General features: G+C 36.7%; 1 protein-coding gene across 2 annotated transcripts; it reads right to left on the reverse strand.

The window, feature by feature from the left end:
- Window positions 1-4,613: 4,613 nt before the first annotated feature.
- PXDN (peroxidasin) lies at window positions 4,614-94,338 on the reverse strand. Of its 2 annotated transcripts, XM_033009848.2 has the most exons (23): window positions 93,992-94,338; window positions 65,216-65,287; window positions 63,099-63,170; window positions 56,343-56,414; window positions 49,068-49,139; window positions 48,407-48,478; window positions 46,349-46,518; window positions 44,897-45,014; window positions 42,609-42,778; window positions 41,442-41,714; window positions 39,988-40,104; window positions 38,476-38,634; window positions 34,827-34,939; window positions 33,639-33,795; window positions 30,515-30,623; window positions 29,924-30,081; window positions 23,906-25,409; window positions 22,934-23,068; window positions 19,946-20,154; window positions 11,582-11,702; window positions 8,927-9,059; window positions 8,213-8,326; window positions 4,614-7,569 (listed from the first exon to the last, which is right to left on the reverse strand). In XM_033009848.2, the coding sequence occupies exons 1-23, from the start codon at window positions 94,213-94,215 to the stop codon at window positions 7,447-7,449; spliced, it is 4,467 nt and encodes a 1,488-aa protein (XP_032865739.2). In that variant the 5' UTR covers window positions 94,216-94,338; the 3' UTR covers window positions 4,614-7,446. The 2 variants fall into 2 exon arrangements, with proteins under 2 accessions (XP_032865739.2, XP_042659458.1); XM_042803524.1 differs by lacking the exon at window positions 56,343-56,414.
- Window positions 94,339-109,657: the final 15,319 nt, after the last annotated feature.

Consider the following 109,657-nt stretch of genomic DNA (forward strand, 5'->3'; position numbering starts at 1 on the left):
TGAATTCTTAGTGTGATTTAGTGAGTAAGAGTCATCTTCAACTGTGAATGTGCACCCATAAAACCTTGTAGTTAAAAAAAAAAAAAAAGAGAAATAAGAAGCATGATCTCTTTGGCAAATAAAAGTTACACTAAGGGTCAGGATGAGCAATACAGTAGCTAAATACCTGCACATACACACATAAACTATTGTAGGATGAATTTCTTTGAGAGAGTAAGCACCCCGCTATTACAATTTACATTATGGTGATGCAGAAATAACATTTTGAAATTTTCCATCAAGACAGCATGTCTTTTTAATGACACTATTCAAACAAAAGACAGTGTCAATGTAAGAAACACTGGATGAATTGAGTTTAACATGCTGTGCAGATGCTATACAAGACTGCAGTGACTTGTCTGGACTTTAAAAATCTATTAAACTAAAGCAATAGTTAAGAGCTATGTCCCTTTTTATCATTCCCAATGTGCAAAATCCTTGATCTTAGAAAAGTAAGGTGACATGTCTTCTGAATACATCTGCAGTTCAAATGGAAAATATTAGCTGCTTGTGAAGTAGGATTTAGGATAACAACAGCATTCCACCACAGAAATGTAGAAAGAACATAAGATGAAGGCTTTAAAAACCACATTAACATTTGCCTACACCAGAAACAAGCTGTCGTCTTCTGACCTCAAGGCAGCTATTGTTTATTATTGCCTGAATTGACTGTTGATATAAAAGAAAGTCCAAATAATCCCATAGCAATCTTTAAATACTCTCAATATAAGAGAATAGCCTGGCAACAAGTAAGGCTGTATGTAACCATACCAAGCCAGCTCAGCTGAAAGAAAACATTTATTCTGCTCCTACAATGTTTCATCTGCTGCACTGCATTCAACAAGGCCCTTTCTACAAAGCTTAACTAAAAGAACAAAAAAAAAAAAATCTTCCTTTTCTGTGACAACATTTGGGGTTCTAAATAAAAGCATGGGTTGCAAAATAACTCAGTTTCACCCAGATGGAGAGAAAATCCTTGATTAAAACAGCCTGAGTATTCCTTCAGCAACTGGGATTATTCTCTATATGTGAAAGCTGTCCCACTTGCCTCCTGTGTAGCAAGAATACGGTGGTTTTCTAGTGACAGGAAACAGCAAGCCCTCAGCTTGGTGTCTCCTAGCAGCATTTCTTGGAAGTGTAAAACCTGTATTATGGAAATTCGTAACATACAGTGCCAAATCTGGCACCTAAGCATGGGAAAAAGACAGGAACCTCAGTATGACCCTTTGACCAATGTTTCAAACTGGCTGACTCTAAACCCTCCTCTGAAGCATCCCATTCAGGCCTCTAAGTCCTTATTCACCAGTTAGGACCTGCCATTCTGAGGGGTCAGGCTGATGATTTGCCCCACAAAACCTTTTGGCTTGTAGTCTTGAGTTCATATTTAAGTCCCTTAATTGTGAAAGCATGGAGAAGAAAAAAAGAAAAGGTGATCTTCATTGGAAGAGAGGCAACACCTAAGAGTGGAGGTAGAGGACTAAAATCCTGCCTTACTATCACACTAGTAGCGGGTCCAATAAATGTTGAAATTGATTCCCAGTGGCTGGGGACTCTCTATTGCAGCCTAATATATGTGTTGCCTTGGTATATTTAATCAGTTCCTGATGAACTGTTGCATTCTGCCTGTAAAAAATCAGAGTACTTGATGAAAGCTTTCTTTTTTTCTCCCCACCAAAACAAAGCAATAGTTTCTTTTCCTTTCTCAGGACAATTCCTGATTACTTTTTACCCTCTGGGTACTTTTTCATGCTAATCTCTATGAAAAGAGACATGAAGCGCTTTACTGCACTGATCCTTGGAATGGCTGTGAGCCAGGTTAACAACAGACAACATCTCATAAAGATGTAAGTAGGTAATGGGATTTATTTTGGCAACACAGCAACATTTTTAAAGCATGTGACTTGTGGGAATGTAAAGTTGTATCACCGAGGGAGGCATCAAGTAGACACAAACATCTTTACTGAATGCAACAATTAGGTTTATTCCTTTACCACAGGAACTGCTGTTCTGTTCCATTTCTGAATCTAAAGAAAGATATTAAATTCATAGCTTTTCAGCTAAACACAGCTGGCCAGACCTTCTTGTGACTTAGACATAACTGATCTGTACTCTGCTCCATCTATTACCAGGATGGAATGATAAAGTGCGGTGAAAAGAACATTCATAACACTGCTGGAGGGACAGCAAAGATGTTGAGACAAAAAAAGAAGGAAAAGTATGTTGGAGGTGCAGAGGTTTCCTTGCTATGTCACAGCAGGCTAAGTGTGAAAAAAAGAAAGAAAAGGAACTACTGCATGAAATTAAGCAGCCAGGATAATTGCAAAATAACAGTCTGATATTGCTAGGATGTCTGCTTTAAAATATACTATTAGCAGACAATGCCGTCTTTTCATGACTCGGTAAAGTCTCCTGATTAGGTACATCATAATGAAGAGCTGGTTAGGACAGCAATAGTGTCTAGTAATTTATTACCTATTCAGTAATTAATTGGTTCCTTTTAGTTTAAATAAGGATAATGTTGTTTCATTCCTCTAGAAGTCTGACAAACTTTCAGCATGAATGAGGTTTGTGCATATGTACATATTGGTATTTTTTGCTGACATATGCTATCTAACAAGCTTTTTGTCACATATTGGATCTCAGTTTTTCTTGTACATAATAAAAATTAGTGAATTCTGAAATATACCTCACCGAACCCCAAACTGTAGATAACAGAGACTGTGAGAGGACAGCAGAGAGTCTGTCTTTCTACTGGTAATTGTATAATTGTATTATCCCATCTATGCAAAATGTTTAACCTATTTTAACAATATGACAACAGAATAACGCAGAAGTTTTGAGAAAATTAGTCAATACACCAGTTTTCAATACCTTCTTCTAGTTTCCAAGCTAAAGCCATGGAACATTCCCAATGTGTCTAAAAATCTCACTGCGAAGATTACTGATTTGGTAAATACTATAGGAAAAAGCATGAAAACAGTAGGGGATTAAAAAGAAAAGATAAGGAAAAATATTTTAGATCATATGACACACACTATGGCAGCAAAATATTATTTTACAAAACAAAGTTACCGAGTACGGGAGGTCATTCTCTATAAAGACAACTTTAATTATACTGTGGCCAAATGATTCTTAACTGTAATCAACCAGAAGGAATAAAGTCAATTTACTCCATTTATTTCAAAGATAACTGAATCTTTCTCATAATATATCAGTATCAGTCCAAGACTATCAGTCTAAATGTCTGAACTCTGTGGTTTGTTTTTTTTTTTTTTAATAATCATTAGCAAACTTTTTGGCAATTAACTGTGTTAAACCTTGGTTGTTTTCTTGTTTGGCCTCGTACACAAAGTTATTTACTGAAACAAAACCTTCTCTTCAAGTCTCTGTCTATTTTAGTCTCATGGCAAAATAAATAAATAAAAGTTGTTGAAATGTAAATATTTGAGGGTTATTAGATTAAGCTTTGGAACTTAGGAACTGACTATGTCTGTTAAAAGAAGCATGTATTACTCATCTAGGTTACTAGAAAAATGTATACCTGTACTTTGCCAAACTAATTTTATTTGAATTTGGAGAAAAAAAATATGTTTGCCCTAAATTTTTTATAGGATAGTGACTGAATACTACTGATCAACATTTTGGAAGAGCAACAGGATATTTCAGCAGCCTGCTGGAAAACACATAAATAAATGTATTGCAGTTCTGCTTTTCCACATTTTCCTTAGTCAGACTATAGTGAAGCACAGTTAACTGCAACCTGGAAACAATTCTTAACTCTGTATCTTGGAGTCCATCTTTAACTTTTCCCATTTCAACGTAAAGCAACTTAGAATTATATTAATTGCAAAGATATTGTATCACAAAGTGCTTTACTGTATGAAGTTGGGAAGAAACAGGGGAATGTCAGGTGGATCTAACAAAGAAACTGACCCAGTGCCCTAGATATCCTAACACCTCACCAAAGGATGAAATAAACTCATCATGTCTTCAGCAGAAATTCGTATCCTGTGATGGAAAACCAAAATGAGGTAAGATCTCTTTTGCACGGAAGACTCATTTTGAGCTGATACTGCATGAACCTGGATACCCATTTGTGAAATGATGTGAATAAAGAATGAATATAGAATCAAGTGCATTGGAAGGCAAGTCATGACTGGATCTATGTGAAGATGTAAGGAAGTGAAGAAACTGTGTAAGAACAGACAGTATTTAAATATTATGACATTCACATAAAAAATGGGAAAAAAGTTTAACACTAAGAGTTTTCAAATACACATTTGTGCTAAGAAATAAGTGTATTTTAAAATATTCTTTCTGAGTTGAGATGTATTTTTTTCCCATCACCTAGAAGAGAACAGTGAATAGATACTTTAATTCTCTGTGTCATAATATTAAAGCACCTACGGAATCTACATGATTCATTAACTCATTGCTTAGTTCTCAGAAATGGTGTCTTGATCATGAAAACCCTACATAAGATAAGTAATACGGATTTTTGATAAAAGTCTACACACTGCAATCTTCAGCAAATAATCTAAACAATACATGTATCAAGAAGAAATCACATGGAATTTACTTGGAAATGTGGCCCATTTTATTTTAACTGAAAAGCATTCATTATACAGTGCAAACAGTTCTTTGGTAAATTTACTGATTAAAATAAAAACAACAAAGACTTTGTTTTAGGTAACATTAAAAAAGAAAATAAATATGTAAAATTTGCAACATATTACAGCAATATTCTCACAGTGGATACTGAGGAAATGGTCATCTAGCCATTGGCCACTGTTTCAGAAATGTTAAAATCAATGCTGATTCTGCAGACACTGCAATAAAACTGAGTTAGTACAAGCCATGACTGATTACATTTTAAACTGTGGATAAAGATCTGTTTTTCCTGAATGGTTTATAAGCAGATGGATGGAGAAAAATAACTCAATATTACACTTGTTTAAGCATATCCAGACTCCTAGGCCCGTTTTATATACCATATGAATAAACAGTGAACAACAAAGAAAACCTCCCACTTTACTCTGGAGGCTGGAGAAAAGGAACAATCAGATATAAGGTACTATTTAATAATGTATAAATGGAAACTCTCTTCTCCTATAAGCGGAAATCTTGAGAAAGTTTATTTAATATAAAATTGGAATAAAAGAATGCAAGTAGTAACCAGCTGGATGTATTACTGCCTTATTTAACTGTTTGGACAGTTAAATAATATTTGGTTTAGCTCTGCAGTCCTTCTTCTTTGAGGAATTCCTGCTATAGGTCAGTGGGAGTTCCATCTGAGTTGGAATTACAGGACGAGACATGTGGTTTGGACTCTCAACAAAAGTCAACAAAATACCAGAGTATCAAAGAAATACAGGAATGACAACCTCTAGGAACCATATGATACTCAAACATGCTCGCCACACACAATTTCTACAAGTATTAACATAGAAAATTACATAAGTCAAAACACTGTATATAAAATCAATTAAAATATTCTTAAAAATATAAACTGTAGTTCCATGTGTACCTCTACCACACACTTTTAACACACCACTCACATGTACATATTGCTCCTACCATAGTATGAAACAAGTTTCTGTAGTAAGCTTTAAAGATACACCAAAGTTTGAATGTGTGTCACAGTATCAGTTTATCAAATTAGAAATTATTAATGTTAGTAATCAGATAAATTATGTGCCAAAATATTATAGTGGAACTCATATTGCTGTGCTAGGTTAGTTATTAGACAGGTATTTGATCTACCATGTAATAATTAAATATTCAGTCTGTTTGCATAATCTGAAATGTTTAAGATGAGAATGTTCAATTTTGTGCAGATTTCTTTGATTCCCAAATCTCTATTTCCTAAATATGAACAATAAACTTGGAAGTCAGTGAACTATGTAACTAAAGAACTCTGGTTCTAGTTAGACCTGACTTAGGACTTTAGGACAGAGTCATAAACTTTAACTTAAGTATTCAGGGAAAGAATCAATTCTGAATAAACACAAAAAAAGCTGTAAAATGAGGTATGATAGTTGTTCTTCACTGAATATAATATATAATTCCTGGTCAAAAATATGCAGTTTGTATTCTAAAAAGTACACAACTTTGAAATGCTAGTGTAGACATATACTCTATAACATTAAACATTTATTAAATGGGAAATAAAGTCCGTTGGTAGACCATTTTTAACATGAATGATAAAAATATTGAGGTAAAAATATATATGCATTAGATGAAACTGGAAAAAAAAACTAAAAAAATCAAATACCTTGTCAGAAAAAGTAGTCAATCCACAATTAATCATGATGCTTGATTTTGATTGCTCTTTTTTTCAAAAAACAGTGCCACCATATAATCAGGAACATATGTCTATTGACAATATGCACAATGAATCAGTAGGAATCTTTGTATACAAAATGGCATGTGACATCTTTTCACATTTTGAAAACAGGGCCACACAAATAAGTGAGCTGATCTGAGATCAAGAGAAGCATGCTTTAAGACTGGACTGGATGTTCATGTTACAATGATTTGAAATAAATGAAAAAAAAAAACAAGAGTTGCCAAGCAATTACATATGTTTTGACAAAAAGGATTATATTAATTTTAAGATCAAAGGCTACTTTGTCATGTATGCTTTCCTAGAATGAGGAACACTGTCAATTACATCTGTAATATACATTCAGTTGCTTTTTGTATCTTCCAATTACATTTACATTTTCTTACTAATTTTAGCTTTTTTACTTTGAAAATTTTGATTAATTTTGCTCCTTGAATTAATGAAAGGATGTTGAAAGGAGTCATGTAGGTTTTTTTTTTTTTTTATTTCCTTGTTGGTTCAGACATAGAAATTATAGTGTGAATCAACAGAATTACCATGCATAGGTGTTTACAGAAAGTGGACCTCTATGGCATTGCTTTGGCCACAGTGACCTTGTGTTTTCCTTTTCCCTGCATTTACTAAATAATAACAAAGACCTAAATATCATGTCAGACTGGTACTGAGAAGGGATAGTAAACTTTTAAAGTTGCTAATTAAAGTTAGAAAACAAAGTGTTCATTTTAGAGTAAGTTTTAAGCCCAGTCATTTTCAGTACTTAAAACTACCTGACAGTGTTCTTTTGAAGTAGCACCAGTTTGAGTTTGTCTAACCTGAGAAGTTTAACACACAATTAACTTTGACCTGTTTGTTAATTTCCCTTTCATTAATTTTTGCATTGTGATTACCTTAATGGGCAGAAAATAAAATGATACATTATATTACACTGTTACAGCACCATTAGAATATTGTAAATCTTGATTTCTTGCTGTTGTTATTAAGACTGTAGTTACCTGGTTTTGCCATCAGCAGGCATTGATATGATCTGAGGAGTATGCACCTTAAATTCTTAAAAAGCAGACTTATGGCTTCTTTTTATTAATATTTTGTTTTAAGCAGACTGGACAGCAATCTCCTTTAACCTTCATAGGTTCTTCGCAGTCAGCCGGTGGACATGATTCTACAAAACAGGTAATCTGACCAACCTGTGTCAGGAAAAAAAGCAACAAAATCACAACATACTAGCTGCATGTTCCAAACAAGAAATACATTTTTATATTATTGAAGAACATGTTCTCACTCATTCTCTCTAACATCTTGGCTACTATAATTAACTCCATGTAGTTTATTTCAGCATAAACTTACAACGAGATGGCTCTTTGTATTATACCATCTTTAATGGAGCAGTATAACATTTTATCTAATATTCAGGCATGAAACTCTGGGATATCAAGTACTGACATATTCCTTCTACTACCTTTTTAAAAACTTCACCATGATAAGAGAAAATGAAAATCTAGCACTAAGTTAGATGAGTTTATATTGATTTTTATGCATTTTAGTAGACTTCTTCAAGAAGTCTCTCACTTCACAGTTAATTTTGCCAGTACAATTATACATCAATGAAAATGGAAATATAATAAAAGTATATAAAGGCTGGATTGAAAACCAGTTTCAAGGGCAGGGATATCTGAACAATATATTTTTTTTGCACAAAATAACAGAAGATCCACAAAAATACAATTAGCAACTATTACCCAGACATTAGCAGGCACAAAACTGGAACTGCTGTTTTAGAAGAAGAACCTAATATAATTTCTATCTCAAAATGGATTTTCACATACTTACTTTGCATTCACACACAGTACAAGGGTCCCTTTTCCAGGTTTCATTACTGGAATATGATTTGCCCTTTTCATCAGTGCAATCAGTTTTACTGAGGCGTGATTCAAGTTTTTTTATCTGAAAACATTTTAAAAAGTTAATAACTGAATCAAAGAAAGGTTTATATTTGTTCAACATATCTGTTTTTTCTCTTATGCTGCATAATCTATGATTGTCTGGGTTTTTCTTTTCACTACATAGTTTTCATAATGCTGGAAGATTGGAAACAGGTAGTACATATGGAAACAGCCTTTCAAAAGAAAACGAATAGAAGATACATCTTTCCTACCATTGGAATATACATCTAGAGCATAGAAAGGGAAGCAAACTACATGTGACGCATATAGAAAGACAAATCTAAATTTTCAAAAATGTCTAGATTAAAAGACAAATTTTTAGAGAAAGACTAATTCCATGTTTAGTATACAATGGTTACACAAAGCTTCAAGTTCAAAAGTCAAGAGGGTCTAATTGTAGAATATTTGAGTATGATTTCAAAAGAACATAGAAATAACAAATAACAACACACAATGTTCTGTGTTGTGTTTTGTTTGAGATACTATGTGGTGGGTTTTGGCTGCAGTGGATGTCTAGATATTAAAAATATAAGAGGAGTGATGTTAGGAAAATATTATAAATTAAATCTACAATTAGAAACTATCCATTATAGTACCTTACCTGGTTTCTGAGGCTTGAAATAGTTTTTTGCATTTCCAAAACAAATTCTTTGAAGTCATTCACTGCGGGCATGTTTGTATTTTCATTAGATGCTGATGTAGCATTATGAAAATATTTATTCTGTTTCACAGAACTGCAACAAATAAATGCCAAGTCAGGATATTCATCTAACTAATTTTTATTTGGCTAGGTATTTCAGAACACTTAGAAAAAATGTAAAAGAAGAGCAATGAACAAATGTAGAAACTGTATGAACCACAATGGGACATGAGACCCACTGGTGCTGAAGACAACCTCAGGTGAGGTGAGCTGTGGATTACTGTTAATATCTCTAGCAAGAATTTTACTTAGAAAACTAATGTATGTATTTCATGCAGGGGGACACACAAAGTTGTCGTCAGTGACATTGTAGAGCATCCTTAAATTCACTGGGAAACCTCTTGAGCCTCCAATATGAAAGCAGACAAATGTGAAAGTCTTAAAAATTGTTACTTCCAAACATGAAATTCACATTTTGCATTCAGATTCAGTTTCTCCCTCTATATGCTCACTAGCAAGACATGTATTTAACGAAATATGACTTTAAAAAGGAAAAAAAAATTAGTTTTCATAGATAAATGAGAAGTACTTTCAGATATAAACATTTGCATGTGTACCATCTTAACTAACATTTGAAATCAATACTGATTATCGTACATAAAATCTGGAGTCTTTTATCTATAGCACTTTCCAGGTGATATCTGATAAGAGATGTAGAACATTAGGTTGTGTTAATCAATTCAATCTGCTGATGGGAAACAATTATCAAAAGAAGTGTCAGTAACTAATAATAATATTAGTTGGCACCACTTAAGAAAACATGTATTCAAAACCAAGGATAACACTAATTATTAAGTCACTTATTACATTAAGATGCTTGAATCCTTACAAGCATTCCTATTTTGTTAACATGTCATCTCCAGAGCTAAGGGATACCCAAATAATGAATTGGTAAAGAAATCCCCTCTCATATAATAGGGTTCATAATCTTGCTGTATAAATTAAAACAACACTTATTGGCAGGTGTTTAAGCTACTTAGTTTCCCATAGCTTTTCATCTAAATTAAAGAAAAAGAACTCTAAACAACATAACATGCCAAAATTCAAGTAAACCAGCTGCTACTGTATAACAAAAAGTTTAAATCTTCCCCACCTGCTCAAGTTATTGAAAATTAGAAGGAAATAAAAAAGGAGAAAAAAGTATTCCCAACATTAATACAATTTCAATACAACAATGGGCATGAGGACTGATGAGAATGTTAAAGGACTGAGGATGCTTTAGCTTTATTTATTCTATAAAGTATTGTAAATTTACTATTTTGTAGTCTTAATTAGTAATTGGACTGTTGTAGATTTTTAAGCTTCATTTCTGAAACACAGTCAAAGAGCAAGTTAACGAAAACAAGCTGCTTCTCATATACAAGCACTTATTTTTCTTGTTTTCATTTTTATCCTGTTTATTCCTTCTATAGTTTTAGAATCATGGGACTATCATCTTGAAAGAGTGAATTGCTGTTATGTAAATTTAAAAACTTCTAATAGTTCACTTGCAGAGACAGATGAAATAGCCTTCTTCAAGGATTACTTCGAAGGAACTTTTTTTTTTTCTATTGTCTATAAGTAAGCTTACACTTAGCTGCTGTCTTGTCTAAAATCCTAAACACCTAAAGGTTCTGTTACTTCAGGACAGCTCCCTATCAATTAAGTGAAATATAATGGTGGTGTTTCTTCAGTGCTCTAACATCTCCATGAGTATTTGAAACTGCTGAAATAAATTTACCAGTCTACCTACCTGTCTAGCTTCTTTCCTTGGCAGAGTGGGTAGACTCTGCCTGGTTGCCTCAGTCAAGTAGATAATTTTATTTGCTAAAAGAACATATGTTATACAGGAAGAGCTGTAATTCAAGAGTCTCAAATTTACTCACCATGAAGGACCTTCGCAAGAAATGTGTGATCTGAGCAGAACTCATTTAATTCCACTAATTTGATTCCCTGGAAATTGCAGGGATCCTGTGCAGTTGGTCATTTGTGACTGACATTGTGATTTATTTACTTGCTAGAGTATTTTGAAGATTAGGGAGTTATAAACACCATTGTAGCACTACTATTCTCCATTCCTGCTCTGAGTATTTTGGTACTAGAAGTAATCCCTACTATTATGACAAATTTTTATGCTAGTTTTGTCAACACTTGATTTCCTCCAATTTCTACAGAAGGACATAGCAGCTCCAAGGAGGAAAGGAAATAATTTAGCTTGATTACTTCAGGCACAATAGGAATGTGGGATTCCAAATGCCCCAAATTATGCTTCATTACTGAGTTTTTTCATGAAAAGCGCAGGAAGAACAAACGCACTATACTGTGTCACTCACAAAGAGTCTTACAGAACTCTGAGCTTGAAAAAAAAAAAAAAGTGGTTTAGTGTTAGCAGATATGCAGAAGTGTCAGAATGAAATAAATCCATCATAAACTTGAGAAAGCAGACACTGGAAGAAAGTGGTATGCACTTACAAAGAAATCATTCAGTTTCATTTCATTTTGAAAACATGTGTTTTTTCATACTTAAAAAAAACAAAAACAAAAACAAAAAACAACCAAAAAACAAACTAATCTCACCTTACTGTTTTGGACATTTTAATTTTCTTTAAGGGCTTGTCCTCCTGAAAGCTGTAATCAAGAGAACGTCTTCCCCGAAAGTGATATGAAAATGCATTAAATTGTCCTCTAGTTCTACAGTCTGAAATTAGATAAGAAATTACACATTATCAACTACAGTATAATTCAGCAGTTACAATATTAATATGGTATTAAAGTGTCTTCGGAATTGGGAAAGGAAATTCATACATTCAGACTGATCCCTCTGGAATCAGTTCGATGGCAACTGAGTATGTCCCAGCAATACAACATTTAAGCCAGCTGGACGCAGAAAATTTGATTATTCACAGACCAGCTTTTTGGTATGAAACAACGGAATAAAGATTATTTTTACAACTATATCAGTGCTACTTCAACTATTCATTTCTGAAATTTCCATTAATTATTTCCTGTTTTTAAATGAGGTGGTTACATATAGAAGAAAAAAATAACAGAAAAACCAGCCTGTTGTTTCCTTATGTATTTCAGGCAATATTATTTGTTATTTTTGGCATCTGAAAGAGAATCTTTAATTAAATCCTGGAGAACATTTGTCGACACACTTTACTGGTTGATGAGCCTTATTTCCGAACTTGAGGGAATTGAAGGTATCACCTGTCACTCAGACCCTAAGACACTTTCCACCACAGAGTGAAAATCTCAAGCCTGAGAATAATCATGACAGAAATCTTCTAAGATCCTAAGAGGATGTCTTCACAGGATGAAGTATGTCTTTCCTTCAGTTCATTTTATTCAACCTTCCAAACCTAGTGAGTATTTGGAAAGAGTCCCATTTAAAATCAAAACAAAACTGGAACAGCATTTTGGAGAGGAGTTTTCTCATTTCTGTTCACAGAAGCTTTAATACAAAAAGTTATAATGGGCCAAGCTGCAGAAGGAAACAATAGCATGTCCAACTGTTAGAAGCAAAGAACCTGCTAAGAAAACAGAAGGGAGAGCTAAAATACAGAATCCCATGGACATCCCAACTAAGTCTGGTATTATCAGAACGAGCTGTGAAAGCAACTGAACAGGGGAAGAATTAATTTTCCCTAATGTTTCTCTTAACTTGCACCAGAACAAATTTATTCAGAAAATCAATAACATTCTATAAAGTATTATCCTGGAATTTAGCAGTAGCTAGATCAAATACCTAAAGTATTAACACAAATTATTGCACAAGTTTCAGGTCAATGAAAGAACCTTGAAACATTGTTGATCTAAGCAACTTGACAAAAAAATGTAAAGTTGCTCTGTGATTATATAAAAACAAGAATCTTGGACTACTTTTAATTGTATTGGACTTTTACTTAAATAGACTATTACAATTTCCATGTTAGGAAAATCTTAGTCTGTCCATGGCTTAATATCAATTAAGATAGAAAAAAAAAAAAAAAACAAAACCAAAACAACACTCACCAAAAAAAAAAAAAAGTACTGATTGATTTTCAGTTCAAAACCAATACCTACTGATCATTCTTGAACAGTTTATCCACAGTTCTCCTTCCCTTTTCTTTCTTTTCTGCTTGTCTCATTCTTGAATAAGTTTGTTACCTTCCTCCTATAATAACAGCACCACCAAAGAACCAGATGATATTTACTGCCAATATATTGTTCATTCTTCTTGTGTGTTCTGATGTTTCTCACACAGCCTTCTTGCAGCCCATTCAGAAAGTAAGCATATTCAGATGGGAACAGACGGCTGTGTCTGTAAGATGCTTGGAATTAAGGCATTTTTGATCACCCTTAGAAACTTCTATATTTAGTATGGTAAGAAAAGGGTTCACACTCTGAAAAGCCACTGGGGAAAGAACTTGTTTTGGTTAGAGGATGTTTTTTCTTAAAGCAATCTGTTGCTTAAAGTTTTCCCAAGTGTCACAGAAACTTTAGTTTCTCTTGGAAGCAATTTGTGAAAGAGTTCTGCTATGCTCCTTTGTTTAATAACTGCTAAGGTCATCCCACATAATACAGATTTGTTTTTTTGGTACAATAACATAATGGCCTATTGTTTTTTTTTATTCCTACGTTGGTTTTTAGAACCAAAGGTTTGAAATCCTGGGAAGGTTTTATCACCTTAGACTGGAGATATTAGAACCATATGTTCAGTGGCAGCTTCAAGTACACAGACCTGACATTTCTATAGTTTTTAAAGACTCAAATATGTCAACTTGCCAAATGAACAACTCTTGTTATTGATTTCTGTTTCAGGTATGAGGAGGAGGCTTGTCACTGCTGAGTGGTTCAGGACAGAATGCTCTAGCTTTCAGAAAGCCTAAGACAAGAAGCTTTTTTCTCTCTCTTCTTTTTTTTTTTTTTTTGTTTAATGAAGAACACTTTAGAAGTAATAGTAAATAAGAAAAATGAGCTTAAAATTCTGCTTTTTTCAGCCTACCTAAAATTTTCCCAGATTAGCTATACCCAGTCCAATTAATTTTCTGCGCAAAAGCTGAATTTTGAAAGCAACATAAGAATTCTTTTTCTTTATGGGCAATGTTTTGTTCCAGAAGCTAGGTATCATTACACTGCAAGTGTCAAGATAATCCATTTGTACATGGAAGCCATGTTCATATCTTCAGAAAATGCTCTGTTTCCCACAAGGTTTTAAAAATGTATCTATAAAGCAAATTGGATAGAAAATCCCCTGACATTTAGAAGTATTGAGCGCTCCTAATTCCCAGTGAATCACTTCCCCAAAATCTGGGTCAAAGTGAATTATGTTAACAGTAGATTAAACCAAAACAACTTGAGAGACTAAGGGAATGTGAAGAAAAGCACATATACTGTAACTATTGCTTCTATTTGATAATACTTCGATTCTCTGAGATTTATTGTAATGAATTAAGTTGCAGTTACTGTAAGCATTTGTATGTACCTAAAAACTCCTAGTCATGCCAGTGGGAGCAGTCAAAGGGAGGAGAAACACTGAAAATGTCACAAGATTGTTTTGAGTAGATTTTTTCAGAAAACAGCTACTTAAAAAATATACAACACAGGAAAAAGGCTTTTCACCCCAAATGAAGCCCTAACCCAAAACACCTGGGTTTGCTATTGCTAAATAGGCCACATCCCTTCACATCACACTGCACCTCTTCATTTCTTCTGTTGAACCAGACTTTCTAACAAATGATAAATTAAATAGCAGCAAAAAATGTAATATATTGGTCTAAAATACAGCAGTAATCTGCTCAGATTGGAACAGATGCATTTTGCATAGTGATTACTTAAAAATCTGGACAAAAATAACGGTATAGAAGGCAAAAGATAAACTGACAACCCAGATTGTCATCTCCCAGCTGATGCACTGCAGAATTCTAATAATAAAGATGCTCTCTGTAATTGACCTCAAAATTCCCAGACTGATGCTACCAAAACTAGAAGACTCAGGCATTGTTGGAAAAGCAAATATACAGATAATTCACTGACCATGACTATATAAATTGTTTATATATGGCTAATGATACTCCAAAGACATATCACATCTTTGTGATCTGCATAGGTTTTGGATGGCCTACAGGAAGATAAAGGAGAACCATTAGGTTCTTGACACCAAACCAAAATAAATCCAACCTTCCCAGAAGAAAAATTAAACAGGACTAGTTAGAAAGTTTTGCAGATCAAAACCATGCATCTTTTGGAATATAAGTATCAAAGATCAGTGAGAAAAAATAATTTCAAACAGACTGAAAATCCATGGAAATCTGGAAATTTCAAAGGTCAGGATGCTAAGAACTGACCTGTCCATTAAACTGTGAAGGTATCTGTGTTTTAGGAAGGCAGTAACAATCCACAGGGAAGAAGGAAAAAACCTCCAACTGCCCAGTTTTTCAGAAATCACTGAGATACCTCATTAGGACCCTTTGCTGCCCATGATTCCCTTCCAGTCAATGGACATTGACACAGGAAGACACTGCAACCTGAAATGTCCTTTAGAGGCATCTCTTTCTCTGCTGCCTGCAGAGAGACTTTGACACGGTGGTATCTTAGATTTGGGGACTCAGGAGTTTGGGCTTAAACATTATGCCTATTGCTTCCCTGTTGCTTTTCACTAAGGATAGCAACTACTGGCATGAGACCCCCAGTAGCAAAGACAAAGCAATGTCATAGATTAAATCTTCTTATTTTAAAATTATGACTCTAGAACTGTATTTTACTGTTCATGGATACCTGAAAAAGATAAAATACTCTTGGTTCGGATTAAATATAAATAAAAATACTGATTCTGTCAGAAAAAAAAAATTGTAATCATACAGAAATGATGAACTATATTAAATGCAGTTCTATTCAAAGAAAAAGGGATTTAATCCTTTAAATTACAGACCATGGAATTTCATTTTAGTAGCCTGGCATAGTCTGAATTTTTATTAAGCTAATAGACATTGTCTTTAAATGCAATTGTAAATGTAAAAAGATACATCTGAATGTAGGAAGCAAAAGTAAATATGACATGACAGAAGCAAACCACAAGATCTATGTAAAGAGAAAACATGTTCAGGCATAAATTGCATCATTTTGGTATCACTTGGTCCATTAACACAAAAGATCTTGCAGTCTCCCATTGAGACTGCTATAAACATTTTAAAATATTAGTCTTCCGCAGTGTTTAGTGCTCAGCCTGGTGTTGATTAGTATTTTAATTGAAGATGAAAGGGCATAATAAGATATAGTACTAGAAGTAAAAGCTGGATAATTTTTAACTTGGAATAAGACACAATTGTTAAATCAAATAGCTGATGGCTTCCTAGAAGCAATGCTTAAATCAGAGATTAATGTGATCAGCACAGAAGCAAGAGATGACATAATTGTTGGTCTGGTCTTAAAATGTAAGAGTTCATAAATATAGGTCTATCCTACTGGAACACCATGTATAAATGCACCCAGATTAAAAATGTGTCTTAACTCTTCTACTCAAATTCAGTGGGATTTAAACATGTTTAATCATAATTTGCATAAGGTTGTTTTTCTGAATTAAATAAAAAAGAACAATATCTGATACAGGAGATACATTGGTTGCTAACTGTGAATCAGTTAAGAAAAAAAAATCTTCCTAAATCAGTTTATGTTTACTAGGATGTCTTTCATCTTTTCTGAATCACTTCCTCCTGGGTCACTGTTTGACATAAAACAAAAGACTAAAGAACTTTTTAATTTCAATTTACAAAAAAAAATTGTGAAACTTTTAAAGACTCACAATGAAGAACATTTCAAATTTCCATATTTAGAGTAAAACCATGTCTCCATTTCAGCCAATACGGCTTTGCACCTGATTTCTAGTCTTTTTTTTACATAATTTTTCACACAAAAAATATTTGGCATACCCATAACAGTATAGTTATATTTGAAGGAAGAGAGGTTTATCATTTCTGTATTTTGCATTCAGAACTGAGATACAAAGTCAGTAAGAGTAATAATGGAAGTGTAGACTGAGTACTTTAAAAAAAAATAAAAAAAAAATTTTCTTGCACTAGAAAGCCTGAAAAAAAGCAACGAAAGTTATTGTTTGGAAAATCTGAAGCTTGCATGCTCTTTGCTCAAATAAAGAGCTTCAGTAAATCTGCAGTAATTCCTCACCATCTTTGATAAGGCAAAGAAAAGTAGAAAGTGAAGGAAACCAGAAGAAAAACTTCTGTACCTCAGTGGAACCCTTTCTTTTTCCCACCATAAACTAGTAGTTCTGTTGTATGATTCGTTAACTGGAATTCAAAGGTAATCTGGTTTTATTATTATAAAAAGGAATAATACTTTGCTTTATAAGAAATAAATACTAGCTTTGCTCAAGAAATCAAAGTAGTAACTTTTTTTAACTAAGCTTTTCTATTCTTCATATGGAAAAGTATTTTGACTTGAACAAAACAGGAAGGATAACAAAAACAGATGTGTTTTTAACCAAGCTGAAACAGCTGAACATTTGGGTCTCTTATTAAACATACATAAAGTACAATAAACATACATAAAGTACAATGAACAGTATTCTGTATTCTAAATTTTAACTTCAGATAATTTTAATCATAAAATAATCATAAGTATTTTAAATGTGGGAAATGGTTTATTTTTTTTCTTTTAAATAATAAACAATAATAAATTCAAAGAAACAAAAACACAGGATGTATTTAACTTAAAGTAAATGTTGTTCCTGAATGTATGCTAAGTATGCCCCCCCACCTCAGAGTAGTGGTGAGTCCCTACTGCCACAGAATGAAAGAAAATTTTTAAATTAATTGCTTAAAACTGGATTCCCACAGAAAATGTCACACCCACTCATCCATGCAAGAAAGCAGTTCAAGCCATACATCCTTTGTCTTTAATTCATTAACTTCCACACAAACTTCAAAAGAGTTCAGAAGAAGGGGATACAGATAGGCAATTTTTAAAGAACATTAGTTATTTACCCTTTCTTTTGCTTGGCAGTTGTCTAACTCTACTGCATCCAGTAGTACTCTCTGGTAGTAACATTCTTGAATGAAAATACAAACTAGGCTGTTGAATGGCTGAATAGTCTAAAGACTTTCCAAAGATAACATCTGATCTAGAAGGCCCAGCGATAACATAACATTTAGAGAATGAACACAAAATTTCTCAGAACAGCTTTACAATTTTTCAAAATTTAGGTAATGAATGTGTTTGTGAAACTGCCTGTCAAACTTAATGAACCACAGCAAAGTGAACTTATCCTGAACTGGTAGAATATCATTTATTTGCTTATGATAAAGCATCCAAAGAGTGATAATTGATTTTCTCTCAATGCTTCTGGCATATGTCAGAGTCATTTTGAAGAGATTCTGAAAGCATTTTCATTAAAATTACAATGTGTTAACCATATCTAGAGTTTTATAAGCTATTGCCATCTATTTGGGAATGGCAAGCCTGGTAAATACTGTTTAAAAAATCAGAGTAAACTAAATAAACCACTTGTGAAAATTAGAGTAAGACCTGAATAAAATTATATCTGAGGGAAAATGTACAAGTCTTCTTTGAAATCTACAGTATTTTTTTCTCCTAGTCTCACACAGATAACTGACATTTTGAACCAAGACTTCCATGGAAGAATTTTCATAGATAGTGATTTTTATTATTTAAAGAGTTGTTTACCAGACGAGAGAATACAGTAATTAGTTTAAAGCTAAATTGTGCAATATCTTTGAATAGTAAATTTCTATCTACTTTTTTAATTTTTGATGATACCTTAGTTTGTTCTCATGGTAAAGTCACACTAGTTAGAATCCTTCCTCAGTATTTACTGTATCTGTAGCAGATAGAAGGGACATGCTCCATCGGTTTACCCTTTACCTACTACCTTAAATTCTGAGCTGTATCACCAAAGGATTCTCTGTCATCAGAAACAATTGTATCTTACCAAAGAGTTAAATGAACACTAGTTGGAAGAGTGTGACCTCTCTCAGAAATACAATCCAGTGGTTCCTTATTCGTGCATATATTTTGACAGAATACTGAATAGCCTTCACAGCAGCAGTAAACTCAAGAGAAATAGCAGTAGAAAAGATGAAGAACTCAGATCTTGGTACCTTTCATCAGCAAATCTACAAGATTCTGGTATTGAAAGCTAGGTTCTTACTAGGTAAATTATAAAATTCTAATAATCGTCAACTGATAGTACCATTACCCTCTCTAATAAGAACAAGTTTTTTCCAGTTAGTAATCTGTTTGACAGCAATTTCTAGACAAACAGATAGCCACAGAGAAGTTCCCAAAATTCCTGAATATACTTTTCAGCCAGGGCACGTCTTTTGCATTTTGTCGAAAGAAAATAACACTCTCAAGGAGATCTCAATAAAGAGAGGTCATTGTCCTCTTGTATATTCTGTTGTTGATGCTACTGCAAATCTGTGTGATTCAGAAGATTCTCTTGGGAAGAAATTTTCTAACAGTTCTGATGTGATGATGGATAAAGAGAGGCCATGAAGAAAATCTTTATGTGAGATAGAAGTCAACATACATGCTATCAAGCAATGGGATTCTGAGTGTCCTGTGTTTCATGCATTGAAGTAAATCCTGTTTCTGAAGAAAAAGAGTTTATTTCTGAAGAAAAGCAAATCACCACACTGTCCTAACTTTTGAAGGAGATGGCAATGAACAAGAATATTTATCCACAAAAGGAAGAAAACAGGAAAACAGTTATCTACACTATGCAATGTTCGAATCTATGCTATGTTTAGAATGTGTCTGTTTAATATAGGATATGGAATGATAGCTCACTTAATAAGGGTTGTGTTCCAGATTTGAGTTTGTAACATCTTAACAAAAATTGAACAACTGTCAAATATCTTCTTAAAATGAACAGATACTAAACAAAGTGCACATTAATATGCCCAAATCCAACTGTATACAGACCTTCACAGCAATCTTGCCACATCCTGAGGTCCAGTTTAGGTATATCTTCACAGGTACTATATCCATGTGGGAATTCAGCTACCTTAAAGACATCATGTTGTACCCTGGTTATGTTGTCACCATTGTCACACAAAACTCTGGCAAGAGATGTCTGCTTGATCTGAGTGAGCTGAGCTGGAGTGAACACACCTGGGTTCTCATACCATAACCTGTAATCTCACAGAAAAGACAAGTTTGCTAGTAAAAAAAACAAAACATGCAGTTTTCCAGAGATATCACAATACTGTATTCAAAATGAAATTAATTATTCCATAAATTCTGTTCTCAACTTTACACTGTACCTGAGGAAGTGATCCAGATGCCAAAACGTAAGCACTTGGTGTCACTTCAACCCAACTTGGTGTCATGCTGACACTCTGAAAGGGTCTGTATTGGGTTTGTGTGGCAGGGGTTTTGGTAGCAGGGGAGGGTGCTACAGCAGTGGCCCCCCTGTGAGAAGCTTCTTGAAGCTCCCTCGGCTCGAAGTCAGATCCACCTCTGGCCAGGGCCAAGTCAATTAGCGATGGTGGCTGCATCTCTGTGAGAATATATTTAAGAGGGGGAACCTGCAGCGGAGGCAGGAGGAGTTGGAGTGAGGGAAACACCTACGTGGACACCGAGACCAGTGAAGAAAAACAGAAAAGAGGAGTGAGAGAGAAAAGAGGAAAGACCCCTGAGCCTTTTGTTATATTTTCTCGTCTCCATCCCACCAGAGAGGAAGGAGTCAGCAAATGGCTGCATGGTGCTTTATGGGCTTAAACCACGACACAGCCAAAGCCTTCAACAAAATATTTTATTTCTCTTCTAGTCCCATTTTGATGTTCTGGGTATCTTTGGACATCTATAATGGAATTAGACTACCAAGTTTAGGGTTCTTTTAAGGTAGAAGCTTAAATTACCATAGATTTCTTTCTCCAGGCAACTTTCCTATGGGTATGAAAAAATTTTGATAGAATTGCTGAGATTAGAGGAATGGTTAATCTATACCTAGTTTATTATCAAGGTAAGTGAAATTGTTTAATTTACTAAGGATATTTTTTTCTGTAAAACTATTTTAATGACTATACTAATTCAGGGACTTATTAATATATGCTTAGTTAATTCATTATATTCAAGGAGGAAACACTGTAGTTTTGAATAATTTATTTTTCATACATAAAGGGCTAAAAGCTTGTTATCAGTTGAAAATATATGTAATACATTACCATGAAAAGCAAGCCAGCTCTTGGGGAAAGAAAATCTTGTAAGTTACTGTCCAGGATTTGAAAACATTTTACACTATTCTAACATGTAAGAATTGTTCATTATGATATCATTTACAACTCACAAAATGGGAAAGTCATAATTCTATATTGATACTTTCTTACATATATTTCAACCAAAAATAAGTAGGAGGCTCTTTAAACTTTATGAAAAATGAGTAACAATTTTATACTAAACTTAGAAGAATGGTCAACAAATTTCATTTTACCTACTTATTGTATCATTTTCATATGGCATTGGACAGTGGCCAATGAAATTCCAAGTACTGTATTCAGAAAAACAGATTCTGAAATTTCCATCTTGATGTGAAGTTAGGCTTCCTTCAAACATCACTCCTTTTCCCTGCACAGGCACATTTGTTTTGCATGGTGCTGGCAGCTTTGATCCTCTGCCCATTGTAAAGGCTTTTCAAAGAAGTGAGAGTTGCTTTCATTATGTCTAATAACATTTTACTATTTGCTGGCATGCTGCTTTAAAATATTTGTATTCTTTGGACAGCAAAATCCCATTTTCTAAATATTTAATGTTTTCCTATTTTTTCTAAACGTTGTTTCCGGGGGAAAAAAAAAAAAAAAAGCTTTTGCTGAAAAAATGCAGACAGGCACAGACAAAAAAGCAGTATCATTATCCTGCTTTGACACAAATAGGTACTTGTCACTGGCAATCTGGAGTTCATACTGCATATATTTTTCCTTTACTCCCTATGATTCCAGGCATGAGAGTGTTGTTTCACAGTTTAATTTTTAAACAGATTTTATATAAAACGGTTGTTTTTTTAAAAAAAAAAGTATACAAAAAGGTTTGTGTTATTGACTATAGAAATAAAAAAGCCTTTTTACTATCTTAAGTAGCAATTTTATAACTTACATAATGCAAATAATATTAGATAAAGTGAAGCAAATATAATTTCCTAATTTTTCCTCTGTTTCCTTTTCATTAAGATGAGCATAAGTCTTTCTACCCTCATGCCATGCCAAACCCAGGATTCTAGGTCACAGATAATGCTAAATTAAGAAAAAAGTTGATTTTCAGATTCTGAACGAGTGTGCTGAAAGTATGCAAAGGAGTTCTGGCTGCTGTAACAATAACAATGACTATTTTTTTTACTTCAGGTACTGTAGAAACTGAAAATGAGAAATTATTCATAATATGCATGTGAAGTGATTTACGAACAATTATCAAATTGTATTCTTTGGGATAATATGTTTGCTTTTAAGACCCTTCTGGTACACAGACTGCTTGTGCTGAAATATTTCTAGGGATTATATACACAGAGTGATACTTTTCCAATTTATGCTTAAAAATGGAGATGGTGAAGGCATCTCAATCACCACAATTCCTTTGTCAATAAAATAATTAAATAACAATGAAAGGAGATGAGAAACATCCATCTTTCAGAAAGGTAAGTAACTTGAATAAGTAGTAAAATGAAACTCCGCATGTGTTGGCTGTTGTGCTTTTTGGAGGTCACTATGACATATTCACCATAAAAAGTAATGGATTTTAAAAAAAAAATAATCATAGCTTCTAACAATGTTTGAAACCTCTATTCTTCATATTTTCAATTCTATATTAAAATCATAAATGAAAATAAAATGCAGTTTGATTTGGAAACAAGACATTGCAACTGTTATTAAGCATCCTCAATTGAAAATTAATTTTGGTTTCCATGGTATTTCAATTTACCTGTCTCCATTCCGAATACGCCTAAACTGTGTGCTTAGCAGACACATCAAAGTCGGCCCCAGTCGGCTCCCTGGAACTAAATCTTCTACCATTAGAGCAGGAAATAGGTCTATGTTCAGTGGGGAACCATACAACCTGTAAATAGAAAAACACAAATATGTAATATCAAATATTTTACATTTATAAAATAACTAGTATATGATAAAGCTAAGGGCAAGAGATATTAACAACTCACAGTAAAAATGACAGTGCTACATCTTTTATGAACAACCTGTGGGTGTATATGCAAGAAACCTTACAATGTAGGTTGCATATGTGAGTAACATCACGGGTCTGCAAGTCTATCCCAAAATTTCCTTTCTCCTAGTAGCTTCTTTTTGATTTCTTGAAACTGTTTCTTTTTCAATAGCTTCTCTTTCCTGACCCTCTGTACACTTTTTCTTTCACTGTAGCTGAGACTAATTCTGTGTATTTGATTTTGTGTAGATAAGGTAGGGGTGGCAGGTAGCTGAAGACTTATTTTCAAACACTAAAGCTCTAAAGAAAAACAGATTACTTGTAGTGAAGGGTCCCACATGAAAATACATTGAACAATATTCCCGTTCATTTTAGTGTACAGAATGGATGGAACTGAACATGTAAATATTTGCATGAGACTGGCATTAAATATGACCTCACATTGAAACAACATTCATATTTAACAGCATTTATAAAATCAGACATTTCAAATTAATAATTTCATGGACACATATAGTATATATTAACTTCTTATTGTTCACTGAGATGTAGAAGTGGAGAAATTATCTGCATGTGGGAATTTTCCACATTTATTTTGTGGTATGAATGTAAGTTTCTTAAAAAAATCCCTTTACCCCTTTCTTAACAAATATTTTCTTCTAGATAAGACATTTAGCTACTCATTTTTGCATGCACATTTAGATAATTGATAGTTTTTCTTCACCTCAGGCTCACCTGCTAAGTTTCTCCCTGATTTCAGGATTCTTAATTTCATTTTTCAGATCTTCAAAAGTCTGAGCTGAAGAAAGATTACAGTAAACTCTAAAATCATGGTAGGGAGGAATTCCATGATCTCTGCCTCTCTGAATATTCATAGCTGCCAGATCTAAAGCCACAGTACGTGCCATGGAGAAGAGTCTCTCTGTTAATTCTGTATTGAGTAATTGTGATGGGACACGCATCTTACCAGCAACACCAAACAATCCCCTTAGAAGTGGATCAATGCCTCCTTCATTTACAATCCGAAATGGAGAGAAGAATGCCTTATGAAGAGGTAGATGGCCTTGTGGAATAGGTTCAAAGTTTTCATCCAGTCGATACAGAAAAGGATTAATGAGTGTGTGACCAAACCTAAAAGCGGCAGTTGCAAACTCATTAGTTATGCCAGAATTAACACTGGGATCATAACCCTTATATTCGCCAAGCATCTTCATGCCTACCTCTCCAAAGATCTTAGGTAGCCAGTGGCTAAATGTTATGTGTTGCATTTCTGCACCAACAATTTTGCGTGTTTCATGATATATTGTGTCACCATCCCAGTGTGGATTGAGTTTCAGTAGCTCTGTGGCAATTCTGTTGTGTTCTCTAAACCACAATGTGTGGATGCTGGTAAGACCCAGCTGTTCATTAGAACGCTGATCACCAGCTAAAAAGCAGGGAATGGGGCTCTCATTTTCATCTCTCATACATTCTGTTGGTGGGCCAGTAGCGAATGGAAGAAGGGGCTTGCCAGATCTCTGTACAATTCCCTGTCTCAGAAGACCCCTTTGACTCGCTAAGTCTCTGATTTCTAGTGCTTCATGGTCCGAACTGCCATACACATTGGATGCATCGATGTATGAAGTCAGCTGGTTGATCTGTTCTCGTGGGTACACAGAATTCATCAGGAGAGATGTCATGCCACTTCCACAAACCGGACTGGAGCGCACGAAAAACATGCAGCGTGCACCATTTCGAACTCTGGGATCATTTGGTGGTATCATGATTGAAAAGCATGGAGGATCATTTGTACAAACTGAACTGCAATGCTGACCATCCGAAAACCTGGCCTCACTTAGGGCAGCCACTGTGAGGTCAAGGTCATGGTCAAGAAACTGTCCCCACTGCATAAGCATGTGAGTGTATTGGTCATCAGGAGTTATTGTTTCTGTTCCGATCAGAGTAGTTGAAACCAAGCGAGGCATTGGGAGTGCATAGCCATTAGAGAGCCTCTTGGGTTCAATTCCCCGAGGCAAATTAAATCCATTTTCATAGACTGACTTTAACAGACGTTCAAAGGCTGTCAGAGAAGCGCCCCACATGGGATGCTGAAGATTGTTGCAGGTTCCATCGTGTGTCCTGTACTTCTGGTGGAAGCACATATCTGAGCAATTGTTCACTCGTCGATGGGCTGTACAACCTGAGAGATTAGCTATCAGATTCAGGTACTGTGGGGATACAAGGTCATTATAATGATAACCTGAAACCAGAACAGAGACAGAGAGAAAATCAAAGACTTCATAGACTCATGTTCCCCACAGATCATAAATTTATTTTAAATGTTATTTTATTATATTGCATTTCCCACCAGATTAAATATCCCTACTGTTTAAAAAGAACAATAATAATCACATATTTATATTAGAGCATTAGGTCATTTGAGCAACAACCACTATTATGTCAGAAGGTAACTTTGTAAAATGCCAATTCAAGTACAACTTTTACAAAATGTTCACAAAAGAAGCTCATTACTTATTTGGTCACTTAAGAAAGCAGAGATATTTTTAGAAATAAAAGCCTCATATGGAGTCAAATGGGAAATTTTCCCCACGTTAATAGAAGTGATTTAAAAACTGTCAGTAACATTTGCATGGATTTCAAGAGTTTATCATCTGAGACTTGAGAATTCACTGAACATTACTATTTTGTTTTGCTTTATTACAGTGGAAGTTGTAGAATTTTAAGAAAAAAAAAAAAAAAATCAACAAAAACCACAAAAGAAAATGACCACAGACAATATATCTAAACAGACGAGTGATCTCTACGATAAATTGTGTGGAATAACTCACATTCACATTACCCAGGACTAGTTTCTGAAGAAAACCGGTGTCTGCATAACACTTGGCAAAGGTTTCCTCTGCAATCCACACCATTCACCTCTGGGACTACAACACACTTACTCCTTTCCTGCATTTTTGCTAAGTTCATAGAAAAATAATATATACAAAATATATATCATAATTCATTAGAATTATGTTTGTATAACTTCAAACTAATGCTATGTGTTGCATGATCTCTGCTGTGGTATGACGGCATGTGGAAGGACTGAAGACATAAGGCCTCCTAGTACAGTGTTGGGTGACTGCAAATAATAGAACAGTCAGGCTGTGCATTGTCTATGCTGTCTATCAGGAGTCATTCTTAAAATTATTTTTTCTTAGAAACATTTGGGCACCATTTCAGGAAAAAAAAAATCATTAATTTGGGCTATATTTACATTTTCAACTTGTGTAGATCAAGAGGAATGTGTCGGCAGAGTGAAATTTTTGATTCTGAGAAAGACATCTCTACTGTACCCATCATGCAATAGGAACAGGTTTCCTTCAGATGAAAGTGGCCCTGGACCACATTTTTCACTTAATTTGAAAATAATGCATACTTTTCAAGACCATACCACAACTCACACCAAAGCACAGTAAGTGGGGACAACTGGGAGATTCACTTCAAATGGACCCTGCTGACACAAAGCATAGGCAAACCTCGAGTGTTAATGGATATACAGTGTGGATGAGCAAGGTTCCAGGATCCAAGAGAGAGCCCAGGAGGTAGAATATGTGGCAGGGTAGATGTACTTTCAGCCAACTAAAAATCACCATGCACCACCATGGTTCTTTATCTGGAAAGCTTGCAGTCAGGAATAAAACCAAACAAGAAGAATGAAGGGAGAAGGAAAAAGGAAATGAATGAGTGTACTGTGGTACCACGTTCCCACAGGCTCATGGGGTTCCCACCATGATGGTAATCACTAAAGAATATGAACTGAATGCGGTTTTGCAAGAGGTTGGTGCAGGCTAATTGCACACAGAAATGTTCCTTTTAGTCCTGAGCTCAGTCCCAGCGTGCCTGCAAAGACACTGACCTTCATCTACGTTCAACACATAAATGTGTGCTAGACACACTGGCTCTCTGCCAATTTCTGCAAGGCAGGGCAATTTCAAACAAACCACCTAAAGCCCCTCTTTGTCTCTGCCTTGAAAGGGACTGGATTGCTCATAGCTGCTCAGCTGGGCCAGGACCTGTGCTCAGTCAGGGGATTTATGTTTTCTCAGCCTCAGGCTACATGTACCCCGAATGGTTTACAAGTCAAAGTAAAGATATTAGAGACCTTGTGCTTTCATTAGGCAAAACTAACCTGTTCTTGGAGACATACATAAATTATTTAATGGAATACTCCAGACTAGGAAAACGAAAAATAAACCACAGAGCCAAACCAGTAAGTGCCACTGGGTAATGCAGCAAAATACAGTCTTTGTGGGTATTATTGATAACATAATATAATCTGCTGGCTACTAGGGCAGTTTAATTCTGAAAGTACACCCAGAAAACATACCTTCTTTATAATTATACTCCTTTTTAAATGATCTTCATTCATGATGGTTTTATTTCCTTATGATCATTATTCATGCAATCTTTACATAAATATTTGTCTGCTGTTGTTATCTTGGTTGCCACCCCCATTTCTGAAATCAAGTTGTGAGCAAAACTCAACTATGAATGTTTTGGGAAGAATGACCTTCTTTGCCAATTTAAAATAAAAGGTTCAGCTTCTCTGTTTAGAAGTTCAAGTGGGAGGCATTGTCTCATCTATGGATTAGATTCGATGGATTTCTGAGAAGAGTGGAGGCTGCCATAAATGCCAGTCTCAGACCCTTAAATACCCCTCGCACTATAGGTGCTATGGCTCTTCTTTCTAAAAGGCTGGGTGCTGAGCATTGCCAGCACTTCGAAGCTGGTTAGCTCAATTCACATAATATTAGCTATATTTTTTTTTTCAAACTGCAAGGAAGATGTTTCAGAGTCATAGAAATATTGATTAGAAGGGACCTCTTACCCAGACCAAGCTCCTGCTTGAAGCAAGGCTGTCTCTAGCACTGGATCAGCTAAGCTGTATCCCTGTCTAGCTGGCTTGAAAACCTGCGAAGACTGAGACTCCTTAGCCTTTCTGCTTAAGTTGTTCCAGTGCTGAACTGGCCTCCTGGTGAGAAAGTGTTTCCTAACATCCAATCTGAACCTCCCAAGCAGCAATTTGTGGCCATCCCCCTTGTTAAACAATCTGGCACTGCAGAGGAGAATTTGGCTCCATAGTCTTTCCTTGGGATATTCCAAGATTTTACATTAAAAAAAGTCTCTGAAAGGGAAATTGTCAAGTTTCTCAACTGTTCCCAGTGCAGAAGTGCTAAATAACACCTTCCATTGGGCTCTGCATTTTGAAATAAAACCAAATAAGGACAAATATGAGTATTAAAATCTGAGCATTATGCTATTTAAATGAAAACAGATTTCTTTTACTACTCAAGTTTCCCTAAAAAACAGGATTCTATGGATTTTGTAGAGCTGAGAAGCAAGCTCTGATTGTGAACAGAATTTCCAGTATCACAGAAAGTTGTCTGATTTTGTGTTCATTAATTCGTATTTGCATGCTTTAATGCCAATTCTTGGTAAACTTTAGGTGATTGAATTTCACTATTACAAATCCTAGTGAAAAGTAGTCACGCAATTTCACACATCAGATTTCATATATTCCTAGTATTATATTCAATATGCTTGCATATGCACCTAATCAGACAACCAAATTAAATTGTGTTGCTCTTATAAAACACAAACATTCAAAGAATGTTGAAAAAGTTCTTGTGGTAAACTATTCATCACAGATTATTTACTCAGCTCTAATAATGAGTAACAAGCTTCTTTTATTTGCAAATGTTACAGTACTCAACAAAGCCTGTAGTCTCTTGTCTTATAAATACTTGCCTAGTTCATGGTCAGAGATAAAGTTTTCGGAAGTTACAATAAATAATTATAAACATCAATAAGAATATAATAAGCAAAAATATCTCCTCTAGATTTTCAGTGTAGCTTTTGGCTATGTCTCAAGTCTCAAAAGCTCTCCTAAAACTCTATCATTATTTCCAAATGCTTCAGTCCTATGTCTCAAGCCTATCCGCACACATATCTACATACGTTAGTTGTATATGCTCCAGCTGGATTTCATGAATTTGAACTTGGACTTCAGTAACTAAAAGGTAGAAATGTTAAAACTTGCACTTTCCTGCTATTTATAAAAAGCAACAAAAACTGTATTTCTCATTACATCAGATCAGTGTTAAAGGAAACAATTATCTTCGTTTGACATGCACTTAAGCAATGAGTGGCAAATAATTCTTTGAATACTATTGTGGTACATGCAGAAATCTTGGTTTGTAAAGTATACAAATCCTTGTTATATCATCTGTACTCCTTGCCAAGGCTTCACCGACACTAAATGGTTTCACTTAAAGAAACATGAACAATATAGTGATTACTTTTTATACATAACAGAAAAGTCAGTTCTGCTATAAAACAATGGTCCTAATGAATTAACACACAGGGAGTTATCAAAAAGGATGCACTAGGCACTTCCATTATAACAAATTTGACCAGTAGAAGAAGGTGAATATAAATTTTTCCTTAATGTGTTAATGTGAGGAAAAATAAAAACACTTTACTCAAAGAGATCAAATAGACTGAGTTATACCATAATGTAACAGTGTGTAAAGCAAGGAGCGAATTAGGCAAACACGTATCTTTGGAAGTTTTGCAAAGTCAAACACTCCACTGACTTCAATGTAATGGCTGCAATTGGGACCCAGATTTGGAAAATAAATATCTCTTGAAGTATGATGACTTAGGAGGGCAAATACACTTCAATACAGAAAATAAGGAAAGAGTACTGACTTGTTCCATTCAGGTCAACCATTAAACCATCTTGTACATGATCTTGAATAAGCTGTAATGTCCTTTCAAATATTTCCCCAGCTCTTGCTTGCTCAACAGTGTATGGATCCCTTGGGTATCGAAATAAGGCTAGCAAATCATTTGGAGAACGAGGACGACTGATAGATAATTTGAAAAAAAAACAGTAAGTGTACACAGGAGTTACAACATAACAATATGACATAAGTCATGTAAACATTCAGCAACACAACTAGTACATACCTTGGTTACTCATCTCAAAATGGAAGGCAAAAAAAAATTTAATAAAATAATAAAATATTAAACATTTAGTGGCAATTAAACATTTAGTAGCCTTTTAATACACATTATCTCAGCAGAAGTACTGATGCAGTAAATAGAGATCTCAACAGGAGTGTTTAAACAATATGAATTGTTACATGTTAATCTGTTAGTAGTCTCAAAACTAACGAGATGTTAACAATGTTATTTAAATAATAAAATAGCTTCTTGCTTAATAAATCTTCCATTATTTCCAGGATATACAGAATTAATTTTGACTTCTCAATATTAAAAAAAAAAAGAAGGGGGTACCTGTCAAACAGATGTGTACGTGTTGAATTTATTGCTCTGTCAACAGTAGCAATTGCTTCCACAATTGATGTTTGTACAAAAGGATCTCCATTTCGGCTGACATTAGGAACTACATAAAGAGGAATTCACGTGTTATTGCAAAAATAGCCACACACAAAAAGATACCTCTATAAAACAGAGTCTAGACACGACATCATTTCAGTTGTACAAAGTAGACCCCTGTTCTTTAAGCATTAGTTTGTCCAAATACAAAATTCTTAATAATTTTTACATTCCATCAAAGCATATTACAGTAGAGCAAAATTTATTTAAAAGAGACGTTAATGTCAGTTTAAAATTCATCTTGCTTATAATTCTAAAACATAATAACGTGAAGATAAATGCATACAGCTTTTAACTGTCTAATATTAGTCCTACAATTTCAAGTAAAAATGACCAAAGAAAAAATAAATTATTAAGGTTTTTTTTCTGGTGTGGATTTCAGGTGTTGGTATCAAGAGCCTGACCTATATCCACTGAAATCAATGCAAGTATTCCCTTTGATTCCAATTAGTACCAAATTCATACTGAATTAAACATAAGAATTTAAAAGATTTACAGGAATATGTTACAATAAGTTGAAAATACTGATAGACTTAGTTTGCCTTTTAGAACACATGCATTATTTACAGGAATATGTTACAATAAATTGAAAACACTGACAGACTTAGTTTGCCTTTTAGAACACATGCATTACCTAAATTCAAAGATATTTCACAAAATAATAATAAAACAAAAAAAAATTAAAAACCACAGAATTTTATATCTACTCACATAGTTATTAACATTGCTTCTCCCCTGAGCTTAGCCTAGTAAGCAACACATATTCATTCTGAAGGACTATAAATGTTTTATTTATTTTGATCACTACTTTGTTTTCTACTTTTAAATTATCTAGCTTTTTCATATTATGTTGAAAATCACATGCTTAAAAGCTATTTAACAACTGCATAATACTGGGAACTCACTAATGCATAGGCCCATTCATCTGCTTTTTTATACAGTACTCAGTTGCAGCTGGACGTTTGTACAATGTATCTTAGGCTAATAACCTTTCTTTCATTCTGAACCAAGAACTACCAGATCCAGGGGCAACAGCTAACAATTTCCAGAGTGTGTTTAGATTGGACAAGTCACACAGGAAGAAGGGTAAAGAAGGGCAAAAGTCCAAAGCAAATACACTGGAAGAAAATCAGCAGATGTACAAAATCAGCTGACATAAAAATCGTTGTTTGCAAGCTTTTCATGACTTTTTTTTTTTTCTTTTCTAGGCAATATTTCATAATTCCTTCATAACTGCCAGCTTAGGCTGTGTCTATATGAGTTTCAGAGTCTAGACCAGGGTAATCAAACTTAACCATCTCTGCCATCAAATAAAACAGTCCCTGGCACTCTATAGATGCAGCTGAAGCCCCTTTCTCTGTCCTGAGGCCAGCTGCCTTGGGCTGCTGACAACATACTCCCAGCACATAATATGAGCTGATCCTTTCCACAGTGCCAAACTGCAATAGTCACTGGTCTGTCCTAATTACCAGCTGTCCTCCTTCCTTGACAGCTTCATTTTCATAGCAACCATACAGAAACATTATCAGATAAGCTACTTATTTTAGGGAAAAAAATAATTTGCCTGTTTGCATAATTTACAGTTTCAGACTGGAGATTAATCAAGGGTAGTTTCATTAATTTTAGGTTTATTGATGCTACAGTTTACAGTTTATTTACAGCAAAATAACCACATTGCAATTAAACACTGCAGATCAGCTTGCACCAAGTTTTGTAGTTTGCTAATTTCAGCAGTTAAGAATGATCAGTTGACACCTGCAGTAAGTAAATGAAACTGGTTTTCATTGGGGTTATAGTTCAATACATGGTTTCATTTTTCAGAGCTCTTATTGATTTGCAATCTGGATAATTACTATTTTTTTTTTAAAGAAAAAACTTTTTTCTATGCATCTCCAGAGTAACCAGGATTATCTGAGTTTTATGGACTTTCTCTCATTTGTAGACTTCATATACGTAGATGAAACATTCATTGAATGATTACCAGTTCTGCAATTTTTCTCTTAGAAATCACCTTTACAGATTGAGAAATGTTATTTTTGATAGAGGAGAGGACAGATTGATAGTCTACTAAAAACAATTTAAGCCAGGGAACATCACAGTTTTATTGATACCATGGGATTGAAATGATTGTAATCAATACATTAGAAAAATCACTGATATATAGTTATTATTTTAGTAAACAAAATAGAGAGCATCAGACATAACACTGGGAGACAATATCCAATATGTTGAAGAAATCACTGCTCAATACTCATTTTTCAATGTTACAAAAATATTTTGTCATATTTTCTACTGAAAGAAGAAAAAAATCACACCGTTTCCTTAATATTTTCCATCAAAATGAGTCTAAAAAATCAGCACTTCTACTGAGTTAGTCAGAAAGGCATTAAGGTCAATCTGTGTAACAAAGATATTTCCTTAGCCTCTTTGGTTGCTTTATTACCAATTATTATGTATTAATAATTGATAACTATTATTTGGCATTATTACTTTCAAATAGTTAGAATAAGCTCAAATATTCTCCTTTACTTCCTGTTTCCTCCTTTAGCTTCTTAAGATTGTTATGACATTTCGTGAGTTCTTTCACAATGGTTGCTGCCTAATTGTCAACCAACTTCTGTAAGTGCCCCTTTAAAGATGCCACAGGACTTTTTGTCAAGTTATCCCTAAAGATTAGACTGTGTATTCGACTAGTAAATTCCAATAGGTCCAAATCATATCTCAAGAGGAAAGTTGTATGACTAACCAGAGCCCAAAGCATTGTTTGTTTTGAAGCTTAACTCCTAGAGACATTTCGGTTGACATAATACCATCTTACTCACATCTGTTCAGATAGTGCCTCAACTAAATGATGGGGGGGGGAGGGGGGCAGGACAGGGGGGAAAAGAGGATTATGGGTTAAAATTAAAAATATGAATAAAAGAAAGAATTTAACATTTGATTAACTTTTTTGCATCTTACAAAATAAGCAATTAGAATAAAACAAATAATCTAACTCATACCTCTGATTCATACACCTTACCATTAACACTAAGCACCATACTAACAGAGGAGTATCCTATGGTATTCCGGGCAACACATTCATATCGACCTTCATCAGCTGTTCCAACATCGCGAATGGTAAGAAACCCCTCTGGACTAACATGAAATTTTCCGCTCTCAGTTACCTGTACTCCATCCTGCAGCAAAGCACAATGTTTAGTTATTCTAAACACACTTTGTTTCCAAACCTGAATTTTTGTCTTCTTTTTGTCTCTTTTATTTTCACATTTTATTTTGTATTTGTATGTCAAATACATTTTGGTAAACACATAAAAAACTCTCACACTGTTATGTTGACAGGAGGGCTTACATGTACTTCTAAATTGTACAGTGTAATTATTTACTTTTTAAAGTACCCACTATTATAAGTCAAAGTATTTTAATAGTTTTAGGTCCTCACCACATAAAATTTAAGATCCAAAAATAAGATAGCACCTCTTGAGAACATACATATTTGATTTTACTCAAAATTAACCAAGTAAAAAAGATCTCAAGAGCTTTATAGGTATCAATTCTTCATGTGCTATGCATTTAGAAGATATTTAAGGTACATTAAAGTATAGTTTCTAATACTTACTATCAGAAAAGAATATGATAATTGGAAAAACTGAAGATCAATATTAGCAGCCCATTAATTCACTAGTAACTCTGCTAATAATTCTAACAGCTTGATATGACAGTTGTTGTACCAATGGAAATCAAAGCCACAGAGAAGTTACCAAAGAGTTACAGAAACATGCACTAGTTGAAATATCAACCTAACATTGTCAAAGGGCTCAGCAGTACAGTATTTTTTCTTGCTTTATATCTATAAAATCATTGAAAGTGTGAATATTAATAGGATATTCATGAAGCATTGTCACTAAAATACATAGGCCTTTTAAGGGCTACTTTATTAATTTTAGATGGTCTGTATAATGATTTGCATAATTTTAGATGGTCTGTATAACGATTTGCATAACCATATATATGTGTATTTTATATAAAACTCAGGCTTCCTATTTCTGTAAATGCTCTGTATTGAAGAAGATTTGCTGATTGATCTTCAGGTAATGTTTTCAGACAGCAAAGCAAGCAATAATTTGACCACATGCATTTTAAATAGCTAGTTATTAAAGAGATGGAAAGGCCTTTGCCTTTCTGCAACAACCAAACAAATATCTAGTACCTTATTCCATGTAATTACTGGCTCCGGCTCTCCTTGAGCACTGCATGGGATCTGCACATTTGTGCCAACCTCCACTGTCATGTCACTGGGAACGCTGGCAAATACAGGAGTCACTAAAAAAGCAAATGATACATTGAGAAGGTATCAAATACAACTTGTGCAAAATAAAATCTAAGAAGAGGTCAACACTGTTTATTTTCTTCAGTTACCCAACATTTCTTAATCTGTAACTCTGTCTGCAAGTTTTTAGTTGCTTATAAGTTTGTCTTAGAGATAAAATTCCTTGCTCCTGATGTCTGCTTCAGGCTGATTTTTAATCTTAAACTCTTAACTTCTAACAAAACAGGCTAGTAGTTGCCAAAAAAACTTAAATTCCGTAAATTAAGAGCTCTGAAAAAAAATTCTGTGAATAGTTAAAGCTGAACAAAGTCACCAGAATGAATATCTCATCAACTTCTGTAAATTTAATTTAGTTTTTTAAATAGCAACTACAGAAATTTCTTAGATGATAAAACCAAAATTTTTCACAATTCCTTCAACTGTGATTCCCTCATCTTGGCTTGCTGAGGTGCTAAGTCTTCACAGAGCTCCTATGCCCATGACACCAATGAGCCCCAGGCATTAAAACATCAAAAGATCGCCTTCAATTTTAAGGATGCAGGGTACACAGTTACTTAAACCCAGTATGAAGAAACTTAATGCATTGTTTAATCCTAATGTCCTCCAAATTGAGGTTGACATCCAACACTTAGATATCATCATGAGAAGAATGTACAGCTTTATGAAGCACTAAGAACTGTATTTCTTTTGTAAGATATCAGTATGACTGGATGAGTAGGAGGGGGCTGTGCTTTTACAGAGGAGTATTTGGCCAGACAGCATACATTTATACTACCAACCAAATCTGGCCCTGGTGTTAAATTGTTTGTCTGAAAATGGCTGTCAAAGACCAGAAACCATTTCAAATAAGGCATCCAGAGGCAGACGTCCAGCACTGGGAGGTAAGAGAGTCTGGCTCTGTGGATGTGAGCCACATCATGCCAGCAAACAGACCTGGACCATTAATCTGTATTCATTGATACAGATTTAGCCACAGTGACCACGGACTAGACATTCCTCAGATGAACAATGATTTGTTAGAAGCCCATAAGAAAAAGTTTCCTATTCTTGCACAACTATAAACAGCATTGCAATGATTGTATGGAGAGCTCCAAATTCAGGTTGCATATGCAGGCTTCAATCTTGCATTTACTATCTGTTGGCGAGTGGATTTTGCAACCCGAGTTATACAAAAATCGTTTTATTAAACTTTACTCAATTCAGTGAAGTTTAACACAGCTGGAAGGCTATAAAACTTTTAAAACTGAGTTTTGTTTTATGGAATTTTAGTCAATAATTTTATATAGGTGGAAAAAAAATCTCAATTTTGACAAATCAATCTCCCAGTACTACTCTTAACTAAGAAAAAATCAATGGAATTTTTTTCTGAGAAACATCTAAGCTCAAGAAGACATTTGAGTCACCTTCACTAAAATACTGTTTAAAATGAGGTCACTATCAAGAAATGTTTTGAATTAAATGTTTAATCTCCTCGAATTTAGTTATACACCAAAGTACTTAACTAAATTATAAATATTAATAAGATTCTAATTAATCCTAGAGGTAGCTCACTTAGAATTTCCTTGAAGAAAAGCATAAGAAAAATTGAGTGGTTTGGGTTTTTTTTCTGTGTCAGCTTATTTTAAGTATAAAGAATGTCTTTTCATTGTGAAGGTCATTCTGCTGTTGTAAAATAAAGTGTTTTGTTTCTGGACATCAAAACATTATGTTAATAACACTATTTAATTAACAGCATAGTCTATAAGAAACTAGTCTTTTCACAAAACAAAATATTTTCTCAAGCATAGGAATACTGCCATCCTCAAAGCAAACTTCCATTCTTTACAAAAAAGAGTAAATTGGATAAACCTCTTTCACAAAAGACAGACTGTTCTAAAGGAATGATGCTCAGTACAAATGCTGATAAGTATCCATACATATTATTTATTAAAAAACACGTGGAATCTAAAAGTAGATATATTTAGAAATAATGATCAGAAATGTGAAATGTTAGCAATATCATGAACAGTAAGTTTTTTAAACAACAAAAGATATAGCCTCATTCTAACAAACTTTTAATCAAAAAAAGGCCATGTTTAGTTCTAAGTTTAGCTAGTCTGAAAGTGACTTTGAACAAAGTCTATCAGGGCATGCTCTCACACATGTTCAATTTATAAAAGCTAATAAAACACCTTATAATTCAAAACCAGCAACTTAGAATCGCTACAAAATGCAGCAAAAGTCCTGAAGAAAACCCCAAGCACTATTCAAGCTCTGTTTCAAAAAGCTTTTTAATTCTAAACAAACTACTTCATATTAACATTTTGTGTCATTAAAAATAAATAATTCCAAATGTTATATTTTAGGAAAATTTCCTGAGTTTGAGTGAGTGGTGGGGTTTTTCGGGTAGCATCGGAGGGGGTTATAGGGGTGGTCCCCTGTGAGAAGCTTCTGGAAGCTCCCCCAGCTCCAAGATAGATTCGCCCTCTGCACCAAGGCCAAACCAATCAGCTGCGCCTCTACGATAATGTATTTAAGAAGGGATGTGATGAGGAGGAGTCGGACTTGTGAGGAGGCATTGCAGCAGCTGCGTGAACACCAAGGTCAGTGGAGGGACGAAGGAAGAAAGGAGGGGAGAGGTGTGCCGGAGCAGAGACCCCCCTGTATCCTGTGGTGAGACGGCAGGGCGGCCCCCCCTGCCACCCATGAAGATCTACAGTGGAGCAGACATTGATTTATTGTCTGCGAAGGGCTTTGCATGGCTGACCAAGGTGATTGTGCCAGAAGAAAGCTGGGATCTTGTGGGCAAAAGTAGCTTCCGCTGTTGTAATTCAGCGCTGGGAGGATTGCAGCACGTGGGGGTGTCCCATGACGAAGCAGCTTGGGAAGGGCTGCAGCCCATGGGAGGGAATCCAGTTGGAGAAAGTTAGTGACCCATGATGGAGCAGTGTGGGGAACGCTACGGCCCATGGGAGGAACTCACATCAGAGCAAGTTTGTGGAGGACTGTATCCTGTGAGAGGGAGACCACACTGGAGCAGGGAGACGAAGTTCCAGAAGCTGCCCCCACAAAAGATGGAAGAAGCGGCAGCACTGACTGTACCCCCCATTCCCTGCCCCTGCACCGCTGGTGGAGGAGGTAGAGATATCGGGAGCAGAGCTGAGCCCGGGAAGAAGAGAAGGGTGGGGGGAAGGTGTTATCAAGATGTGGCAAATGCTTCTCACTGTCCTACTCTGCTAAGTGGTGTTGTTAGCATCTATAATAAATACATGTTCTTTTTTTTCTTCCCCTAACAAGTCTGCCTTTTGGCCGTGACCATAATGGGTGATTTGCCCCTCCCCGTTTTATCTTTAATCCCAAGGCTGGTTTATTTTCCCCTTCTCATTGTTGGGAGGGAAGGGGGAGTGAGCGGCTGTGTGGTGCTCAGTTGCCCTCTGAGTTCAAACCGCAGCAGAAAAAAAATCAAATACAGTACCATGTATTTTGGTTTAAGTTTAAATTGCTGTGTTCTGTTTGCATTTTTTTTTGGCACTGTATATGGAGAACATACCTCTAGGCTGTACAGTCAGGTATACAACAATTCGTTGAGATCCGATAATGTTGACAGCTTGGCATTCATACTGTCCTTGGTCATGCAGAGCAACCCTAGAAATCCTTAGGGTTCCAGAGGATAGAACTAAGTGTCTTCTGTCAACAGACAACTGGCCTCCTGAAACAGAGCAACAGGATTTGCTGTTTATAGCAGTGCAAAACAACTCTTTGTGTCAGAAAAGGGAAAATCCAGAAGATCTCGAATTTGATAAAGCATTGGAAAAAATTAAAGTTTCTAAAAAAAAAACAAAAAAGGGTTGAAATCTTCACTTCTCAGAAGATTAACATGCAAAGCAAACAAAACAAACATATGCACACAATCATAATCTTGATCTCTTCTTTGTTTGTGGTGGAAATAAGTATTTTAATTTAAGGAGCATGATAAAGCATCCAAATGAGAAGGTATCATAAGAAGAACACCAACAGGTATTGCTGTTCATGTCATGTTATTGCCATGTACCATGTACAGAAGGAAGATACCATGAAGCATGATGAACATGACACTCTTAGTCATATGATTTAGTTTTAAGTAGTCCTCTGAGGAGCAGGGAGTTGGACTCAATGATCTTTATGGATCCCTTTTAACTTGAGATATTGTATAGTTCTGTGTGTGTAAGACATAATTCATCGCATCTGCCTAGGCTATCTAGAGAATCCATAGAAAAATACATAGAGCTCTGAAAAAATGGAATATAATAAAAATGAAATAAAAGGCACATTAGTGTCTGTATCCTATTCTTGCTTTCTGGATGTTTCATTTGACTGGAGCAATCTTGGTAGGGGGAGAAACAGGTACATTATCATCATCAATATGATCAATAATTTGTTAAAAATCTGCTTTATCTACCACAATTTAGAATTTCATAAGAGTTGTTTTGCCTACTTGAGCTATTTCATTTGATTCAACTGGTATATTTACTTACTGATAAAACACCCACTACAGTATTTCTTCCCACTAAATTTGGCTTAATGCCTTTACAACCACAATCTGATAAAACAGTCAGCAGAGTGCACCTCAGCGTTCCAGTCAATGTGCATTAAGTGACAGAAATGCAGTTATACCAATGCCAGTTACAGGTTGGACTGTTCTGGTTTCTGAAGAGACCACATCCCACCTAATTTCAGATCTCCAGTTAGTGATAGTCATCTCCGCTTCTGCAGTAACCCAGCAGTGATAGGCATTCCTACATGTGATATGTCTCATATTTCTTAAACATTTATTACTAGGAATCTATTATGGAGACATACATTTTAGTGACTTTTTTTTACGGAATAGTGAAAAATGTTTGGACAGATAGCTTCTGTGGGACACCTTGCCCTTTCTAGCTAAAGCAGAAAGAGATGAGCCCTGTTTCTTTCAGAGATTGAAACATCTCAAAAAATACATGTAAATCCTTTCAATGCACGAGTGATTCCAAAATGACAGCTAAACTATTCTAGTAGTTTAAAAGTAAAAATGGAACATGCTTACCTCCTTTAGTCCAGGCAATAACAGGCTGGGGATAGCCTTGCGCTTCACAAGGGAAGTCAACAGTTTGTCCTTCAATCACTGTTTTGTCTTGAGGAGTGACAGTAAACTGAGGTAGAGCTACAGAAGAGAAAATAAACCGGTCTAAAAAAATACCTGAAAAATGCACGACTCTCTGAGAAGATATAATGGTCCCTGAGTGACTTTAATAGCTCATACTGGTGGGAAAAGAGATGTTAATGGGACTCTTATATTGTGACCTCTATAGAGCAGAGAGTTAGGGCAGCCACTTGTGCAACGGGAACATCTTCCTCACAACCTGGCCCTAGTGTCAGTGAAGGCCTCTGCGATTTACTGCCATAGGTCCAAAATGAGAGGTACAGTAAGATTTGCAGAATCAAACACAGTGTTCCCCTAATTAAAAAAACCTTCTTTTTCTCTCAGAAAAATCCTCAGGTAAATTGTGAAGAAAATGCAATGTAGTCAAAACTATCCTGCGCTGCTTGTTTTCTTCTTTACACAAAAGGAAAGCAGTGAGTAGAGTGTGGGCCAATTTCTGCACTAGCATCATGGCATTATTAGTCTGAGAAGTAATTTGTCCAGCTCTCAAAACACAAGCATCCATTGGTGAATAAGAAATGAACAAACCACATAAACAAGTTGTTTTGTGTAGCTTTAAAAACTGAACTCATTAACAAAGCATTTGCAACCTAAACTCTTTGCCAACTAGAGATCTTAACATGAGAACAGAAACAAACTTAAAATTTAAAGGTTACTCAAAATGTTTTGCAAATAAGTTCCAGCATGAAAATATATGCAAAAAATATTCTCCATACATATAGGAGGATTTTGATATATTGTTCTCAAAATACTTTATATTCATCCTTTTGACATACAATACCAAAATGATTGCAATCACAATAAATTAGAGTACTTTGACTTTTGTTTTGCAGAAAAGTTATGCCAACGCCTCAGCTGGCAGAGTGATAGTTTCCATGAAACTCAGCAGAATATGTTCCCACATTCACTGAAGTGCCTACAAAAGGAAGGCAGCACAGATCTATGCTCAAAACTTCATTTCTAGTACTCCAGGCACAAATTCTATTCTCCAGGATTGCTGCCTGTTACAGAAAAAACTCAATCCCCATAAATTTGACACTGCGTGTTTATTCCTACAAGCAAATAAAATATAATAAGAAATAAACATTTCAAAATACCAATGATTAACTTCCGAAAATAACCAATGAAACTTAACTTTCAGAGAATTAGTATATAATATCTTATTCATAGCAGCTTTCCTATGGACTACACTAGAATAGTGTAATTAAAACAAAAAAACTTATGGTTTTGGTTCAGTTCTGACAATTCAGAAAAAAAGATAAGACCACACAATTGAAAGTAATATACTCTTCCTTGCATGTTTTATAGCACGTCGCTCCTAGTTTAACATTACTCACCTTGGACTATGATGTATGCAGTCGCATGGATATTATCTATGCTGTTAGTTGCAAAACAGGTATACTCGCCACTGTCCTCCTGCTTCACATTTTGTATGTAAAGTCCTCCTGATGGAGTTATTGTGATACGAGGGTCACTTGGTAAAGGGGTTCTGTCACCTTTGGTCCAGGTAATTCGCGGCTGAGGGTGCCCGGTTGCGCTGCATTCCAGGGTAACGCTCTCTCCAACTAGCACTTCGGTATTTTGAGGGTGAATCACAAAACTTGGCCGGGCTGTGAGAAAAGAACAATACCTAAATATGACTTTTAGCTCACATAGCATTAATTTAGCTGAATATTGCAATATTTTGGGGAATCTAGGGGTTTTTTAATAGCTCTGTTCAAAAAAAAAAAAAAAAAAAAACAAAAAACCAAACCAAACCAAAAAAAATGCCTCATATAATTGCATTGATGTTTTTTCTTAACTCCCATTAAAACAATTTTCAAATATTTCCTTCTCATTTGCTGATCTTATAAAGGTTTCTTTAGAGACATAGACACTGAGACCCAGAAAACAAACTGGCTGGCTAAAAATTGCCGTAAGTGCACAAAAAGTCAAAACTGATTAAGCTACATTTTAGTAACTTTTCCCAACTATATGTGTGCTTCCCAGTGACATTTTAAGTTTATCTGATGCTGACTGTCAAAACAAAATTTTCTCACAGCAAAGTTTGGAATTTAAAAACATTGCCGTCCTGGACAGGAATTTAGTGCTTGCAAACACAAAGCCCTGGCTAGACTGAGATTCAGGCTAAAAAGCTCCTGAGCAAGGATGGCTACAAAGAGTGTACCAAAGCTTTCATGAGTGGCCTGTTCAGAAGCCTGCGGTTTTCAGGTATCCAGAGAGAACATTATGGCACTGAGCAACATCACAATGCAACACCTTCTACAAACAGTCTACAAGACTATCATCAGAATTGCATACTACAATAAACATATTAAGTAACTGGCTGATTCTCATTGTTACTTTAAGGATGCTATAACTTCATGATCTAGTTCTTAAGATGCCCAAGAACAGGAAATCTACGTGTCAAGAACATACGAGAGCCACAGCATCTTATTTTTAGCAATCTTATTATCAAAACGATTCTCTATCTGAATGCAGAATTCAGACTTGATGTCCTTTACCTGGTGACTCAAAATATCTAAGAGTAACTTCCTGAGTTTTCACTTCTCCAGCCACATTTTTTGCCATGCACTGGTAAATGCCTTGGTCTGTTTCTTGAGTATTCTGAATCATTAACGTGCCATCATCTAGCAAGTTTAGACGGGAATCTTCTTTCATACTGAGCTCATTACTGTGAAGAAAATAATCTGCTGGAGTTAAACCTTTAAATCACAAGCACAGAAAACTGCCAAATAATAAAACCCAAAACACAGTACCCAAAATAACTTGGGGGAAAAAAAACGTTTTGCTATGTTAAGTAAAAATAATAGAACTTTAGTTTCCTCATAAAGAGAAGAAGAAGAGGAAAAACAAAAAAATCAACCAATTTTGCTTATGCAAGTATTACATCTTCAAAATGAAAAGCCAAAATGAGTAAAAGCTTACAGGGAAAAAAGTGGACAAAATACACATATCTGGTCTCATTTTCCTTTAAGGCTGTTCTAACTGGCAAATTAGTTTAAAATATTTCCACTGGAAGTATATCATGTAAGATCAACACTCAAGGTACTTTTTACTAGGAGAGGAGTTAGTTGCTACAAAACCCTCTTTATGTCAATCTCTGTCTGGATTGCTCAAGGAACACTAATGAACCTGATTATAATTTGTACTGGCTTGAAACTTAAGTTAGGATCAGGTCTTCAGGCTACGTCATGGATGCATTTCTGCGACATTAACTAAGAACGATTAGGGGTTTTTATTAAAGGAACTGTTTCTCACTCTGTCCCTCACTATATGATGAAGAAAACACAGAGGAGGGATGAGCTTTCACCCCCTATGTACAAAATCCAGCCTGACTGCTGATCTATTCAACATACTGTTCAACAGGTCAATGGCTTTTGACTGAAACCTTGCCATATTCAACTACCTTGCAAAGAGCTTTTCTCTCATTCATGCAGTCAGGAAACAAGCCAGAGTCAATAATCCCACACCCCAAGCTCAAATTTCTTCTTAAAACTCTTTCATATGTGTATTCTGAATACATGTTTTCTTTGTTTATTATAAAAAGTACATGAGCCAAAGAAAATTTTAATGAAATAATTAGACCATCCAAGTTCAAGGCTCTGTTCTGGACACCCGCCATAAACATTGTACCCTTGCTGTATGTGGGGTTCTCACTAACATCAGCAGAAAGCTACAGAACCAGGACTCTAAGTTGTTCCATTTCATCAGCAACTAGCAAGCTAAAATTGTTTATTATCTAATATAAAAGGTGAGGAAATTTATTTTCCAGATAAGATTTTTGTACAAGAGCATTATTAAGCCAAAGCCTGATTAAGCTAGCGGTAAACTCACAATTCATGTGTCCATCATAAATTCATAACAGTTTTAAGGGGCACAATGTGCTGCCACGTGGTTGGTTCAGCCATGCTGTGCCCAGTGCTGCTGGAGGGAGCCAGGCTCTGGGCAGAGCTTGAGCCACCACTCTGCAGTAGACTGGCCCTTGGGCTGCCAAAAGACACACGTCCTTTATAGGCCCTTCACTCCATCCCCTAAGCAGTGAGGAGAGGCAATGAAGTAGGTTTCCCAGAGAGCTTGTGCTACCTCCATCACTGGACTCTTTTAAGACCCAACTGGACAACTGGATACCCATCAACCTGGTATGATTCTGCTTTGAGTAGAAGGCTGCACTGGAGACCTCCTAAGAGCCCCTCCAACCTGAATTACCCTACAATCCTACAATATAAGCATTTGCCTGACCTCCACATACCAGTCTGGAGAGCCTGGAAATTGATATATCTCTCCTCTACTGGAATGGAGCTACACCTCAGAAGAAAGCTGCCTCTGAGTAGCTAAGGCTCAAGAAAGACCTTCTCTGAAATCTAACTCTTATCCAGATGGAGTCCTTTAAAAGAGTAGCTTTTTCTCTGCCTCAAAATGTATGCAAACACTAGCTAACCCACAAACTCCATGTGCAACGTGTTCATATTGGATTGCCTGGTACTTACAGGTGAATGATTTAGTTTTACCGGTGTGAGCAACTTTGCAGGTCTAACTACAGTTGAAAATCTTACCAATAGTACTACAGTCATAAATTAATATTTTCTAAAGTTATCAACTCTTAGGTGTTTAAAAATTACCAGTGAAAAAGATCTGGGCCATTATTACCTCATATACTTCTTTTAATGTGTTTCTGCTGTAACTGTTCCATATACTAGCATATAATGCATGTGGACATGCACCCAGAAATGTACACACACTCAAACAAACATATTTTCATCAAGTTTCTCTCTTCCTCTTTTAAACTTACTTGTTTCGAAGCCAGATAATTTCTGGTTTAGGATTGCCTTCAGCTCTGCAAGTGAAGTACACTGTATTCCCTGAGGTAACGTCCACATCCTGAGGCTCTGATGTAATTCTTGGCCTCTCTGTATCAACAATAAAACATACAAGGAACTCTTACTTGTTTTGAAACTACTAAAGAATGGTAAATAAAAAATTTTCCACACACACTGTAGAAAAGTATTTTTCACAAATGTTTTAATTTAAAATATTTATAACCTTAATCAAGATTAAACACACTTTTCTCTATACAAAAGTGACTGCAGGCTTTCTGACCTCCTCCATTGTTCCTTCGGACCTTTTAGCAGACTGCAAATGGATTGTGCAAATTTGTATCAGGTTCTAAAGTGCCTGTTTTATTTATTTGAACATGGGCTCAATGTGCTTATGAAGGAAAAACTTTAAAGCAGCAAGCACAAGTGCCATTTAAAATAACTTCCTCTAGATAAGTATCAGTGCCTAACCTGCCTCCTACAGAATAATTTGTCCAGCTTGCTTCCTGCTGTTTCCATATTCGGGCTCCTTAGATGTGCAGAGAGCTGGTAGGATGCCATGTGAGTTAGTCTTGCACCAAATCCTCTTTTTACTATCTTTTTCAAGAGCCTCATAGACACTTATAGTCTTAATTCTCATGATCAGAATTATACCCAACACATAACCAAAAAGGACAATTTACTTATTTTTTATTTTGACCTCATCACATGGCTGGGCAAGCAAATGCCCATAATTTGATGAGAAATCTGCATTTTGATTTTGGAACAGAAGAAGTGTGGGGCCAAGTCCCAGGGTAGCCACAGAGGCTAGCCTTTGCACCCCTAGGCTGAAGGAATCAGACGAACAAAAGGATTATAAGAAAAATGGTTATCCGTTAATCCTTCAGTGTCAGAGGATTTCAGTGACTGTGCAGGGCACTCCTTGTAAGTATAGATGAGTAAAAAAAGAAATCGTGTGGCCTGACCCCAATTCCAATAATATCAATAAGAGTTTTAACAATAAGATCTGTGAAATCAGGAGCAATTCTGTAGAGCTTCTATGGAAGGGAAGAAAGGACACCAAACAATATTAACATAACACCAAAGACACTAATTGACAATATTTTATGATCAAAACTGATAACAAAGAAAAATAAACTCTTTCTGGATAATCACATTTAGTTCCTCAAGGAGAAATTTCAAACATGTCTATATGTGTTTAATTAAAGATAGGCTGAGAGGTAAAAGCAATCAGTTCTGTCAGAAGCAGACAAAAACTGGGAAGGAACACAGGGAGATTTCTGGAAATGACCAATATTGACCAGAGGCAGTGTCATCGAAGAGAACAGAACAAGAAATTCTAACCAAAAAGAAAAAAAAAAAAAAAAAAAAAAAAGTTTAGGTACATTTAACACATTAAAGAAGCCATCAGAAAGTGGCAAACCCACCACAGTTAAGTTCTTCTGGTGTTATCGTGGCCACTGATCTTCCCTGGATCCTTCGTGGATACTCACAGGTAGCTGCTGCTTGAGCATTACCCGACTCTGCATATGTCTTCAGCAGCTCCGCCAGCCACAGGATTTCACAGTCACAGTGAAGAGCGTTTGAATCCAAACGCCTGCACAAAACAAGCAGCAGCCATAAAAAACTGTGAGCAAGCTTTGACTATTTTGTTAAGATCAAAAAGGTGCTTCAATACCAGCAACACCTTTACCTGTGAATACAGACAACAGGCAATATGGAATATAGGTGATGAACACTTGATTATATGCATTCTGGTAGTCTTTATTACAAAAATGTGTATTATTTTAATTGCACTGGTAGTACTGTGTTCAACATAGCAAGCATCTAAACGTTTCATTTTTAACCACAGCATTCAGTGAATAAATCAGGTTTTATTTAGATGTTATACAAACTTTGCTTAAGTAAAGAACTTATACAATTCTCCCCATATTTTTTCCTGTTTAACACTTATTACTGGAGTAACCTCACAGCTAACCTGACATTTTTACAACTTCCAATTTTGCTGATCAGGCAACTGAGACAAAGACCCATAGTTTTATTTAATCATTAAGCTCTCATTTAGTTCAGTGGGTCAGTAACTTCGTAAAACACCTGCCTATTGTAGATAATGAGAACCCATAAATTCTGTTGACTTTCCAGTAGTGAAGGGCCTTGTTACTACGTGGAGCACTGCACTTTCTGGTGGAGGGCCTTGTAAGAAAAAAACCCAGCATTAAGTACATAAATATGTAGCAAGAAATATACCTAGATAGATTGGAAATAAAATTGCATGGCAAAGCAAACTCAGTTTGGTGTATCTTTGGGAGTAGTAAACTTTTTGAACATTTTTTCTTTTAGTACTTTTTTTAATCTCTTCTACAAATGCACAGATATTATTTCTTCCCTGTTCTCCTAGGAAAAACAGGAAAGAACAAGCAAAACTCTTTTACTTGAACTTTCTGTTCACTTGAACTCTAAATTAAGGGAGGTATGAGTGAAGCAGCTATTACTGGAAGGTGCATACATCATCAAAATTTACTTTATTCTGCCTTTCACCCATAGATAAAGGTACGGTTTCACAACTGTTCTAAACCAGCACCTTCCTATTACATCCCTTGAGATGTCTTTTCCCGGCAGAGCTAGCACTGTGACTCACTGCCCAGAACAACCTCAGCACTCCTTCCTAAAAGCAGGGTATGAATGCAGAACCGCCTTCCTCAAATCAGCAGTCTTGGATAATTTAAAGGTCAAAATGGCAGTCCTGGATTTAAAGAATTTAAAGAATTTAAATAAAAGTCTTGGATTTAAAGATTTTAAAGAATTTAAAGAATGTTTATCCTAGAGCAGTGGAGATCCAAAGCAAGGGATAGAAAACCATCTGAAAGTCACCTTACTACAGTACTATTACTGAGTTCAAGTTTTCAAATACTACTGAGGGACTAAGAAGCTTCTAATTTTCCAAGTTAATGGCATTTCAGGAAGAACTGGCTTCTAGAGTTGCTTGTGAAAGTAATATCATATTCTTAACCATTGAGCACCTTTATGTAACTATGTTTTTATCATCAGATAAGGATATGTAAATCAATTAAAAAATACCAAAATAATCAAATAGTGAAAGACATCATAAAAGGATTACCTAGTAATATATAGACAAGAGGGGGATATTCCACCCACCTCAAAAAAAAAAAAAAAAAAAAAAAAAAACACAATACAAAGTAGGATCCATGGATATTATTTAGTCTACAAAACAAGACCATATGATTACAAATAATTCCAAGACAGGAAACAAACAGAAAGACTTAGTCAGTCACTAAAGACAGTAGGATATGAAGCAATGGTTTCAATCTATGTACATAAACCATTGGAACATAACTTAGTCAAAATTATTTAAAACAATTACACAATGAAAGGCATTTGCAAAATGATAAATATTGCAAGGTGAGATGCAATATAATTAGATTATTTAAACATTCCTTAGTTCAATAATAATTCAGTTTACTTACAGTCTCTTCATAGATTCTAAGTGACTAAACGTTCCAGGAATCAAATGAGCTATTCTGTTGTTATGCAAAAATCTGTTAAAAAGCACAGATATATGCATGTAATAATTCAGATTTTGAGACGTATTCATTTAATTTACATTCTTCTGAAAGTCCTCTAAGAGAAAGTTATTTTATAAAATACAAAAAAAAATTAAACTTTTTCAGCAATTCATTGGCTGCTATTTTTTACGTAGCCTCCAAGGTGTATTTGGTATGTCCATATGGGGAAAAAGAAGCCATAAAAAGACAAAGTAACCAAAAGGAAGGGAGTTCATAAGCATTCAAATGAGAAACAAGCAAACAAAAAAAAAGTAATAATATGTATCTTCTACTTCTTCATTCATAACATTTATTTTAGGCCAAACATTGATCACAGACCTTTTGGAAATAGTTTTGCAATAGAAAACTATAACCCAGGCAATGCTCACTTCTGCATGCCTCAGGGTCAGCCTGACCAAAGTGTTCTTGGCAAAGACCATGTAGTAGTTTCAATAAAAAAATTAGAATAAAAATATTCTATGGGAGTGATAAAAATATTATTTTTCCGTTTCAAACATTTAATTTAATTCAAACAAAGAAGCAAGCTGACTTCTGAATCTTACCCCAAGTAAAACAAACTTACAGCCTTTCAAGTTTTGGAAGATGGGTAAAGGATTCAGGTTCCAATGTTTCTATTTGGTTAAAGTGCAGATACCTGAAAATATGTAAAAAAAAAAAAAAAAAAAAAAAAAAAAAAAAATTAGTGATGTAGAGGCTTAACTTTATTCTGTTATCATCTGAATCCTGTACTTCAATCTAAGAAAAACAAGACGTGACAAGAAGCGTTTGCAGTCCACCATGTCGTATGTGTGTGTCTGCACATATATGCACAAAAATAAACATCTGAAAACCATTACTTTTGAGATTTTGGAGGTACAACTTTGAAGACCCTTTTACGAAGTCTAATTTACATTCGTATGCATCCTTGAATAAATATATATGGAAAAAAGAAAATTACTATTTTTTACAGGAAAATGTTGCAAGTTGTTTAGAAAACATTTACAGTTTCCAACAGAATGACATTTTTAGTGGGCAACTACTTTCATTGCTATCACACTGAGTGGAAGTTTCAAAAGATGCTGAGAAGTAACCTGCTCTAGTCCATGAATACTGGCATTTAAAGCTATGAATGCCCTCAAAAGCTCAAAAGCCAAACAAATGCACAATATTAAAACAAGCTAGATTGAATTGCTTTTAGGCAAAGGGCTTCCCAGCAACTGGGGTACAATTAACCACCACAGCAGTGCTCTGCTTGATGCTCTGTTGATGCTTGTGTAAGCTATTAATATTACACAGCAACAAATATTACACAGATGTTAATCTTGTAAAACTGAAAAAGTTTAGAGTAACAAGATAATTAACCAGATTGTTAATCTGTAACTGCTGTGAAAATGAACTGCAAAGGCAGGGTCATCCCAGCCTTGACTATGTTGTGGAGGTACTCAGTAACCTTGCAGATGAGAAAACAAGAAGTAATTGATAAGACTTGCACAAGGAACTGTGAAAATGATTTATAGGCTCGGGATCCTGTCTATATCCAAATGTGTCCAAACCTCCCACAGTTTCCTAGTTGACCTCTGACAAACTCAGGAACATCTGGAGAATGTGCATATACGGTAAACACTGTGGGCTGAAGAACTAAAAAGCCCATCTTTAGAAACATAGCGAAAATCTCAGATCACCAAAACCTCCCGAAAAATCAATCAACTGGCATGAGAAGCAAAAAGACATGGGGACTCCTTTGTGCTGAGACACCACACGTGCTCTACCCCCTGACCCGACCCGAAATTGGTCGCCGCAGGGAGGGGAAAGCGGGAACAAGTGGCGGTTCCGGCAGCGAGAGGCGGCAGCGGGTGCTGGCAGGCGCGTGGGGCAGGGGAACCAGGCACGTGCCTGGCAGCCTCCCAGGCCCCCCGCCAGCTGCAGCGCGGCCCGACAGCAAGCCAGCGAGCGACGCCAGGGAGCAGTGAACGGGGACCACGGAAAAAGCCAGTAAATCAGCACGAATGTGATCAGGCACATCGGAGTGTCAAGCCTGCTCACTGCCAGCACAACGCGTGGCCATGTATTGTAGTGAGCATAGAGTGTGATCCTGTTTGCATAAGGAAACAAGAAGTGCATGGTCACGCTATGCCTGCCAGTCTTCTTCTCCCTTTTGAAAATGCAGGCCAATTTCCTCTAAATTAAGAAGACAGACATCTCAAAGGCAGATACTTCCTGAAAGGCTCATTCAGATCGCCAGCAGAGAGAAGAGAGAGCTCAGTCCGCCAAGCACTGGGGAAGGACTGGCAGGACAGGGCTGGTATCTGCCCCGTGGGCACAAGGTGGGCAGGCACAGCTCACCAGGAGCCAAGGCTCCGCTCGCCCCACTCCCCAGCATCAGCAACATTTGAGAGGGGCCATAGCAAGGTGGGGAGCACTGCAGTGAAAGGGGACAAAGGGAAAAACCAGGCACAACCATAGGGTTTGTTACTTCTTCTGAAGCAGCTTTGATTTTGGAAAAAAAAAAAAAAAAAAAACATACACTACTCCTTGTGCAGCCAACGGGGATTTTTTCCTTTTTAGCTTTGTTAATTCTACCTGCATTTTTATGATTTATGATAACCTTGCAAATACATCTCCTTATCTTCCCAATAAATTAATCTCTACTACTTCTTTGGCATTAACAAGGCAAGACTTGTAGGTACAAGTAATACCTCTAACTAGATCAACAAATAATGTTGGTAAAAGCAGGCACACTGAGGCACACAACCACTTCTGCAGGTCCTTGGACCAGAGGTGAGATTAGTAAAGAGAGAAAAAGAAAGGACACCTCTCTCAGATGTTTTAACTGATGTATACATCATTAAACTCAAAGCAGCAGCTCATAACTGCTGTTTAGCGTTCAGGACTACTATAACTACATATGTAAAGAATACTTTATGTGCCTGAAAACTCATTATGCTTTTCCAACCAAATTAATCAGTCTAATTAAAACAATACTTCTTTTATAAACCTTGCCTTGTTTACAGCTTCAAATCATCACAGATACAACTACAACAATTCAGACACTGAAGCATATTGTAACAGTTAACTTTACCTCATCAGAGATCATGCTGCCTAAAGTAGCTCAAAAAACCAAATCATGAAGACCAGATGGAAAACACTTTTATCTGCTTCATATGACAAATTAGTTGGATTTTGCAGGTCTTTAAATTATGACCTCAAAAAACTCCTGAACAATTTGTAAGGCTATTTATGAACAGATCAAGGTGTTAAATATGTGAGCAAAGTAATTAGCAACAAGTGTAATTCTAAAAAAATTACAGATTCATGATTATGGCAGAAACCAGATTGCTTTGTAAGACTACGGTAGAAAGAATAAAAAGTCCTTGGCTTTATGACCTACAGTTTAATCACATTTTATCATTCAAGTTTATCACTTACATTCTTTTCTTCTATGAACCACATTAATTTTTCTTTTAAAGAATTTTTAATATTTTAATTAATAGGAGAATTTCTTAGACTGGAAATTCACTTTAAAGGTAACCAGGAAATAATCTCACACTGATAAATCTTTATAGACAACTTTTATGTTCAGAATATAAAATGCTCTTAAAAATAGTAGTATGGTGTAAAGAATTTGATATTAAAAAGACTTATATAATGGAAATTTAAAGAAAAAGCATGCAAGAGTGATTTTTAAATACCCCTGTGTCTTCCTTTTTTAGTTCTGAATGCACTATCAAGGATGAAACAGAAGGAAAGGAAATATCTAAAGGAAGAAAAAAGTCCAAACCAAACACACCCAGAGGAGATAAAGATTTCATCAAATGATCATAGTACAGATTTTCTCTTTGTTGTTATTAATCTTAGAGGATGAACATTTACAGTAAAATTCAGTCCCCAGTGGCATTTTCACAGCACTAAATTTAGGATTATATCTTCTGTACTATAGTATTTTTGTAGAGGATTACTGTTATCATGTATGTCAATCGTTCATTTCTAGTAGTATCTCCATATCTTTGGGGAAGTACTTGAAATCCATTAGCTGAGTATAATCTATGTTCTGAATATTTAAATAGCATGTTTACCATTTTGATTATTTGAAATAAAATGAACAAACATATTTTTCCCACATTTATCAAAGAGCTTTCCCTGCCCAGGCGTATGACAAGAAGTAACAGGCTTAAACCACAAGGAAATAGATTTAAATAAGATGTTACAGTAACAATATAAAATATTGGAAGAGGATACTTAAAGAGATTATGGAATCCTCTCTTTAAAGACTTTTAAAATAAGGATAGAGAAAAATCTGTTTCCAGTCATGTAGGTTTGCTGTCCATAGCTGATCGTGTTTTAGTATAAGGATGTAATTCTCAAGGCCCCTTTCATACCTTTTGGGTTTGGTTTTTTTGTTAATTCTCTTTCATTATTCATTCCCATATGTACTTTTTGGCAGCAGTGAGACCTTAATCAGTCTCCACTGTGTTGAACATGCATAACTGCTTACATACAGTTATGCAGAAAACCAGGAACTCTTCACAATATAAAACTTTTAAAAATTCATAGCAAAATTTCAAAGATACTGAAAATGGAAAATAAATTAATATAACGAGCTTTATCACTACATGTAAGATAACATTTTTATCTATTAATTTCCCCCAAAATATGTACAAGTATACACAAATTAGAGTATAACTAATAACAGCTTATAAAAAGTAAAATCAGTAAGTTATTATGAAAGTTAAAGTTAAAAGATAAGGTATAGTTAATATTCCACTAAGATTAGGAAAGCGGATTTAAATAATTCCATTAGTATTTGGGGATCCCAATAGTTAAGGACTACAGAGAACACTTTTTGGCCCTGATACATACAGCTTTTAAGATCAGATCTAAAAAATATAGTAGGTATTTAGAAGAAAAGCATCTACACACATCCAGAAATAGCCTGCATTTAGAGCTTGATCTTGGGATCCAGATACAGAAAACTCGTAACCTCCCAAGCCAGGTATTTGAGACATTTCAGGTGGGATTCAGTTGTCTAAGCACAGGCATATGAAGGCATATAGCAGTTGTCTAAGCGCAAGAATATAGAGGCAGCTTTCATTGCCTTCCAGCTGCTGCTCCGAAAAAATTCAAGTTTCCTGCAGCTTTGAGTCGCATTTGCCAGACCCAAACATATGTCTTACAGATTTAACAGGGTCTAAACTGGTACTAAATGGCTACTTTTCATCAGCTGACTTTCTCCCTTCATGCCCTGCCATGACTGAAGGGTTGGGTGACGAAATATGTATGGCTCAGTATGTTTGAGCATCTAAAACTGCCAGGTTTTTTCAGAATTTACTCTAGCACAAGTGAGTTGCAAGATCTGATTCAAAGATCTTATTCCCTTGGCAGAAATTTCTGAAGAAAAAGATATTTCTACTACATCAGCAGCTAAGAATTCTGCAGCCGGAGCTTTAAGAAAGATCCTGCCAGCCACAGTAAATACTGCGGTTTTTCTTCCCTTATACATGCAACAGGCCTCTTAAACCAAAGTGTATTTACAGTTTCTCTCAAAGAACAACAAAAAAATACCCAGAAACCAATAAACCCAGAAAATCGTTTGCTTTGCTGTTCAGTTTGTTTGTTTTTTTGTTTTTTTTTTTTTTTTAACAAAAGCAACTATCAGTTTCATTCTGCTTCATTGGAATAGAAGGAATTACTACAAATCAAGTCTTTCCCTGAGCTGTGGACCACAGCATCTACTTCTGAGAACTCTGCTGAGCACTGAGCAGAGCATTTGGCTGAGTCAACAAAACCAATAGCAAAATGTGTTTGGTAACTTGAGGCCATAGAAGCCTCAAATACAGAAACATCAACTGAGTAGTCGATACAGACTCCACCTAAAGTTAGATGACTTATGAACTTGTTCACAGACTAACTTCTGTCTTGTGAACACAGTCTTTCCCCAAAGATAATGTGATAAAATAGATCCTGTAGAGTCAGAACCTATTTTTATGCTAAAGATGCATAACCGATAAATCTCTCCTACGCGACAAATCTCAATGAATATACTCCATTAAATTTACTTCCAGGCCTGCCACTGGCTTTCTGTGCTCCTATTTTCCCACCTGGCAAGCCTTCCTTTTAAGATCTGCCCAGGAGAAGGACTTTTAAAAGAAGTGAGCTTTCTGGTGTGCCCCCGGCAGGGCAGTAGCCCCCCCAGCAGCTCACCAGAGTGGCCACCGGCACTGCTCGCGGCAAATGATGCTGTGACACAAGGGCGGCCACTGAGCAGTGTCTGTGCCAGGCTCCATTTCCATATTTCCCAGCTAGAGGTGAGACTCAAACCCTGTTTAAAACTCAATTTCGTACAGAAAAATGTTGATGCCTCAAGTCTAACCTTAAGCCGATAGATACAGTGTGATATCGCTGCAGGCAGAGAGGCTTAACGGCAACCTAGTGCAAAAGTACACTTAGAAGATTTTAGTATTCCAAAGCAATTTACGTTTTTCAGTCATAACATACATCAACAGGAAAAAGAGCAAAAATAAAAAGGACAAATGTTGCCATTTGCAGCATATCGTGCTAGTGGCATGGGAAAGAATACTATCTGAGAAGCATTAGTAATTCAATAAATTGGCCTCAATGTTTAAAATTCTACAAAGAAATAGTAATTGCTATTCACATGCAAGTAAGCCCTACCAGTTGCTGTCAATATGCTGCAGTAATCATTTCTAGAGGAAGAGGAAGAGGAAGAGAAAGGCATTACGGAAACAAATAACATATTTATATATGTTTTATAATTATCATTTTTGTTTTCTATAGAAACTCATTTCTCAATAAACATCTATTGCCCTCTAAAATGAGCTTGTATGATTTCATACCCATCTGATGTGTCATTTTATTTCAGAAACACACTGTGTCCACTAGCATCCACTAGAGGTTTATAGTAACAAGGAAACTGGTTCATATAGAAAATTTGTACTACACTGATAACTATCAGGAATTTCAAAATTTACATTGATTTTAGAAGAAAGATGTTCAGCCCCCAGAATTTATATGCTACAAAACTCATTGGTCTTGTACTGTTATTTGGCAGGCAAACTGTGAAATAGCTATGCATTTATAGCTCCTTCTATTTTTCTAAACATTATCGCAAAGAATTAATAGCAATGATTTCTGATCATAAAACAAAATATAGTTAAACTTAATTGCATCAGTACAGTTTTCGTCATGCTAAGGACTTAATTTTTCATTCTTTTTCAGTAAAATTTATTCTTCAGTCATTAGACAGAAAAAGGAGTATGCTTTTAATCAATCTTTCTAGAAGACATTACTGAAACATCTACATTACAAACAATGAACTTTCTTACTTTTTAAACATCGGTACATGACAATGATTACCACATATCAATAGTAGGAAGGTTTTATTTTTTAAATCTCTTGTTTTAAAATATAACAAAATTGGGTTACACTTCAAGAGACTAATTCAACTTTAGTTATGCTGCATAAAACAAAGTAGCTGCTGCAGTCAAAGGAACTGCAGTGTTATAAAACCTACAGAAAATAAATCAGAATCTCTCTCTAACCAATACACATTAGTTTTCAACATTTTCCACAACAATGCTGCTTCTTCGTCAAAGTTATGTAACAATGTATAGGGACACCGGGAATGCAAATCACAAATAAAAGACAAACATAGAAATGAGGAATCTGACACAGAGATCAATTGTGTTTTTTTCACATGCAGATGATTATGGGGTGCTTTGCCTAACAACCCAGGGAGTGCAGACATGCAGAGCATGCAGGCAGGATGGATGGATCAAGGCGTGCACTTTTCCTCTGCAGGGGAACCATGGAGATGACAGCACAGAAGAGAAAAGGCACTTACAGTTGTTCTAGAGAGGCAAGTCCTTTAAATGCTTGCCTGTCAATTGACTGGATTTCATTCTTGTACAAATAGCTGAAACAAGAAACAATCAGTAATATTAGTACACAAACAAGAGCTACATGAAGGTGGAAAAGAAGAATTAAGTTGACACATGAAGACAGTTTTTCAACTACATATTAGGAAAAAAATACAAAACAAAAACTAAACACACACATAAAAATACTTTGTCCTTGAGATTTCATCCCAAATGTTTACCAGGAAAGACAAAAGTCTGGGGCCTTGTAGGCCCTGAGGCTGTCACCCGGATGGTCTTGGACTTCCCAGTGTTCATTGTTATTACTTACTGTTTCTTTGCCCCTCAGTTTCTTGATGGGCTTGCCAAAAGTCAAAATAAATTTAACTCAGTGGGACAGAATTGCTTCAGAAGTGCCTTAACCAGAACACACTGGGGATGCCATAGGCCTCTTATTTTCTTTAAAATCTCTCACCTGCATACTGGTACAAATACTCAAATTACGATGGAATATGTCTTTTTACTGGACTTGGAGAACAAACAGTTTGAATTTTTCTAATTCTGCCTGTGCCACCTTTTCAATATTTACAAAAAAAAAAAACAAGTTAGAATATTGGTATTTCACCCATAAAGCTGCATTGCATATTTTGTTTTATCACTGTGTAGAAGATGGACATTAGGTCCCCATTGATGCTCTATAATATAAACAAACATATGCGGAGTACCAGTATGTTCATATGTGTTGCCTATACATTTTCTACAGAATTAAAATAAATTAGGATGGATCAGTGCATGTGCTCACATTCATCAAGCTTTTAACAGCAAGTATGGTTAAGTGAGAGGGCATTGAAGAAAAACCCCAGTTTAGCCGATGACTGCAGTTTCTGCATGGAGGAAGAAAATGAAAATACTTTGGGGGTTCAGTATCAGTCACTCTCTGTGTCCAGTTAGGACAGGTCTGTAGCTAAGAACTTTCTCACAATTATTTGACACATGATTTGAAACTCAGTTAATCAGGCATGGATTTCTATGAAAAAGGGATGAAGAGACTTTGGACCACAAATGGCTTTATTAGCAGGCATTTTATTAGTAGTGGTTTTGGCTTTTGTATTATTTCAGCTTTCAGTAACTTACTAGAAATATTGCAAAGTTCTTCTGATGCAGCAGATAAAACACTGGCTCTGCTGGAGTTGGTGGCAGTTTTTACACTGACTTGACAATGAGCAACATTTCACAATAGACCCTAACAAGGAAAAAAAATGTAGATATCTGATGTTCAACTCATGACAGCTTTGGGGGTATAATATGGAGTACTATCCTTTTCTTAAGTCTAAATTTAGTTTTCCAATGCAATACTTGCTGAGATTTCAATACATTAATATACAGAGACTCAGGTGTGCTTAATTACATAGATATGCATCTGAACAAAAAGGAGAGCTCCTCCAATAACTGAATAACAAAGAAGCAAAAATTTTTGAGGTTTTTAAAATGCTCAAAATTATGAACAATTTAAACTGGGAAAAAAAAAACACTGTCATGTGAAATTACTGTAAAAACTTTTGAAATAATTTGAAAAGAGAGACAATAGATTTATTATGCATTTTGGATGTGGAATTGGGTTTTATTCTATTTGAAAAACATATTATTTCACAAGTATTCAGTTATTTGTTTTGACTCAGATTTACCAATTCGTTTGAGGACCATATTGATTACAGTTCTGTCTCTGCTTAATTTTCCTCTCTGTATATTAAATTCCTATCTTATTTCCCAGTGAGAATTTTAAATGCACCATTTCTTCTCACTCCTTAGAATATTTCAAGGACTGAACAACTAAAGTGTTATTACCTTTCTTAATATACTTGGCAGTTTGGAAATTCCTCTTGTTCTTCTGAGTACTAAACTTCTGATTAGACCAGTGAACCAGATTGGGCTAAAATGGTTTTAATAACCAATCTCAGTTAAGTGTCTCTTGTGGGCATTTAAACAATTTTATTCAAGAAATCAGAATTAATCCAATTTAAAAAAAAAAAAAAAAAAGTTTTACTAGAATCATTCCTGTAACTTTTATTTACTTTCTGCAGACAAAGTAAGGAAGAGTGAAAAACAAAGGTAGGTTGGAGGAAGACTGGGATAATGACTTTGTAGTTTTGCAGACTTTTACCACCATATGGCAGGGAAGAGAGCTGCCTTTCATGTCCCATTTTGGAGCTCTTACTAAGACACTGTAGTGGGACTTTATTTGGAATTCAGATTCAAACTACAAATTTTTCCAATCTGATCAGATGACCCTCAGCTGCAGGACACTCAGCTGACCTCAGTCCATTGTGTCCCCCCCTCCACAGAGAAACCCCAAGGCTACAAAAAATGTATGTCCTATGACAGATGTGTTAACCAAACTTTCACTTAATTGTGTAGATGTTACCCTGAGGATATCAACATAAAGAAAAATAAAGATTTGCCTAATGAGGAGATGACAGAATACAAAACACAAAAAAGTAGCAGTCACAAAAAATATTTACGTCTTTCTAAAATGCTACTGTGCCTAACAAGTCAAACTTTGTAAACACTGCACTAATCTTTAACAAAAACATTCTCAAAATTTATCCCAGTTACATTAGCAGAAAACAGATTTATAGTATAATTAGGGAAAAAGTAATTTATCATTTAATTTACCTCCCTTCTAGAACTGAACCATTAGAATTTTATAAAGAATAAATAAACAGTAGCTTAAGATGACAAAGGGATATATATTCTATTTAGATGTTAAATTATTTTCTGACAATAACTACTAACTGCTTTCATTAGAGTTAAAAAATAGTATTTTCCAGAAATGCAAGCAAGGCTGATAGAGGCCAGAGGTACTGGTCATATATGTGGGAAATGAAAAAATCAAATAGGTATCCAGTTACCAGAAAATTAGAAAAATAGTTTTAATTAAAAAGTTTGCTAGATCCCCTTTGACGATATTTTTTTTGTTGTTGGCTTTTTGCTTGTTTGGTTGGTTCGTTTGGTTTGTTTTGTTTGTTTGGGGGTTTTTTTGTTTGTTTTGTTGTTTTTTTTTGTTTTTTGTTTTTTGTTTTTTTTTAAGTAGTAAGATTCAGATATATTTGTTTGGAACTGAAAGAAAAAAAGTAATAAAGGTAAAATGGAGGTAAAATGAAGGTAAAAACTCTACAATATCAGGCATTGTAGAGTTAAACCTGACAAGTAAACAAATACAGCAGAGATTTATATAGAAACATAAGGAGTGGAATTAGCAACATGAACTGCAGAGAAATGAGATCCAGAACCACTGGAGGTGTTCAAAGGAGAAAGTAACATGACCATGACAGCAACAGTGGCAGAAGGCACTGAAGGAAACATGATCTAATCCCATTTCTACAGGAGTGAGGTCAGCAACTCAGCACATTGGTAAATCTATAATGTATCTTCTACCACTATTACTTCGTTCATCAAAGGCAAAATAAACCTTGCATGTTCCCATTTAGTATTTCCAGAACGAATACATTTCATACAGTCTTAATTTCCATTTATCATATGTTCAACACAATGTTGTCATGTCTGATTTCTCACCTTTACACTTCTTATTAAGTGAACATCTATCAATGTTGTTGATTAAGTTATTTTCATTTTCCACTTTTATTTCTTCACTTTCTTCAACCTAGCTTCTAGTTTACTCCTCTGTAAATACCAAGTAGCATCCCTTTTCTGGAAAGATTTTTTTAATCACCATTCTATATTTTATATTTTTTAATATTACCTCCCTAAATTCTTTCTCTTCAACTTAACCTAATTTTTTTTTTACTACTGATTCCAAATCTTCTAGTATCTTACACGTTAAAATGGTACTATGTGTCTACCTTCTACTTCCAATTACCTTCTCTGTTGGAGAATAAACTGTTGACTTTCAGGATCAGGTAGTATTATCCTACCAAGTTTCCACAAATCTACCTGCATCTATATAATAAGGATGGGAAGATTTTCTTTATCATCTTTCTGTACTACCACCTCTAGTCAGTAAACTGAATAACTCACAGGAAGTCAATTAAATATATTCAGTGTACCATATACATCATGTACACATATACATATATACATCTTGTATCAGGAATAACAAATTACAAACATGTTACCAATTATTTTGCTCATATGAAGACAACTTTTACAGTTTATTTTAGACAGGAGTGTTTACAGCATCCTTTGTAGAAGGGGGAATGTAAGACTCAAAAAACTATGCAGAAACACTGAAATGCAGAAAGAAACTGTATTATGGATGGGGTCCAAACTACTAATGCCTTTTTGTTCATTACTAAAGAACCATATTTCCAACACTAAGGTTTATGAAATAAAGACAGATAGACAGAAAGGCTGATAAAAAAAAAGTATTCTCTTGGTTTCATAGAAAAACAATAATAATTACTTTTCTTTCTTTCCAACTTTTAGTATACAAATTCAAAGACAAATTATTTCCATAAACAGCATGGCAAGACCATGCAAAACTGTTTATAGAACTGTCAAAATTTCAATTACATAAAGAACAAGATAACAAATATTCCTAAAATATAAGCTTCAAAAATCATCTATATAATCTTCTTTTTATAATGTAAAGATCAACTTTTACAATTATGAATATTTTTAATGCACATACATTTAAGAAAATATCATTACTCTTTGTCAAAATTTGTTCTGCAGACAACTCTGAAAACATATATACCTTGTAAAACACTAAGCACCATTTCAGAAAGAAATAGTACAAAGAAGCGTTTGAAAATTCTAGGACTTCTTTGACACCTGCTGGAAAAGTTTTGTCTGAAAGCACAAAAATTGATCTTTAACAGAGATACAAGAACGGGCCTTGATATCTCTCAGACACTGACTTTTTTAAAAAATAAATATACTGTATTATGTTTTATACTTACGTATTTTATACATAACTATGCAGTTACAAGTATTTTTATACAGTTACATATTCATATTTACTAATAATTATACATTTTACATTTATATATACTTATATTTTGATAAATCAAAGCCACTGAGAGGTGACAGGTTTTCTAAAATTACTCAGTGAATCATACATTTTCAGAACCATCTGGAATCCAGTACTTGAATTCTCATAAGAGAATTAGGCTTGCAAATATCCATTGGATCAGGAGATGCAAAACTTCAATTATTCCAGATGATTTGGCTTTAAAATATTAAATTCTGAACAATATTTCTAACTTTTGTACAATATTTCATCCCTGATTTCTACTTCAGTTGATCCTATTGGGAAAAAGATGGTCTGTTTTGTTCCACAGAATACAGGTAGGATGTACTTACTCAGCTGAAATTTTCACAGCTGAAGTGTACCTATTTGGTAATTTCAAGCCTTCTGTATTAATTATCTGACCGGTACATTACTACATGTACATGAAAACAAATCATAGTTCAGTTATCTCTTCTCACTCTTTTATTGAACTGAACAGAGTGCGTAGTTGAGTTTTATCTCAGGTTTACTACAGTTAGGCAAAGTCAAGCATGTGAAAATAAAGAATAAGAACCAAGTAGTATTTCTGCACAGTTGCTGACTATAGAAAGAAGCTTAGTGATCCTGAGTTAGTAGACCTTACGTATTTTACTACCAGATCCCCTCATACAAACACATCTTGTAACAAATACAGTCATCATGGACTTTAATAATTCATTGGGGATAGTCTGTTCAATATTATTTTCCTCCCATTTCATATGGATTAAACAATTTTGTTACTGAAAGACAATGCACATAAAAATGAGACCATGAAATGTAGTCAAACACACCTTGGAAAATAGGATAAGTGTCTGCACAAATTTATGTGATTTTTATTTTCCACCATTCTCCCACCTCCTTAGAGCTATTTGGACTGCATTTTTGAAAACTAGATGGGGAATTAAGCTTCTGAATTGCTTCCAAAACAATGAAATAGCGAAGTGACCATTTTTTTTTCTGTACAGCATTCAAGAAATGATCAATACTCCAAGACAAAACAGTGAAACTTTTCTACATGACACTACATAAGGTGGACTCCAGAGATTAGAGCTGAGAATCTATGACAATTTAATATTCAGCATTAGTCTTTTATACAGATAAAAATAACATTTTTGATGCCTTTTGTTTATTTGGATAATTCATACACTTGGTATGTTTGTTAAAAATGAGAGGAGTTAGTCTTAAAATATACGGGGTGCCTGAAGGCATAGAATTAATGACAAATCATATAGATACTTTTGTACTTTGTACTTGACCTAATTTTTCTCTTACAAATTTATACTGCATTCAGTGAGCGATTTAGTAGTAGTTAAAAAGCTTATATAAGTTACAAGCCACTGCAGACACAAGTCTTGGACTACCTGCTTTTAAACCACTTTTCAAAACACAAGCTTAAAAAGTACCTCTATGAAGGTTTCAGTGAACCTTTAAAGAAGTGACTTCCTAAACCTTTCAACATACTTTTAAGTTGCATATAGTAAACAGCACCTAGTAAAACATTTAAAATGTACTGCTTAAAGATATCTCCGTCTTATATTAGCAAATCTCAAAGCACCTACTTATAGAAACAAAGATTCAGTTGCTTCCACCTCATAAATTAATTTTACACATTTTCAAAGCAGTTTATCTCCTGATACAGTGAGTCAGATTAAAACAGAATCTCAGATTTAAACACATTCCCAGTAAAGAAGTTCAGTTACACATTGAAGCAAAAAGTGACATTCATTTAACTTACAGATATTTCAGATTTTCAAGGTCTTCAAATGCCCCACTAGGTATTCTTTTGATTTGATTGTTGTTTAGAAGCCTATAAAAAGAAATAAACAGCCATTTATTTCAACATACAGGAACAGGAGGGAAAAATAGTGTCATAGCAGGTGTAATGTAGCATTCAAAGGAGAATGTAAAAGAATAGCAAAACAATTTTTTTTTTCCCCTAACAACAATTGTTAAAAGAAAAAAAGTGACATGCTTACAGCTGCTCAGTCACTACCTTTCAGGAGAAAACTCTGAAAAAAAATAAACAGAAATAAAAATATTAAAAAAAAATCTAAAACCTGAAATAATGTGGCTTTTTGTAGGTGAAGAAGATGAAGGGGGAAAAATCTTGGTCTCAAGTCTACACATAGGTTTGAAATTGATAAAATCGATATATTAACAAAGACTTGTCACTAGGAGGTGCGTTAAAGTGACCTTTCCTAGATGCTTCTTAGCCATGTTCTGTGTTCTGGGTGCTTTACATCACAAAAGAAACACAACTGTGCATTCACAGATTTCCATTCATCCCTCATGCAGTGCTTTTATAAGGAAAAGGGAATCCAGATTTAATGAATCCTGGTTTTATTCAGGACTTGTGGATCTCACATCAGTGATTTGGACAGCTAAAACTTGAAGCTAGATATCTGACAGAAATTATAATTCAAAACTGGGGATCAACTGCAAACAGAGGTGTGATCAAAGGTGACTGGCAATAGGGATAGCTAGTAAAAATGTCTCAGTAGCATAGATTATACTTCTGGGGGAAAGTCTGTTCATTTATTTTGGTGTGAATATACAGTACAAGATGTCTCAATACATTTGTTGTTATTGCTTGCAGGGTAAATAGATAATAGTGATCCAAAGCTCACTGATATCACTACTATATTTCAGTTCACACACTACTTGTGTTCTAGAAAACAGTCAAATTTGCAATCATAAATTATGTACTTCTAAAAGTAAAAAATAACTGCCCATCTTAATTCCCCCTCATGTCTGCTCATCTATTAGAGAAGTGAAACATGCATGCATTTATTTCAAGTGACATTTGAAGGAATGACAAAGGAGATACTAAGGTAAAACTGTAATACACATACTATTTGCATTACTGTTTGTAAATAGGGCTTTTAGAAAAAACAGACTTTTCTTCACAAACATATATGATAACGAAGACCTCCATAAAAGGCAGCTCAGTAGGAACAAAACCTTCCAACTACTGTCAGTCCTGGCAAGCATATTAGAATAGTAAAGCTCAAAACATTAGTTTGCCAAATATTTTCTAACTCCAACATATTTGCACATCTGAGCCTTTTAACAGCTTTGGTGTAACTCCATGATTTATTATGTGATTGTCGTGGTTCGGGCTGGAACAGAGTTCATGTTCATTTTTGGTAGCTAGAAGAATGCTGATAGCAAATTGAGATTTCAAGGACCCTTTAACTTCCTCTGTCCTGCCTGTGCGCAGGCGCACAAGAAGCAGGGAGGGAACACGGCTGCAGCACCAGGCCCGGCTTGGCCGATATTCCATGTCATGTGACACTGTGTTTCAGGATCATTAGCCAGGAATGGGATGGGTGTTGGTCAGCGGGTGGTGAGCAATTGCATTGTACATTACCCATTTATACTGTCACTGTTTTATTTTATTACTATTATTAAACTGTTTCTATCTCAACCTGCAAGTCTCCCTTTGCCTCTCCAACTCCTTCCCCATTCCCAGGTGGGTAAGGGTGAGCGAGCAGCTGCGTGGCGTTTGGCTGCCGACCAGGCTCAAACCATGACGGTGATATTCCACCTCAGTCATTTGGCACAATTTGGAAAAAATGATATAGTAAAGGTCTGTATTTTCATACCTCCAATTAAAGTATGTTAATAAAATATTAGGATGTAAATACTTTTATTTTTTATTTTAATAGACATATACCTGGTTTTGCTTTCAGATACTTTGGGCCTAAACCTCACTTCCCTCACCTGTGTAAATACTGCAGCTGAAATTTGTGAGACTACTCACCTGTGATAAGTGAACAAATGTGGCACATTATCAAATCAATCATACTAAATCAAAAGGGAAAAGGGCCTTAGGGTTGAAAAAGAACTTACAGTGTGTTCAGATTTTTAAGCCGTCTAAACTCTCCAGGCTGGATTTCTTTAATCCTATTAAATCTCAGGTCTCTGTAGAATAAAGAAAGAAGAATCATGTTATAAAATTATTAAAAAGTCTATGTATTTTTTCATATGGAAAACCAAACTAAGCACAAGTCTTTTGTGACCACCGTGATCAGCCTCCAGCTTTTGACCAAAGGAGAAGGCAAAACAAATCTAAATGCTCTTTGACAAGTTTAAGCTGATGATTGACCAAATCCAACCTTGGCAGTCAATGCTGAAAGTTGTATCAAAGTTCAACCTGTGGTCATGAAGGATGTTCTCTTCTACAGTGAAGCAACTTGCAATGGGATGTTGAATTGTGATTCACAAAATTGAATTGTCCCTGTATTCTAAAAGCTGCTTGGAAATAATTGGGCTGGGTTTCTGTGCTGCATTTTTTGGTAGCAGGGTCAAGGGCTACAGCACTACTCCCTGTGAGAAGTTTCTCGAAAGCTCCCCCAGATCCAATTCAGACCCACCTCTGGCCAGGGCCAAGCCGATCAGCTGCACATCTGTGATAATGTATTTAAGAAGGAGAACCTGAGAGGGGATTGGGATTTGTGAGGAGGAGTTGGGAAGAAGATGCACACCCAGGTCAGTGGAAGGAAGAAGAAGGACATGGGGGAGGTGTACTGGAGCAGAAACCCCTGTATCCCATGGTGAGACGTCAGGGCCACCCACCCTGCCACACATGGAGGTCCGCAGTGGAGCAGACGCCGACCTGAAGCCTGAGGAGAAAGACACTCCAGGACAGGAACCTGAACTTAAAGGAAGCTGGGTCCCTGAGGGGAGAAGTGGTCCCCGCTTTTGTGATTTGGCACTGGGAGGATTGCAACACACAGGGGTGATCCATGCTGGAGTAGCTTGGGAACGGCTGCATCCCGTGAGGAGGACTCACTGTGAAGAGGTTCTTGGAGGACTGTCTGCAGTGAGAGGGGAGCCCCGTGGAGGAGCCACGTGGAGCAGGGGAGGAATGTGTGGCGTTCAACCCACCTCCCAAGAAGGAAGGAGCGGTGAGCTGACTGTAACCCCCATCCCCTGCCCCCTGTGCCGCTGGAGGAGAAGGTAGAGAGATTGGGAGCAGAGCTGAGCCCTGGGAGAAGGAAGGTGTGGGGGAGGTGTTTTTTGGATGTAGTTGGTGCTTTTCACTGTCCTCACCTTGTCTGTTAAGTGTTGTCTTTGTTAGCATTTGAATTAAAGTGATGCTTTATTTTTTATTCCCCTAACGAGTCTGTCTTTTGCCTGTGACCATAATGGGTGAACTACTCCTCCCAGTCCTTAGATGGATTCTTTGACCCATTTCTGCTCCATATTGTCCTTCCCATCTGATGGGAGAAGGGATGAGTGAGTGGCTGCATGGTGCTCAGTTGCTCTCTGGGCCTAAACCACAACAATAGTACAGTAAATAAAAAATACTTGTAAATAAACAGTTACAGAACAATTGGGATCAGAAAAAAACTCAGGAAAAAAGAAACAGTTTTCAAGACTGTTAAGCTACTCCATTCCTTTCTTTTGTGTAAAGAGGCTTAAGTGCCTTCTGTTGTCTTGCTTTTAAAGCCTGTAAATCCAGCTGCCCAAAGCTATTTATTTTCTTATTTAATTTTATTTTCTCTTAGCTTTTCATATGTTTTTACCATCTTCAGTTTCCTGTTAGATCTATAGCTTAATGAGAACTTCTCCAAGAAGTAGGAAACCAATTTCTCAAGCAAGATGGTGCAGAGTGAGCAGGGACAGGGAGTGAGGTGTCAGCAGTGTGGGGATGGGGGGGAACACAGTGCTTGTGCCAGCCTCACACCTCTGGTTGAAAGAAGGCAGCAGTGTTTTCCATCTCTGCCCACCTCTTGTCCTCCCCTTGCTCTGAGTCCCATGGTCTTGCTGCTGGCTTGAACTGGCCGTTGAGTTCCCAGAGGCTCAGAAACTGATTTAACCAACTCCTTGGGACCAGCAATAAACCCATTGACAGAAAAACAAACAAACAAAAAGCGGGAAATTATTTTCTGCTTGATTATCAAACTGAATGGGCTTCCTGGGGTGCCACACAGGTGAAAGAGGGACTGCGAGGAAAGATCAGGACCAGGGGAAAGGAAGGAGGACCGTGGGTCTGTCCTCTTCCATACCAGCAGACCAAGGACACTAGGACCTTCTAGTCTCTGGGAAGCAAATGGAAATTAAGTAAAATCTCAAAGTCTGTGATCACACTTATTGCACTGCCCTTCCTAGAACAGACACTGACCGATTGCTTTCAAAAAGTAGGACACAAACATGTCATAACGTCACTCTTTTAATCAAAACCAGTCCTGATTAAAACATAAATATGCACTGTGTTCTAACAGGTAATAGGTTATCAAGAAGTCTCTCTGGAATTCAGTATTTAGTCAAAGAAAATACAGAAAAGCAGACAAAAGGTCAGCTGCACACTAATCCCATATAACCCCACTGGCTGAGGTTGTACATAATGGGGGGTATAGTTGCCTGAAGTCTTTTGCAAAGAGCATACTTAAGCATCATTCCTCATGAATCAGCCCATCAGGGCTTATTCGGCTCTGGAATAATGGCCTCAGAAGGACTTTTTCTACATAAGTGGTTTAGGATGTGGCCTACTGTTCATTGTAAGGAAAGGATTAGACATGTGGTTCTGTTTGCATTACACTCCACTGAAATATTTGATCAGTGACTGGAATAAATGAGGGATGCAAACTGCTCTCCCTTATTTAGATGTGTAGTTAAACTGCCTGTAGACATGCAGGACAGCCCCCTTACTCAACTCCCAACTGAACTGAGGATTTCCAGATTTAGAAGCACAAATTGTCATAGCTTGAATTTGTTCTTTACAAAGGCACCTTCTTCAGCTAGAGCTAGTGTTATGTGCTGTTCATCACTCACTCACTCAAGAAATACTCACATATCACACATGAAACACACACGTCCATGATGAGAGAGATGATGCTGCTTACGAGTCACTGAATCTCAGGTGCTGAGATTTGCTAAACCAGCATTGAATGTTGTAGCCTTTACTGAGAGAAGAGACGGCAGATCCCTCTGTAAGCATCACTGGACATGACATTTCACTTTACTGAGAGCTTTTTCTAGATTATGTGAAAGTTTATTGTGTTTCAATGCAGCATTTTATTTTTGATTAAAATAATCAAAAGTGCAAAAATCCAATATTCATGAATGGAATATTGAAAACTATTTTTCAGAAGCCTGAAAATACCATTACACCTAGCAATATCTAGCTTCTAAACAACACAAGGCTTCTCAAATTGATTTTTTTTTTAAAGTTCCACAATTAAAAATAGGTCTTTACCCAAAGTAGGCATAGACAGAATGCAGAATGTCTTTTCAGATATAAAAGAATATACATTCATCCATAAGGAAAGCAAGCCTATTCCCTACAGTGAAGCAAAACCAATAAGTACATAAATTTCATGAATGCAATGAAGGAGCCAGTCCTCTGAGTCAGCATCAAAATGAGCACACTAGATGTGTCAAACCTATTCTGCAATAACTCACTAGGATAACTAGGGATTAGCAACACCAATAAAAATAATTTATATTATTTTACTATCGTTGCATATAGTGATATTTTATCCCAACTCCAAACACTATTGTCCTTCTCATATGAAGTTTTTAAGACTAAATAATTCATCATGTATAAAACACTAACCATTCATTTTCTTCTTAAAGGTATTGAAAAAGAGCCATAATAAAACACATCACCCAAATTTTCTCTAGAGCCCAGTGCATCTGATATCTGTAAGTAAAATGTTTCATAGAAAGCTATGATGACAACAGTACACTTTCATACATTTCATAAAGATCAATTCTATGTTTTGTTTAAAGTTTTGGAGAAAAAAACAATGTTAATTTTACTAAAATGTAGGATTATGATTTTGGTACATTCCTTCAAAGGGAAATTTCATTAATTTTTCAGCACTAAATTCCCCCAAATAAAGAGTGAGGCAGATCACAGGTGCTGCTCAAAATAAAGAGCACACAACCTCTTTTTGTTGTCTAAAATAATATAATTATACTTCATGAGGCACTTCTTGTACACAGAAGATAAAAGTTGTTAAGTCATAATCACTGTAGATTTCTCAAGAAGAAATTCTGTCAAACTGTCTTAATTTCCTTATATAACAGAATAATAAACCAAGTGGATAAAGGAAATAGAGTATACATTGCATACATTAAAGAGTTTTGATACAGGCCATTCACATCAACAAACCAGAGAAATATGCTATAGAGGAAATCTCTGTAAACGAAGTGTTCAACTGGTATGAAAAAAGAGGATTAGCAAAGACTTGTTATTGAAATGAAAAGTTGTATCGAGTAGAATTGGGCAGAAATCTGACATAAGGTATTAAATATTTTAAGACTAGGTTGATAGAAGACAAAATAAGCTTATGAAGTTTGCAGATATTGGCAAATTTGGAGTAGTTGCAACTATTCTGGAAGATGTTTGCAATTCGAAACAAGCCTTAAATTATAAATCCCTGAGAAGTGGAAATAATTAACTGAACTGCAATGAGACAGGGAAGAATCAGCCAGCCACCAGTTCTTTCAAAGCCAATTAAGGTTTCAGCAGATGATGAAAAAAAAATTTAAAAGGCCTCAGTCACCTCTGTCATACCACTGTAGAAAAAAAAAAAATATTCATACTAAACAGGAGCACCATTTCTGGGGATTGAAATATCATCCTCCCATGGTACAGACCCCATGTCCAGCTTATGAGAACTGACAGCATTTCAGGGGAGAAGAGAAGAGCTCAGAGCAAAAGCATAACAGCAACCTGAGCGCAGGGAAACCTCCCCTTGGAGAATGAAGGGCAGGAATGAGGACTGAAAAATTAGTAAGCTCAAGAAGGCCATTATGATCCAGATCTTCAAAGACATTTTGTGTTGTTGAAATAACGTGTGGCTAATCAGCACGATGAGGTTTCTTGTCCCTTTTTTTTCAGACTGATTCCTGGCCAACCATGCTGCCACATGACTTTTTACTCACAAAAGCCTGTTCCCTGACCATTCATTTCTCTTTCCCCTTTTTTCATTGTTCCCCATTTTGCTCTCACAAACTGACTGCATCCTGGCTGTATGCTGTGCTTTGGAGCTCAGCGAGCCCGACTTCCACTGTCCGGCCAGCGTGCACCAAAAGGCGAAAACAAACAACAGACTGAGGGAGTCCACCCCAGTTGCTGATTGTAATTTTTCCCCTTCCTAATCTCTAAATAATAAATGAAACAACCAATAAAAATTATGCAAACACTTATGACGATGGCATGGAATTTTAGGGTTCTATAATAACTTTTGCATAATAAATCAAACCTGTATGTCATGCATTTAGCTTTTCAAATAAAAATCTAGTACCTTTAACACCTAATTCAGATTGTCTCTTTTATTAAGTGTTTCACAGTAAAAATATTTACTCCTTAAAAGACAACATAAAAATACTCCTAGACAACATAATAATACTTTTAAGGATGAGTATGCGACAGCTGCTTTCTTGTACTGAATTATCTTAGCTTGTGGTCCTGTACCTATGCATCTTCCTTCAGAGAAATTGTGCCTGACCTCCCAAAATACTCTTCTAACAGTGTTATCTCTTAGTTCTTGTTCTCAAACACAGCCACATGTATATACATATGTAAAAAAAAGAAGAGCCATTACAATGAAAATGAACTTTCCCTTCTACATAAAGCCCTAAAACTTGTTTGTCAATTCACATAAACATCCTGAATACTAATGGTATGATTTTCCTCCTTCTTCCAACCTTCCACTGCTTAACAATTTAAGTTGTAAGAATATACTTCAGCCATACAGATTTACACAGAAGGTAAATCCATTGCTTTGAAGCATTACATCTCCCCTGAATAACACAAACAAAACAACAACACGTCAAAGATGCCTAGTTAAACCGAATACTCCCAGGATTATTCTCCTGGCACCGTGTCGTGTGCTCTGTGCTATTTCATGGAGCGCGACCAGGAAGCATTCGGCAGAATGCAAGGCTCCGTGGGCCAGGACCGTGCCAGGGAGCACGCTGACAATTTAGCAACTGGACGTCCATTCCAGAAGGTCGGGGTCCCACCGCACCCCAAACAGCTGTGGGGCAGGAATCGTGCCAAGCAGCACGCAGCAAGGAGCGTGCACCTACACAGTTGCTTAGCAGGCTTCCTCTGCGCCTTATGTGAAAAAAGTTTTATGGAAATCTGTAAGATCTAGATGGATGGCATACAAATAAATATAATATTTGTATGTTTTCTTTTCTGTGGCAAAGCAAATGAGAACTGTGCTGCAGACACTTTTTGTCTAGATGAAAATAAATTCTGTTCTTAATAAATTCTTTGTTTGAACTGACTGTGTCCACTTGTCTCCCCCCCTTAAACTGCCCGTTCTTAACATCAATAAACTGTTTCTAATTTAGCACTGAAAATTAACCTCTAACAATACTTCTGTCTAATTAAACACAGTGAAAACTTCTAAATATATAAGTATCAAAAATCATTATGCAGTTGTTACTGTCCCATGCAATCCAATGCTCCCACGGGCAGCTCCTGGCATTGCAGAACACCCTAATTAAAGTTTGCACTGACAAGTGAGCAGTAATGAAAATTGGGTTCTCTGTTAACACATCCTGATGAGGCAAGGCAACATTTGGGCATATAAATTCATTGCAAGTTTATAAAATAATTGTTTCTAAAATAAATAAAGCATTTAATATTAAAAGGCATTAATAACTATTTGGAATATAAAAATCACACAGGATACACATCAAACAATGCAGCTTTCAAATAAATTGACATTAAACATCAAGCAACTTACAAGAAAAGTCAATTGAAGAGGTTTCATATCTCTCTCTTTGAAATACTTAAATCTCTTTTAGGGAAGGGACTGGTTTTACTCAGAACAAGCCATGCACTGAAATTAAAACTGTAATTTCTTTATTAAAAATATATTAAGTGCAGTTTTCCTTTGTTCTTTTGTTTTCTAATTATTGCAAAGCAACATACAGGCTGAAAACTTAAGCCTTTACTTTTCATTAATTTTGTAAAAGATCAGACCTGGTGTACTTCAATAATCTGAATTCAGATTCCTTTTTGAATATGTTTGACTTTTTAAAATTCTGTTGCTTCGTAAAACTAAGAAAAATCAAACTGATTTAAAGTAGGGCTGCCAAGACAATGTCATGCACCCGTCATGCACCTCAAAAGGTGGCAGCCTGCGGATCAAGTTGTGGATACTCAACACCAAAACAGATCACCCCTAGTCATCACCCCACTGATGATAACCTATACGATGTCAAGTAATAAGCACTCACTAATCAGCAGCTAATACATAAGCTGTTGTCCTAAGCAGGGCAAATGGGCACATTCTTTATGAAGAACTGCTGGAACAGCAGCAGGACAGAGGACACCTGGGCTTCTCCTCTGCTTGCTCCACCCCAGCCATCTCCTTCTCATCTCTGTCTCCAGATTGGTACCCTGGCACTTATTAGGCCTTGGAGGACTTCCCTGAGACCCCTTCACCGCTATAGAGAGAGTATATAGAAAATGGCTTTCCATTTTTTCAATTTTAATTTGTGTCTGAAAAAAATATCATGACACAAAAGTGTTATATTAAGATCTAGGATCTGATATGTTAAGATCTAGGACAATAATATGTTAAGATTAAGCATTATATTTGCCAGCCTACCACTTTCAGATATAATAGATTATAAACCACATTCATACATTCATGATAGGAAACACTACATGAAAATCAGACTAAGTGAAACAAATAAAAATAACTGAAAAAAGTAGGGCTTGCATGTTTCCCCAAAACCAGTATCCATCAAGACAGAATAAAGCCAAAGCATCAGATTTACCATTAGCAAACTAGAACAATGAACTTAAACTCAAGTTTAGAAGATCTGCATTTGTATTAGCCTATCGTATTGAAAGCATCTGATTTCATACTTTAAATTGAAAATATTTGTATATCATTTAGCTTTGTACGAGAAAAAAGCAATGTGGATGAAATCAACATAGTCGTATAAAACACTGATGTTTGAAACATGATGTTGACACATTTAATGACTTCTATTATCAGTCTTCATTAAAAAGAAAAATCATGAAGCATTTACCAATTAAATCAAATCTTGATTTTTTATTAGCAGTAAAGGTATCTCATTACCTTGTTTCAAGGGTTAACCAGTACTTCAGCATTGATTTAAGACATGAACAAACTTAAATTCAGCGATATGTCCTCAGATAACCAAAATCACCACAGCAGGAAAACTGAAATATCTGAAAGGATACTACTGTCTTAAATATCTTAAAAACCTGAAAGGTTTTCAAATGCTAAGTGTGGATCATAAAATAACAGGCCTTGTGCCCAATGCTCTGCCCCAAAGGTAGACACTTTTAAAAGGTCCAATGAAAACTATTTAAAGCCAAAACTCTAGCTCTGTATGTGACTGTAAACTGTATGGTAATATAATCTTTATTAGTTGACAAATTAAAAGGAGACAGTGGCTTTGGTTTGGTAAGAATCAGCAAGAATAAAGCAAACTATTTTCAAAGGATGAATTTTTCATTGTTATAACTTTCTGATATTGTGAAATATAAAAAGTCCAAAAAAGATATCTATGTGAAAGACAATGCACTCATTCGTCTTATTAATCTGTAAGGCTAGTTATGAAATGTTGATCGACAAAAAGAACTAAGAAAACAGAAAAATAACAATGCCTTCAACTGTGTGATAAATACTGAATCTGGGAAAAAGTGCAAACTGGTTCATCTCCTTTTCCTTTTAAAAAAGGAAGGAGCAATTTAATAGGTAAAAATTAGACTTGTAGATCTATAAGATTTAATAGGTTAAATTAATAATACATGTTAAAAAATGACCATTGCATTTATCATTTGTTTAGCTCTCTTCAGATGTTTTAATAAGGTAGGAATTACCATAACTGCATCACTTTGCCATTGGCAAATTTAAAAGAACAAAAAAAGTGAAAAACATTAATTATTTCTAACTGTTGAAGATTAATACTACCCAGCAGAAATAACCTATACCATAAATGCCAAACTACTATGTTTCTCGACACAGAACAAAAGATTTGCAAATGCCAGCAAGACTACATTGCTTATGTCTACTTTATTCTTATTCTTTTTTTATTCAAGGTCATCCCAGCAGGAAATGAAAAACAGCCATCAGCATAGTAAAAACATTCAAACAGAGCAGAGCATGAAAATTGCACAAAAGAGGTTATATAATCAAGTCAGTGCAGTAACTGGATGATGTCAATGGCACTTTAATGCTGCTTTAACTACTGCCCTGTAAAAAATGTGACACTTTGTTGAACAAAGAGAAGGCCACCACTTTAAAAAAATAAAACCAAACCCCACTTTCAGCTATAGCACTACATACAGTAATCCTCATTGCTAGCAGCATAACATTTTCTAGACTACCAGAGGAACCAAGAGGTTTGGGTTTTTTGTTTTGCCTGGTTTTAAGATTTAGCCCTAGTGATTCTTTTACAAACAAAATTACATCGTTCTCCTTTTCCTTGGCAATTCATTTTCTGACTCAATTCTTCCCCAGTCTAATTACTAGATAGAGCATGTGATTTTCTCTAATTTACATTGAGAGATCTTTATTATCTGTACATCAGCACTCAGTACATAAAATAAAGCCACTGAATTTTTATATGGGAAACTAAAACATTATTCTTACATGGTGAGTGGTTATCATAGTCAGTAATATTTAGTATACCATAATTCTAGTAACAAAAGTAAATAATAGGATAACAAAAATATTGAAATCTGTAGAATAGGATGCAGAACATTTGGCAGTACTCACCTTGATCATAAAACCATGCTTATGAAAATATAAAGAATTAAATCTGAATGATGTATCAATTATCTGATTAAAATAATAGCTGATTTGCACAAATATGTTGAAAGGGACTTTGATTTTATAAGTCTTAAAAAATATAATCAGGTACAGTTTTGGTGAATGGAGAGTTTATGATAGAGCCTTCTCCAAGAGCTAAGGATTTGTTTTAACTAACAATTATTTTGTCATTAGAGTTGAAAGGAAAACATTTAAATGTGAACTCAATGAAAAGCAATACAGTATTGTCTTACTAAGTCTGTAGATCCCTCTGCTGCCCTTGTTGCCAATTTTTCCAACCAGCTATGCAGTGCCATTATTAGGACTCAAGCGGGATTTCCTAGTTCAAAGTTTTAGGCATGTAGGCTTAATTATCAAGAATTATACATGGAAATTTTACTCTGGCATGATCATGGCTCTTTTTTTCATCCACCTTCAGAGTCTTTCAAAATCCATCCACTACAGAAATACTATATTTTGAAATTAGAAATGTTTTTATATAATTGTTTCTAATTCTCGTGCTATCTTAAAAAAAAAAAAAAAAAAAAAAAACAAAAAAAAAACACAACAACAACAACAAACAAACAAAAAACCCCACCCAGGCAATCAAAAAACCCTCCTTTTAACAAGTATGGGTATAATTCAAAGAGATGCAGTGCTATTTCTGTGGTCTGAAGAAATAGTAAGAGAAGGCAAAATCTGTCTTTATTCCTCTCAGCGGAATTTATTTTTAAAACCAAATAATGAAAAGGTTGTTGACAGTACAGGCATATGATCCATTACTGATTATTTTTGATAGAAATATCCTTGGGAAAATGCTGCTTTCCTGTCCTGCAGTTGTGTCATGCTCAATGAAATAGGGCACGATAGCCGTGCATGAGTGCTGTGCTAACAGAAATACATGATGGTTAAGGTCTTGGATCAAGCAAAGAGTGAACTAATGGTTGGCACAATCTATATTGTAAAGAGCTACTGATACATCAGAATATTTTTAGAGGATTAGTGACAGTTGGAGATGCAACTTCTCAGTTTCCTTCTCAATAATCTTGTTTCAACTGTATTTTTCAATCAAAAAATAAGTTTCTCCTCTATGGCATGTTAAAGAAGACACCAAAAAGGGAAGCTGACTAGTTTATCGCATACCATGAACCACTGAAACAAATGCAGTAATAGTTTCATTTGGTTTTGTAGTTAACAGTCATGTGAATTACTACTGTGAAAAACCCCACAGAAATACTGCTTTTACCCTGTAGTCATATATTAGGTTTTTTTCCCTTCTATCTACCATTTTGCAAAATAAATAATGTTTCTGCACTTCACTGTCTCACAGGGATGCTTATAAGTCTACAGTCTATATCCTTGAAATATTGATATCCTCAGAAGAAAGAACTGAAAGCCAGAAAGAAACATTATCATCCCCTGACCTCCCACACAGGACAAGGCACACACCAATAGAGAAGCTGCTGTCTTAAGGCAATTGCTGTCAGAGCTGAACCATCCCTTTGAGAAAAATAAAAAACTGTGATTCAAAAGACCATGAATCAAGCAAAACCTAATGACTTGCTAGTCATTCTAATAGTTAACTATATTCACTGTTAAAAATGTGATAGTCCCACCCTGCTTCCAGGTGGAGCAAGTTAATCTTCAGCTTCTGCTCACTAGAAGTAAACAGCTGTAAATGAGGAGTAGCACTGACCCATTTTTCTCAAAACAGGTCCAGAGGAGCTAAGCATTGAAGCTCATGTGTTTTTTTTTTTTTCTTAAAGATTTAAAAATAAATAAATAAAACAATCCCAAAACTTCAAATATGGGTGGGCAGGAAAAAATACAATTCTTTGTAATTTTCCTGAATTTGTTCTATGGCAGATTAATTATTTTTTTTCTTTACTGTTAGGAAGATGGATGCAGGTGCAATGAAAGTAAATGAGTGTGCATATTCGTAAATGAAAATACGCATTGATACAGAAGACTCGCCTGTGTTTTACCAGAGTGCCACAGGTCAGATCGCTTCTCAAGCCTCCTTCTAGCTCTGACACTTCAGTCCCTCTCCCACAGGAGTGCCCAGCTGGGTATAGACCGCACTGGGCGAGTACCAGTGCAGAGCTGAGGGCAATGAGCTCTTAGCCACAGAAGATCCTACAGCTGAAAACAGGGATATGAGTGAGCACTGGGAAAGAGGTAACAGACTGAGCAGGTAAACCAGTATACTAGTATGGAAGTGTGATTTCCCCATCAGTGCAGTTCTGGGGGCTTTTTTTAACTCAGGGCAGGAAGCCTCATTGATGTAGTTCCTGTGAGCCTGCATTATATTTGTTATACCAGTAAATGACATCTAGCATCTGCAATGTCAATGACCTTATTAAAGAATGCCCATTTTGTCTCCTTCAGTCCAAAAAGAAGTCTTGCAATGCACGATCAACATCAAGCCAAAGGATGTGGAAATTTGAAGGAATTACTGCATCTAAAAATAACATCTAAATTTGACTCAAAAGCCTTTATTCATTGTAAATCTATGCGTCACTCTTCCCTCTCTACTAGGCGGATTTTATCAGAACGTATTTCCAACCATTATGTACTTTTCAGCTATTTCCAATACAGAGATTGACATATAAAATTCAAACAGACTCGAAGGTGTTGCTTGAATTTATCCGGATACTTGTTCTCATAGAATACCAAGGACATTTTACTTATAATATAGAAAACACTACTGGCTTGCATAAAGACTAAAACCAAACATTCAGGTACTCTATCACTTGGCTGCAGACCGGCTTCCTGGATTCAGACAAAGCAACAGCTCTTCCTTCCACTTTATGGAAAATCCCAAATCACTCCACTGAAAAGGCTGCAGCTCTTGGAATCATATTTTCTGCTTCCTGAGGTTAACAACAGGCTGCCAGAGCAGATAAATTAGCTAATTTCTTGCTCTGCCTCCAGGTCCTCCTGCTCCTGGCAAAGCAAACTCAGAACAAGAACTGGGAGTGAGGGGGCTGCGTTAGTATTCCTCCGATATTTATCTCCTCATTCCTCAGCAGTGCAGACAGCCTCAGCACCGGCATCTGTGCATTCCGGTCTCCTGGGAGAAGACAAGCTGCTTTCTGCTTGTGAAGAGCAATGGGAACAGCTACTAGAAGACATTCAATCTTAAAGTACCCAACTGAATGACTTGCAGGGAAGGGAATCTCTGGGATCTGAGATCATTTCTTCCTTTTTCTTCTTGCTATGTCCATCCTAACATCAGTATCAAAATTATAAGCAGAAAATAATTAAAGACATTTTAGAGCTACTACACATTTCCCACTCCTGATTCCTACTCACTAGGGAATAAGTTATCTTACAGAATGAATTAATAAATAAAATATAATAATAAATATTATGATTTATGTATTTTAATCATATCCAACAACATGTAGAATCAATCAACAACCATCTTGTTTTAACTCACGTGCCAAAACTAGGATTGAACTAAAGAAAATGCCTACAACATCTTTCCCTGTATGCTTATTTTCTTCTTTCTCTACTTAAAGTAAATCTGGATAAATATAAAGACAGGTAAAAAAGCTTGGAAAACTGGATTGCTGCAAATTACAAAAGTTTCTAAAATTTCCAGGTAAGCGTTACTAGTCCTGTGTGTGTTTGTCAGTTATTTAAAATTCCAGTGGCCTCAGGAGATCACATCTATTTTGCTTTAAGTCTTGCACCTACTTCCTAGCATTTCTAATATTGGCAGTATTAAGTCAACAATTAATTAGAAAGCTCTTTTTACTATCTCTGTAATTATTTCATCACATTAACACAGTACTAATAATACCAGAAAAAAAGCACGAAACACTTTCCGACTGAAAATGTTTTTACACACTTACATGTTGTTCCTAAGGCCAAAAAGTTAATTTCTGAGTATAAGACAAGACAATTCTGTACTACTTAAGTCTTCACAGTTTAATGTCATTTTTAAAGTAATAATTCAATCTGATTTTTCCATTTTGAACACTTTTCAACTTACATCCTTGTTTTCATCACCCCTTATCAGTTACAAAGTAGCTATCACTCAGGCCATATAAATACCATTTCGGCCATATGGAGAGCAAATTCACAGGCTCCCCAGTAACACATTACAGCTATCACGGACTCTCCAAGTGTCTTTCCTAGTGTTTAAAGAAAAAGGAAAATGCTTTCAAGCATGTGTGTATGCAAAAAATGGGGAAAAGTTAAAACACTTTATTAATCTTGCCAAAGTAGAATAGAAAAAAAAAAATAGAAATATCTCAAAAAAAATATTATAAATATCTGTAAAACGTTAAATTAAATACAGACCTGTCTTTTAGGTAAATCAGATGTTTTCATACGTGGAAGATTATTTAAAAATTAGTTCAGAAATGTCAAAATTCTAAACATTTCCAAAGACAGACATTTGCCTCCGCTGCTGGGTGGGAGCAGCATGCTGGGGGAAGCGGGGAGCCGGGGGCTGATGGCTCGAACTCCCCGGGCAAGGAGGGAAAGCAGAAAGGGACTTCTGCAAGAAGGTCTCAGCAGGGGCATTTCCAGTCTTCCCTGTGTGCACAACCTGGCCCTTTAAGTTGTGTCACACACTTGGCTTATTTTTAAGGCTGTCCCTGAGGGCAGGCCTGTTTCGGTGGGGCCCCAGGGGCCGGTTAAGAGGTTCCCTAAGGAAGCAGTTCTCCCCCCCCCCGCCAGGCCACCTTTTCACCCGGGCTAACACGAGTGGCCACGGACATCACAGGCCACAAAATCAGGGAAATGATTCAAGTGAAACCAAATGGTTTTCCCTTGTTTATTTTCCAGCTCACTCTCAGAACTGACTGAGAAGACCCAGGGCAGGACCAAGCCACTACTGCCGGCACCCAGCAGCCAAAAGAAACCCGAGTACCACTCACTGGGTGTTTGTGGGTTGGGCTTTTTTAAAGGCAAAGGTGTACAATCTCTATTTTGTGAATTAAAACAGAAAATTGAAACAAGTAGGTACATACTAGCATTATATACTCAATAGACCAGCTACTTAAATACATTGCTTACTTTTTTCTTTTAATATACAGTACAGGCATCTCAAGAAAAAGAAGTTTGAGTACTATCTGCAGCCAAAAGTTAAAAAAAAAGTCTTAGTTTCAATAAACAGATATATCTACTAATTACTTTTCAGCTTTGAATAAAAGATTCTTAGAATGTTTCTACTACCCAGAAATACATATTTACATGTTGTGGTAATGTATAAACTACTAGTACTCCACTTGACTAAGAACACTGCCATATACGTGGCTTAAAAGCCAGTGAAAAATTCTTTCCCACAAATATTGTTCACCAAATTTTAAGTTCACCTGAAAATAATCTTGTTGAACCCACAGCTAAAGTATTGCTGCTATAAGACTGGTCAGGAGTAAATACACCCTCTGATCTAGAGGCTTACAAATGCCAATTTATGGCTGGGATTCGTACAAATACTTAAGACACCTTAAGCAGAATTTAAGAGGCTGAGGAGTGCAAGCCACAAGCCTAGCACTTAAACTCTTAAGTGCATAAATTTCTACTGGGAAAACTTCCTCAGCATCAGGTGTTGGGCCACTACAGTAGTCTCATGGCTGAAATCTCTTCTTAGAGATTATACACTTGCTCTGGTCTCTGGAGGTACAAATCCTTCCCATGTCCAAACCATAGGGCTAAAGATAAGGCTGAGCTGAATAGACATTTTATTTCCCACTCACTGAAGCTTTGTCCTTATGCAGTTAAAACCAACAGATTTACTGAATGAAAGAGACGCCAACCATGAGAGGAAAAAAAAAATTAAAAAAGGCAAATTTTAAATCCACAAAGGCATTCAACAAGTTTTTCAAATCCTGATGCTATTGGAAATTTCTTACATGTGAGTCCAGATCTTAAAAATAATTTCTTTTATGGGCACCTACCACCATGTCCAACTATCTCCAAAGTTCAAAGTTAAAAAATTAAATAAATTTATTCCACCCCAATCATCAGCTTGTTTTAAAAGCAATTTTTTGTTTATACTATCCAGAAGACTGGCTTCTGAAATCAAATATCCCTTCAGATAAATAAAGATATATTCAACGCAAAGTCAACCTACAAGAGCCACTAAGTAAATAAAAGATATTTTAATATTTAAATAAATGCAAATTCTACTTCAGATAACAGACTAAGATGTATTTATTATTATAGAGTAATGATGATTTTTTTTTTTTTTTCTCATTTTCAGGAAAAGAGTTCTGGGAAAAAACTCCACATCCCAAAACATAAAACAACCATGATACAAATTCTGTCATAAACAATATCTGATAAGCAAGACAGGTACTTGCTTGTGTTAATGCTATTACAAATTAATTCCTCATGGATATCCACAGAAAAAAATAAATAAATAAATGGAAAATATTGAAAAACTGTTACCTGAAGAATCTGGGTTGCATAGATATTACTGTCTTTGTATATATTGTGGGAATTCAAAATTTGACCAATATTGAAAAGACAAAACTAGTTTGAATTCAACTTGATATTGTTGAATGGTGAGTGCCAAACCACAATTAGTTTTTCTTTCTTTCTTTGATGAATAAGGAATAAACATGTCATGCATTTATAAAACTGACCCACGTAATGCATGCGAGTACCTGAGCATGTGGGCTGTATACAAGTTATTTATCTACCTCTTATATCTGTTCTCTAAGTATTGTTCACATTGTTAAGTTCATCTGTACTATCTGAAGTGTTTGGCATATCCACAAGTTTCTTCAAAAGATACATCTTACATCTATTGATGGATAGATACATTTTATGACACTGAATGCTGGCTAATGTTTTTTATTATAAATCTTGCTTTCTGCCACTTAAATTACTTTGCCAAAGTGTTCAGTTGGAAATCTCCAATGAATACTGTGTCTCAGACTATTTTTATATTTTAGACATTATTTCTTCTGGGTTTACTACTTTTATGCAATTCTTCACACTCAGGATGTATCCAGAATGTATAAGGAAAATAGAAGATGTCAAAAAGAAAACATCTTCTCCAGAAAGAACAGGAAATTGACACAGTATAAAACATTTCAGAAAATACTCATGTCATAATGGGAAGATTAGAAGATTTTCTGGCTAAATTTTCAAAACTGTCATTCACTGAATCAAGAAAGATGTTTCAGCATGTATCAAAATTTTAGAAATTTCAGTGATTTAGCTTATTCATAGATCACTCAGGAAAAAAAATATCCTGAGTTTTAAAAATTGCTTTCAATACATTATAGGAGGTGTTTCTATACTAAGAAAGGTCTTTACAGACCTTTAGTAATTGCCTGGTAACAATTATTTACACTTCTGACAGCTGTGTCTTCAATCTACACATAAAACATGCTTTATTTATACATAAAAGTCTAACTAGTGAACATTTTAATTGATTTACTTTAGCTGATTCTACCCCCTACATAGGTGCTGTTACACTTACTTAAGCTTTGCCCAGACTAATAAAATTAAATCAGAAAGTTAATGACTTGAATCTGGCCAGAGAAAACCACTTACCCACATAATCAAATTGCTTTCATTGGCTTTTGCAGCCCTGTCACAGCTCTGCTGCTCTTCCTGCCTGATGAAAGTCTATCCTTACTCTGGCACTTTAAACCAAATGCCTGGGCATTTTTTAGTGGAGATTGAGAATGTTACCTAAGTCAAAGATCTGAATTTTATGATTCAGCTTATGTCTTTAAAAAATAACTTAAAATACCCCCCAAGCTCTCAAATTTCTCAGTTTATCAAAATGCCATCAAGCCAAAACTGTTTTCTTGAGCCCAAGTTAGTTATTATCCCAAAGAATGACAAAATGTCCTTTAAAAGACATCCTGCTTTGATAGGCAGCTTCCCAGCAGCGAATCAATTGCTGTGTATTTTTTATATACATATGCCACACGATCACACTGCTGCACCAGCTTTTTACATTATCTTAGCAGACTATGTAATGCGGCATCTATTTGTACTTATTTGGAGATCTGAATGGCTCACTAGAGCTCGCTGTGCATCAGATAACACACTGCTCCAGATATTTTCAAAAGTATTTTTGAAAAATTGAAAAAAACACATTTCCTCATCCACCATTAAAACCTTATAAGACTTTGATTCAGACACACTTTAAAGATTTGAATATTGATGATGGATTTTATCTGATTAGAATGAAATTTATCTCATTATCATGATAACCAGTCATTAAATAGAACCCACCGTGAGATATCAGAGTGAGATTTTGTATCAAAATGGCCAGCCAAAACCATGTAAAACCAAAACATTTACCTTCTGTAGAGCACAGTGGACCTTGTACAGAGGCTATAAACTTCTGAATTCAACTCCTTTGAGAAGTCTGCATTGAATTTCATGCTGCCTAAGCTATACTCCACACTGCCTGGAGATAAGTCAAAGCAAGTATGTACTCACTTATCCCGTATTTTTTCTCCTACGAAGGAAACCGGCAGCCATGTGTCTAATAAAAGGCTATTAAATCCATCAGTCTGGCTAACACAATGCAAATAACTTGACACTTAGCAGTCATCATCCTGTTTACCAAAACCAGTCATTAGTTAAGGTAATGCTGTGTACAAAGTATTTCCTTTTTTAGACCAGCCAGTGAATGAACAGAGTGTTGTAATAAGTGATTTAAGGGGAAAGAATGCTGAAAGAAAATGTTTCTGAAAGATCCAGGGAGTGGCAACTGGAAAAAGAATAAAAGATCTGAAAATCTGAACAACGGAGCACAACAGAAAAACTAGCAATGTCACAGTCATTAAAACTAATTTTGGAGTTAAATACATATGCTAATCGTTTTGCTTAGTAAAACCTAGAAAAAACTCAGGAAAAAAAAAATACAGGAGAGAACACTACCTTGTACCAAACTTCACAGTTCTGACTTTACAAACTTTCACAAGGTTCAAGACACCATGCCAGGCAGTGCACAAACTCTTCAATGTCCTAGTCTTTGCTAATCTGCGTAAATAAAGATTAAACAAAAAGACATGAAGCTGAGAGCCCACACCGGTCTCTCCCTCATGTGTCTCGCAAGAAGTTTGAGAATTTTTAGTTGCAGTAAATTAAACATTGATTAAATTTTCTTTTTAAATTAATCACTTGACTCTCATTAGTAACAGTAATAATTCCATGCCAAAAAGAAATCAAATGTGGCAGGCTTATAATCAAAGGGAGGAAAGGGAAGTGTTTGAGTCACTCCATTGCAGCTCAGCCAGCTCTCATTGCACCATCTCTTTGGATTGCCTTGAAACTCTGCCCGTGTTTGCAATAATAAAGCCTGTAAAGCTATTTTTGTTTTGGTTTTGTTTTTTTTTTTCATCAAGTCCAAATGCAACAAACGATAAAGACAATTTGGCTCAGTTGTTTCAATTTTACTGTATGTATATACACACATATGCATACATACACACAATATGTATAGCATGAGTGCATATAGATATGTATAGCATGTTGATATATATATATACATATACACAAGTATTTTAAATATTATTTTATTTTTATACATAAACCTCTTCAGAAAGACAAGCGACTATAAATATTTAGTTTGTGTGATATAGATTTTAAATATTACCTTTATAAATGGACCTTTTCTGTAAGTGAAGTCTTAGCCTATAGGGCTGTAAACACTCTGATTTGCTGGAAAGAGACTCAGCAAATGTCCAAGCCCAGGAAGAATCAGAAGGCTGGGGATTACTCATGTATACAAAGCTAAGCATAAATTCACAGTTGCGAGATGAGATCTAGAGTGCACAAAATATTCAATCACCAAATATTATATGGGGAATAATAATAAGTGGGAAAAAATACTGTAAACAAACTACAGTAAGATTTGAGGGTCTCAGAAGTGTGGAACCAAAAGGAAATAATTGAAAAAATACCATTTTGAGAGATTAATCAAGCTGGATGAAAATTTAGTTTGTTTTTCAATTGTTCAAAATAGAATTGGGGGCTGAAAACATTAATATAGCATTTTCATTTTACCCATTATGCACAGCAAAATATTCCTGTGAAGGGACATTTTTTAAATTAAAAAATTAAAATATTACACAATTTTTACACTTCACATGCTATTTCTCTTCTTCCTTTGTTATTTTCTGAATAGTTGTCTGCTATTTTTTCATGTCATAATAGCAATAGCAATCTCTTCCATTATATTATGTTTTCTTTCCACAGCTTCCTTCTATCTTTACCCCAAGCTCCGTTCTCTCCTTTTCTGGCTATACTTTCTATTTTTCTTTTCTGTCGGACTTTCAACTTTTAAATTTAGTTTACTTACAAACCAATCCATAAGCACACATAGGCAGCGTAACATTTATTTAAAATCTAAATGACCAAGTTTTCTGCTGGTCAATGACATCCCCATCTCTTCTCTTAATGAGCACCGACCTCACCTGGGAGTGAAGTCAGTAAGAGCTGCTCAGAAAAATGGAGAAGGTTGGAATATTTATTAGACATATTTTTCTCTTAGGCATGTGTTTGCCAAAGTGTTAGAAGAGACAGTTAAACAACACCCCTCTCCTTCTGTCTCAAATCCAGAACCTCCTGATGATGTAAGGGATAGGCATCTCCCTGTTAGGTTTTTCACCAGCCTTCTGTGGGAATTAGGAGAGAAAGAGTATATTTATTCACATCCAAGCATCCATTTCTTACTCTGTCCAGTGAGTAATCCCCTGTTTGTGTCTGCTACTCAGAAATTTCTTATTCAATGTCCCTCATTTGTCTAAATTCCCCAAAGCAATTATGAAAATTGATGTAACTTGTTGCTTTTAATTTTGCTGTTTTTTGGGAAAATGGATTAACAGCTGAAGCACTGAACTTATCTCTTAGTAGAATCAGGAAGACAGAAACATGGTTAAAACTGTGATTTCCAACTGGGGACCTAGACAACAATACTAAGCAATCCACCAATTTATATAATCTTCATGGCTTTCTAAAATGTTTCAGTAGAACAAATGAAAAAAATCTTGTGTTGACCACAGTCCAAACTCCAAAGCTCTGGGAATTAGAAGACAATCTTTTGAAACAGCTAGGAATCAAATATCCTACACAGTCCAGATGAGCATATGAAGAGATGATAGTAGTAAATGGCAAATCTTCATAGTGGGGAAAAATCACCAGTAATTTCACAGAGAGCGGTAATGGGTTCTGCATTGTTCGATTTATTCATAAATGGAAGAAGGATGAACAGCAGAGAGAACAAAGTTTTGCTTTTGATAGTCATCTATTTTAACAAAGTCTGACTAGGAAGAACAGAAGAACCTGTTAACAGTCCATGAATGGCTATTAAAATGCAGACCTAATGCAAGGGAGGTTATTGTCCCCCTCTGCAGTACCGTGTCCAGATCTGGGGCCCCCAACATTAGACGGACATGGACCTGCTCGAGCAGGTCCAGAGGAGGCCACAAAGATGATCAGGGGGCTGAAGCACCTCCCCTGTGAGGCCAGGCTGAGAGAGCTGGGGTTGTTCAGCCTGGAGGAGAGAAGGCTCTGGGGAGACCTTATAGCGGCCTGCCAGTGCTTAAAGGGGACTTACAGGAAAGATGGGGAGGGACTCTTTATCAGGGAGTGTAGTGATAAGATGAGGGGTAATGGTTTTAAATTGAAAGAGGGTAGATTTATATTAGACATAAGGAAGGAATTCTCTACTATAAGGGTGGTGAAACACTAGAACAGGTTTCCCAGAGCAGCTGTGGCTGCCCCCTCCCTGGAAGGGTTCAAGGCCAGGTTGGACGGGGCTTTGAGCAACCTGGTCCAGTGGAAGGTGTCCCTGCCCATGGCAGGGGGGTTGGAACTAGGTGATCTTTAAGGTCCCTTCCAGCCCAAGCCATTCTATCATTCTGATATTAATACAAAGTAATGTATATGAAGAAAAAACAAATTTTAAAAATAAAATGGTGGGCCTAGAATTGATCATTACTACTTATGGGCAATATCTTAAGCTACCGTTGTTAATTCCATGAAAACAACAGTTCAAGAGAAGGAAATATGATGTTGGGAATTGTTAGGAGAGGAACAGAAAATAAAAACAGAGACGACCCTAATACTGCTGTATAAATCTCCAGTTAGCCCACATACCAGAGCTGTCCATGTAAATACTGGAGATACTTATAAATCTCTCACCTCAAAACACAACAGAGTGGGGAAGGAGCAGTTCAGATGAGAGATTAAGAACATCAACCCTTCAGTGAGGAGGCTCCTCAACTTTAAAAATAAATGAATGGAGAAGATTAGGATCAAAGGTAATAAAATCATGGCTGGCATCAAGATGATAGAGAAGGATTGAGTATTTACTCACTGTCTCTTCCAACAGAAGAAATGGGAGACACCAAGTGAAGCTATCAACTTGCAGGTGTCAAACAAAAGAAAAGAGAAATTTACACCATGTATTTTGTGTAGTACTCCTTGTAATCAAAAGTTATCAGTGTAACAGCTAAATTAGTCAAAAAAAAAAGAGGTTAAACAATTTGTGGAGGATAAATCCATCAAGATTTACATATAGTATGGAAATAATCTTTACCTCAGAAAATCCCTAAACTGCAATTATAGGGATGAACCACCATATGCTGCTCTATGCTGTCTACTTGTTTATAAACTGCCCTTTCAGTCACCCTCAGAGAACAGATATTAGGTCAAATGGGTCTTTGGGTTTACTCATTATGGACATCTTTCTGTAAATAAGTACATATTTAGCATTTTAACACTTAAATATTTACGAGTCAACAATATGTCTTAGTAAAAAAGATGAAAACCAGAAATTATATTTATTAAAAGTAACATAAGGCAACATATTCTTCTGATGACAGTGTGTTAAATATACAGTAAGATACTTTCAGGAAACGATGGGTATGATTTTGTTCCACATGTTTTCCCACTCTTCAGTGAAGAAATTGATGAGGGTTAATTTGCTGCTGAGATAACAAAAATACTTTCCCACTAGTGGATCTAGTGATTTGCAGATACATTCTTGAAATGAAGACTCATTTGGTTCTTCTGCTGCATCCCTCAACAGTTTTGCCTAATGTCTCCCAGTAAATGCCAAACGCTCTATCAGTGTTGTGCCCTTCTGCCCCCTGCTAACAACCAAGCACATTCTGCAAGCTCTGCAAATTCATGCTTTGGTCCTGGCTTGTTCCATCAGCAGTACAGACAGATTGCCTGGGAATAGCTTTAGCAGGGTTCACATCCTACACACCCCCCCACAGTTGCTTTGCTGGGGAGGTTTGGTATCTTTTGCAGTACCCATTTGATTTGTTGGTACTCAGAGAATAGGGCTTAATGCAGGAGAAATACTCTCCTTCTAGCAACAAATAACATACTTTAAAGTTACTTTCTGTATTATGTATGACTCCTTGGCCCAATTTTTGCAAGTAGTTTATTTCTGTTGAAAATACTATGAAAACATTCTCTTCTGAAAAATATTTTAAGCTTTTGCTTAGACAAATAAATATCAACATCTACATACAGATGTTTAATCTCCTTTTAATGTCAGAAGAAAACTAGTCAACACACTCATGCTGGAGAAGGCTGGAGAATGAATAAACTTCCCAAACAGTAGCAGCTTAATTCAGTTGTCCAAACAATGGTGCCTGCTGCTGGTTTAGATATCCTAGGCTATCCGAGACATCTGTCGGGAACAAGCAGGTATGACACAGGCCCAATGGGATACCTGTATCCTTTCAGAGAGGTAACTAGAGGCTAGAAATTATTTTCTCAAGGGAATTCAGATGTCCTAGATGTCCTCTTTCAGGTAAGTAGAGTCCTGCTCCAGGCACTATGGACTGTGTTGGCTAAGATGCTACTCACTGGAAGGGAAAATCAGACACAGAACATGGCAGTAGACTCCCATGTGTAGAGACCTAAATCTAGGTGTTTTAATCAGAAATTGAATTCTGCACTAGGTCATAATTTTCCATGAAGGAAGACCTAAGCTAATTTTTATTGAAATAATCTTATACTTTCCCCATGCTTTGTGTAATTCTAGAAAACCATCATTGGCATCTAATGCCATTTTCTGCCCAGCCATGAGTCTGTCAAGATCTGTGTCTGTATTCAGTTATTATCAAATATTTCAAGTAAACCTTCAGTATCTGTTCTTCTTTTTTGAACACTAAATATACATAAATCTCTGTGTCTTAACTAAAATCTTATACCAGTGTCATATCTCTCAACTATGTCCTATATGTTAACTGATGCTCAGCAGTAATCAAGCTTACTCACGGTCCAGATTTGAGACTACAATCCTTTGTCCTTCACAGTGCTGAAGTGTATTTATTTCCTGTCTTAATTGCTTCATCTACTGGAAGTTTTCTAAAAGAATTTCAAAGATCTGATCGGAAGCAAGGATCCTGTTTTTTTCAGATGAGAATCAGAAATTTACTGACTGATAATGCATCATTTGCAAACAGATCTGCAAATAGCATGCATCCTTCTACTACGATAGCCCAAAGACTCCTGCACTGACAGAATTCATACGTATCACCCATTTCTTTTCTGTAAATGCTTCTGTTTTAAGAGGCATAGAGTTACCACAAATCAATACTAAAATGCAAAATGTTATTATGTTTCCATTACCCCTATCTCCTTCGTAATTCATGTACACTTCAAACAGATTTGTGCAATTCAGTTTTTGGGGGGGGGGGGGGTTGTTTTGTTTTGTTCTGTTTTTATTGTATCAAGATAGATGCTCTTGAAAAGTATCAGTCATGTTTTTCACTGGCACCGGGAGTGTACATCAGATTCCACAAAAATTCTCATGGAGCTGTGAAAAAAACGTAAGCACTTCTTATACACCTGTCTAGAAAGTCACCATAGAAAATTGACGCTTCTCTCTTTCACTTTGGATATGTCCTTGACATTTACACTACAAACCAGAAATGAAAATAAATAAATAGGTATGCACTGTAAACTATCCAATTTGTAGAATATGTTGGAATCATGTAAACAAAAGCAGTAACAAGCAACACTGAGACTATTGCCTTCAATTTCATTTCAGTGACTACCTTTAAAAGTTACTCACCTGGAATGACTGCAGTTCAAGTTGGTCTGATGGTCAAATATGGTCTGACCACTTAAAATTATACTTGTATATTGAAAAGGAATTTTATTTATAACAGACATGCAGGAGAGCCAGAGTAACAATTATCCATAGGAAATATTGAGTGACTTATATAAAAATAATTTTTTTTACCAATAATTTGCACATCATTCTTAATGCAAATGAAGTCCACTTTCTTTTATGGCAATTACTTTTTGTCAAGCTTTACCTTTTCTACTTACAACAGAACATTAGTTTCTATTTTTGTTCAGACTTTGAGACCCAACAGCAGTGAATGCAATTATGCTTGTACATCTAGCAAAAAATCAGACAGCATCTAGGTGCTGCCAAGAAAAACTTTGAACAATTTTAGTATTGGTCTGAGTATGCATAACTAGTCCTGTAGACAGGTTTGGATTTTGGTCATGTTTAGGCAAGATACAAATAGTAACATATTGCATTGATATTCAAAAGACCCGTGTCAGAATTACAAAAACTATGAACTAGAAGTGGCTGTAAAATGCAGAAATCCCCCAAATAAATGTACAATATGATATAATTCAAGGAAGAGAGGACAGCAATAGTACTGTATCCAGAATTTTACCCTCCTCAACTATTTAAATGGTTTAGTATAAATACATCTCAGCAATTACTGTGAATACATGAGCACTCTATATTTAGTCAGAGAAGAAAGGAAGCTTCCAGGACCATACTTAAGCCATGAAGTGGTTTTGCAAACCACTTTGGTGGTGGGTCTCTATTCTTAAGGGAAGTCAGCCCAGGACCTGCTGACTGGGATGCAGGCCCTGGTCCTACAAAGAACCTGGGCAATAATCTCATCGTGGGTGAAACCACGTGCTCACACAAGGCCCCACGAGCACTTTTGAAGTTGGCAGAATCCACCCTGCAGAAGAAATCTAAGGCATGGATCCCAGCCTAGAGCAGGGAAGGGGGAAGTGCCAGAAAGTGGGGGAAGCAGGAGAGAGTGAGAAAATGTACAGCCAGAAGTAGCACTGGCAAGGTCAGCAACTAGTAACGTTATGAACAGTTTTCAAAAGAGAGCCCAAGATTAGGAGTAGACATTTTTGATAGGTGGGTAAAAACATTTGGCTGCACTGTTGGTCTGGGCCCCATGCTGTTTTAATCCATGTAACAAATTATATGTGAAATAGAGCAAAGTCAACTCAGCTTCCAAAATGGGACAGTTTTCAGAACCAGTGCTCAGCAAAAAAAACATTGTAACTATATACTTATAAAGGAGGAAAAACTTACGGTGATGTTTTTTTACAAAATTACTTTGCACAGTCAATCCTGTCCTTAAGGAAGAAATAAAACACACAAGAATGCGGAATTTACCAATGCTAGTAAAAATGGGCTTAACCCATCAGCAACACACTTTGCAGGATTTCATAAATCCATGTTTTAAAGGGGAAGGCATTCAACTGAAATTAATTCATTATTTCTAAATTCATTGTTTCTAATTATCTAGCTATCAACACTACTACTAAAGAAAATACATTTAATATGCAGGTTCTACATGAAAGATGAACTGTGAGAGTCAAACCAGAGATGAAATAACTCTTTATTTTCATGCTTAAAAGAGAAACAATTTGTGAGTGTAGAAAGCCCTCTGTGGGTCATGGGCTACCTCCATGAAGCATAACACTGCTGTGTAGACCTGCAGTTCTACAAGGTCATAGAGTAAGAAAGGAGTGATAAACCCTCTGATAATTCAGTGAGTATCTCAGACATGTAATAATTGTTCTGAAAGTACATCCTACAGCTAAAGGCAAACAATTAATATACAATAGGTAAGGTATCTGTGTATAATTGGTACTTTCAAGCTACTGATTACTAAATAAATTGTAGCATTGTTCTTTGTCCTGGAGATTCATATTGCCTGACTGTCTCCTGGCCCATCTCCTCCCCATTCACAGCCATTCAGCAGTGTAGCAGAAGGAGTAATTGTGCATTTACAGGTACAGGTGTAGTATTAATTATTTTATTTATGAGTCTCCTTGTCAGTTGGTGAAAAAGGAGAATACACATTACCAGATGACAAGGAAGATGTTATGTTAAAGTTATGTTTTGAAGAATGCCGGTCATCTGCAGGCATATTTTTTTCATCATCGTTGATTGGCAAGCTGAAAAAATGTTTTTAAACTTCTTTTACATTATTTCTGCTTCATTGTTGCTTGCATTATACTGTCATGATAATTCAAATTTGGGATATTAGACAATTTGATATATTAGTGGGGTTAGACGAGTATAATGCTTGCATTGTTCACACATTCTCCTCTGACTCACTGCGAGATTATAAATACCCACCATAAGGGGAGCTCCACCCAGGCTAGGTTTAATCTAATACTTTTTGCTGTCGCAGGCCTTTCTACCTTTAACATGAAACCAAGCCACTAAGACTTGACTCCATATTCTAATTTTTTTTTTTTTTAAGACGATTCACAAAACTAGCTTTACAGAGTTTCCTGTAATGTCAAGGCAAAAGGTGTTCTGTAAATGTACTTTGTTTCAAATGTAAGAAACATTAACCACCCACTTCCTGTATTGTTCCCTAAAAGGTTTACAAGTACTGCAGGACTAATCCCATCCTGCCAAAAGGCTGCGCTTCTTGCCAGAGAGGGACTCAGTTAATGTTAAATAACTGCACTCTTCACATTAAATAATACTTGGAAGCTGAAACACACCAAGGCTTTATAGATCCCTTTTGAAAATATCTGACAAAGTCACAAGTCAATTTATTACAGGAGGCCCTGAAGAAAATTCCCAGGGCCAAGCTTTGCTCAGCTTCCACGGCTGCGGGTGTGTAAGGGAAGAACAGGGCTGGTGCCAAGAGCTTTCTGAGCCCGAGTAACATAGAAGCGGGTCAGTGGAACAAATCCTTTCCTTGCAGTAAACCTTGAAACAAAATAGCCTGTGATGTTCATTTAGATCTTTGCAGTTATTAGAGTCAAATATGGCTGGAAAGGTAACCGTTTCAGTAAAATCAATATGAACGAAATAAATTTTAATCCTTATCAATACTGAATTTTATTACCAACAAAATCCTACTCAAAACAGTGACTGGACCCTACAGAAGAATGGCCGGGCACTTCAACTGACACGTCAATGCCTGAATTAAAAAATAGGACAAAGACCCATAAATTCGCATGTTCTCGGTCCTTTGCAGGGACGTGAGCCGGGCTGGGCTTCGGTGAGGCCAGGGTCTGGGTCCCGGTTTGCTCACACATCCCCAGCGTGTCCCAGAGCCGAGCAAAGAGCGGCTACACACGGCCCTGCCGCTCCTCTGCCAGCAACTGCGCTTTCCAGCGGGGTGCTAAGGCAGCAGCAAAATCCTTCTAGGGACGATTCCACGGGAGACACAGTCCCCGCAGGTTAACCAGAATATCCACCTCTGAGCGTCCCCGCCAAACCAGGGGCACCGGTCAGGCCCCGCCGGCCCCCAGCGCTGCCAAAACCGGGCAGGGGCGCGCCGGGGCACCCCCCCACCCGGTGAGACCAGCCCCGCCGAGCCGAGCCCAGGGCAGACCCGGGCCGCCCCGCCGCCGCTCACTGAGGATCCTCGCCAGCAACTTCGGGGGGGGGGGGGGGGGGGGGGGGGAGGAGGGGGGCAGGGGCAGAGCCCCTGCCGCGGGTCCAACCCCCCCTCCGCCGTCCGCAGACAAAGGGCTGAGGCTCCGCCGCCACCCAAAGTGCCTCCCACCCCAGGTATCCCCTCCTCCTCCTCCTCGGCCCTCCCTCCGCCCCTCTCCCTGCCCGCCGGGCCGCCGCTCGCCCCCGGCTACTCACAGGATGGTGGTCTGGGGGGACACGGCGGGGACGGTCTCCAGCATCAGATGCATGCAGCGCACCGTGGTGCGGAAGCAGAGGCAGCGGCTGGGGCACCACACGCTCCCGCGCTGCTGCGGCGGCGGGAGCTGCGCGGCGGCGGGGGGGGGGAGCCCCCCGCTGCGGAGCAGCAGCAGGAGCAAGAGGCAGAGGCCGGGGGCGGCCGCCGCTTCGCGCCGGGCCATGCCGCGGGGCTGCGAGGAGGAGGAGGAGGTGGAGGAAGAAGAAAGGGGCTCCGGCAGGTCCGCGTCGCGCCCGCTCCGCTCCCCGGCCGCGGTTGCCGCTCTGGTCGGCGGCGGGGCGATCCCGTCCCCCCGCGCAGGCTGGAGGAGGGGACGGCGGTGGGCCCGCCCCGGCCGGCGGCGGGCTGGGCGGCCGCCCCGCCGCGGGGGCTCCGCGCCGCCCCGCGCACCCACCGCGTCCCGGGGCCGGGGGCGCCCGGCCGGCGGGCCCGGCCCGCGGCTGCTCCCCGGCCCTCGCCACCGGCCCCGGGAAGCGGTGGGTGGGGTGGGGTGGGGGGGTGCGAAGGTACCCCCTGAGTGGGGACGGCCGCGTGCACCTCGGGAGAGGAGAGAAGGAGGAGAAAAGGAAGGGAAGTGAGAGCAGTGGAGAAGGGAAAAGGAAGGGGAAGGAGAACAGAAAAGAGAGAGGAGAGGTGAGGGAAAACAAGAGAAGGGAAAGAGAAACCCTTATGGGAAGAAGCAAGTTCAACGAACCAACTCCCGTTTCTGCCCCGGTCTGAAAGACATACGCAACCCTGGCACTACCCCTTCTTGGTGCTGCAGCTTTTACTGCTGAAACAGGAAAGTCTGTCGGATTTGCCCGGAATTGCATCCAGCTGGTGGGTTTGGGTGGGTGTGTACACAGGCAAGGAGGTGTAAAAGGACCAGCAGGATGTAACTGTATTTACAAGGATAATGGTCGCAGCCTTAGCTCCCACGATCTCAACATCTTCTCAAAACGAGAACACAAAACTAGATCACCTTGGAGATTTCTAACGTTACCCTAAATATGTTGTCGTTGTTATGCGATGTCCTGTCCACAGTAGGTAGACAGCTTTTCTCCAACCCTCTCCACGCTTTGACGTTCCAGGTGAAAACATTGGAGTGTCGTTTCTATAACGACACTAACGGTGATCACAATCACAACCAACCTATTAAGTGTAACAACACATTCTCTTACAAATGATGGGTGACAGGATCCCCAGTTCCACCCTAGAAATAAGCCATGGCACTTCTGCAGAGTTACCTGCATGCCTTTTTCTCCAAGGAACAATGTAGAGGACATTTTTGCATAAAACTATAGTAATTCTTACTCTGAATCTCACTATGAAAATTTACTTTTAACACATGAGCCAGGGAACTTTTTTTTTTTTTTTTTTTTTTTTTTTTTTTTTTTAACCACCAAGTCAAACACCTCATAGGAAATTGGAGCCTGGGAGTGTTCTATGAGTTCTGGAAATCACTGATGGGCCCAGAATCAAAATAAGATGAGATGAGTCATTCTCTGTAACTTTCTTTCTGCAGAAGTACTATTTGACTATGTTTTCCCTGAGTCACTATGTCTGTCTTCTCTCAAGTGAGACATGACTGCTATATCTTAAAAAGGAGTTAGCCAATGGAAGCATAGAAGTGTTTTCTTGTTCTAAGGAGTCCTGAATCCTTTAAAACATGCTAGACCTCCCAGTGAGCTGGAGGCTGGCTAACTGGGAGCCTGCAGACTCAGTCTGTGTCTGGAGATAGGGGAGGCTTACTGCCGTGCCACCAGTAGTATGATTACTGAGTTTCTAGGGTAGTCAGAGACTCATATAAGACTCACCATTTAGACACATTTCTAAATTGGGTACATTTCTAAATACTGTTGCAGAGCTGGGCTTAATCTGCTATTTCAACACACTAAGTTGCTCAGAAAATTATATACATACACATCAGATGTTTTACAGTAGAGGATACCAGTCTGAATAAGAAGAGATTTTTTACAGAAGAAGCAGGTTAAAATGTTCACCTCCGTGTCAGTTCAGCAGGCATCTGCTTTGTGTATCACCTCCTCTGCATTTGTAATCAGTGTTGGGATACATGCTTGTCTTAATCTGAAAATTAATTTTGTTTCCTGGCCCAGGAAAAGCTCAGGCACTTTTGACCTACAAAGTGCAAGTGTCGGTACAAGTAAGTTTTTGTCCCAGAAATGCCACTCACATTAGAGCATCTTGGTGGATGTAAATCTGTCATCCTGCAGCACCCTTACTAAAAGCAGCAGAACACCTGAGGTTAGGTAATTAAGCACAGCAATACAGAAATATCACTAAATTGGGATATTTGTATCATTTAGGAAAATGAGATGACAGTTTATTTTGTGGCATTTTGGTGCTTTATGATGATTCTTTTTAAAAATAAAGTGCATAGTCAAAATTGTTTATGTTTTCTATAGGAAATTAAAATTGTTCTGAAAAGTTTTTAGTGTTTGGGGACTTGCTAGATTATGGTACTATGCATTCAAAGTATCTGTGCTATACATATATAATTATGAGAATGAGATTAAAAGTGCATAGATATTTTATCTCAAATTAGGCAATTTAGCCTTAACATGCTATATAGCATTCTGGACATTTACTTTAAGCTACATGTAACCTCCAGGCTCTTGGTTAGCATATTATTAATGCCTAATAAGTCACTGATGTTACACTTTTTTCATACCTTGTGTAATCCAATAGAGTATGAGGTGTTAGGTTTATGGTTGGACCCAATGATCTTAAGGTTCTTTTCCAACTTAAACGATTCTATGATTTTAATATTCATTACATGCTATTCTAAATTGGTGGCAGGGAAGGTTTCTGATAAATAAGACTTCTGGATGGTTTTGATACTTCTTTCTATTCTTAGCCAGTTTTCATAGAAGAATTTTTATAGAATGTGTAGGGTCATTTTTGTTGACCCTGCATATAAATATGCATGGGAAATTTGTCTTGTCTAATTTCTCTAGTTGAGGAGTTGACCTAACAAAAATATTAGGTATTTACGGTAGAGATGAGATATCTGTCTTTCTGAATGCTAGAAGTGCTTACCTTATAGTTAGATATAGTGAAAATCTCCATTTGCTTTTAAAAGTTTCTTACTTGCCACTCAGATTTTTGTCAAATACTGCCACTTGCTGGTTTTATTCCATACCAGTAATTTAGTTTTATAGCTATTGCTTTGCTGAAGTAATAATAATAAAAAAATCTTTCTAAAACACCAAGTAGTTAATAATTTTATCTATTGTTTTGCTAAAAATTCTGTTACAAAAAATATAAGCTCAAATCCTCTTCAGTTTAATTTATCTGTCCATGTTAACATTCTATATCTGGATATAAAATGAGGCATTCAAGATAGTTCCATGTATCTTCGGATACCTGACAACAGAAATGTTTTGCATTGACTTTGGTAGACACAGAATCATGACCTAGTTTATTATTTAGGCCCGTTTTGTCAACAATAATGGTAACTATTAAGAGGAAGAGATTGCCAAAATAACGGATGAAAAAGCACCATAGAAACTTATATTTAAAGTGTTTTTATTATAATATACCAGCACAGGACTCTAAAACTTAAACACATCTGATCTTAAATTTTTTAAAGACAGAAGCAAAACTCAGACTCGTTTTGAAAGCATATAATCTTGCCTTTTATTTCCATTATATTTGCAGGTTAAATGTCACGGGGTAGCTGGATGGCATGTCAGAAAGTGTGATAAATTCAGAGTACCAGCTAAATCAATTATTTAACTTCATAAATGCTCGTTCATAAGCTTTTTTCAAATATCCCGGAAAGCTTATGCTATACTCAGATACATACTTCTTGAAATACCTCATGATGCTTCATAGTCTGGTCAGTCAGAAGCAATATAGCTTCTTCTCTGACCACAGGCATTCAGAAGTTCGTGATATCTGCTGGCCCAGAAAAGAAGATGGAGAATGTTGTCTCCGCAAAAGCCAGACTCACATATTCTTCTTCCTCTCAGTTGGGAAAGTGATGATGGTGATATCTTTAAAAGCTGCCATTCTCCTTTCCTGAATATAATATACATTTCTGAGGGAAATTACTTCTTCACTGATTACATTATGAAAAAGATTCCTTTAAAGTTCAAATATGAGTGTACCTAGCACTGGAATGTGCTAGAGTATCTTTATTTGCCTTGTGTTGCAGGTCCCCTGAACGTGCATTGTTAGTTTATTTATAACAAGAAATTGCTGGGACAGGTTCTATATAAACTGGCAAAAAAGAAGAGGTTGTCTTCCAAATCATCTTTGAATCTTCACTTCGACTGGTCTACCTGGTGCTAGTGGATGTGTCCAAGGAAAGATGCTTGCCATATCTTCAATCAGCCTGTATAACTTACATTTGCCAGATATTTCTGTTCTTTCAGACAATATGTTTTAATCTGTCCTCCCTTTCAAAGAGAATGTTAGGTGTAGTTATAGGAAATGGACCTTGCTAATCTGTTATGTGATATTTAGGAAAATGCCTATAAGCTTTGTTTTCTACTAACTGCGCAATATGGAAGCAAAATTGGTTTGGTTTTGGATTTTTTTATCTTACAAAACTATCACAGGTAACACAGTGGGGGCTAAACACTTATCAATCTACATTGGCTAGTGAAGTCAGACTTAAAAAGTAGAGAGTGCAATAGGATAACCAGGTTTTTATTATTCTGGGTTTCTAAACAATATGCTAAGAAAAGATATTAAATAAAAAAGAAAAATAATATGAAGACCTGCTTTGGAAAGCTGCTTAAAATATAGGAAAACACGAGTCCTTACTCAATATCCAGCTGACATAGCTCGTGGAAGAGTTGGCCTGTAATGATAAAGGAAAATAAAAAAAACTCCCTTTAAGAGACTTTCCAAAAAGGAAAATGTACTCGAACCAATGAGCTCCACATTTCCCACAGAGTAACTTTCCTTAATTTCAGCATAATGGGAAATTGGGTGTTATTAATTTAATTCCTTGCCTACACTGAGGAAATACCTTACCCAGAAGAGATTCCAGGCTATTATTTGTACTACAGCTTTGCCTGGAGGCCTCAGCCAGGATCAGAGCCACTCAGGCATGTTTTACAGACATAAATAAAAAACAGTGCCTTCTCTGAAGGCAGACAAATGTAGTAGGACTCTGCCCATTTCCTAGATGGGTACTATTGGGATGCTGGGCACCCTGACCCCAGAAGCCTGGCTGCTGGATTGCAGGACCAGCTTGGGAAGAGCAGAGCTGGTCCCTGAGGAGAAGGAGCTGCTGTGGGGAAAGCCAGGCCCCACCCTGCAAGGGCAAGAGCCTTATTTTTAAGCTAGATGACATTTCCAGCCTGGCCTCAGCTCAGCCCCGTCTCCATGGTCCTTCCCAGCCACCCCAGAGCTGTGTCTGACCCCCGTTCCCCCAGTGGGCCTGATGCCAACCCCAACCCATGGGTGAAAATCCTGGCCCAGCCTTGGCTCATCCCAGTCCCCAGGGCTCATCCCAGTCTAATGCCCAGGGCTGGGGCTGCCCCAGTGCACCCCCCTGAGCTGTCCTGCTCCTGACTGTGGGGTGGGACAGGCCCGGGCTGCCAGGCCCTGCCCTGCTGTCCCACGGAGCCCCTGCCGCTCCTCGCCATGGGAATACCAAATCCTGTGAAGGAAGGGTCCAAGAGGCAGCGTTGAACAAACCCTGTTAAACTCTCCAGAGCAGTGTAAATGTTTTCTGTTCTCAATTTTAAAAAGAATGACAATCATCAGGAGAAACAGATCAAGGAAAGCTGCTTTCCTCCTCAGCTGATGCATGTGAGGTCCCACCTGGAAGGACACATCCTATTCTGGGCTCTCCAAATCAAACAGGATGATGAGAAACTGGAAGGAGGACCATCAAGATGCCCAAGGGCCTTGAGTACATGGTCTATGAGAATAGGCTGAGGGATATGCACTTGTTTCATCTGATGAAGTGGGGGCAAGGTTGTGATCCAACAGCAAACTATGACACCTCAAAGAGAAACTACAAAAATTGACAAAACGAAACAATTCTTTGCAGTGGCAGATGATATATATAGCAAAGTGCAATGATTCTAAATTGTGACTTGAAAAGATTAGGTTAAATATTGCATAAAAGTATTTTCTACCAGGATGGTAGTGTGGCACTGACATGGCTTACACAAAAATGCTGGGAATCCTCTTTCTGAGAGATTCTCAAGATTTGATTAGACAAAGCCATGGCTGATATGAGATAGTGCTGGCAATAGTCCTTGTCTGAGCAGGAGGTGGGCCAACAGACAGATATCCATCCCCTCCAGCCAACATCTCAAGGGCTGACTTGCCCTTTGTGTGACCCTAGGTGACTAGCTTGGGCAAGAAGCCTTACAAGCCTGAAAGGTGAGTCATTAACAACTTTACCAGTATGGCACAATCTGGGACAGGAATGGTCTGATCTAATCATCATTGCCTTAGCTTCCAGTGAAATGCAATGGTTCTTCTGGAGCAAAATTGACTTATCGTAGTTTGATTAGAATAATAGTTAAACAAAGGTCTGTGAAAAAATAGAAGTAATGTGATACTTTAACAGGACATTCAGAAGGAAAAAAAAAATCACATAGATTTTTGAGATTAGAAATAATAAAACAGAAAGATACAGTTCCTCAAACTGTCAGGTGAAATACCAAAGTACACTAAGAAGCAGAAGGCTGTGTTCAGCTAGTCTGTCTGAGGTTTGGGCTATCAACAGACCTCCCTCAACTCATCCATGTTTTCCTGGCTGATCAAAGTCAGTAAGGCTGTTCAACTAGGGTGGGCTAACTCAGTCCCATTCTCTCCCTCTGGGTAATTTTGATGTCCTCTGATTGCTCCCTGGATTGCCTAATTACTGTTTGATCTTCTTCCTTTAGTCACCTTTGATGTTCTGTTGTTGTTTGTTACCAGATCTCTGGTTAGGATTAAGTCATTTTTGACAGTAAATCATTCCCGCAAAGAGGAATACAGGCAAATAAGTGCTAAAAAGAGAGCAAAACTAAAATGTGTTCTTTGCTGTGGGTGGCCAACCCTAACTTACTGTAGCAGTGAAATCAGAGGTCTTGATTTGTAAATCAAGTTATTGTTTCACAACCAAAATTTCATGTCTGCCGTCTGTGCTCTCTTCCTACTGGCCCTTGGATTTTAGAATGACCAGTCAAAGAGGAAGACAGCCTTTCCAGATGCAAGGCTTAGATAAGAGTAAGCAAAACAGAGCCTGCTTAAGAAACAAATGGAGAAAAACCCTGTAGCAATACCAGTACCTTCTGCATGCAAATCGAATTAATGAACATTTCTCTTCAGTTGCACAGACAGTAATTATATTCTTAACGATCCTTGCTGTATATCCTCCACTGTCCTCCACTAATCATTCTGTTCTACACTTTTCCACAAAATGAACATTTGACTGGTTTGGTCGTCTTTGTTTCTTTTTGCATAGCCTGTGGAAAGCAAAATATTTCCCATCCAGTTCTGACTGGAAGTGATGATATCTTTAAAATATGCTGGGTTACGTGAGTTAAGGTTCTATTATTTATCCTTATCATATCGTTTGCAACTGAAATTAGTTGGAAGAATTTTAAAAAATCAGTGAATTTTAGAATACTTGAAAATTTTAGACTTTTTTCTGTTGATTTTTCTGATTTTCTGTGTTTTTCTTTCATTGTCAGCTCTGATTCTATTATTCTTACTTTCTTTTTTTTCTAGCAGAACAACAAAAGCTAAAAAATGCTGTCAGGAAGTAATGAAGGTGACAGATGAAGTGTTTGTTTTTTTTTTTTTTTTTTAAACTTACTTTTTTGTTTTATCAAAAAACCAAATATTTTTAAAATTCAGTGCAATTAAAATGTTCCATTCATTTGAAATGTTTTGTAGTGAAGATATATCGTATTTCATTCTGAAACTTTAACTCATGTCTTCTCTCTCCATTGAAAAAATGAAAATATTTTTGTTGCAAATATGCACCAAATGTCTCTTACCTGACAATATATATTGAACCAGTAGCAAAATGGCATATTATAATTTGCACAGTATTTTTTCAATTACGTTGAAATATAATTGCATTGATATTCAAGTAGCTAAAGTCTAATCCAGAATTTTGTGGAGAAACAGACAAGAAAAGACCTTGCCATCCTTAACAGGACTCTTAACAAACTAACAGTTGACTGTCATTTTAGTACAAAATACTAGCCCTTAAAATAATAAAAAAAAAAAAAACACATCAGTATCATTTGTAAGATCATCATGAACAACATATTTTTAGTATTTTAGTTTGTAACTTTTGCAGAGGCACCAGAATTAAAAGGACACGGTCATTAATTCTTCATTTCAGAATTTCTTTTTCATCCTCCTTCTTAAAGTTTCCCCCGCCCTTTCTCTCCAAGGCACAAAGATTTAGGTCGTACATTTAAAAAACAGAACATTAGAAGGTGCTTGAGTGATTCCTAATTCCATTGTCTATTTTTGAGTCACGGTGTTAATTTTATTTGATTGTTATAAATTTGTGTTATTAAAAAAATATTGAGGGAGGTGAAACCCAGTGGCACAGAAGCAGAAGGGTTGCTCCTTCCTGTGAATTCTGGGGCCTGGAGCAGTTAGAGGTTACAAGAGTCGTAGCAGCGAGCTGGGAGTCATGTCTCAGAGGGGGTTCAAAGAGCCTCCTGGGATCAAGGAGCCTAGGCAAGAGCTGAGTCAGTGACTCAGAAAGTCATGGGTTAGCTTGGAAGCAAGGACATGCTTGCAAGGAGCACATGGCAACATCTGTACCATCTTTTTTATTTCTCTTCTAGCTGCTCTGAGCCTTCCCTGTTTAAAAAATAAAACTACTTTTGTTCAAAACCTGTCCTCTTGTGTGTTTAAAATCTTCTTGATCTTCTTTGGAGAGCTTACTATGAGGAGAACACCTAGGCAGATCCTCTTCAAAGCCAGCTCAGGACCTTCTCACACTCACGTTTTGAAGTCCTCCTTATTAAAGTCATAGTTTCTCTTGACTTTAGCCAGATTTTGAGGGAGTGCACTTAGAACTTTTAAAATCATTTAATAGGCAAGTATTAATAATATTAGGTAGCATATATATTTTACTTTTTATCTGTGGATTTGTTTGTAATCAGCACTTAGGTATGTGTATCAGATTCCTTAGGAAACAGTGGGTGAATTCAAACTGCAGTTTGAAAGATCAAGGTTCAGCCAGGATTTTCAAACTGAAGCATGTAAGAACAATAATTTTCCAGGGTGCTGAGCACCTCTGTTCAGACAACTTCTGAGCATGTGTAGGCAAGATGCACCATGGGATGGTTTGCACGATCCCTATCTATAGATAAGATCACGTCATGTGTAATGATATCAGCCTCACCTGAATCAGCATGTCCGATTAGAGATGCAACCTTTGCCATGAATATTGCTATTGCTTCTTGCTTATTTACCCACCCACCCTGAAAAAGATTCTCTTTCTATCCCAGTCTGTTCAAAACAGCTTGTAATCATGCACAGTCACATAAATTATGACTACAAAAACTTAGCAGTTCAGCTGATCATGCAATATCTGGTTTTAGACAAACAACAATTTTGCTCTTAATTTTAAATATTTGGGTCATCTGTTTTACAGTAAATGCAATTGCTTAAAACAATCACTTCTTTTTTTCTCCTGGAATGAATTATTCCAGACCTGCCTTCTGGGATGGAAATTCAGCTTAAGTTCTTTTCAGAAATTGTCTTCACATGTATAGGCGGTGCAAATGGAAAGAGTAGAATAACTGGAAGTGAACTTCAAAAGGTTGTTTGTTTTTTTTTTTTTTTTAAGAAAGTAACATATAACTAAGGAGGTGAGAATAAACACCTGACAGAAATAAGTTTCTCTCGAAAAGGCTTGAATTAGTTAAATTTGCTGCTATTACTGCTGACATGTTAGTTTCCTGGGTGGAGCAGCAATACTAGATTTTACTGTGAACTTTTGTTTTTGCAGTTTACTGAAAATGTTTATGAAATGTAAGCTAAAAGATAAAGTTCCTTCTTTGTCCAAGAGGCATACCACAGAAAGGCTTTCCTGATCCATGTTTTCTTAGGAAACATAAAGTTTTGGGGTATCAGCATTTTTAATCAGAAGACCTTAACTCTAAAAATGTGTCTGGATACATAGACATGAGAGGAGGATAGGTATGGTGATACGTGTAGTCAAAAGAGCTGAGATGACTATTTTAGCAATAAGGATTAGATATTACTCATATCAAAGTGGAGACCTAGGATTAAACATGTCTGTTGGTGGAGGTGTTAACATTTATCTGATTAAATATGAATGTGTCTCACATATCTTGGGCATCCATCCGGGCAGAGCCTGAAGGCTCTGGGGTATGGCCAGGGATTTTGTGAGACAGCACACTTCACAAGTTAAGATTATGTGTATGTATGCACACACTAGTCTTTTATGTTAATGTTACAAGAACAAAATACATCTAAAGTTTTAGGCATGTGGAGAATAAATCTAGGAATGATGTCTCAGGCAAGGACAGCATGGTCCATATAGAGAAAGAGTTAAACGTGTGAAAATCTCAAAACCTGTTTTCATTTTGTTACATCTCCTTAAGTTGTAAATCCAGTAATGACTTGTGCAATTCTGTCATCTCTTTATAAAAGCCATGATCAGTGAAGAATGGAGTAGAAGCAATTCCATATGTTAGAAGGGTCACTGAATAGCTCATTCTTTATAAACTGTATTATTTACTAACAGGACACTGCTCAGTTCCTATTGAATATAACATGTTTGCTTACATTAATTCAACAAACAAAACCACAGCCAGCTCATGATCACCACAAAGATGGAAAAAGCATGCATCTACTTTACAGTTCCCATTATAAGTAATCTCCACATATAAATTCATGTCGCATTTTAATGGCAAATAACCACAGAAAGGCCCTAAACTAAGAGTGTTCTCTAAAGTGTATTTTGAAGCAGTTGGTGCTGTCGTCACCCCAGTGACCTCCCTGCTGCCGCTGCTGGTGTCCCTGAAGATGCTGCAGGTATCACTGCCCCTGGGACCATTCAGTGCCGGCAGCCCCAGCACTACTGGTGACGCACAGCAAGACAAGCATCACTGAAGGAGTCAGGAGCAAGGGACAGCCTCATGTGAGGCTACGAGACCTCACAAAGAAGATAACCTGGCCCATGGCTCTGTTCTTCAGGAGGAAAACACTCTTTCTTTAAGTGTAAAATGAAAATTGGATGCTTGAGCAAAATTACAGGTGCCCACAAATATAGGTCATGCAACACACAATGTTTCAGGGTTGAAGAAAGAAACTGGATCACTAATCCCAACACTACAGTTAGTTGCTCCTCAGACATGGGCTCAGTGGGAAATGTGTGCAGCCCTAACGTTTGGTATGCAGTAGGAGAGAGAATTTTGTTGTTTTTTTGGTTTTTTTTTTTTTTTCAGTAAAGCATTGTTTGACTTTTCAATGTTAAGAATTTCTTATTTTCAGATCATAAAAGCAGGACACATATGAAGCTAATTTAACATTTAACCTTCTCTCATTGATGGCCTAAATCACATAGCAAAAGGAGTAAAACTTTCAGGGCAGAGTTCAGAGCCTAATATAAAACCAAGGAATAAGTGCAGGTGCTAATATGTGAATCTCAGAAGAGCAAAATGGCTTCTGAGCAACTTCCCCTGAGCATACCTGCATTCTCCAGCTTCACCATATCATGCATCCTTTTTCTTCTTGGAATAGTTGTGAAATCCCAGCACAAGTGTTCCTATCTTTTTTGTTACTTTCTCCATTTTATATGCCTACATTTTTGATGGTCTGACTCTGTCCCATTTCTTTTGCTTTTTACTGATCCTGTGTACTTGTCCTGCAGCTTTTTATTCTGCTGTTTTGATTCTTGCCAGTTTGGCTGGTCATGCTTTTTGGAAGCATTTGCGAGAGGAGTGATTTTCAATGCACAGTCAGTGAACCCTGGAGAACACACAAATTATTCCTAACAGTCCGTCAGAGAGTTAAAAAAATCAAGTCTACTCTTGGCAGGGTTAAATGTTTTGTTTAAAGATCAATGACTCCACTGAAACAAGTATCTGCAATGAAAATTCTTGCTCTAGACATAGAACTGGTTTTCTCCACAAAAAGTGTTAAATGAACAATTGGTTGAACATGCCACATTCCACATCATCCCTCCCTCTATGATGGAAGTAAAACTTCTCTATACGTAATAGTGACAAGACAGAGCTCAAAGTTATTTGGGAATACAGTTTCTGCCATTGTTTTTCTCTTTTTGGTACTACTGAGGCAAATAATTGCATTACTGATTGTGCTGGGTTTCTGTGGCAGGATTTTTGGTGGCGGGGAAGAGGGCTACAGCAGTGTCCCCTGTGAGAAGCTTCTCAAAGCTGCCCCAGCTCCAAGTTGGACCCAACTCTGGCCAGAGTCGAGCCAATTGGTGACGGTGCCTGCGCCTCTGTAGTAATGTATTTAAGAAGGGGAACCTAAGAGGGGGTTGGACTTGTGAGGGGGAGTTACAAGGACACCTATGCGAACACCCAGGTCAATGAAAGGAAGGAGGAGGAAGAGGGGGAGGTACACCAGAGCGGAGACCTCTGTATTCCGTGGTGAGATGGCAGGGCCACCCACCCTGCTACACATGGAGGTCTGTGGTGGAGCAGAGGCTGATTTGCAGCCTGTGGAGGTGCCCACATTGAAGCAGATGATTACAGCTGAAGAAGGCTGGGACTCTGATGGGAGAAGCAGCCCCACTGTTGTTGCTTGGTGCTGGGAGGACTGCAACATGATGGGGTGACCCACACCAGAGCAGCATGGGAACAGCTGCGGCCCGTAGGAAGGACTCAACCCAGAGAAGGTTCATGGAGGACTATCTCCCATGAGAGGAAAGCCATGTGGAGCAGAAGAGGTGTGGTGTTCACCCCACCTCCCAAGGAGGAAGAAGCAGTGAAATGACTGTAACCCCCATCCCCTGTCCCTTGTGCCAGGGAGGGAGGAGGTAGACAGATCAGGAGCAGAACTGAGCCTGGGAAGAAGGGAGTGGTGGGGAAGGTGTTTTTAAGATGTGGTAGTGCTTCTCACTGTCCCCACCATGTATGGTAAGTGTTGTTTTTGTTAGTGTTTGAATTAAAGTGATGGTTTTTTTTTTTTCCTTTCCCTAAGGAGTCTGTCTTTTGCCCATGACGGTGATAGGTGATTCATCCCACCCTGTCCTCACCTCAGTTCCTGAGCCATTTTTACTTCATTTTCTCCTTCCAAACGCTGGGAGGGAAGAAGTGAGTGAGTGGTGCTCAGTTGCCCTCTGTACTCAAACCATGACACTGATCTTAAAAATAAAAACCCAGAAATGTCCAAAGATGGGAAGATTGATCAGCACAGAATTGATATATTGTACATAAAGAAATTGATGATGTGATGAATTAACTGGAAAAACAAGATTAGAGACTACTTAAAGATAACATAAATTTTTTTGCTATATTCTAAAACTTGATCAAAATGTAACAGTTGATCACAGGTCTAAGAGTAAATATAAATGGTTAAAAAAATGGTAAAAAGAGTAAACAGTAAATGGGCAAGATAAAGGAAAATATGAGGATATAATGACACACAGTATTTCTGGGCAATAGCAACAGAGAGATCTAGTGTTATTTATGAAGGCATTGCTTGGGATACTGGGCACAGTAGGCTGAAGAAGGATTAAGTCAAAGGAAGTTCAAGAAGGATTAAGTCCACGGGCATAGAGAAGGGCCTGTTGATCATGGGAAAATAATCTTATGAGACAAGAGGAGTTGGCTAATATCCTTTGGCAAAAGGACTTCTCAGAATAAATACTAATGTTGACAGGAAACAGAAGCGGGGAGTGGGCATTAACTACTCCAGCTGACTACTAACGAAGAGAACACCATGCTTTTATGTACTCTGCATCATACTTAGCCCACTGGTGTATTGGAACAGGTGTAGTTGGATGTACCTGTTTTCTGGTCACAGTGATCCATTTTACTGGAGATGAGGTGACAAAATTATAGGCTTATATTTACAGCTAAATATATTCTTTATATTTGATATACAGTGATTTGCCTGCTTATCAGGATTAAACACTTGCCATATTTAATCCTTTTGTCCTGTACCTCTGGAGTGCATATGAATGTATTTTCATATCATAAGAACATTGTCACGCATTAACAGTAAAAGTTCTGGTACTTAGAACTAATATCAGAAATAGTTTTATAAATTACATACATGTATGTGGTGCAAAAATATATTGTTGATTTTTCTCATGACAGCCACTAAAGGACAGAATGACTGAAAATATTTGGGCAAGAAAAATCTAGAATATTACTCATGATTAGGTAAAATAAAACAAAAGCACAGCTTAGGAAGAGATTTGTAGTATTTATGTTTCCCAGTTCAGCACTGTATATTGAACTTCAGAGGGAAACTTCTCTCCAGAAAGGTTGTCCCTCAGCTGCTTTTAAAGCAGTTCAGGGCTTTTTCTTCAAAGACTCCGATCTTGGTCATTGTCCCAGGTAGGTTACTGTGCCATGAGGATCAACATCTTGATCCAGTACAGCAATTTCTACATAACAAGTGGTTTTTAGAGAGGGGGCAGGTGGGATGACAAATCAGACAAGCTTCCATGATTAAAAATCTTGAATTACTTTTCTGTCTTCACTCTCCATGCGAGTAGATTTTTCTTATTTACTGGTTCCAAAAGTGAGGATGCAAACATATTTGACCAGTTGCTCATCTGTCACAAAAACCTGAATTCTGACTATTCCAGATCTCCAAAAAATTCAAGAATTGCTTGCCAATTCTCTCCCATATGATATTATTTAATTTGGTATTAATGTCACCAGACTGTTGTAGGTTCCTTCCCCTCATGATAAAAAGTTTGCAATGTCTTTGAATGGCTGTAAAAGTTATTTTGCATGTGTAGAAGTTCTTTCAGATTCAAATATTCTCACGATATATTTCATTTTCCCTTCTCATTATGGCTTTGCGATTCTCTTGTTCTCCTAATTTTCTTTAACGTAACTCTGATACCAATAAAATAGACCATATTGTGGATATAGCAGAATACTTTCCTATATATGTATGTTTAGGCCTTCATGTTTTGGATCACAGTTTGATAAAGGTTAGAAAAAAAATACAGCTATTCTCCAAAACATGGTCACTTTTTTTACCTGTTCACCTCTTGCAGTTTCTCATTATTTTTTTTTAACTCTGTCATTTTGTTGTGTTTATTTTAGAGAAAGTCTCACAGTATAAAGAACCAAGTTCTAATATGAAAAACCTTCTATGGCAGTACATGATCATAATGGCATAAGCCTAGGAAGAAACAGAATAGATCTTGCTGTATCATCTATGCAAGATTAAGAATAAAATTTTACATCTGATGCTAAAAAGGGAGATTAGATTTTCTGAAATGTTGCCTGTCTTACCTACAAAAAGAAATATATGTATATCACACTGTGTATACACAAGGTCATATCAAATTATCTTCCCCTTTCTTGCTGTGATGTCCTTAGTTGGATGCATGGCTTTACCTGTCTTTCTATTTCGCATTCTGTTGTGCAAAGGGTCCTGCACCCTCTGTATCTTCCCTATCACCCCAGCAGTCGACCAGCCTTTGCTAG

This window comes from Tyto alba, unplaced genomic scaffold, assembly GCF_018691265.1.
Source record: "Tyto alba isolate M040663 unplaced genomic scaffold, T.alba_DEE_v4.0 Super-Scaffold_40, whole genome shotgun sequence".
Classification (NCBI taxonomy): Eukaryota; Metazoa; Chordata; class Aves; order Strigiformes; family Tytonidae; genus Tyto; species Tyto alba.

Bases quoted from the DNA above. Each gene is read 5' to 3' on its own strand.
- PXDN (XM_033009848.2), bottom strand. From the start codon at position 94,215: ATGGCCCGGCGCGAAGCGGCGGCCGCCCCCGGCCTCTGCCTCTTGCTC. The intron at 49,140-56,342 runs GTAAGTGCCTTT...ACATATTTTCAG, and splicing joins CTTGCCTCTCTAGAACAACT to GTATCTGCACTTTAACCAAA. The intron at 46,519-48,406 runs GTAAGTAAACTG...TGTTTTGTGCAG, and splicing joins TTAGAATCTATGAAGAGACT to GCGTTTGGATTCAAACGCTC.